General features: G+C 40.5%; 2 protein-coding genes across 3 annotated transcripts; one reads left to right on the top strand and one right to left on the bottom strand.

Annotated features, from left to right (window-relative positions):
- Positions 1 to 13,540: 13,540 nt before the first annotated feature.
- Positions 13,541 to 69,860, bottom strand: LOC143024803 (uncharacterized). Of its 2 annotated transcripts, XM_076184022.1 has the most exons (5): positions 68,952 to 69,860; positions 59,767 to 59,890; positions 19,207 to 19,348; positions 16,479 to 16,550; positions 13,541 to 13,891 (listed from the first exon to the last, which is right to left on the bottom strand). In XM_076184022.1, exons 1-5 carry the CDS (start codon positions 69,699 to 69,701, stop codon positions 13,840 to 13,842), a joined length of 1,140 nt encoding a protein of 379 aa, XP_076040137.1. In that variant the 5' UTR covers positions 69,702 to 69,860; the 3' UTR covers positions 13,541 to 13,839. The 2 variants fall into 2 exon arrangements, with proteins under 2 accessions (XP_076040137.1, XP_076040138.1); XM_076184023.1 differs by lacking the exon at positions 16,479 to 16,550 and having other exon boundaries at positions 68,952 to 69,857.
- Positions 69,861 to 70,589: 729 nt separating this feature from the next.
- On the top strand, positions 70,590 to 89,372 carry Rpt1 (26S proteasome regulatory subunit Rpt1). The gene is made up of 9 exons (XM_076184026.1): positions 70,590 to 70,794; positions 76,745 to 76,782; positions 77,007 to 77,180; positions 78,169 to 78,308; positions 81,156 to 81,324; positions 82,067 to 82,231; positions 84,702 to 84,893; positions 85,199 to 85,394; positions 88,949 to 89,372. The coding sequence occupies exons 1-9, from the start codon at positions 70,722 to 70,724 to the stop codon at positions 89,104 to 89,106; spliced, it is 1,305 nt and encodes a 434-aa protein (XP_076040141.1). The 5' UTR covers positions 70,590 to 70,721; the 3' UTR covers positions 89,107 to 89,372.
- Positions 89,373 to 110,000: the final 20,628 nt, after the last annotated feature.

Raw genomic sequence — 110,000 nt, 5'->3', positions numbered from 1 at the left:
TGTACATTGTATCTGCAAGGCTGGAGACCAATTTGGTCACTGCTTTTATATTCTCTCAGTCCTTCAATTGTGCTGACAATACTTCTGCACATTCTAATCCAGAGGGGATAGGCTATCTTTTTTTTTCATATTTTCCATGTAGTGAAGCAGCACTTCTACGTTAGTCAAGTCTGTATGTTTCACCCATGATTCTGCTGACATATTTGTCAAGTGAGAAAATATTTGTGATCAACACTCCAAGAACTTTCTCTTCTCTTGTAACTGGTTTACTTCCCAGTGAATAAGCCAGATTTTTTTTTTTTTTTCTTTTTTTACCTATGTCCAATACTAGGCATTTTTTGGCATTAATTTTCCATAAGTGGCTCCATACATAGTCTTGTAAAAATTTGCAGGCTTCTTCAATTTTCATGAGCTTTGCATCTTTTGCACACATGTTTGTGGAACTTATTATTATACCATCCACCATGTTATCTACATATTTGAAGAAAATTAAAGACACCAGAATCATTGCTTGTGGGGCTTTACTAGCCACTGCCATTCATTCTGACACCACCAAAGTCAATAGCAAGGTAGCTTATCAAATATTTTCTCTAGATCTAAGTAAACAAAGTTCACCCAACCTTCTCTCATCTGCAGCATATCAACTGCTCTCAAGTAAAAGCTTAACATGTTTGGTGCACGTGACCTTCCAATTCTAAAACTGAATTGGTTATCTATCTAAATGTTTTTAACAAATTTTTCACACAGTTTAGGTGTCCTGTTGGTCACTGATAACTTGTCTGTATTTCAATTATTCCTCTTTACTTCTTTATAAACTTATTCTATATCAGCTCATTTCTTGCCTTGTTGTACTATCCTCTCCTCCAATAACAATAATAATAATGGTAATAAAAATAATGATAATAAAAATAATAATAGTAATAATAATAATAGTAACATTAAAAATTAATAATAATAATAATAATACATACATACATCAAGAGCTTTTTCCCTCTTACAAGGGAGTTAGCCAAAGTCAAGGCATAAATCCACTCCCACTCATTTCATCCTCACATACTCCACTCCCATTCATCACCCCCCTCTTTTCTCGTCTCTTCCTTATTAATTACTACTACTACTACTATTACTATTATTGATGGTAATAATAATAATAATAATAATAATAATAATAATAATAATAAAATAATAATAATAATAATAATAATAATAATAATAATAATAATAATAATAATAATAATAATAATAATAATAATAATAATAATAATAATAATAATAATAATAATAATAATAATAATAATAATAATAATAATTAATAATAATAATAATTAATAATAATAATAATAATAATAATAATAATAATAATAATAATAATAATAATAATAATAATAATAATAATAATAATAATAATAATAATAATAATAATAATAATAATAATAATAATAATAATAACAACAACAACAACAACAAAAAATACATACATACATATACCAAGGGCTTTTTCACCATTACCAGGGAGGTAGCCAAAATTGAAAGATATAATTCTATTCCCACCTATTTCATCCCCACCCACTTCACTCCCATTCACCACCACTCCCTTTCATTATGGCTCCTCTTGGATGATGGGTCATCTATGCATCTCACCCATTGCCCTGGGTTAGAAGCAATGCAGCAAGACACAGCACATCCATAGCAAAGCCACTTTATTTATTCAATAACCCCCCCTCTCAATCCCTTCATGCAGAAACATTGAAGACGGGAGAAATCCCTTTGGGTTACATCAAAATATCTTTCACACATAACCACTCCTTAGCCTACTCCCCCCATCCCCAACACACTCCCTTCCATCCTATGATAACAATAATACATATACCAAGGGTTTTTTCCCCTTACAAGGGAGGTAGCCAAAGTCAAAGACATAAATCCACTCCCATCCATTTCATCCCCACACACTTCCACTTCATGATAATAATAATTATAATGACTGATGCATAGAGTTCCACTAAGTCAAAAACCCACAGCACCTAGCTGGCAATGGTCCTTAGGCCCTCACAGATTTCTCTGGGAAAAATCTTTAGACTGTTGTCTTTGTTGTACTGATGTAGGACTGTCTATATTACAGAAGACACCATGTGAGGATGGAACCTTTATTAAAGGTACATTTGCTTGTTGAAGCTTTTTTTAAATACAGAGATGTAGAATACATCCTCTAAGCATTTATACATCTTGGAATGGATGAGAAAGAGGACACCAGGACAGGGCAACCCACAGGGTGTCATTTAAAGTCTTTCCAACTCCAAAAACTGAATGAATTAAAGGAGGTGCAATATTAAACATGCCTCTATTTTGCTGCTTCTAGACATATTCTTTTTATCTTGTCAATTTCACATAAAATCAAGTTAGCATGGTCCCCGTCCATTAGGTAGTTGGTATTGTCTCAATGTATGACACAGACATTAGTGGTCTTGTTTTGCACATCACTGTGCATACATGAACATCACAATAATGCATGAAACAAGAAGACCACTAACGTCTGTGTCACACTGAGACAACACCAACCACCTAATGGACTAGGACCATGCTGAATTGATTTTACATGAAACTGATAAGGCAAGGGGAAAATATCTAGAAGAAGCAATTATTTAGAGTTCAAACACTAAAGAACAAAAGAGAGGCATGTTTAATACTGCATCCCCTTTAATTAATTTAATTTCTGCAGTTAGAAAAATTTCAAATGGCACCCCATAGGATGCCATGTCCTAGTGTTCCTTCCTCATCCATTCCACGATATATAAATGCTTAGAGGTTGTATTCTGCAAACTAGAAAAAGTTTCAACAAGCACTGCACATTTATTAAAGGTTTTATCCTCACATGGTGTCTAACCATTCTGTCAGCAATTGCTATTTTAATCATCCTGTTTCTATTATTACTGACTGAAAGTGGTAAGAGGGGAGTTGGTGCTTGTTGTCAGCTTTACAAATGTAGAAAGGTCTAAGAAATACAGCTGAAGCTGATGGAGAGATTTTGGGCCCAGTCTGGAGACCAAATGTCAGCCCCTCAGGTCTGCACCTCCTGATAGAAGAGAGGAGATTGAAGAGTATCTGTGAGCAACACTACCCGACCTTTCTCTACTGCGAACTAGAAAAAGTTTCAACAACCATTGCACATTTAATAAAGTTTCCATCCTCACATGGTGTCAAACCATTCCGTCAGACCCCCAGACCTTTTTCTTCTGCTTTTGTACCCAATTCATTTTCCATTAAGTACAGTCATCCCTCGTTATTCGCGGGTTTTTTATCTGCAGTTTTGACTATTCATGGATTTCAATTAAAAAAAAAAAAAAAATGAAAGAAAATAATAAATTTTGACCCATTGGAAAGCCACTAATGCATCCCGTGGCCCATGATGCACGCATGGGCCGCGGGCAGCATGACCCGCCACTCAGTTCACATGTGTTCTTCAAGGTAAATAATTATAAGGTGAATAATCACAGAATAATTATTTTTTCTATAGCTATTCATTCATCAGTTTCCTGTTGATCAGTACCAAATTTTCCCCAATATCAGCAATAGCTTGTCCGAAAATAGCAAAAAACTATACCTATGTTCAATTGTATCACTCAGAGCACTAGTGCGTCGACGCAGTGGGCGTGGCATATCAACCAATTGTTGGCCGTGGTTGTATTATTCTTAGTTTATTAAGTGTTATTAAATTATACTTGTTAACCGCTGATATATGAGAAGTAAATTTATTATAAGCGGAAGACATTTAAAGCATGTTTCAACTGTTAGTAGAGAAGTGAGGCTAGAGTGAAGCACAAGAGTGCGAGTTTTGGCGGTGATATTGCGTATAGATTTTAAATTATTTTCTCAAAAAGAGTATTTGCAGTTTTGGTCATTCACGGGGGTTTTGAGAATGTATCCCCTGCGAGTAACGAGGGATGACTGTAATTAATTTTTTGTGCTTTTAGGTGTTAACACTCTTTTTCCAGGAGTGGTTCCATGCATATATATTTAGATCTTGTTGTAACAATTTGCAGGCTTCTTCATCTTTTATTGTTCATATGATCTTTTGACAGCCCAAAGGGATTTCTCCCCCACCCTTTTTTTGAGAGAGAGAGAGGAGGGATTGTCAATTAAATGAAGCGGCCTTGCTGTGGATGAGCCAAGAAAAGAGGGAGGGAGGGGTACTGAATGGAAGGGGTGGTGAATGGAAGTGGAATGTGTGGAGATGAAATGGGTGGGAGTGGATTTATGCCTTTGACTTTGGCTACCTCCCTTGGTATATGTATGTTTAATCTTTGATACCTTCTATCATTTCATTTATGTATATCAGGAACATTACAGGTGCCAGGACCTACCCTTCTGAGACTCCACTAGTCACCATTGTCCATCTTGAAATTTCCCACACTACTGTTCTCATGTACCAGTCTTTCAGAAATTTCTTTATCCTTTCAAGGAGCTCACATCTAAGTCCTCCAATCTGTTCAAATTCTCAAAAGTCTATTATGACCTACATTGTCAAATACTTTCTCTAGATCCTAGTATTGTATACACAGTCCACCCAACCCTCTCATGCAGCACATCAACTATTCTTTAGTAAAAGCTTAGCAGATTTGTGTATTTACCTTGTATTTACCTACTTGTATGTCTGTGTTAACCTAGTTGTATTTACATAGTTATGATATACAAGATATTTATGGGGTTCAGTCTCTTCATCTCCAGTCATCATACCTTAATTTAAATTCACATATTGTTCCAGCCTGCTTTATATCTTTCCCTAAGCTATTCCAGGATTTTACACATCTGTATGGAAAACTACTTTTTCACATCTTTATGACAAGTTATCTTTTCAAGTTTGTGACCATGACTTCTTAATGCCCTTCTATCTCATATCAAGAGATATTTTCTGTCACCTCTGTCCATCCCCTTCTATGCTCTGAACACTGCAACAAGGTCCTTTCTTCTCTTTGATTATCTAATGTTGGCAGGTCTAGTTCTTCCAGTCTCTCCTTGTACAGTTTACCTTCAAGGGTGGGAACCATTTTGGTTGCTGCTTTTTGTATTATCTCAAATTTGCTTATATCTATCACTTTGAATAGGGACCACACCACTACTGCTTACTCCAACCTTGGGCAGATTAGGGTCTCCTATTTTCTTCATCACCTTTTCATCCATGTACTGAAAGGACCTTTAGGTTTCTCAGCAAACTGTATGTCTCCCCGACAATCTTACTGATATGTTTACTAGGTAACAGATTATACTGTGTCCACACTTCCAGATCTTCCTCTGGATTCACCTTTGTAATTTCCTCACTTCCCTACTAATTAATTTAATGATGGTCTTTATGAGTTAGTACCCATTTCCAATATTTTACACCTCTGACACTGAAATTAATTTTTCACTCATATGTATTTACCTAGTTGTATTTACCTAGTTGTATTTTACGGGAAGGGGACCTATGCTCATGGTGTCCCGTCTTCATATCTCATTTTACCTAAACTGTTTTTAAATTCATGTGTTGTTTTTGCACACACCACTTTCTCATCTAACTTGTTCCAAATGTCTATTACTCTGTGGGGAAAGCTGTTCTTTTTCAGATCTCTTCTATAACTGTCTTTCTTGATTTTCTTTCCATGTCTTCTTGTATTTCTATCATCCCATTTTATTAGATCCTCTCTATCAATAGTTTCTATGCCTTTCACGATTCTATAAATAATTATCAAATCTCCTCTCTCTCTTTGCTCTAATGTCTGTAGCTCAAGTAAGTGTGTGTGTGTGTGTGTGTGAGATTTACCATGGTCTTGGATCACATGTTGGACTTGTGATTGACAGCTATTTCCCTCCTGGATGAGAGCTCAGAGTTCATATATGACCAATCTATGGGTAATGCTGTGACCTTACATGCACACACACCCCAACTCCCCGCCCACAAGAGTTGGCGTACCAACACACAGCGAAGTGATACTGAAATTATTTCAGCCCTGGGCGGTATTCAAACCCGGACTGCCATAGTGGCAGCCGAGAACTCTAACCACTGCGCCACAAGGTGTGTGTGCATATCTACCTCGTTGTATCTTACGGGAAGGGGAGCTATGCTTATGGTGTCCTGTCTTTGTATCTTGGTGTCTAGTTTGCTCTTAAATTCATGTATAGTTTTTGCACACACTATTGTTTCATCCAGTTTGTTCCCGACATCCACCACTCTGTGTGGAAACCTGTTTTTTCTTTTCTTTTTTTTTTAGTGTGTGTGTGATTTACCACTACGGTCTTGGACCATGTGTTGGACTCATGATCAACAGCTATTTCCCTTCCGGAAGGGAGCTCAGAGCTCATATATGACCAATCTATGGGTAATGCTGTGACCTTACATGTACACACACCTATTCCCTGCTCACGAGAGTTGGAGTAACGACTTGCAGTACAGCAATACTGAAATTATTTCAGCCCTGGGTGGGATTCGAACCCAGACCACCATAGTGTGTATTTACCTAGTTGTATCATATGGGAAGGGGAGCTATGCTCGTAGTGCCCCATCTGTATCTCTCAGCATCTAGTTTGTTCTTAAATTTTTGTATGGTTTTTGCACACACTATTGTTTTGTCCAATTTGTTCCAGACATCCACCACTCTGTGTGGAAAACTTTTTTTCAGATCTCTACTATAACTATCCTTTTTGAGTTTCTTTTCATGTCCTTTTGTTTTTCTTTTATCCCACTTGAATAAGTCTTCTCTGTAAAGGACTTCCATGCCTTTCAAGATCCTGTAAATGGCCAGTAGATCTCCTCTTTCTCTTCTTTGCTCCAGGGTTGGTAGTTCCAGTTTAGACAATCTTTGTTCATATGTCAATTTTGAAAGTTTTGGTGCCATCTTTGTCATTGCTCTTTGGATTCCTTCTAATTTCTTTATATTCTTTTTTGTGTTCAGTTTCCGTAGTGTTGCAGCATACTCCAATCTTGCTCTAACCAGTGTGACTAATATATTTTTTACCATTACTTCATCCAAGTAATTAAAAGCCACCTTTATTGATCTTAGTAAATTATAGGTTTCTCAGACTATTTTGTTTATATGCTTGTCAGGTGACATCTGTTAATAATTACTCCTAGGTCCTTTTTGGAGCTAACTTTTTTACTTCCTTTGTACCAATTTTATATTGTCCTGATATTTTTTTTACTTTTTCAAAACTCCATTATACTACATTTCTTGATGTTGAAGTTCACTTCCCACTTTTGGCTCCATTCCCAGACTTTGTCCAGATCTCTCTGCAGTGATTCAGTCTTTTTCTGTACTTACTTTTAGTAGTTTTGCGTCATCTGCAAAGAAGTTCATATAACATTCCACACCTTCATCCATGTCATTTACATTTTGAGGAAACATTATTGGAGTTAATACAGAACCTTGTGGGACTCCACTTTTCATTTCTTCCCAGGTCAAGTTTTTATCTCTAAGTACCACCCTCATTTTTCTCCTGTGCAAGAAATCTTCCATTCATTTCAATAATATCCTTGTATGCCTCCTGCTATTTTGAGTTTTCTTAATAGCTTTTTGTGTGGTACATTATCAAATACCTTTTGTAAATCCAGGAAAGCACAAGCTGCCCATCTGACCCTTTCTTGCATTATATCTATTAATCTTGAATGAAAACAAATCAAGTTTGTGGCACATGATCTTCCTTGTCTAAAGCCAAATTGTTTTGGATTCAGTATTTTTTCTACCATATGTTTAGTCCATCTACTTTTGAAAACTTTTTCACATATTTTGGCTATTGTGCTTGTAAGGGAGACTGGTTAGTTTGTTGGGTCTTCTATATCTCCCCCGTTATATATTGGTACAATATTTGCATTTTTCCAATCTTATGGTACCTTTCCTTCTTTGAGTGAGCAATCTATTATCTTATATATTTTGTCTGTTAGTTCATCATTACATTCTTTTAGTATCTAATTTGCAATTCCATCAGGGCCGTGTGATTTCCTGACATCAAGGTTTGTTAGATGATCTATTATTTCTTTTTATGTTATTGTTATTTCCCTCATGGAGGGTGATTGTACTTCAATTCCTTCTTCTCAATGCTGTACTTTTTCTCTAGTAAAAACCGACAAAGTGGTTGTTCATCACTTCAGCTATTTCTAAATCTTCTGTATATTCTATATTTCCATGGTGTAGTTTCACCATTTCCTGTTAATTTTTAAGTTTACCAATCACATATCTATAGAATAGTTTGGGTTGCTCTTTACATTTCTCTATGATGTCTTTTTTATAGTTTATTTTTTCCTGTCTGTGCACTTTTACATATTCATTTCTATGGTTGTATATTTGTCACTTTCCAGGTTTTTTTTTTCCTATCTTTTCCAAGCTTTATTTCTTCTATCTTTCACCTCACTGCATCTTCTGTTGGACCAGCACTTAATACACACTTTTTCCTATTTCTGTCTCGGTACATATTTATTCACTCCATTATAAATTAACATCAAAATCACCTATTTCTCTTCCACTTGTGTCTCTTCTTTGATTTTTTTTTTCCAATTTGCATTTTGGAAGAATTTCTTAAGTTTCCCAGTCCATTTTGTTGTATATCAGTCTTCCTTTTCTGTATTTCTCATCTCTATATTTCCTCCTTTAGTTCAACCTCTATTAGTATGTGGTCACTCTTTCCAAATGGTATCTTGTATTCAATTTTATCCACAATTTCAGGTTCTGTTGTAAATATCAAATCTAGTCTCAATGGTTCTTCATTACTTCTATATCTGGTATTTTCTTTTACCCATTGTGTCATTGTATGTTCTATAGTCATGTCAAGTAATACATTTCCCCAAAGATCCTTTACACCTTTCACTGTCATCTCTTCCCAACAGATTTCCTTGCAGTTAAAATCTCCCATAAGTAACAGGTTACCTTCATCCTTCAGCATCTCATTTAATGTACCTTGTATTTTCTTATATTTTTCAATGCTCGCCCTCTTTCCAAGAGCCCGTTTTTGGGGTCACATAAATCACCACAAACCTTCTACTTTTCATATCAGTCTTCAACTTTTATCGTGATCATTTCCACATTGTTTTTACCCTCTGTAGCCTTTGTCACATTTAAGTTTTTCTTGGTTAAAAACATGATTCCTCCACCCTGTTTCTCATTTCTGCTCTTAATCCAATAATTATCTAACCCATATCCAACACTATTTGGTGGTAGTGGACCCCTTAATTTCATCTCCACAATTCCCATTATGTCTGGTTTTTCTTCTGACAGGTAATTATTTAGTTCACCCAATCCTGAGATTAATCCATCTATATAAGTATAGGCCCGTTTTATTTATTTTTTTCTTCTCCATCCCATTTTATTCCTTTTGTTTCGCTTACCTAATGTACCATTTTCTCAGATTCATGTCTTAGACTCTCGCAATTAGAACTCCTTGCTTTTGGTCTTTGTTCTTTTTGCATTTTTTTCTTCTTTTGCTTCATCTCTTTCCTCAACATTCATTTCTCTTTTTATCAATATATTGTTGCAATGTTCAATCCTTGCTAACTTACCTGATTTTGTCAGTATGTCTTCTGCTACCATTTGTGACCTTACTTTTATCTTTAGGGGTTGATTTCTTTCTTTAGAATATTGTCCCATTCTATATACTTCCTTTATTTCTTTTTCTACTTCTTGGTCATTGTCTTATACTTTTAAAATTATTCATAATGACTCCCAGGTCCTTCTCATTTTCTACTTTTTTAATTTCCTCTCCCAATTCATATGATCCCACTATTCTTTTTTTGCTTCTCCCAAATTCCATTATACTACACTTCTTAATATTGAATTTCATCTCCCACTTCCTACTCCATTCCCATACTTTATTGAGATCACTCTGCACCCATCTATATTTGTGTAAGACACTTAATTTTCTGCTACCTCCATCCTGTTTTCTGTTTCCCTTCCGTTTTTCTCTCCTATGAACCATTTCCTCACTTTCATATCCACTTTTCTCCAATAGAATTTCTCTTTGACTCTGTTCTGTTTTCATTTTTCCCCTTAGCTTCTATTCTTTTCACTTTCTCTTCATCTCTTTACTCTGAATTCATCTTTTTATCCATACCTGTTTATATAGATCATTTTTTTGCTAGTTTCCCTGTTTTTGATAAGATATTCTCTGCTGTCGCTTGTGACCTGAATTTAACCTTAATTGGTCTGGTCTTATCTATATTGTATTTCCCAAGTCTATATATTTCTCCAATTTCTTTCCCTGTTTCTTGTTCATCTTCTTGAACTACTTTTAATATCTTGTTTACTTTTTCCTTCTCCTTTTCTCTTGTAGTTCTATTTGGATTATGCTTCTCTTCCATCTCTAATGTAATTATACATTTCTTTTTATCCACTAAGTCTCTTACTATATTCTCCTTCTCTCTCATCACTTTAATAACTGTCCTTAGTTTGTTCTTTCATCTGTTGTGTCACTATATCTCTAAATTCAATTTTGTTGTTCTCTTGGACTTTTCTCCAACCCTGTACCTCTTTTGCTATGGACTCTTTATTCTCTTTATCATTCTTCTTCAATTCCTCATTTTCATCCTTTACTTCTTTTAACTGTCTTTTTAATTCTTCTATTTCTTTATTTAGGTTTTGGTTCTCCTCCTTTAGTTCTTCCAATTTATCAACTCTTTGTGTAATCCATGTAAGTTGACTGAACCTAACCTCCCACTGTTCATTCATTTTTTCTAGTTTTTCCTTTAGACTTGCTAACCGGTGGAGGTTGTCATCTCCTCCCTCATTAAATCCATGGAAATAATTATCTTCCCCTTCCATTGTGCTGCTCTTATCTATATTTCTAATTTTTACTTATCTCTTCGACTTCACCTCTGTCGTCTGCACATCTCTTGTTGACATTCCTTCTGACTTCCGGGGCCCATTCGTCCCCTTCCTCATTTCCTTCCATTTTCCACTGTAATCCCTCCCCTTCTCCTTTTTCTTCACCTTCCCACTACACCATGAGCTTTCCCCTTCCCTACTAATACAACACAGGTACTTCCTCATCGTTGAGATCCACGAAAATTGTAGTTTTTTTCTGGACTCCAATCTTCGCTGTCACTTCGACTGTCATGTGTGTGTGTGCGTGTTCATGAGTAATAAGAGAACACAGAGGCACAGGCACTGGTGAACATAAATATATCTAAATGTATAATATAATGATATTCCTTGTGCAAAGGGATCTGGTCACTGTAGAAGGCATTAGTAAATACTACATGAATCATATGGGACTGCCTTCTATTTCAAAAACACTTACAAGACAATACTGATCATTCATAATTTTCTGCTCTTCAGTTTGGTATAATATTCCACACTGAACATTTCTAATTTATGAATGTACTGCTCATAGCTGCATCAGGTTAGACAAACTGTTTACCACTATTCATAAAACACTGCCATGCTTTAAGTCAGCCATTTAATGCAAGTGAAACCAAGAGCACTGAGTTACAGTGCTACTGCTTAACCAAAAAAATGCCACAGAAGGAAATCAAAAGTACCAAGAACAGTAATACCCAACAATGATGAAAGTTTTTAACGGCTTTTTCATTTACCTTAATCACTCCATCAAACCATACACAAACTTCAATTTATTAGATTCTTTAGGTCAGCTTAGGATCAATATGAAGTGGTTCCCTTTCAATCTGGGCAAGAAGCAAGCACCTCAGTAAATTCATTTCAGGGGTGGGGGTTGGAGTTGGGGGTAAGGTGTAAGGGGTGTCAGGTATGGGGTGGGGGTGGGGGTATATAGCACATGATGAAAGTCTAAAACAGCAGACTTGAAGTTAATCTAGACCCATTAGGAGAGCAGAACAGGAAACTTGTAGTTGTATATCTTTTGTTTAGAGTTATTTATGGTGTGTTTACATGATGGAAGGTCAAAAGGAGTATAGATCAACTGCGGTGACAAACCAAACTGAGACTGATTAAGCCAAAATTGGAAGAAGTCTGGTCAAACTGCATTGTATTGACTCAAACTGGTCCAAGCTAGATTTGACTAAAATGGACTGAATTTGAATTACATCAAACAGCAACTTATGAGTAGATTAAACCCAGCCACATCACACAAAAATTGGTTCTCGTGGATGATGTTGGACTGGGTCAGTCAGGCAGCATTTGGTTACAGGTTGCAAGGCTACACTGGGTCACATTATACCTCATCAGGATACATTAGAATGTCTTACTAAACTGGGTCATGTCTGACTGATCTTTGAATTTAAGTGAGTTATATTGAATGGATTTGTTTAATATTCAACAAATCCAACAATGGGTTGATGAAAGATAACATTGAATCTCACAATCTTCCTGTTAAAGATGTTAAAAAGTGAGCAGCTAGAGGAAACTACAACCACTTGGGATAGGTACTTCTTGCTCAAGTCAGACTATTCAGTTGTTCATACAAGAAAAGAAAGACAGAAAGAAAGAAGAAAAAATTCCCCATTGCAGACAAGGCTAGTATCAGTATTACAAAATATAATGACATATTGTATGATTACTTTCTTATGTATCAATCTGCCAGTCTTACTATAGATGCCCAAAATACATTGAATATCCAATTATGTGATTATGACAGAGAAGCAAAGTCAAACTCATTCAAGTAATAAATAAATCATAAAAAATCAACAAGTTAATCATTAACTAATTTCTATGCAAAATAATGTATTGAACACATCCAATTTTCTGTAAATAGGGTTACACCCTAGACATCTCATTTGCAATGGGGATCTGTATAAGAATGAGACCTGAGTTATACTCATGATCTTCATCATATGGAGTTTCATAGTTCACAGGGCCTCCAAGGTGATTCGGCTTCCAGCCATTTAGTTCCATATGTGATATGGTATTGTGACACCAAAAAATGGGATGAGGTCTTGTATGTGATATGGTTTATGGTCTACAATGTGATGAGATTTCAAATGAGATAGTTTCAAAAGTGATTCAACCTTAATGAAATGGTCACAGATGTGGGATGAGGCTTCAAATGGGGTGATGGCTCCATGACAAGATTCCATAGGTGAAGTGGTCTCAAAATAGTGTGCAGGCTCCAGCTTCAAGAGGGATATAACCTCCACTACAATGAAGCCTTTACTTCAGCAGAGCCTTTAAGTGAGATGAAACAGCCACCACAACAAGGCTATAGCCTTAAGTGGGATGGGAGCCTCTACAGTGATAAACCTTCAAAAATCATGTCCTTAAAGACATTGAGGCCTTAACTCTGACATTCCATATATGTACCGGGGGCTCATATGTAACAAACTTTTAAATACAATGAGCTCAGAATATGCTGGTACCTGAACAAAGGGGAAGGGTCTGGTTCATACTGAGGAAGGCAAAGGTCCTGAAACATTAACACAGTATATAAGCTTAACTTATTGAGGGTGAAGAGTGATTCTTTCAAAATGTTAAAAAAACTGTATCCATGTATTCAAGCAAAAGTACATGTATTAGTATATACACATACTTAAGCATATAGGGCTATTTGTAATATATACAAACAGAATATTTCCCTAACCTCTGACTTGGTTTGACAATGAATAACAAATGCATATGGGTTATACTCATGGTAGAAGGCAGAAAGATACTTATATACAAATATAATCTCTTGTTTCCTTATGCAATCAGTCTACAATTTCTTTTATTTCAGGTTTCACTATAAAAAACTTTACAAACAATACTATGATATAACAGGTTCAATTTCATCAACACAATGTCATTTCTCTTATGTATATGTCTATCACTTTCCATTGTGAGTGGTCTCGAAAAATGTAATCACCCAGATGAGTTCTACACGCATTAGCAGTTTCATTTGGCCATGACTTTGCAAAATTAATTGTATTTACATTACTTATCTCAGCCACAGCTTTAATCGAAGGGCATCAACACCATTCAAGTAATATCTGTAAGGAAAAAGGCAAATATTCATTAGTTCAAATAAAGGAACACCATATGAAACAAATTAAATAATTAACCCACAGATCGCATAAAGCAAAAATACACACTAAAAGTCTTTTTCCCTTGGTGGGATGACTCAATCAAATTATCTACCCATCCAAAACCCATCTGCTGCTCCTCCCATCTTAGTACCTTGTTGATCAAGGGTCATCCCTGTCTCCTACTACACTCCTTGGATGGTAATGAAACACAGCACTTCCATAGCAAGGCCTGACAGGCACAGCTTGTTTATCACCAATTTCATTTTATGGTTAACCTCCACCCAAATTAACTTGCAAAAGATAAATACAAAACCAACCACAACATCCCTTTAAGCTATGTCATTTCATCACCTCTTTACAATTACTCTTCACTTGAATCTTTTGCACTTTCTTCCTTGCTGCAACCAATGGCCCCTTTACATCATCCATCCACCTCATTCTTGGTCTTCCTCTCAAGTTCACCCTAATATGAAATTACGAAATAATGAAAGAATAAAAAGAAAAAAAAAAAAAAAAGAATCAGGATGAACATTGAAGTAATGCTAAATGTGAATAAAGACACGAAAGTTGAAATGTCAGTGCTTGGGAGAAGTGAAGTGAAAGCAAGATAGTTGATAGGGCACAAATACGTAAATAGGAACTAATATGATTTTAGAGAAATGTATACTACATGCCTTATTAGATTTGTTACAGTAAACCTATCTACCTATATACCGATCTGCATATAAGACACCCCAATAGGTTTCCATAAAAAATATGGGTTTGTAGGTGTATTCTTTAAACAAGATGACCCCAAAAAACAAATGTTACCACATACTCAATGTTACCAACATCCATACCTGTAATGTACATACCTACAAACATACACACATACAAGAATTTAAGAACAAACTTGATCTTGCGAGATACAAAAACGGGTCACCATAAGCACAGGTCCCCTTCCCATATAATACAACTAGGTAAATATATACTGTAGAATGTAAAGGGATGTCATGAATGACATCACCTAGGACTCGTAAACAAAATTTCCTATTTGCCAGATTGACTTGCTTACCAACTGCACATGAGGGAGGTCAGGCAGCCAAAAATCATTAACAAAGCCATATAAATAAGTGTATCCATGTTGCAAAGCCTGACACATAGTAGGAATTTCTCCCCAAATATTTTTCCAATTAATTTCTAGAGGATCCCATTATCTCTTTGTCAGGCGAATGATCAAATATGGTAACTATCATGATTTCGTTATGGCTAATGCAAGTTTTTATTCTGTTTAGAGTTAAAACCTACCTCAATTATACTGTTGACATATATACAGTACGTCATTATCATGGACAGGGTTTAGTACCAAAGATCCATATTGATACCCGATGCTGTCAATACAGATTTTCAACTAATCAAGTATACATCTGGCTGTACTATGGTCATTCACCATCACAAATAAATGAATAAATCAATTAATGAAATATAAAGTAATTAAACTTATATATAAGGGTAGGGTTGCCAACTCTGTTAAGCTACAATAAAGGACATAAAAACTTTATTGATATTGATTTAAGTGGCTATAGATCATAATAGATGCCAATATTAAATGCAGCTCAAAATTACATTTCTCTTACCTAAATGAAAATACAAAAACAAGAATGAGAAGCCATTTATTATCAAAGGATTCTAATCTTTAAAACTATATTTGCCCTGGCTTTTTGCTGCCTTCAGAAAACTTGTATCATCTTTGCTGTTTTTAGCAAATTCCAAACAACTATATTTTATGTTAAAATGTATGAGAGGTTCATTCTTAATTGATTCAACAGAGCATCAGTTCCTTTCATTTCACCATTTAGATGACATTAAACTAAAAACTCTCTCACAATAAGATGATGTTCCAGGAATTGATGGTACAAAAGAAACTGTTTTGAAAACATTGATACATTTAAAGTCCATAGAAATAAAATACCACTTTCTGGTTGTTGTTTTTGAGCTTATGATGAGTCCAGAGCTTTTGCTAGTGTCGAAGTTTCTTTGAATTAATACTACTTCATCAAAAAGTTCATCCATCTTTAATTTAAACTTTCCTTCTAGCTTCAAATGTTTTACTACTTCTACAAATTTCTGAAACTTTGGGAAATGAATGGCCTACGAAGCTTAGGTTTGATAATTTGCTGAATGTTGAATTTCTTTGAAATTTATTCTGTTTTTCCAAATATATGTTTATAACATGAAATATTGGCACTACAAATTTTCTCACACAGATTTCAGTTCTTCTGATATTTATAACAAATTATGACTCGATTTTGTGAAGGGTCTCATCATTACATTGTTGTATAATAGGCCATATTTGTTTTGGTTCTTCGTGAGTTCAGTTAATAGGCAGAAGTATTGCCTTTCCAAAACGTCCAACGGCACCTCCTTTCTTTCTCTATTGTTTTTCTTTTCTTTTTTCTTGGTAGTGGCTCTCATATTTAATAACATAGTTTATGATTTTCTGGTTTTCCCAAAATGAGTGCCTTTTTTTTAATGGAAAATTGAGTTAAAAATAAAATGAGGCTAATTTTACACCCTGGTCTGTGGTCTGCCGTTCTGTGCATCTGGTATTGTGCAGAATGGTGAGTTGACAGAGTGTGCAGTCCTACAAGAAGTAAACACTTTTGCAATCATCACATCTTGAGAGCAGGAAATTGAACTCAGTCAAAACGATTTCAAAATAAAGGACAAATAGTGTCATTTCAAATCTCAATAAAGGACAAGGACAAATAGAGCTGAATAAAGGACTGTCCTTTGAAATAAAGGACGGTTGGCAACCCTAAGGGGGTGTCAAGTCAAAGCATCACACCCATTTCATACACAAATAAAACCCATTTTCCTATCTCAGTGCCTGATGGAGATGAAGAATCATCCCCATCCCTGCCACACTGCCACTTTAGATAAATCCTTTTGTATGGGTGTTGTAACCTTGGGTTGCCAAGATGAGACTGATATAACTTAGGACCTTACTGTAGGTGAAAAATACGACTGGCAAATTTCTAAAACATAACCCAATTTTTTATCACGTTGCCAACATATGTAGTTATATAAAATACCTCATTAGATTTGTTACAGTAAAACTATCTACCTATATACTAAGGGCTTTTTTCCCCTAACCAGGGAGATAGCCAAAATTAAAAGGCATATATCCACTCCCACCCATTTCATTCCCATCCACCACCCTTTCCTCCCTCTCTTTAGCTCCTCATAGATGATGGGTCATCCCTGTATCTCACCCACTGCCCTGAATTAGAAGCAACAGTGCAAGACACAGCATATCCACAGCAAGGCTAGTTCACTTAATCAGTGACCCCCACCTCTCCAACCCCTCATGCAGAGAAATAGAACAAGGAGAGAAATCCCTTTGGGCTGTGTTGAAATATCATTCACACATAACCACTCCCCAACCCCCTCACCCATCCCCCACCCCCCTCCCTTCCTTGTATCACAGTATTATCTGTACATAGCCATTCTCCACTCACATCTGCCTCTTGCCTTCTCCTTTCCTTGCTCAACAGACATCCCCTTCTTGCTCAACGTCCTTTTCACCCCATCCATCCATTTCATCCTCAGTTGTCCCCTCATGTTCATTCCCACTACCTCTGACTTCCACATCTTTTACTAATCTTTCTTCTCCTATTCTTTCCATGTGTCCAAACCATGCCAGTACTCTTTCATCAGCCCTATCTACCATCTCTCCTTCTATCACTGCTCTCCTCTCCTCCTTTGTCACTCTTTCCAACCTTGTAACCCCTATCATACTCCTCAGACATTTCATTTCAAACACATTTAAACTTTTCCTCTCTGCCTCTTTTAAATTCCATGTCTCTGCCCCATAGAGTGTTGTCAGCACAATCACCCCCTCATATAATCTCTTTGCATCCATTCTCAAAGGCCTATTTCCCATTACATTTTTTTAATCCCCTAAGGTATTTACTTGCTTCTCTCAATCTACAATTTACCTCCACTTCCATTTTTCCTTTTCCTGTCACATGTGACCCCAAGAACCTTAAGCTATCCACTTCCTCCAACCTCTCTCCTTTAAGACTTACTTCCAAATTGCTGCCATCCTCTCCCCTTATACATCTCATTACCTTACTCTTATCCACATTTACATTCAACTTTCTCCTATTGCATACTTTCCCAAACTCCATCACTAACTTCCTTAATCCCTCCTCTGACCCTGCCACAAACCATCTCCAGTTCTCTGCCCATTACCCTTGCATTTACCTCTCACACCACTCATTGCATGTACATACTGAACAGCCATGGTGGCATAACACATCCCTGGTGAAGTCCCACTTTTACCACAAACAACTTGCTCTCTCCATTTCTAATTCTAATACAGGCTCTACTACTCTCATAAAAACTCTTGACTGTCCTTAACAGCTTTCCCCTGATCATATATATCTGTAAAACCTCCCACAGTGCCTTCCTGTCTACCCTGTCATAAGCCTTTTCCAAATCCATAAAGCCCCAAAAAACATCTTTACCTTTTCCAAAACTATCTCACATATCTGTCTTATCACAAAAATCTGATCCATGCAGCCCCTACCTTTCATAAATACACTATGTTCCTCACCAATTACTCCCTCTGTACCCCTCCTAATCCTCTTAATTAAAACCCTCCCATAAGCCTCCCTAACTACACTCAACAAACTGATCCCTCAGAAACTACTACACTCACATTTGTCCCTTCTTCCCTTGTAAAGTGGAACTATACAGGCACTCCTCCAGTCCTCTGGAACTCTTCCCTCCCTTAGACACACATTAAACAACCTCATTTGCCAATCCACTATTACTGTACCTTCCTTCTTCAGATGCACTGCATGACAACCATCTCACCCAGGAGCCTTACCTGATCTCATCATTTTAGCAAGTACTTGCATCTCATCTTTTCTTATTTCTCCTCCATTTTCAGCTTCTCTTTGTATTCCTGCTCCTTTTCCTTCTCATTTAGATAGTTTACTCTAAGCACTTCATTACCTTCTGTCCTTTTCCTCTTTCTCTATCTATCCTCCACTTTCAACTTACCTTCCACCAATGATCTGATATTCCCCCACTCTTTTCCCTAAGAACATAGACATCCACAACTCTTCCTACTTTTCTCCTGGATATCACTACATAGTCCATTAAAGCCTTATCCACCACCCTCTCCCATGTCTACTTATGCTTATTTTTCCCTTAACATTGTGTCAGCTATCATCAACTTTCTAAACAGCTCGAATGAAACACAATTGAAAAAAGTCTGAAATTCTTACCTAAAAAGTCTCTTGTCCCTAACAAAGCCAAGGTTTTCATACAGGCGAAGAGCTGATTTGTTGGTAATCTCAGTTTCTAAAACAACTTCATCTGCATCATCAAGAGCCATTGCTCGAATAGCCCTTTGCACCAAATTAGAACCTGAAAAAATAAATCCACAATTATTAACACTAAGAATTTTTTTTTTAATTAAACAAAAAATTATCTACATTTTGCATCAGTTAACCCCATCATACAAAAATATGTTTAAGTCAACATTTGTTAATTCAGACGTACTTGGTAATTCCAAGTAATGTCAATCTACTAACAGATTATATGCTGATGAAGGAATAAAGAAAAGGCATGACTGACAAGAACTGGTAGAAAAATAAAGTTCTCCCAGACTTTTTTTTTTTTTTCTCTAAGTCTGTCATTTATACATGCTGGAAATATCAGTCAAAACAAGTGCACAAAAGAGGGTAAACTGAATATAGAATGAACAGGTTTTCGAAATATGAAGAGACTAAATCAAATCTCAATCAGACACAGAAACATGTATGCTCAGCCTGATGAATACTCATTATAGATTTTGTTCTGGCTAATATCAGGCTTGTGACAAAATTAGATCTTGATTGACAGAGACCCAAATACAGGGTATTTGGGATAAATCTGAGACTTTTTTAGAAAGGAAAGAAAGTCATATCTTGGCCAAAAATTGATGTATTCTCAAAATTCAAAGTGCATATCTTTGAGGATCTTTTACCAAATACAGCTCCCTCAAAGAAGCTACCCTGAGCCTCCACCATGGCCTCCAGGCAGGACCTGAACCTGCAGCACACAGCCTTCACAGTGTCCTTCGAGAGACACCTGAACACCAGTTTGATCGTGGCACTCAGCTCATCCTTGGTGTTGCAGGTGGTATGATTGGTGTCTTTTTCAACTGCACCCAACACATAAGTCCATGGGGTTGCAATTAGGTGAGTTGGAGGGCCAGATGTTAGGACTGGTGAAGTCACAGAAGTTCTCAGACAGCTACTTCTGGGTTTTCCTGGAGGTGTGACACGGAGCTGAGTCCTGCTGCCACATGTATGGTCTTCCCACAGCCACCCTCTCCTCCCAGTGCTTGACAACAATGGACAGCAACTCAATATAGCCATCTGAAGAGAGTCTGAGTCCTTCTTCAAAGATGTGGGGTGGCATGACATGGCCTTTGCTGGAAACACACTCAAAGACCATCACGAAAAAGAAAAAAAAAAAAACAGACAGAAAAAGATGAGAAAGGAAAAAATTAAAATTAGCCTATACCAACATAGATGGAATGATCTCAGGACTGAATGAACCACATGATTACCTGGCATCAGAAAAGCCAGACATAATGGGAATAGTAGGAACTAAACTTAAAGGGAATCTACCACCTAACACTGTGGGACAAGGTCTATACAACTGCTGGATGAATAGAAAGGAAAAACAAGGAGGGGGACTACTATTTCTGACCAAGAAAGACTTAAATGTGATATAGTTAACAGAAGGAAAAAACAATGTAGAGTCAATAATGATAAAAATAGAAAACAACCACATGAAAAGTAGAAAATTTGTAGTAGTGTATGTGCCCCCTAAAACACAGGCCTGGAAAGAACACAATCATTCCAAATTTCTAGAAGATATTAAACATGAACTGATACACTGAAAGAGGAAATACAGTAATTATGGGTGATTTTAACTCAAAAGAAATATGTTGGGAAGAAATGACAGTTAAGGGTGGAGAGGACACATGGGGCAGCATGCTACTCGAAATGACTATTGAATACACAATGACTCAATGGATAAAGGAAAATACGCCGAGAACAAAAGAGAAATTATGAAAAGGAAATAATAGAAAAATGCAAGAAACAACAGAAACTATTTTATAGATGTGTGAACAGTAAACTAAAAAAAAAAAAAAAGAAATATAAAAGTTGCGCCAAGGAAGTCATGAATACACAAAAGAACAAGAAATGGCAGAAGTTATGAGCAACCACTTCAAATCGGTTTTCACAACTGAGAACACACCTAACTGTGAGGGAATAGACAGAAACCCATCCCAATGAAGGAAATAACTGTAACAAAGAAGGAAATCAATGCCCAAATAAAAAAAACCTTGATGTCACAAAATCACATGGTCCACATGAAATTACAAATTGGATATTGAAGGAATGCATAGAGGAATTAACAGATAAAATACACACTATAATCAAATGCTCGCTCAAAGAAGGAAAAGTACCACAAGACTGGAAAAATGCAAACATTGTACCAATATATAAAGGAGGAAAAAAGGAAAATCCAACTAACTACAGACCAGTCTCCCTAATAAGCACAGAAGCTAAAATATGTGAAAAAGTGATCAAAAGTAGATGGGTTAACACCTGGAAGAAAAATCTATACTAAACCCAAGCCAATTTGGATTTTGACAAGGAAGATCATGTACAACAAACCTAATCTGCTTCTACTCGAGACTAATAGATATAATAGATGAGAGAGTTGGATGGGCAGACTGTGCCTATCTAGATCTACAAAAGGCATTTGACAAAGTACCACACAAGATATTAATAAGAAAATTAGAATCAATAGGTGGCATTGCAGGTAAATTATTAGAATGGATGGAAGACTTCCTGACTGGGAGAAAATGAGAGTAGTAATTAGAGACAAATACTCGAAATGGGAAGAAATGATAAGTGGTGTTCCACAAGGGTCAGTGCTGGCTCCAATCATGTTTGCCATAAAAAAAAAAACATGGATGAAGGAGTCGAATGTTATATGAATTTCTTCACAGATGACGCAAAAATATTAAAGAAAGTATCAACAGAACAGGACTGTGATCCATTACAATCAGACCTTGACAAAATCTGAAAATGGACTCAAAAGTGGTAAGTAAACTTCAATATCAAGAAGCGTAGCATAATGGAGTTTGGAAAAAGCAAAAACAGAATTTCAAAAAATTACAAAATTGGCGTAGAAGAAATAAAAAAAAAGTGCACTAGGAAAGGGACCTTGGAGAATTAATCAGCAAAGACATGACACCGGATAAACATATAAACAAAATAGTCGGTGAAACCTACAACCTATTAAGGTCAATGAAAGTGACATTTGACTACTTGGATGAAGAAATTATTAAAAAAAATATTAGTTACATTGATTAGACCAAAGCTGGAATATGCAGTGACACTATGGACACCCAGTACTAAAAAGAATATAAGGAAACTAGAAAGAATACAGAGAGCAACAACAAAGTTGGCACCAGCTCTTTCCGATTTAACATCCGAACAACGATTATCAAAATAGGGACTACCAACACTAGAGCAAAGAAGAGAAATAGGAGATCTACTGACTATATTTAGAATTACGAAAGGAATGGAAATCCTTGACAGGAATGATTTACTAAAAAATGACAATGGAAAAACAAGAGGTCATGAAAAGAAACTCAAAAAGGATTATAGAAGAGATCGGAAAAAGAATAGCTTCCCACACAGAGTGTTGGATACATGGAATAACTTTGATAAAGAAACAGTGTGTGCAAATACTATTAAAGATTTTAAGAAAAAACTTGATGCTGAAAGATACAAAGATGGGTCACTACGAGCATAGCTCCCTTCCCGTGTAATACAACTAGGTAAATACAGTTTCAGGGAACTTGGTCTTTCTGAAGCGCAAGACTTTGTGCAGACTGTAGGCTAGCCACCTGTTGTTCTGCACATTGTGCAACTGGTCCTGGCAGAAGATATTTTCATCTGAGAAGAACCAGAGTATCCCCAGATCGACTGGGTGTTTGACCTTGTTCAGGCATTTCTTGGCTTTCATAAGGCGGTTCTCTTTGGCCTTGACGGTGAGGAGTTGTCCCTTCCGCCTATTGTATGAGGAGTACCGAAGATCCTCGTTCATCGCTTTCTTCATTGTTGCAACTCCGATGCCCATCTCTCTTGCCAAGGTCCACAATGCCTTGCCTGAATCTTGCCACACTTTTTTTGCAGCTTCTTGACAAATTTCGTTGTGCAGAGTCAGAATGCTTACTATAATTCTTCCTGCTAGCCACTGCTTCCACATCTCTGTCACAATTCTCCAGCTCACATCTCACGGCCTTCACAGTATTAAGGAACACTGAGCTGCAGCTAATATTTCTATATTTTTTAATTCAGCGTGAATCATCATGATGCAGGTCACTCTCTTCCATTATTCCGGTGCTTTCCAGTTGTCCATGCTCTCTAACTATCACACCCACCAATAGTACATAGAATCAGCTATTCATTACACTTTACCACTATTCAATCCTGTAACCATAATCTCACAGATTACAACACAATGGAAAACTACACAGCAACACACATACAAACATACATACACACACACCACCAACCTCTTCCTTCACGTGACCAAACCATGAAGTACCCCTGATTCCTAAGCACACCTTTTACCCATACACAATATACTATGTAACCTAGATTAATAACCATAATATATAAATGAGCAGAAATAACTAAACATTCTAACCATTGTAAAATAAAATAGTATCCAAAACTTGTATCACTGTAATAAATGTAGTAATATTAGAAACTGTACACCATTCATTATTGCTGATGCAGAACTTTGCAGATGTACCCCACAGACAGAGAGAAGATCTGCCAGTCTTGAGGTGGAAAGCAGACAAGGAAGGTCTGCCCGTGTAATCATTTTGTACGTATTAGACACCAGGAAAGGCTAGAACATTACACTGGTGGCAGCGCCACCCACCCCCCCAAAATACGTGACACTTATAACCAAAGTGCCAACGAATGTGACCATGTATACCTACATTACTCATCGAGTAATTTGAATGTTCCAGGAACAAGTGACCTTGTGTAATTTTCGAAACACTAAAATTAAGTTGTAGTTCACTAGAAACGGGTGGCCATAACCCAAGTGCACCAGTTGCCACTACCCAACGACTCAGCACAATTGTGAACTGTCACAATCAACCCCGCTACAACGAACAAAATTATTTCCCCGTGGGGCAACATTCACGTGTGAGCCATCATCGCCACCACTCATCCCAGTAAAGAAACTCACCACGGTGCCAAATCAACAGAACAGGAAGTCAGGGTCTCCCATCTAACTGACAGATCACCCTGCTACCATCCCCTTTGGCACCCCCACCCCCCCTACAGGTTCAACTACACACCCGGCTCTCTACATCATCCCAAGACCACCTAGCAAATTCAGTGGTCTGCAGCGTTGAACTTCATCAACAGCACAAACCAACAATCTACCCCTTGATCTATAGAACCACCTTCGGAACCATGAACAAGTAATATACCTTTTTTTTTTCCTTGTGCATATATATTTGTATATTGTCTTTCTTTCATGATTGATTACATGTACAAGAATAGTAACGATGTCACAAAATACCTGATCACGTTCTGCGGCTAGGAACCTAGTCGAATCAGTAGATCATAGCTTTATGAACATCGATAACACAAATGGAGCACAGGAAGATGTAACCCAAACCCCCCCCCGACTCCCCCCAAACTAACAATACCGCCCCACCGGCAAATCAAAGCCATATGAACCCAACTACATCCCAGACCAATAATCAACCCAGTACCCCACAGACGCCCACCCATCCTCCTAGACCAAACACCCTCCCTCCAAACCCCCCTACCCAAATCCATAACCACTATACCCTCTCAACCACAAATCCTGATATCCCCACTTTTTCGAAAACAAGTGGCATCACCATCACTGACTACATCGCAGCATGCTAAGTCCACTTTGCTAATAATAATATAACCCAAGACAAACACAAAATAACTATCATCAATAACCACATTCATCCAAGGGATGACTACAAAGATCTCTCCCGTCTCCTAGAATCTAAACTAGAATCTAACATCACATACACACAATATTGCTCAGAACTTCAGACACTTTTCAGCGACAGACCTCAAAATAATTTTCATTTTCTATTCAAATTCCTGGAGTTCATGCACAACCCCCCACCCTCCTCCTCCTTCCACTCTATCGTGGCACAGGTAGCCAAAGTCTCAAAGACAATCAGAGCTTCACTCAATAACCCCTCCCCATGGGTATCACAGAATAACCAAGGTGTGAACTATGTCAAAGGAGAAGATGTAGTTAATCTCTTTGAACTTGCCATGTTTTTCTTTGCCCTCCCCATCAAGTGTGAAAGAGAGGCCCAACGAGTTGACATTGACATAAATGACACCTCTCCGTCCAAATACATCCTTGACATTACAGACAAATGTGGAATTGATAGATTCAGCAATGCTCAACCAGCCAGAATAAACACAATATCCTCCATAAACAACACTCCAAACCCCCCTTACCCCCACAACCCAAGAGTACCTATAAATAACCTCAGCCCCATTTGGTGCGATATCCACAAATCAAATTCCCACAACACCTGGGATTGCAGACAACGCCCTAGACAAAGTACAATGTGTTCTCTTCATAACACAACATCCCATTCAGACACAGAATGCAAAGACCAAAGACCCTACACCCAGTCAGCTAGCATGGGAAATAATCAGGCAAGACCCCAAAGATCACCTAGCAACCAAAGTCAGACTTACTGTACTTTTCATAACTCTTATAGCCATTCAGATAGAGATTGCCACCAACAAAACCGCCAATCTATCCCTAAACCTACCCATCACAACCAGAGCAAACCATGCTCAGTTCATAACACATACTCCCACTCCGACGAGTGCCGAACCCAAAACCATGTTCACGACAGGAACACCCCACAACCTTCAACAAGAATCAAAACAGGCAGTTGGGGGAATCCATACAAGCCTTAAAAAAAAGAAAAAAAAAAAAAAAAAAAAAAAAAAAAAAAAAAAACATAACATCAACCATAGATAAACCAGAAGCCCTATGTTTCACGGGCACAATAGGGAATATCCATTGTACATTCCTAATAGATACAGGCATGAAGATAAACATACTTTCACAATCTATATGTACACAATTAGGTGATTCCTACCCTACCAACAAACCACACCTCATGGGAACCATGATAAGTGGCACACACCTAAACTTCACCTCAACCATAACCACCCCTATAACCATTGATAATAACCCATTCCCACCTACTACCTTCTATGTAGTCAAAAACTGGACCCTTGAATGTGATGGCATTTTAGGATTGGAATTCTTAGCCAACCACAAAATCTCTATACATACAAACCCCGCTATGCTCAAGTTAGGTGACATAGAAATCCCCCCCTCACCTATCCCGACGCTTCTAGGCGCTCAGGTGAACACCCTCAGTATCCACCACTACCCCCCACATCACCCTACCGGAGTGTCACAACATCCTGCCTGCAACCAAGCTTGCCCAACTCGGCTTTTGCTGACCTCAACAGAACGCAGAATGCCTCCGCGAATCCCTGACTCAACATCAGGCAATACCACCAACATTACGACACCTTTCCCCAACCACACCTACATGCCAAGTCAGACAACACCACACCACCTACTCCCCCCCTTTCTCAACACACAAATTCTCAACAAAGGCAAACTTACAATCCCCCCAGGGGAAAGTATGATTATCTCAGCAATCATACCTGGTGCACTTCCAGGCCAAGATATAATTGTGTCTCCCAATACCTGTAAGAAAAAAAATCTCCATATGCCTGCTGTTTGGGATACAGTTAGAGAGAACAAAGAAGCAATAATCTTAATAGAGAACATCTCACATACCCCAGTTAAGCTAAACAAGCACACACAATTAGGAACAGCCAAATTATACATAGACCCCATTCAAGAAACACACACCACTCCAATCAACACCATCATCACCAAACCAAACCCCACTCCAATCCCCCCAGAAGATATCCCAATCATAGATTTCCAACAAGCCAGAACCAATCTTAGGAACATCCTTCAATCCCATCGTGAGGCAATCGCCTTAAACGATGAACCATTAGGAAAGACTTCTTTGGTTAAACACCATATACACATACCCCCCCACCCCCATTTTCATACCAGCTTACAGAATTCCTCAAAGCAAAAAGGAATTGGTATCAAAACATAGACGACATGCTGGAACATGGTGTCATCAGACATTCTCAATCTCCTTGAAACTCCCCACTTTTTCTAGTACCTAAAAAGGATGGATCCTTTAGACCGGTCATAGATTTCCATAAAGTAAACATCAACACCACCCCAGACCGTATGCCTATGCCTGTCATGGCAGATGTCCTCCAATCTCTAGGACAAGGAAACATGGTTTTCTCAACTTTAGACCTCAAATCCGCCTTCTGGCAGATTGAACTAGAAGAAGAGTCAAAAGAAGTCACAGCCTTCAGTACTGACAAAGGTCATTTCGAATTTAATCGAATGCCCTTCAGACTAAAAAATGTCCCTAGTACATTACAAAGACTTATGAATAGCCTTTTCAAAGACAAACTAGGCAAATCCCTTTTCGTCTATCTAGACGACCTAATAATTTTTTCCCATACTGTAGAAGACCACCTTGACACCCTTGGGTACGTCTTACGAACCATCAAAGAAGCTGGACTCAAAATCCAACTTAACAAGTGCTCATTCCTAAAAAAGGAAATCACCTTTCTTGGCCATACAGTAAACAAAGATGGAATCCACACAAACCCAAACAAAATCAGAGCCATTGCTGAATTCCCCACCCCGAAGAACGAGAATCAACTCCATTCTTTCGTTGGCATGGCCGCCTATTATAGACATTTTATCAGAAATTTTGCTGACCTAGCTACTCCACTTACCAAATTTACACGTAAGAACATACCTTTCAAATGGGACTCTGAGGAACAAGAATGCTTTGAAAAAATAAAGACAGCATTGCAAAAGGCCCCCATACTTGCCTTCCCGAACTTTATGCAGGAATTCTTTCTGTATACGGATGCATCCACCCTAGGGATAGGTGCAGTCCTACAACAAATAGACTCAAATGGGAAACATAGAGCGATAGCATATGCAAGCCGCATACTGAACCCTGCAGAGCGTAACTACTCCACCACCCACTTGGAAGCTCTAGCAGTAGTCTGGGCTCTAAAACATTTCCGAGAACTCATTCTGGGTCACAAAATCACAGTCTTGACAGACCACCAACCTTTAACAGAATTTTTCAAAGGAAAGACCTTACAAGGTAAGATAGCAAGATGGCATATAACCATATTGGAATACACCCCTAAAATAATCTACATTAAAGGAAAAGCTAACGTCGTAGCAGACGCACTTAGCCGAAACCCCCTAATTGCAACAGTCCCTACCACCAATTGTATTTCCCCCCAGGAACTCCGAGAAGAACAGAGAAAAGACCCAACTTGGTCACAGGTAATCCGCCACCTAGAAATGGGAACCACCTTACAAACCCACCCCCCTGTACCCGTCCGAGAATTACACCTAAAGGATGGAATTCTTAAAAGAGGCACCACTATCCCAACCCAAACAATAATCCCAAACTCATTAATTCCAAGAATCCTCCTAATGGTACACAATAGCCCCATTGCAGGCCACCCAGGCAAAGAAAAATGTCTTGCAAACACCAAACGGGCGTACTACTGGCCCAAGATGGCCACCGACATCAACCATCACATCGAAGACTGCATCACATGTAACCAACTTTGCAGACCAGACCCGAAACCACTCCAAATTGGAGAAGTACCCATTCCTTCAGAACCATGGGATACTATGGGCATTGATCTTTTAAAACTACCCCCAAGCCACCAAGGTTCCCAATACATCCTTACCGCAGTAGATTACTTCTCAAAGTATACGATACTAGTCCCCCTACCAGACAAATCAGCGGAAACAGTAGCCCAAGCCTTAGTCGACCATGTGTTCTGTAAGTATAACATTCCTCGTCAAATCCTTTCGGATAACGGATCCGAATTCAAGAACGAAGTCCTCCAAAACATAGCCAAATTATACCACATCAACAGATTATACGCCACAGCGTATCACCCACAAGGAAACGGACTAGTAGAGAGAACAAACAGAAAAATCCTCGAAGTCCTCCGCCCCCTGCAAGAATGCCTTTGCGACACATGGGAAGACTGGCTCCCACAAGTACAAGCCAGCATAAATGGCTCTATAAACTCAGCAACGAAGAACTCCCCTCACTTCGTACTCTTTGGCCAACCCCTCCGTATGCCTTATGACATACTTGAAAAAAACCCTCCCCCCCCTCTACACCATAGAAGATTACACAAAACGCGTAGAACTTGCGATGCACTTGATCCACAAAGAAGTCAAAAATAACCTAGAACAAGAAAAACAGAAGACAAAAACCAAACAACATAAATACTCTCGATTCTTGTCTCTCACCCCAGGTGATGTTGTCATGCTTAAACAACACAACAGATCTAACAAACTTAAACCAAAGTTCTTCGGCCCCCTGGTAGTAGCGGAAACGCTAAGTAACAACAACTACCACCTTATTGATCCATCAGATGACACCCTCATCACAGCACACGGAGAAAAACTAAAACAAATAAAATCAAAACTCGACGTAAACTCCATCCTAGACAGGCATAGATTCCTACCAAACCAATCTCCACCCATAACCACGAATCCTCAAACCCCCCGCCTTTCACATGACACTACGCTCCAAGCGCTAACTCACTACTCCAGCCCAGATTCCATCCCCCCTTAGAGAGCAGGACGTCATGCTCATCTGAGTGGGAAGTGATCACGATCCCTATCCATCAAACCTTTCCCCAACTATATAATCTCTCTTCACTTCCTTCAGGATCGTGCTCACCTGGCAGAATCATACCCAAATCATACCCATAATGAGAAATATCATAAACAAAACAAAACAAAAAGCATTTGAAGATAAGATACCTAACCCCACTCCCCAACTTCCAGGACAATCCTACCTCTCATCCTCGTAGTAAGCCTCATCGCAGCCCTTTCCGGCACTAAACAACCGAGGATGATTCCAGGAGCGATAGTCGCCCCTGCAGGTCAGGTAATGGTAATCAGACACAATAACAGTTAAAATGGAATTTAACATCGCGAGAATACATTCAGATCTAGAGTCAATACGTAAACTAACCAATACCATATCAGACCACTTCCATACTTCAAACACCCCAATCCCATGGCTAACTCCTCAAAATCAAGAGACATGTTCGACTTAATCTCCACCAAGCTAAACACATTACTCCTCCAACTCTCCACAATTGAACAGAGTGACATGATATCAATTCATAACTCAGAACTCCACCATGCCTCCTTCAGACATAAAAGAGGACTCATGAACTTCATGGGCTCCCTTTCTAAATCCCTATTTGGCACTGCAACTGAAGAGGATATAACCAATGTTCACCTCACAATAGACAAAATGGCCTCCAAACTAAAGATGATGGGAAAACTTGTTCTACTAAACTCCCAAAATTCACAATACTTAGCAGGATCCGTAAACTTACTACTTGACCGTTTCTCCAGACTCCACAAATATTCCCTTAATCAATCCAACCACCTCCACAAACTAGAAATGTTCATATACTACATTGAACAAATAAAAACCATAAGTGACCACATAGATATAGTCAGACACTACTACCATATACTTACACTCGACATCGTCGACGCAGCCGCCAACAAGGCCACCTCAAACCTCCTCCCCAAAGGCAAACTAAAAGCTGCACTCTCCGTTGCCTTAAGAAACCTCCACCTAAAAAGCATCTTCCCCTCCGAACAACTAGACCTATACTACCCTCTCATTGAAACAACACTAGGCACAAATGCAATCTACGCACACATCCCCCTCGACCCACAAAAAAGATTCACAGGTTGGAATATAATCCCATTCCCATACACCTACAATAACTCAACTATCACTCTTGATGTGGAACCCACAACAGTTATCAAATCTGAAGATGGCCAATGGTATTCATATACCTCCTCTTCCGACCTTGCCATTTGCAAATCAACTGTCTCTAAATTCCACATTTGCCCTGCATACCTTTTCAGTTTCTACCGTACCACAGAATTAACCTGTATGAATCAAATTGTAACATTGAACTCCAGCACCCTAGACAGTTGCACATACAAAGAAATCAACCCCAACAAACCCCTTCATGTACACATTAATACAAAATACTTCCTATTCTTTCCATGAACCACACTCGTTTCAGTAATTTGTAAAGAAAACCCCTCATCTTGGCAAAAACAAATCTGTGGATCTGTCTCAATTCCCGACTCATGCGAAATCTTCTTTGAAAACACAAGATTTCACCCCAACCACCACCACAACATCCTTCGATATAACCTCACCTCTGTCCTCGACCCCATTGAACCCCTTCCAATACCCCTAACCCCCCCTAATCTCTTTCCATTTCCTTAAACCCACAGGACTATGTAGCCCTACTAAACACCACCCAATCAAATATAATGGACATGCTGCAATTCACCACCCCCACACTCCCATCAATCACTATATCCCTCAGTTCCTTCGCCCTCCTAGTCCTGCTCCTACTCATTTGTAGATTGGTATATATTTGTGCATTAAAACGCACCGGCTAGAAGATCTGAACCCCATATACTGTAATATATCTTAACCATAGAATTATAATACATATGTAACCTTACAACAATAACCCATCAAAGGATGTTAGAACCTTTCATATATTTGACCTTATTACCACTCACTCCAATTATCCGACTCCCAGAAACGAGTCATAACCCAGAAAACTACTTCTAAATATCTTAACTAAAGGGAAGAACCCCTTTACACCTTGATGACCCCGAAGTGTAACTCACAGAAATGACCCCCTTTATTCACCAGTGACAATAGACAAAATCCAGTCACAGAACTGACATAAAGATCTCCCAGAAAAGAGAGAAGTGAAAAGAGGTGAAGCCGAGTGTACAAACAAAACAAAAAAAAAGAAGAGAAAAAACGGAGGGGTTAACCCAGTCTATTAACTAACACCCTTTGATGAACAATGAGTATGCCATGATACCTATTAAACCACACCCAACAAACAATGACAATTTAACCCCCTCAACACCTATTAAGGTTCAAAACAGGTATCATGTCATACTCGCCATATATATATATATGTGTGTATATATATCTATGCAGAATGTCTGAAAAAGGGAGGTTCAGTGATGGTGGACTGGTTGGTGAGGTTATTTAATGTTTGCTGGAGAGAGGGTAGAGTACCGGAGGACTGGAGAAGTGCCTGTATAGTTCCTCTTTACAAGGGAAAAGGGGACAAGTGTGAATGTAGTAGTTTCAGAGGGATTAGCCTGTTAAGTGTAGTAGGGAAGGCTTATGGGAGGATCTTAATTGAGAGGATTAGGAGAGGAACAGAAGGAGTAATTGGTGAGGAACAGTGTGGATTTAGGACAGGTAGAGGTTGTGTAGATCAGATCTTTGTGGTAAGACAGATATGTGAGAAAGCTATAGGAAAGGGGAAGGATGTTTTTTGGGCTTTTATGGATCTGGAAAAGGCTTATGATAGGGTAGACAGAAAGGCACTGTGGGAGGTTATGCAGATTTATGGGATAGGAGGAAAGCTTTTGGGAGCTGTCAAGAGTTTTTATGAGAGTAGTAGAGCATGTGTCAGGATTAGAAATGGAGAGAGTGAGTGGTTTGAAGTAAAGGTGGGACTTCGTCAAGGATGCGTTATGTCACCCTGGCTGTTCAACTTATACATGGATGGGGTGGTGCGAGAGGTGAATGCTAGGGTAGTGGGTCAGGGATTGGAGATGGTTAAAGAAAATGGAGAAAAGTGGGAGGTGAGCCAGCTGTTGTTTGCGGACGACACTGCGCTTGTGGCAGGGTCAGAGGAGGGATTGAGGAAGCTGGTGGCAGAGTTTGGGAGAGTATGTGATAGAAGAAAGCTAAAGATAAATGTGGATAAAAGTAAGGTGATGAGATGTACAAGGGGTGAAAGTGGCAGTAGACTGGAAGTGAACATTAAGGGAGAGCGACTGGAGGAAGTGGATAGTTTTAGATACTTGGGTGCAAGTGTAGCAGGAAAAGGTGGAGTGAAGGTGGAGGTAGAATGTAGATTGAGAGAAGCGAGTAAATGCCTTGGTGGTTTAAAGAGTGTAATGAGGAATAGACATTTGGGAATGGATGCGAAGAGGAGACTGTATGAAGGAGTGATTGTGCCAACAGCACTGTATGGGGCAGAAACGTGGAATATAAGAGAAGAAGAGAGAAGGAGTTTGAATGTGTTTGAGATGAGGTGTCTGAGAAGTATGGTGGGGGTTACTAGGCTGGATAGAGTGAGAAATGAGGAGGTGAGGAGGAGAACATGGGTGAAAAAGGAGCTGGGAGATAGGGTTGATGAAAGAATATTAGGATGGTTTGGACACATGGAAAGAATGAGTGAAGAAAGACTAGTAAAAGAGGTATGGAAGGCAGATGTGGAGGGAGTGAACATGAGGGGACGTCCTAGGATGAGGTGGATGGATGGGGTGAAGGGGGCTTTGGGGAAGAGGGGAATGTCTGTTGAGGAAGGAAGGGAGAGGACGGAAGACAGAGGTGAGTGGAGAATGGTTGTATATGGATGATGTTGTGACTGCATGAGGAGGAATAGGCGGGGGGGTGGGGGCCGGGGTAGTATGTGTGAGTAAATTTTGACGCAGCCCGAAGGGATTTCTCCCCGTCCTCGCCTTATATGCAGAGGGGGACGGTGAGGGGGGGTCGCCGATTAAATGAAGCGGCCTTGCTGTGGATGTACTGTGTCTTGCGACGCTGCTTCTGACCCAGGGCGGTGGGCAGGGTGCAGGGATGATCCGTCATCCAGGAGGTGCTCAGATGAGAGGGAGGGTGGGAGGGGTGTGGAGTGTATTTAGGGATGAAATGGGTGGGAGTATTTTTATGCCTTTCCCTTTTTGGCTACCTCCCTTGAAAGGGGGAAAAAGCCTTGGTATATGTATGTATGTATGTATGTATGAAAATTTAACAAACCCCCTCGCCGCTCCTTATTCCAGGTGACAGGAGTCACCTCTCGCCGGGAGGGAGGTATTATGTAACCATAATCTCACAGATTACAACACAATGGAAAACTACACAGCAACACACATACGAACATACATACACACACACCACCAACCTCTTCCTTCACGTGACCAAACCGTGAAGTACCCGATTCCTAAGAACACCTTTTACCCATACACAATATACTATGTAACCTAGATTAATAACCATAATATATAAATGAGCAGAAATAACTAAACATTCTAACCATTGTAAAATAAAATAGTATCCAAAACTTGTATCACTATAATAAATGTAGTAATATTAGAAACTGTACACCATTCATTATTGCTGATGCAGAACTTTGCAGATGTACCCCACCGACAGAGAGAAGATCTGCCAGTCTTGAGGTGGAAAGCAGACATGGAAGGTCTGCCCGTGTAATCATTTTGTACATATTAGACTTTTTAGAAAGGTCTAGTGATTTTGATTAACACACCAGGAAAGGCTAGAACATTACAATCCTTCAAATGGTTCTGAAATGACAAATAAAAAAATTATCAAATTTATCCCGAACACCCCGTATGTCCAAGGACTGCACCTCCAATACAACAGTGTATGTACAGAAAATGTGAAAAATTACAGAACAGTGAATCTCTATTTTGGTGTAAGTCTCTTCTTCAAATGAATACAACCACAAGGTAAATACATGTTGTTGAACAGAACTTGTCAAAGTCACCATTAATCTGAAGGGGTTACATGGGCTACAGCACAGTGCTAGCTTGTTGCAACCTACAACCTTATATATCCAAGCACTCTGCCTTAAACAAAAGGAATGGTTTTAGACTATGACATGACCACAAGGAAACTGATTCCTGTATAATTTTGTTTAAAAGTAGACTGCAGAGAAAAATAGCTACACAAATTTAATTACTTTATCATGTTTTACACCACCATATAATCTAAATTTGATAACTTATATCTATTCCTATAAAAGAGAGAAAAAGAAATAAATGTATGTACAGCTGTAAGGATTTTTCCTTGTTAATACCTACCCAATTTTGATATCTGCTTAACCAAAATCTATTGCAACTAATTGTGCATGTGTATGTGAAGGTTACAGGAAAAATAAGTGTTATTTTCAAAAGAAATACAATATTGCATAAGCCTAAGGCAATATTACAAGACAAACCTGAGAATTAAGGGTGAATAAGCCATACATGTGAGATTTAAAAGGTGACTTGATATGATATGGTGAGCTACAGCAGGGCATGAAGACAAGGAATTAGTAGAGAAAAGCTAAAAGGAAGTTGAGAATGAGAAACTTTTAAGTGAAAACCAAAAGGCCTACAAGCAATAAAAGAGGCTCAATAAAAAAAAAATATATATATATGATGGTTGAAAGAAACAGGCATGATAATGTCTTTCATAATAAAAATGATGCCTCAATTTCCAAAGACTAGAAACTCGCAGCCCCAGAGAAGCCAGCAAATCTTTGAGCCCTCCCATATCTCTGAGAAGAAATGTTAGACTGTTGTTTATGTTGTAGCAGAATGGGTCAGCTTCTATGTCACTCTATGCACCAACTGCCAGGAGAAAGAAAAGAGCAGCAGTCACCACATGTCAGCTCTCCTTATATGAATAAAAATGAAGTAAAGATGGTCAAAGTGCACAGATCTTGGACCCAGTCCAGACCAAGACAACCTGCATCTCCAAACGGAGGCAAGGATGTTGATGAGATCTGAAGATGAGAAGCAAGGAGGTGATTCTCCCTGACATCATCTTGCAGGACCACCACGAGTAATCTGTTGCCAGTCCCTCACAGTAATTTTTTTTTTTTTTTTTTTTTTAAGTAAAGACACTAGAGAAAAGGGAGGAGCAAACTCACATCAAACAAAAGAATGTGGTTGAGTGAGTGAGTGCATATTCACCTAATTGTATCTAATGATTCAAGTTTATTACAAAAGAATCAAACTTTGCATCCTGTCTTCACAAATCATTGGTAAAATACATACCCAATGGTGTGATTTAATGAGATGGGCAAGTAGGGGTGAAGGGCTCTAGCATAAAACTGTATCTATCATTTTCCTATGATATCCTACAGTGAAGACTGGTTCCTAAGTGAAAGTAATCTATTGGGGTGGTTTTGGTGCATCCTATTATCATTTTCAATTTTACTATTTTATACAATTTTTGTATACACCACATACACCACATTCCCATACACCATGCAGGCAATGTCACAATCACCCAGACATGGTGGCGCCACACATCCGGTCCGAGCCCCAGAGCGGCGCCAGCCGAATCAGCAATTTAGCTCAGCGCACGGAAGCAGACTGACACACAGACACACAAATGCACGCCATAGATGCAGTCAATCGCCAACCCGGATTAACACACGGGAACACAATACCGTTCAACCCTTTCCCCCTGGATATATTATGTATGTAGTATATTATGTTTGTAGTAATTATGAACCAAGAACAAACTTGTAAAGGAAAAATAATGGAAACTAACATCAGAGATGCTATCGAACATCATTTAGAAAGTAACCGTTTGATAAATGATAGCCAGCATGGTTTCAGACGGAAACGTTCTTGCGTGACTAACTTACTAGAATTCTACAACACAGTTATCTCGAATTATGACAAAAGAAACGAAACAATATAGATTTAATATATCTAGACTTTGCAAAAGCTTTTGATACCGTCCCACACGAAAGACTACTTACTAAATTAGCTTTGCATGGAATAAGTGGTAGCCTATTAGGTTGGACTAGTAATTGGTTGAATAGTCGAAAACAGAGAGTTGTTTTAAATGGAAATACTTCTGGATGGAAAAGTGTTGCAAGTGGAGTTCCTCAGGGTTCCGTTCTTGGGCCACTTCTATTCATAGTATATATAAATGATATAGACCATGGACTAAAATCTACTGTTTCCAAATTTGCTGATGATACAAAACTGTGTTGGAGTGGCAAATGATCACTCAAACCAATTAGATATTCAACAAGATTTAGATCAATTACAGCAATGGTCTGAAAAGTGGCTAATGAAATTTAACACAAGTAAATGCAAGGTAATGCACATAGGTAAAAATAACAGTAAGTACGATTACAAGTTATTTGGAAATTCGTTAACAAAAGTGGATAGTGAAAAAGATCTCGGCGTAATTATCAGTAACGACCTCAAATCATCCAAGCAGTGTATTTCAGCCTCTGAGAAAGCAAATAAGATTCTGGGACTGATTGCGCGATCTTTTGATTTCAAAAGTCCATCACTCATTAACAAGCTATATAAATCGTTAGTTCGTCCACATTTGGAATATGCTGTTTCTGTATGGTCACCGAATCTCATTAAAGACATTGACAGACTGGAAAAAGTACAACGGCGAGCCACAAAACTGATTCCAAATATCAAAAATAAATCATACGAAAATCGACTAAAACACATGAATCTGCTTTCCCTAAAAAAGCGTAGACTCAGAGGTGACTTGATACAGGTCTTTAAGATTTTAAAGGGAATTGACAACATCAAAAGTGACCAAATTTTCACAGTTGAATGAGAATCAGACAAGAAACAATGGTCTCAAACTATCCGGAAATAGATTCAATTTGGAAGTAGGTAGAAACAACTTTGCCAACCGTGTAGTAAATGAATGGAATAAACTTCCTGCACAGGTAGTGCAATGTAGTTCAGTTCGAAGCTTTAAGAATCAGTTAGATAAATACCTAAGTAAGATGCTGTAATGATTATAATTTATCTTATATTATTTGCTTTTGTTTTGTCATCATTTGTCTGTCTGATTTTCATTTATTATTAGTTATATGTCAATTTATTATTATTTACTATTTACCTGTTTATTATTTAACTATACCTATGCATTTATTTGTTATTTACATTATTATAGTTTTTATTTATTGTTTTATTATTAATATGATTTTTTTTTCGCATCCGACCTAGATATGGATCAAAAGGTCTCCTGTCGGCATGCTCCGCCTTTGTAATCCTTTGTAACAGCCTTACTAAAAATCTTGACAAGGTGACTGCGAGCACCTCAAAATTCAGCAGATTCAGCATTTCCGGAAACAAAACCGGACTGCACGACTCAAGGAGCAGTCGGTGTGTGTCGTGCCCTAGATCAATTGTGTACAGTGCCTAACGTGCCCTAGTGACTAAATGTGTACAGTATTTAACCAGATTGCCTCAATTTTTAATAAAGAAGAAAACTCCCGTTTTGGAGTTTATCTCGCCCGCATTAAGTCCTCCCTATGTAACCCCCAACCCAAGAAGGTTACATTTTTAAGATGTCTGTTTGTTTTCTTAATTGTTGGGAACTATGCTGTGGAAGCATAGTTGAATGGTTCTTAACCTCTTCAACACAAGTCAAATTCTCGCATGCAGCATCAGATGATGCATCACACTACTCGCATTATAAGATATGAAGTCACTTCTGTATTACTCGTTCTCTTTCACTATGAGTAATAATAAACATGGGAAACGTGATCACACCAGTTCACAGAATTCGGGGGTCACTCAGCTATGACTACAAAATAAATATAATCAAGATGCTGATACTGGCATCCTCATATACCCACTCGCGCCTCATGATGACTACGTAGGTGTCATCGTATCAAGGAGGTTAAGAAATATAGTGTAAACTGTGATTAGTTTCTGTTTTCCAAAGTCTGTGCTTGCAATTGATTTTAATAGTTTATTTTCTTGTTCATTTTCCAAGTAAGATCTTTGATGTGCTAGCTAAAGGTCACGTATCAAAAGTGAGGCCTACAATTCTTGGGTTCTTTCCCAATGGAAGGATTTGATAATCTAATTTTCATGGCAACAATTATCATTACAAACCTTGAACACAACACCAAGGCTTTCACATATGCTCACCATTCAAAATAGTCAAACTTACCTGAGAAAATTGGAATTATGACAGACACAAATCAGAATGTCTGAATCCCTTCAAAGTCTTCAGTAATAAGGGTAAACCCCGACTTACGCTCCTGTGTTTATGGATAAGATATTTTTCATGTTTGAAGTTCTTTGTCCATTTCTTCTGTAAACAGTCCAATTGCCTTTGTTGTTTATGTATAATATATTGTAATGGTCTAATTTGGTCAATTTAGTTTCATGGTGATTTTTTGTGGGATGTGATCTGAGAGATGTTCAAGTACAGCAACTGATATGATCTCTGATAGTGATGGTCTGGGATATGGCTTGTTGGGCATTTTCTACAGTATACTCAGAACGTAGAGTTGGTCCTTGGTTTGCTATGTATTTACCACAATACAGCTATTATGATATGGCTGAGACTACAGCAAACAGTAAGAGACATACAGCAGCAGAACCAATATAATGTATAGATATCAAAACACTAGCCACCTAAGACTAAGATTAAAATAGACAAACACATCCATTCATGTCTGCCAAATAGCACATGGGAATGTTAGGGAAACTAGCCACAGTACATGTTACCTTAAATTTAGCTCCTTACTATTGACAATTAATAAGATTTTTCATGTGTGTAATTGGTCTAAGACTGTTACTGTTGTCTGCTGTGTTCACCACAACACAGCTATTACAATATGGGTGGGAATACAGTAACATGACAGTAACTGAGGTACAGATGGGAATACATTAACAGGACAGTAATTGAGGTTTGCCAGCAGAACCATGGTCAATAACTAACAAAACGTTACCCATCTAATAGTGACAATTAAACTAAATGAGTGCTTACACTCATGTCTTCTAAATGGCACAGTGAAATGTTGCAAATATAGTGCATGCTGATCAAGTTTCCTGCTTACTTCAAACCACTAAGATGATACTTTGTTACAAAAATGTAATGTAAACTGACAACTTACAGTATCAAAATATAAAAATGGGATGTAATGAGTACATCTCTTTTCTGTAAAATTCACTGAGAAAAATCTGGATAATGAGAACACCTTTTTGCTACAAAAGTAATCTAGAAAAATCTTGATAAATGCAACACTGAAAATAGTCCAATCATTCTTTCTAAATAAATCTATGGGAGGGCCCAAGGGCTATTGCTGGTTGTTATGAGACCATATATTTCTGTTCAGAGAAACTTGAAGTAACAATTAACCAACTACCTATTGGATGATGTCTTTGTCTATATACTTATTTTTCTTTATGTATATATACAAGAGACATGGCATTTAAAAAGGGCAATGAGGAAAAGTCTGAATTTGTTTGAAATTAACTGTTTAGAAAGTATGGTAGGGGTTACTTGGTTTGATAGAGTTAGAAATAAGGAGGCAAGGAGGAGAGCCAAAGTGGAAAAGGAGATGACAGATAGGGCTAATGAAACAGTATTGGGATGGTTTGGACACATGGAAAGAATGAGTCATGAAAGATCAGTAGAAGAGGTGTGAAAGGCAGAGGTGGAGGGAGTGAACTTGAGGTGGACGACTGAGGAGGAGATGGATGGATGGGGTGAAGGGGGCATCAAGAATTAGGGTGATGACTGTTGAGCAAGGAGGGGAAAATGCAGGAGAGAGGGGTGAGTGGAGAGTGGCTGTGTATGCATGATACTGTTATGCAAGAAAGGGAGGGGCGGAGGATGGGGGTAGGGGGTGCTTATGTGTGAATGATATTTTGATGCAGCCTGCATGAGGGGATGGAGAGGGTAGGGTTGCCAATTAATTGAAGTGGCCTTACTGTAGATGTACTGTGTCTTGGTACAATGCTTCTGACTCAGGGCAGTGGGAGGGATACAGGAATGGCCCATCATCCATGAGGAACTAAGATGAGAGGAAGGAAAATATGGTGGAGGGGAGTGGAATGGGTGGGAGTAAGTACGGGCTTTTGACTTAGCTACCTCCCTTTTAAGGGGTAAAAAGCTCTTGGTATATTAATAGAATATATATACAATGCAATTGCATTACCCTTCACCCTTCTTTCCTCCAATAATCACAATCCAAAGTACTGAAACTTTTAGGAAAAGGTCAACCTTGCAGATCCAGTACCCATCTCATTATGGCTTTCCTTTTTATGAGGGTTCCAAAGTGTTGCAACATACACTTAACTGGTCACATTTGATCTTTTCTAATTTATGGCCCATTTCTTACACCAAGAAAAATCCCAGTCTCACTACACATGTTATTTCACATGTACACTGATTTTATGCAGTACAAACATACATATACCAAAGGCTTTTTTTCCATTACATAGGGGGTAGCCAAAAAGAAAAAGGCATTGAAACCACTCCCACCAATTCCTTTTCCTATATATTCCACTCCCCTCCATCCTCCTCCCTCCCTCTTATTTTGGCACTTTCTGGATGACAGGTCATCCCTGCATCCTGTCCACTGCCCTGGGTCAGAAGCAGTGTCACAAGACACAGCACATCCACAGCGAGGCTGCTTCATAAATTCAGCGACCCCCGCTCTCCGTCTCCTCATGCAGAAAAGAAGACGAGGAGAAATCCCTTCGGGCTGCATCAAAAAACAGTAGAATAAAATAAACATGTATTTCAACCTGATGATTTATGAAAAGTGTTATAAGGATTAAGTATTTAGGGATGTGAAGAGGTTACATGAAGGAATGATCATATTAATGTCACTGGGTTGGATGGATGTCATGTGTAGTGTCTGAAGAAGGGAGGTACAGTAATGGTGAACTGGCTGGTGAGGTTCTTTAATGTTTGTCTCAAGAGGACAGAGTGCCAGAGGACTGGAGGAGTGCATGTATAGTTCCACTTTACAAGGAAAAGGGGACAAGTGTAAGTGTAGTAATTTCAGAGGGATCAGTTTATTGAGTGCAGTTGGGAAGGCTTATGGGAGATTTTGATTGAGAGGATTAGGAGAGGAACAGGGAGTACTTGGTGAGGAACAGTGTGGGTTTAGGACAGGTAGGGGTTGCATGGATAAATTTTTTGTGGTAAGGCAGATATGTGAGAAAGCTATAGGAAAAGGTAAGGTTGTTTTTTGGGTCTTTAAGTATTTGGAAAAGGCTTATGACAGGGTAAACAGGAAGGCACTATGGGAGGTATTACAGATAAATGGGATAGAAGGAAAGCTGTTAAGAGCACTCAAAGAGTTTTTACAAGCATAGAGCCTGTGTTAGAATTAGAAATGGTGAGAGTGAGTGGTTTGAGATAAGGGTGGGACTTCACTAGGGATGTGTTATTTTGCCTTGGCTGTTAAATTTATACATAGATGGGGTGGTGTGAGAGGTAAATGCAAGGGTAATGGGCCAGGGATTGGAGATGGTTAAAGAAAATGTGGAAAAATGAGAGATAAGCCTGTTTTTTACTGATGACAATGTGCTTATAGCATGATTGAGGGATTAAGGAAGTTGGTGACAGTTTTGGAAGGTGTGCAAAAGAAGGAAGTTGAAGATAAAAAAAAAAAAAATGTGGGTAAAAGTGAGGTGCTGAGATGTACAAGGGGAGAATTTGGCAGCAAATTGGAAGTGAGTATCAATGGAGACTGGAGGAAATGGATAGTTTTAGATATTTGGGTGCGAATGTGGCAGGAAAGGGAGTGGAGGTATAATGTAGACTGAGAAAAGCAAGTATATTCCTTGGGGAATTAAAAAGTGTAATGAGAAATAGACAGTTGGGAATGGATGTTAACCACTTCAGTACAAGTCAAAGTCTCACGCACAGCATTGGCTGTCATATGTGATTCATCACACTACTTGCATTATAAAATATAAAGTCACTGCTGTATTACTCATTCTCTTTTACTATGAGTAATAATAAATACAGAAAATGTTATCAAACCATTTCACAGATTCCAGGGTTAACTCATGTACAACTACAAAATATATATATAATCAAGATGCCAACAGCAGCACCCTCATGTACTCACCCAAGTGCACTTTTTTAATTTCTTTTTCACCAATTTTGTAATTTTTTGGAGATTTTGTTTTTGCTTTTTCCAAACTCCATTATGCTACATTTCTTGATATTAAAGATCACTTCCCACTTTTGAGTCCATTTCCAGATTTTGTCCATGACTCAGTGGTGCGATTGGTAGAGTCCTTGACTGTCACAATGGTGGTCTGAGTTTGAATCATGCCCAGGGCTGAAATAATTTCAGTATCACTGCGTTTCGAGTCATTACTCCAACTCACACGGGGGTGTGTGTGCGTGTAAGGTCACAGCATTACCCATAGATCGGTCATACGAACCCTGAGCTCTCTTCCGGGAGGGAAAAAGCTGTCGATCATGAGTCCAACACGTGATCCAAAGACCAAGGTGAATACTTGCGGCTCATGATGCCTGCATAGGCATCATAGTACCGAAGTGATTAAGGGGATATTTACCTAGTTATATTATACGGGAAGGGACCTATGCTCATGGTGACAGATCTTTGTATCTTTCAGCATCAAGTTTTTTCTTAAAATCTTGAATAGTATTTGCACACACTGATTCTTTATCAAAGTTATTCCATATATCCAGCACTCTGTGTGGGAAGCTATTCTTTTCCTGATCTCTTCTGTAGTTGTCCTTTTTGAGTTTCTTTTCATGACCTCTTGTTTTTCCATTGTCATTTTTTAGTAAATCTTATGTCAAGGATTTCCATTCCTTTCATGATTCTAAATATAGTCAGCAGATCACCTCTTTCTCTTCTTTGCTCTAGTGTTGGTAGTTCTAATTTCGATAATCTTTGTATGTTAAATTGGAAAGAGCTGGTGCCAACATTGTTATTGTTCTCTGTATTCTTTCTAGTTTCCTTATATTCATTTTAATACTGGGTGTCCATAGTGTTGCTGCATATTCCAGCTTTGGTCTAATCAATGTGACTAATATTTCTTTCATCATTTCTTCATCCAAGTATTCAAATGCCACTTTCATTGACCTTAGTAGGTTGTAGGTTTTACTGACTATTTTGTTTATATGTCTATCCGGTGTCATGTCTTTGCTGATTATCACTCCAAGGTCCCTTTCCGAGTGCCCTTTTTTTATTTCTTTTTCACCAATTTTGCAATTTTTTGAAATTCTGTTTTTGCTTTTTCCAAACTCCATTATGCTACACTTCTTGACATTGAAGTTCACTTCCCACTTTTGAGTCCATTTCCAGATTTTGTCAAGGTCTGATTGTAATGAGTCCAAGTCCTCTTCTGTTGATACTTTCTTTAATATTTTTGCGTCATCTGCGAAGAAATTCACATAATATTCAACTCCTTCGTCCATGTTGTTTATGTATATGGCAAACATGATTGGAGCCAGCACTGACCCTTGTGGAACACTAATCATTTCTTCCCATTTTGAGTATTTGTCACTACTTGCTACCCTCATTTTTCTCCCAGTCAGGAAATCTTTCATCCATCCTAATAAATTACCTGCAATGCCACCTATTGATTCTAATTTTCCTATTAATTTCTTGTGTGGTACTTTGTCAAATGCCTTTTGTAGATCTAGATAGGCACAGTCTGCCCACCCATCTCTTTCATCTATTATATCTTAGTCTTGAATAGAAGCAGATTAGGTTTGTTGTACATGATCTTCCCTGTCTAAATCCAAATTGGCTCGGGTTTATTATAGATTTTTCTTCCAGGTGTTTAACCCATCTACTTTTGATCACTTTTTCACATATTTTAGCTACTGTGCCTGTTAGGGAGACCGGTCTGTAGTTAGTTGGATTTTCCTTTTTTCCTCCTATATATATTGGTACAATGTTTGCATTTTTCCAGTCTTGTGGTACTTTTCCTTCTTTGAGTGAGCATTTGATTATAGTGTGTATTTTATGTTAATTTCTCTACACATTCCTTCAGTATCCAATTTGCAATGGACCATGCAATTTTCTAATGTCAAGGTTTTCTATTTGGTCACTGATTTCCTTTTTTGTTACAGTTATTTCCTTCATTTGGGGGATTTCTGTCTCTCTATTCCCTCACAGTTAGGTGTGTTCTCAATTGTGAATACCAATTTGAAGTGGTTACTCATAACTTCTGCCATTTCTTGTTCTTCTGTGTATTCATGACTTCCTTGGTGCAGTTTTTCTATTTCTTGTTTGTTTTTTAGTTTACCATTCACATATCTATAAAATAGTTTCTGTTGTTTCTTGCAATTTTCTATTATTTCCTTTTCATAATTTCTTTATTCTTCTCTGCGTATATTTACATAATCGTTTCTTAGTTTGATGTATGTTTGCCATTTTGCTCTTTTTTTTTTCTTTTTTCCATTTTTTCCAGGCTTTGTCTCTTTTATCCTTGGCTTCACTACAATTTTTGTTGTACCAGTTCTTCATGTATATTCTTTCATGCTTTTGTTGTGGAACATATTTGACCACACCCTCATTATAAATTTCTTTTAGTATATTCCATTTCTCTTCCATCCTTGTTTCTTCATTTAGGAATTTTTCCCAGTTTGCAATGCGAAAGAATTTTTTAAGTTTCTCAAAATTCATTTTATTATACATTGGTCTTCCTATTCTAAGTTTCTCATTTCTTCTTAGGTCTATTTGCTCTTTTAGTTCGAATTCTATTAGTACATGGTTGCTCTTTACTAATGGTGTTTTGTAATCTATTCTGTCTACAATTTCAGGTTCCAATGTAAGTACTAAATCCAGTGAGTGATTGTGCCAACAGCACTGTATAGGGCAGAAACATAGACCATAAGAGAGGAAGAGCTTAAATGTGTTTGAGATGAAATACCTGAGAAGTATGGAAGGGGTTACTAGGATGGATAGAGTGAGAAACAAGGAGGTGAGGAGGAGAATTGGGGTAGGGAGTTGGGAGATAGGGTTGATGAAAGAGTATTGGGATGGTTTGGACACATGGAAAGAATGAGTGAAGAAAGAGTAGTAAAAGAGGTGTGGATGGCAGAGGTGAAGGAAATGAACATGAGGGGCCGACCAAGGATGTGATGAATGGATTGGGTAAAAGGGGCATTGGGAAAGAGGGGGATGTCTGTTGAGGAAGGGAGAAGGTAGAAGATAGGGGTGAGTGGAGAATGTTTGTGTATGGATAATGCTGTGGTGCATGGATGGGTGTGGGTGGGGGATGGGGGGTGAGTATGTGTGAATGATATTTTGACACAGTCCGAAAAGATTTCTTCCCATCTCTTTTTCTGGATGAGGGGATGGAGGGGGGGGGGGTCACCAATTAAATGAAGTGGCCTTGCTGTGGATGTATGTATCTTGCTACATTGCTTTTGACCCAGGATAGTGGACGAGACGCAGGGATGACCCATCATCCAGGAGGAGCCATGAAAAGAAGGAGGAAGGGGTGGTGAATGGGAGTAGAGTGGGCAGGGATTTATGCCTTTGACTTTGGCTACCTCCCTTGTAAGGGGGGAAAGCCATTGGTGTATGTATATAGATGAAATCTGGAATATAAGGAAGGCAGAAAGGAAGAGTCTGAATGAAGTGTTTGAGAAATATGATACAAGTTACAAGAATGGATGGGGTGAGAAATGCTGAAGTGAGGCAGAGAACAGGGGTAGAGGTAGAGTTGAAATAAAAGGGTATACCAAAGAGTGCTAAGGTGGACATATAGAAAGAATAAGTGTGGAAAGACTAGGAAAGAGAGTATAGTAAGCAGAAGTAGATGGAATGAACTTGAGAGGACCAAGAATGAAATAGATGGATACGATGAAGGGGTCCTCAAATCCACAAGAAATGTTCATCAAGTAAGGAAGAGTATCAAAAGATAGAAATGAGTAGAGGGAGATTGCAGTTACTATACTGGATTAATATTGTTATGTCATATGCAAAGGTGAAGGTGAATAATTTAGTGTTATGTTCTGGATCCGGTGTTAGATCACTTGTGAGGAGACTGAATTCCATAGCTTCTTGGAGAATTCCACTGTAGTATTTTGGTTCTGGATTTTTTTTTTTTTTTTTTTTTTTGTTACACTGCACTGTCTACATGCCAAGAAGTTTGCTACCTATTTCTTGTCATTGTTGTAGATACAATGTCACATTATATCTATAACAATGAGAAGAAATGGTTAACAAAATTCTTAGCATGTAGACAGTACAGGGTAACTCAAAACAACAAAATTTCAAAGACCAAAAGACTACAGTGGTTTCTCCAAGAGGCAATACTCTCAACTATGCAATTTGACTTTGGCTACCTCCCTTGTATGGAGGGAAAAACCCTTGATATATGTATGTTATAAATACATCTCTATGATCTTTTATGATAGTGTTTAGGAAATTCAAATGCCTTGTTTGCTACCATAACCATACTTTCTTGTGAAATCCCTTCAACACTTGCTCGATTATGTTTATTATAAGTGTACTGGTGAAATGGCCCTCTTTAAATCAATGTTGGTCTGGGGAAGTGTGTGAATTAGTCATTTCTTTCTGCTTCTAGTCTTTCCATCAGCTTGGATATGGTGGATGATAGTGAGATTCACCTGAGGGATGTTGGATATCTATGTGGTTTGTTTGGTTTCAAGATGATTATTACATAACTCTTTTCCAGAATGTTTGAATTGTATTGTACACTCAGAAGTCAAAAAATACCAATCATGGCCTTTATTACAATTGGGATGAGGCATTTTTAATGATGAAAGTTAAATATCTTATTTGGGTCTTCAGTGTGGGATTTTTTTCCCCTTTCCATATTTTTGTTGGAGAAGGGGAGAGAATTGCATCTATTTTGTCATCTGTGGGTTTGAAACTTGTTTTGGAGAAAGTCTTTGTTAATGATACTACACTGCTGTTTGAAAGATGGTATTTTTCCTTGGGTAGGGCATAGGTTCAATTTAGAGTTTTTGATGGTTTTCACTGTTCTCCACATTTGTTTGGTGTTTTCCCATCTCTTATACAGTGTGTCCCAAAAATTGTACTCATTCTATGAAATGCTTTGTTATATTGTTGAATCCACTGGTACACATGTGTTTGTATCTGGAAAATGGTAGTCATCAATTTGAATATTTGCAGACACAAGGGAACTAGACTACACTAGGAGGAAAACACTAAACTTTTCTTTAATTTCAAACTGATGACAGCCATTTTCCAGACATAGCAGATAATCCATACCAAAGGATTCAACAATATCACAAAATATTTCAAAGAATGACTTTTTTTGGGACACATTTTCCCCCCCTAAATTCAAATACATACCATAATTATCTAGATATATTTGGAAACAAAATAAATAATGCAACCAAAGATGTTAATAATATTTTCAAGGTGATAATACCTTAGCAGACAAAACAATACAAACTTCTACATTGAAATTTAAGGTCTACAGGAAGTACAATGGTTCATCACAAAACCTATAAAGGTTGACCAAAGTCTCATGGGATTCCTGTAAGAATCATTCAAAAGGATCTTAATCAGTAGCTTTACAAAGATACTAATGCTGGGTCACATCAACACTTTAAAAGGATAATTGGGAAAAACAACTTTTATATAAAAACTTCGATGAAAACTGAAAATTACATACATACATACATATACCAAGGCTTTTTCCCCCTTCCAAGGGAGGTAGCCAAAAAGGGAAAGGCATAAAAACACTCCACACCCCTCCCACCCTCCCTCTCATCTGAGCACCTCCTGGATGACGGGTCATCCCTGCACCTTGCCCACCGCCCTGGGTCAGAAGCAGTGTCGCAAGACACAGCACATCCACAGCAAGGCCACTTCATTTAATCGGCGACCCCCCCCTCTCCGTCCCCCCTTGCATATAAGGAGAGGACGGGGAGAAATCCCTTCGGGCTGCGTCAAAATTTACTCACACATACTACCCCACCCCCCCGCCCATTCCTCCTCATGCAATCACACATCATCCATATACAACCATTCTCCACTCACCTCTGTCTTCCGTCCTCTCCCTTCCTTCCTCAACAGACATTCCCCTCTTCCCCAAAGCCCCCTTCACCCCATCCATCCACCTCATCCTAGGACGTCCCCTCATGTTCACTCCCTCCACATCTGCCTTCCATACCTCTTTTACTAGTCTTTCTTCACTCATTCTTTCCATGTGTCCAAACCATCCTAATATTCTTTCATCAACCCTATCTCCCAGCTCCTTTTTCACCCCTGTTCTCCTCCTCACCTCCTCATTTCTGACTCTATCCAGCCTAGTAACCCCCACTGAAAACTGAAAATTAATCCAACTTAAAAAATCTTGGCAAGATGGTCAGTTCCTGAAGCACAGCTTGGATTCTAGTAAATCTTTCCAGACTTAGGTTGAGTTCATATATTTTGATGTTGATCTAGAACATGCCTTATAACCCTAAATTCCAATATAACAATTTCTAATGTTCTATTTGTCAGGGTTGTATAGCCTAGAAAATATCTTAATGTTCTCTTTTTGCCTGTCCAAATGACAATGGCTCCAAGTGTGGCATAATCTCTGTGTCCTGTGATACCTATTACCCTATATACATCATTATGGTCTGGGGTTAAACTTGAGCAATTACTCCTGAACCTGAGAATGAAAGCTATTCTTTTTTTATAATTCATGAGTGGTAGTCACTCAAAACAGGATACTTTTCTAGTTTTATTGCCAATTTTGTATTTTCACAAAAGAAGGAAAGTTTAGGTGAATTTCAAATACAGTAAGATTAATATAAGTCTCACAAGGTGATAATAAATTTCCACAAACAAATTTTCAAATCTCTACAAAGGCCTGAATCCCCTTACAAGGATGGTGGGATGGGTGAGACTAAATCAAAACAAACCTTTTTGCCTTGAGTTTCCATGGAAGAACATTTGAAAGATGAGGTCCCTAGTCCCCTTGCTCTCCATAATTTAGTTATTTTTTATGACATGCAAGGGAACACAGTGGTGGTATTATTGTACCTTGCCACTGAGTCAATATATACTTGTTTCCCTTAGAGTTACAATCAAATAGTATGGACGACCTATGAACAAAAGCTGCATCATTACAACTTTTATCAAATGAAAGCTTTGATTTCAAAGAATTCATCATCATCATCTAGTCAATTTAACTTGGTCACATTTCACTGTTCTCTATTGTTACCTTCAGGAAGCAATAAAGAATTTAAGCATTACAGCACCTCTGTGTGTTAGTGAGGTAAAGAAAAGTTGCAAAGTGATAATATTAGCAGAAAAAATGGATTCTTTATGGGCTATAATCTACATCCAGTGTTTAGGAATATGTCACAAACAAGTCTACCATATGAAAAGTACATAGTGAAATTAAAAACCATGCATGTGTTCATTAAGGCTTGTGTCCTCTATGACTTCTCAAGTACCTTTAGAGTAACTGTTCATGGAAAAGTGAGGAAACATGTAGATTAGTTGACATGTGAATGAAACAACTGTTGCTGATAGCACAGGTACATAAAAGAAAGCACACAGAGTTTGGGTGAACACATAGCCTTCAACAAAGGTGGAGTGCTGGGGTTGCCAGTGCCAAGGAATCAAAATTGGCTTGCCAAATTTAAGCAAAATCTCAACCTCTAGAATATGAACCTGCAAGGTGAAGCTGGGTCACCTCATAGCAATGTATATGCATAGTTCAAGCTGTGGTTCTTTAAATTCATTACAATATTATGCCCATAAGAAGTTTTATAAAGATAAAATCTGGCTCTGATAATAGGTTCTGGGCAATAAGGGTTTGTACAGCTATAGAGTGTAACATCCAGGATTAAGGTATCTTTTTTTTTTTAGGGGGGGGGGCATATTTTAACACAAATTAAACCATGTTGATGTAAGACTCTTAAGACCCAAGCACAGTAAAGGCACAAATAAGCACCATTTGCCTTTTACATCTGAACAAGTGAGCTTAGGTAACAAGGATGTTCCTCCACAACAACTTGCAGTCATTTTGTGCATGAGCTTAAAGAATACCTGAAGAAGAACCATAATTTCAAGGTTCTTTTAGTTTAGGATAATGCTCCTGGCCCTTACCAAGAAACACTGCAATTCAGCCATCCTAATGTGTAGATGTTACTTTTACCTTCCATTACCACATCCTGCAATTAATGGACCATGGAATAATAACAATATTCCTCTGACTTTTCTATTAGACTTGTAAGAAAAAAGCTTCAACCACAGAGTTGTTTCTCTCACTAGTATGGTTGAAAAAAAATTTAAGAGAGGATAATCTGAGGAAGATGTATAAATAAATAAATAAAAATAAACAGACAGACAAACTCTCCAGTTTTCAACCTCTGAGATCATGCATATTAAATCCACTGAGTGTCTATGACATTCACAGACATTCAAGAGAAAAGGAATTTGATGTACTGTGTCTATCTAAGAAAAAGAGATAAGGTGCCACACAGAATGTTGGTATGAAAAATGTAAGAACTGGGGGAAAGTAAAGATGCTGGACTAGATGAAGGATTTCCTTGTTGGAAGAATGATGATAATTATATAAAGAGGGTAGTACTCTCACTGAAAATAGGGAATACATGGAGTACCACAAGGATATGTACTAGCACCTGTTACATTCATCATGTACATAAATTATGTACTACCATATGGGATACATACATATATATATATATATATATATATATATATATATATATATATATATATATATATATATATATATATATATATATCTTTAACATATAAGAATATGATGTTTCACAATGATTTATGTACAGTCTTCCAACAAGATCACGACATGTTTTCTGACTGGAATAGAAAAAATGAAAGACAGAACTTCTTTCATGCAGTGTGATATAAAAGGGGCAAATATAAAAGAAAGCAAGAACAGTCTACACTTTAAGAAAAGAATGACCCAATTTTTAGGGTTCTTGCTGGAGTTCTCCTCCCCAGATCCACTTAAGCCTTGACTTCTTGTAGGACGAACATAGAGCAGGATCCCTTGTATAGATGGGGTGAAGGGGATGGCCCTTCATCAACAAGGAGCCAAGGTAAAAGGAAAACAAATGGGTGATTGATAGGAAAGAGATGGCCATAGGTGGGTGCCTTGGCTGATTACCTCCTTTATAAGGAGGAAGATTCCTATTGATATACAGATATATAGAAAAAGATAACCTGCAAAAGTTACATAGGAAAAAGGACCTAGGGATTACAATAAATAACACTGGTCAACACAGAAATTGTCCCAAGGAAAACAATATCTGTATTCTATATGTTTTTACATGCAGAATCCAAAAATAATGTTCAATTTTTTCCATCACCCACAGTTTTTGTGTTCCATGGTATGTTACTTTACATGTGTTATGTGGGATAAATTTCAATCAAGTGGTTGGCAACACTGTGTGAGATTGTTATGCATTTTCAGCCAATCTGTTCTTGAAATGAACCACATCTATTGAGTCAGGGAAATCTGAATGGTCTTGTGCAAGATTTAAACTTGTCAAAAAAGCAATCTGGACTTCTAGCTTCCAGGTTAAAGGGCTGGAATCTTCTCCAGAAAGAATCTATAGTTTTTATTGTAAGTAACATTGTCATTTTGAACAGTTTTTCTCACTTGAGGATGGTGTGGTATTTTGCAATGATGTATATTATGTTATAGAGGAACTTAACCATAAATATGACAGGAATGAGAGGCACTTGTTTATTGACTGTGAAAGTGAGCCTGAAAGCTGTTTTGCTCCACAATGGAAATAAATTTCCTTCTGTTCCTCTGGACCATGCAGCTAACATGAAGGAAACATGTGAAAGTATGAAGCTTCTATTGCAAAAAATTTACCAGGAAGAACATAAATGGAATATCTGTGGTGACCTAAAGGTTGTGGCACTTTTACTTTGAATGCAGCTGGGTTACACAAAGTTTTGTTCTTTCTCTATGAGTGGGACAGTTGGGATAAGGAAAATCATTATGAAAAGAACGTGTTGCCGAAACTATCTCTAACCACAGTAGAGAAGAATGTTGTTAATCTTCCTCTTATTGATTCAGAGAAAATCTATCTGCCTCCTTTGCATATTAAGCTAGGGTTGATGAAAAATTTTGTTAAAGGTATGGATTGAACTGGCAAGGGATTCACATATTTGAAAAATAAGTTTCCTAAAGTAAGTGATGCAAAATTCAAAGAAGGTATTTTTGTTAGACCACAGATTAGGAAGCTGATGTGAGACCAGAATTTTGATGAAGAGCTAAATGATTTTGCAAAAGCTGCATGGCTATCATTAAAGAGAGTTTGTGCAGAGTTTTGGGATATCACAGAGCAAATAACCACTCTGAAATTGCAAAAGAGCTACTGACATCCTAAGAGGCCTTGGAATGCATTGAACCTAAAAATCCACTTCCTAGACTATCACTTGGACTTTTTCCCTGCAAACATTGGCACCATCAGTTACAAGCATGATGAGAAATTTCACCAGGGCATTCTGAGTATGGAAACCTAGTATCAATAGAAGTGGAGCTCTTCAATGTTGGCTAATTACTGTTGGACACTAAAAAGGGATCTCCCAGAAGCAAAATACACTTGAAAATCATACATCTCTATATTCTAAAGTTAAGTTTCATTGAAATATCAGACTCATATATTAGTTATAATTGTTTAAAATTTAATATGTTACCACAGAAAAAACTATGCCCGATAGAAAAATTCTGAAAACATATTTAAAATCAGCAGAAAAAAATCTATCAATTCCACCTCCTTTTGGTTGTGGGACAGATATTTTAATAAATTTTTAATCAATTTTGTTGACCAGTGACTCGTCTAATGACCACACAAATATCTTAGTCAAAAGAAGCAGATGCATTGTGGACAAATGGAAAACATCTACAAACCCCAATGGGAATATGTTAAATTACTCATATCACAAAATCTTACACTAAGCCTTGATTACATGATAGCTTTGAGACCATATAAAAAAAAAATAATATCATGAAATCTTGCGATGATCCAAAGGATCATTACTCACTGGTTCCTGAAGTGCATGGTTTATCTTTTCAAATTAAAGCTGGAAACTTAGATTAAGATCCTTGCAAGAACAAGGAGAAAAAGGAGATGTGACTGCCTTGTACAAACTTAGGATACAAGTCTCCAAGACAAAGACAACAAGAGGCCATGAAACTAAACTTAGGAAAATAACTGAAAAAAATAATGTAAAAAGGGTCATTTACCCAAACAAAGCAAGTGATTGGTAAGATGCACTACCAGCAGAGGTGGCTTTTGTTCAGAGCATTAGATGACTCGAAACAAATTATAATTAAGAAGGCACTCTATATGTAAGAGGAAAATGAATATAGGGGACAAGACTTTTTGTACTATTCAAGTATAGTTGTTTCAAATGGGAAGCACCAACGCTTTTTTAACTTAAAAATCCATCCATATCAGGAGGGACTTCACATACAACACCTCGCTTTTCCAACCTCAAGTAATTATACCAAATATATTCAAGGTCATGGGGGAAATTAATTTCAACCTTACATGCCAAAATCTTGCTTTCTTTAACATAGCTTCAGTTACTTACAACAACTAAAACCACACTAGCATGCTTGTGTTCAGGATACCATCCAGCTCTAAGTCTGGCCACAGAATCAAACTACCCTAGATGCAACCACCAACAGAAGACACTAAGCATATTATCCTACACTGCCCGACATTAACAACCCTTAGACAATAACACAATATTTCTTCTCTAAGATATCTATGGGCCTGCCCAGTAGCAGTTCTCAGTTACCTGAGTGCCATAGATGTCCTGCAAGAGAGACCTGGGGCAATGGATCAATTGATTGACTAGACTCTAAATTCTATCTCCATGTCTATCCCTCATCTAATGGTAGTAGATTTCTCTTCTCTTGCAAACATATGTAGCCTCTGCTCAAAACACTGCTTACAACTGCTTTCAATAACAGCTCTTTGCCTACTATCATTCCTTTCAATTCTATATACTTTCCACAAATGTTTTTTTTTTTTTCTATTCTATGGCCTCACCGTTCAGATGGTTCTTCTAGATCTACCTCTTCTTCACTGACAGATTTAGTCAGTTCATCTCTATCTTGATAAATTAAAAAATCCAGTGGCTGTTGTTGAATGTATCTGAGAAACAGCATTTGAGAAATATGGTTGGTATTACCAGAATGGATAATGAGAAATGTGGAGGTGTTGATGAGAATAGGGACAGAAAGAGAGCAAGCAGGCAGAATAGATAAAAAGTACTAAGGTGATTTGGCCACATGGAAAGAATGAATGGCAAAACACTAGCAAATGGAGTATGGAAAGCAGAAGATTGAGGGACCTTAAGAGGAACAACAAGGGGGAGGTGGATAGATGGGGTAAAGGGGACCTTGGATCCACAAGGAACATCTATGGAGCAATGGAGAGACAGGATTCAATGAAGGAAGAATGTGAATGGAAGAAATAATAATGTAGTCTGAAACAGTATTCTCTCTCTCTCTCTTTCTGTCTGTCTCTCTCCTTAATGGATAAATGATAATACAACATTGTCAACATTTCTCCAAAACAAGCTTCAAATTCATGACACCTGAATAGCGGAAAATAACAAAGATACATAAATAAAAAATAAGACCCAAAAGCTGCAGAAAATGACATCATACATTACCATATACGTTCATGTATAAGCCAACTTCATGTATAGTGAAACCCCTGATTTTTTTTTTAAAAAAGCTGATTTTTTCATATACTGTACCTTGTGTATAATGCAACTTCAGATTTTGAACATAACTAGTAGGTCTACCAGTCAAATATTGCTATGCTGAGCATCATTCTAGACATATTTTAGAGCAAATAAATATTCTCCTTTCTATTTTGTACAAAGACACCCCAAAATGACTATAAATTTGCTTGCATCTTTGCTTACAAGTATTTCCATTGCCTTTCCAATGACAACCCTTCTGTCAGGATTAGCAGTACTATGCCTTATCTATAATTCTTTACCAATATTCTATTTTACTGTTTTCCAAATATTATCTACAATAACATATCTGTATCTTTCACTGCCTGTATGTCCTACACAGAAATGCAGTATAAAAACAAAGTACCATATTTGACAGTTTACAAGACAATTTTTTTCTCTAAGAAAAAATGTCTCAGAAAATCAGCCTGCATCTTTTAAGGCCGAAGTTCAACTTTGGGGTGGTGGCTATTAGTGTGTGGCAGCAGTGGCCCTTTAATCAAATCACAAGCATTTTCGCACATGTAAACAAAGCGGTGATCTCTTTTACATCACAAAAACAATTTTTTTCCTACCCCACCCAAGTAATAATGTAAAACAAGTTGTACTTACCAGTATTCCATATAAAACAACACCAGTCAAGAAGAAATTAAGTGACAATGATTAACCATGCATGTACCAAAACAATGCCTGCCCAAATTGAAGTGCATTTCATAAGCCTTCAAACACAGTATAAAAATGTGAGAACAAAATTGCATGCAGGTTGGAGAAAAAATAAAAAAAAACATTGTTGTCTTTATTTATATTAGGTTTTTATAGATTATAAGTTGTATACATGGTAGTGAATGAAATCCCGATATTCATGTGGCAACAGAAAAGAAGTATGAGTATGTATGCTATGGAAGGTAAGTTAAAGGAGCTTAATGATACTGTTAAGATTAGCCAGAGATACCTTGAGGCTGTAGGCCTACCAGATAATTCATGGTCACCAAAAATGCACGAATTCTAACAAGTTAAAAAATATTACATGTGTATTGTGCAACCCCCTATTTTTGAGTGACAAATTAATAATAAAAAACTCGTACTATACAAATTATATATGGTACATATTTACCAAAAGCCCCCCTCTCCTTAGAGGAGGGATGTGGCTAAATCAAAGTACACATCCACTGTGTACATATTAAAAATCCCTACTATCTCAGCACCTCATGCAGGGTCATCCTTATTTCCCATTGTACTGCTTGGATCCAGAGAAACACAACATTTCTACAACAGGTCCCAACAGGTGGAGCTGGCTTATCCCCACTATTTCATTGTAGGGCAACCCCCACCCACCCACCCACCCACACACACTCCTCCTCCACAAAATAAAAATAAATAAATAAATAAATAGATAAAAAATAAATAAAAAATAATAACAATAAAAAAGTAAAAACAAAAAAATTATAATAATAATGTAATGAACCAATAGTTGTATTTACCTAGTTGTATTTTACAGGACTGGAGTTATGCTCGTGTTGACCTGTTTTTGTATCTCTCTACATCTAGTTTGCTTTTGAATTTGTGTATATTTCTGGCATTAACTGTTTCACTGTTCAATTTGTTCCAGACATCAATCACCCTGTGTGGGAAACTGTTCTTTTTCAGGTCTCTTCTGTAACTGTCTTTCTTTAGTACCAACTGTTGTGTGATAATGAGGCCTGAGTGAAGTATGTAAGAGAAAAACATCACAAGGAGATCATGAAAATGATGTGATCTATGCCCAATTACAAAATATGACAAAAGAAAAGATCAGATTCATGAATAGACTGAGGCACAGATCAGATTGAAAGCAAACATGGAGCAAGTCAACATGAGGTGATTTGGTTGTTATGAGAATAGATGAGAGTTGCTATCCCTAAAGCATGTAAGAAAAGGTGGCATCAGATATGAGAATAAGGGTAAGACCAAGAAAAAGGTGGGTGGATGAGGTAATGATGCCACAAGAACACAAAGTCAGCATGTCTAACAAACAAAAATGTGCATGGATGTTAGAGTTAGAGAAGAATATATATTCACAGGCAACATATTCCAAAGATGAATTGGCAATATTTCTTGTCTAAATAAAAAGGAGTGAAAGGGATGAATGATGGGAGTGAAAGGGGTAAGGAGGATTTACTTCTCCCATGCCTAGTCACCTTACTTTATGGGCAATGGTGTACCAGTTGAAAGAAAAGTGGCCTGGTTAACTCATGCCTCCTCTATTTATGGTGAAAAATAAAATAATAAATAAATAGAAATAAAATATGCATGTATAAATAAATCAATTAATATATAAATGAATAAATAAACCCATAAATAAATACCAAAACTCAGTATCCTGAACTCTGTCCAGAAATTCCTTACCTTTTCTGAGACGATGAACTTACAAAGTTATCTTGTACACCCTACCAAGAACATGCATCTCAAATGTGGTGTGCTTTAATTACAAAAGACTGACATCTAATGCTGATAACCCTATCAACATCCTCTCCTCAAACTGAGTCTTCATCCTCCAAATCCAGTACAACAATTCAACCTTTTTATTTTTCCACTTTCACCATTACAATATGTGCTCAGGACAAAGGGTGAATAGCTGCTCATGGTGGTCCTGCAAGAGCACTGGAGCAGAACACTGAGAGATTCCAATGCTCAGTTCCAAGGCTAACCTACTCCTCACCTCTACCCTGAGGTGTGGCTCCAAGGAACTAACACTTATCCTCTGGATCAAGTAACAGAACTCCCCCACCCCCATCTATCTACACAACATATACTGTTTTACCACCACTTTTTTCACAGAAGTGCTGACACCTGTTTTATTCCTCCTCCTCCTCACTGGTAACAAAGGAACATCCCCAAGTTCATTCACATAACCTAAACAAATCAATGACACATATGCACAACATAATAAAGTCTCAATTCAGCATACTCTTGATGAAACAGAAAGCATTTTTCTTGTTATTTTTTACTTGGAAGAGTCTAAACATTTTGAAAAGAAGTGTTTCAGAGGTATGGTGGGGGTTACAAGGATGGATAGGGTGAGAAATGAGACAAGGCAGGGAACAGGAGTGGAAAGAGAGCTAGTAGAGAGGGTCAATCAAAGAATACAAGGATGGTCTGGGTATTTTAATAAAACAAATGAAGACAGCCTAGCAAAAAGAGTGTGGACAGTTGTGGTAGATGGAATAAATTTAAGGGAGGGAAAGATTGAGAATGAGATGAATGGATGGGGTAAAAGGTACACTGGGTGCAAGAGGAATGTGTCAAGCAGAGAAGTGAAGACAAGAGATTGGTGTGAGTGGAGAGTGGTTGTGAATGGATGTTAAGTCAATACAACTCAAAGGGATTTTTTTTTCTTGTCTTCTATGTAAATTCTCATGTATATGAGGGGAGAGGGTAGTCACATAATGAAGCCATGGTAGTAAACCAGCTTCAACTGTCAGGCCCTACTGTGAGGGTGCTGTGTCTTGCTGCATTGCCTTTGACATGAGCAGTAGGTAGGGTAAAGGAAAGATCCTTTATTCATAGAGTTAAGATACAAGGAACAACTGATGGGTTTTGAATAGGTGTGGGATGGATGAAGGGTGGGTGTATGCCTTGACTAGGTCACTTGAACACTAGTTTTATATGAGCCTTTTGGTAATGTATAAAGTTTAGAAGGACCAATGATGAGTACCTACTGGAAGTGGTCCTGTAAGATGGACATCAGAGGGTCACCTTCCTGTCACCCATCCTCACCCACACCTCCATCTGGAGATGCAACCCTAAGGGACAGATATTTAGTTTCTAGACCGGACCCAAGACTTCTATATGTATTTCTTCCAACTTTTCCCATGAGGAGAGCTGACAACACAGTGAATGCCCCCCCCTCCTCCTACTACTATAAGCTGGTGACAGAAATTGTCCCACAATAATACAACACACACAACAGTCCACAATTTCTTCCCTGACAGATCTATAGGAGGGCTCAAGGACCAGTGCCAGCCATTGTTGGGCCATAGGCTTCCACTCAGTGAAACTCATGGCAATAATTAGTATTGACGAGTTAAACACCAATTAGTATCATGAAGTTACCAAAATATGAAAACACTACTGCTGTCAATAATTTTTTGCAAAAACTAAAATTATCATCCTTACCAATCTTTCTCTTCCTATAGCGCTGATCAACTGCTAACATTGCAATGTATCCTCTGACTGTTACTTTTTTGTGCACATCCAGCTTGCACACAATAGCTCCAACTACCTCTTCTCCACACATTGCCTGAAACACAAACAGGAATGAAACCAATAGCGATATTTATATATCTATATATTGTATACCAAGGGCTTCTTCCCCCCTTATAAGGGTGGTAGCCAATAAAATAACCAAACATAGGATATCAATAATGCTGAATACAAGTAATACCTGCCCTACTGAACAAGTGTACAAATATGCAGCAACAAATAAATTTCTAAAATCCCTTAAAAGTAATAATACACCATGGCAGGGGACCCCCAAAGACAGAATGCCCCATTCCCAATCACTCCCATAAGGATCCAGCCACTAGCCCATTGCCCAAAATAACTCACCTATCCCCAGCTCCACCCAGAGAAGCAACCCCAAGAGACTAGTATCTGGTCTCTGGAACAGACTAAATATTCATTTGCTCTTTCAAAACAATCCAACTTCCTTCTCACTTACAAAGGATTACAAAGGCGGAGCATGCCGACAGGAGACCTTTTGGTCCATATCTAGGTCGGATGCGAAAAAAAATCATAATAATAATAAAATAATAAATAAAAACTATAATAATGTAAATAACAAATAAAATACATAAATAAATGCATAGGTATAGTTAGATAATAAACAAACAGGTAAATAGTAAATAATAATAAATTGACATATAACTAATAATAAATGAAAATCACAGACAAATGATAACAAAACAAAAACAAATAATATAAAATCAATTATAATCATTACAGCATCTTGCTTATACCCTTTTAAACTTTTATTCTGATAAAGAAAGTGGCTCCCTCTTTTTCTCCTGTGAACCAGCAACATCAAAACAAACCCAGGTAGTAACTTATGTCCTAAATGAACACACTTTCTACTGTAACAACTTCCACTTGAGTCTAAATGGAATGCAACCCACTTAAAAATACAACAAACTGCATCTGCCTACACACCTAAACTCTCAGCTAAAACCACCCCAACACAAGACAAACACAATCTAAACCTGATACAAATGAATATTGATGAAATCACAAACAAGCATGCAAAACTGTATATAGCTACTGGTATGCCTATAAAACACTCCAGACACACAGCACTAATACAAGAAACCAAATCCTCACTACAGACCACAATAGTCTTCCCAGAGTACACAACATTTGCAAGACAAAACTTAACACGAAGGTGGATTTATGATGCTTATACTAGTACATAAATACATACCATTCCCCAACATAACAAAAAAACTAACCAATCACTCACAGAAATAACAGTAAAAATAATCATCAAACAAAAATACAGACATACATATGCCAAGGGCTTTTTCTCCCTTACAAAGGAGGCAGCCAATGTCAAAGGCATAATTCCACTCCCACCCATTCCACTCAGTTTCACAACCCCTCCCTTTTACCTTGGCTCCTCCTGGATGACAGGTCATCCCTGCCTCTTACCCATCGCCCTGGGTCAGAAGAAATGCAGCAAGACATGGCATGGCACATCCACAGCAAGGCCAGTTCACTTAATCAGTGACCCCCTCTCTGTCCCCTCATGCAGAAACATTGAAGATTTTAAGAAATCCCTTTGGGCTGCATCAAAATATTATTCACACATAACCACTCCCCAACACCCCCTATCCCCCACCCACTCTCTTCCTGGCATCACAGTATTATCTATACACAGCCATTCTCCACTCACCCCTACCTCTGCTTACTCCCTTCCTTCCTCAACAGAATGGTAGAGGTTACAAGGCTGGATACAGTGAGAAACAAGGAGGTGAGGAGGAGGGAGGAGGTGGAAAAAGAGATGGGAGAAAGGGTTGTTGAAAGATTATTGGGATGATTTGGACATGGAAAAAATGAGTGAAGAAAGATTAATAAAAGAAGTGTGGATGGCAGAGGTGGATGGAGCGAACATGAGTGGGTGACCGAGGATGAGATGGATGGACAGGGGTGAAAGGGGTGCTGAGCAAGAGGGGGATGTCTGTCACACAAAAATAAATAAGAATAGATAAATACATAAGCAAATAAATCCAACATTAAAAACATCTACATACCACCAACCACATCATCATCCCAAGGATACACACCCCAATTCCAACCGCCCAATGACTCTATAAACCACATGCCAAGCAGATACATGAATGTGTACCATTCCTTAAGGTTATACATACACCCAATCAGATAACTAAAGAGGCAACAAGGACCAACTCTTCAACCTGAATATGATAAACTCCAGTGAGCTCCCCACAAGGCAACATCTCAAACCCAAGCCCCATGTGGGGTAATGACTACCTAAGTTTTATGCAGTGAATATTCTAATGATTTTAGTGACATCCATGCAGACCAGTCATGGAGCACTCTTTCATGATGGAAGATTAATCCACACTCAAAGAAGAATGTTGATCACATATAAAATCTACAATCCCTCCCTTCTACTATCCTCCTAAAATTTATTCTAACATCTACAATTCAACCTCATCAGCTCAATATTGCCTCCGAGGATAGAAACCTTGGACATCTAGGGAACGACAACAACAACAACAACAACCTTGGACATCAGTGATGAAATACAAATATACATCCAATAAGCAGCTTCCTTAGGTATTTCAATGTGCTCATCTATACTCTATCTATAGGCAACATGGGAAATCATTCACAGTCTCACCTCTGACCACCTCCTAATAAAGAATACTATAAACTTACACAATACAAAAGCAAACTAACTATAAAAATAAACATGTACTACAACAAAGTAAAATGCCCAAAGTATACAGAAGAAATAGAGAGGGATTTCAAAAACACAACTCAGTCCTCATCCATAGATCATCAATTAATCAATCCTTTGCCCTATTGTAGTCTTTTAGTTCTAGAAATCTGGTTGTTTTGAGTTACTCTCCATTGCCTGCAAGTAAGAAGTTTGTCAGTCACTTCTAGTTGTTGTTGTGATTTTTTTTTCAATAGTATCTTGGAACTTTATCAAATGCTTTGTTCATGTCATTGTTGTCATGATCTTTCCAGTGGTACTTTCTTGTTAAAACTTTCCATCACTTGTTGTATGATGTTTGTACGAAATAGGCTGGTGAGTGGCACTCCTTGAATCCACATTGGTTTTGGGGAGGTGGGTAGACTTGTTAAGTTTCTTGCTGCTAATAGTCTTTCCATCAGTTTGGATATGAAGGTCAGTATGAAGATTGGTCTGTAAGATGCTGGGTTTTCTGGTGGTTTCTTTGGTTTTAATAGAAGTTTTATATTAGCTCTTTTCCAGATTGTTGGAATTTTGCTGTACAGTCGAGTGGTTAAAAGTATCTGTCAAAGTCTTTATTACATTTGGGCCAAGGTGTTTTAAGTGGATATTCAGGAACATATATAGGTCTTCTGTGCCAGTTGTTGTTGTTCCCTAGACTGTCTGTCCAAGCAGTCCCGTCTCCCCAAGGAATGCCACAGCCGAAACTGGGTTTTCCCACAAATCCTTTATAGAGTGTATGTTGTGTTGTTTGCGTGCATGATTGTGTATAATGCAGTCTTCCATTATGTGTTGTATGGTATGGGGTGAGGTGTTACATCTTGGGCAGCTGTTCACAATGCGGTCATCCAGCCTCTTCTGGTAGCTTAGAAGTGCTGGGTGGTGGCCGCACCGCAGTCTGGCCAGGTGGACTCTGTCCTTTCGTGGGAGAGAGGATTCAGAAGGGTGGATATTTTCCTCTGCTGACAGCGAGGAAAACAGCATGGATGGAGGACCATCAGCTTTCAACAAGACTCTGCTGATACTGCCACAAAGTGACACACTACCCCCACCTCCACAAGGAGGTGCACCCCCAAGCAACTGGTACTTGGTCTCTGGATCAAGCCCAAATCTCCAATCCACAGAAAAAAAACACTTACAACCTCACAAACCCCAAATTAAAAGCAAATAAAAAACATATCTTCAGAGGCCAAAGAAAGAAATACAATTAAAATTTCACACCTGAGATTATCCCCCAAATAAGTAAGTAAAACAAAACAAAAAAAAGGAAAGAAGAACCTATTTGAAGAAGATAAGAAAAAACAAATAAACATCACAAATCAAGCAGTTATTGCCTCAATTTTGATGAATGGAAGCCTGCAGTCCCATAGCAGCACACAATGATAGGCCTTCACATTAATCTCTCTGGGAAGGAATTTTACTGATTTCTATATTATATTAATGTGAGATTGTTTTTATGTCACTGGCTGAAAGTAGTTGAAGTGAGGAACTGTTCTCAGTTGTCAGTTCTCTTTGTTATTTAAAGGTGGAGGAAATACTGAGGAAGCAGACATAAAGAAGTCTTGGGCCTTGTCTGCACCTCCAAATGGAAGTAAGGAAGTTGATAGGATTTGAAGATGGAGAACATCCTTTTCAAACAGGTATCAGTCACTAATTCCAGGGATCATATAAAGTGGGAGTAATATACAGGATCTTTAGAAGAAAAAAGGATGAAAAAAGGGGGGAGGTACAATAAAAGACAGAAAAAATGTATCTCCACCTATTAATGAAGTAATTAGAGCAACATAAGTAAATATCTAGGCAAAATAAAAAGTATTATGAGAAGTAGGTAATTGGGGATGAATGCAAAGATAAGGCTATATGAATGAGTGATTATATCCATGGTGTTGTATGCAGTAGACTTGTAATTTATAAGAGACACAGAGGAAGTCTCCATGTTTTTGAGATGAAGTGTCTGAGAAATATGATAGGTATTACAATGATAGATAAGAGTGAAAATGGTGGAGGTGAGACAGACAATAAGGGTGGGGAGGGAGTTATCCGATAGGGTCATTTCGTGTTGAGTTGATTTGAGCAAATGAAGACAATGAATGAGAAGTGACTAACAAATAGTGTTGAAAGCCAGTGGATGAAATAAGTGTGAGAGGAAGACCATGAATAATGTGGATGGACAGGTGAATAGGGCTTTAGATACTTGATAGACACCTGTCAAAAAGGGAAAAGAAATTGCAAATGACACAAGTAATTGGAGGAAGACTGAATGGATAAAGGGGTTCTTCTCATCTGGTTCATAAATTATTTTGAGCAGATGAGGATGGGGGTCAACATGTGATAAAGCAATGGAGGTAAACCAGGTCCAGCTGTTAGACTCTCCTGTACACAGTTGTGCCTTCCTGCATTACCTCTGACCCAAAAAGCAGTCAGTGAGAAGAGAAATAGGGACAACCTTTCTTCCCAGAGGTGACGAGATGGGAGGGGTGGTTAAATGTATAGTAAATATGTATAGGGACCAACCAGAAGTAACTGCAGGTAGTGTTCCTGTGAGACAAACATCAGAGAGAATTGTCTCCCTTTTGCTTGTCTTCAAAACTCATCAACATCCATGATGAGGCAGCCTGGAGAGGCTGACACCCAGTCTCCAGACTGGGCCCAGGGTTTCTCTCTCCAACTTTGACAATATTTCCTCCAATTTTTCATACAAGGAAAACTGACAAATGATGACTACTATACAGGAGTGACACATAGCAGCAGTTCCAAGTTGCAGGTTTCCAGTCACTTATGAGCCACTATGTACATATATGTGTGTGTGTGTGTGTATATATATATATATATATACATACATACATATACCAAGGCTTTTTCCCCCTTCCAAGGGAGGTAGCCACAAAGGGAAAGGCATAAAAACACTCCCACCCATTTCATCCCTAAATACACTCCACACCCCTCCCACCCTTCCTCTCATCTGAGCACCTCCTGGATGACGGGTCATCCCTGCACCCTGCCCACCGCCCTGGGTCAGAAGCAGTGTCGCAAGACACAGTACATCCACAGCAAGGCCGCTTCATTTAATCGGCGACCCCCCCTCTCCGTCCCCCTTTGCATATAAGGAGAGGACGGGGAGAAATCCCTTCGGGCTGCGTCAAAATTTACTCACACATACTACAACACCCCCCACCCCCCGCCCATTCCTCCTCATGCAGTCACAACATCATCCATATACAACCATTCTCCACTCACCTCTGTCTTCCGTCCTCTCCCTTCCTTCCTCAACAGACATTCCCCTCTTCCCCAAAGCCACCTTCACCCCATCCATCCACCTCATCCTAGGACGTCCCCTCATGTTCACTCCCTCCACATCTGCCTTCCATACCTCTTTTACTAGTCTTTCTTCACTCATTCTTTCCATGTGTCCAAACCATCCTAATATTCTTTCATCAACCCTCTCTCCCAGCTCCTTTTTCACCCCTGTTCTCCTCCTCACCTCCTCATTTCTCACTCTATCTAGCCTAGTAACCCCCACCATACTTCTCAGACACCTCATCTCAAACACATTCAAACTCCTTCTCTCTTCTTCTCTTATGTTCCACGTTTCTGCCCCATACAGTGCTGTTGGCACAATCACTCCTTCATACAGTCTCCTCTTCGCATCCATTCCCAAATGTCTATTTCTCATTACACTCTTTAAACCACCAAGGCATTTACTCGCTTCTCTCAATCTACATTCTACCTCCACCTTCACTCCACCTTTTCCTGCTACACTTGCACCCAAGTATCTAAAACTATCCACTTCCTCCAGTCGCTCTCCCTTAATGTTCACTTCCAGTCTACTGCCACTTTCACCCCTTGTACATCTCATCACCTTACTTTTACCCACATTTATCTTTAGCTTTCTTCTATCACATACTCTCCCAAACTCTGCCACCAGCTTCCTCAATCCCTCCTCTGACCCTGCCACAAGCGCAGTGTCGTCCGCAAACAACAGCTGGCTCACCTCCCACTTTTCTCCATTTTCTTTAACCATATCCAATCCCTGACTCACTACCCTAGCATTCACCTCTCGCACCACCCCATCCATGTATAAGTTGAACAGCCAGGGCGACATAACGCATCCTTGACGAAGTCCCACCTTTACTTCAAACCACTCACTCTCTCCATTTCCAATCCTAACACATGCTCTACTACTCACATAAAAACTCTTGACAGCTCCCAAAAGCTTTCCTCCTATCCCTATGATATATATATATATATATATATATATATATATATATATATATATATATATATGTGTGTGTGTGTGTAGACTGATAGGTGGGTAAGTATTTACATATATATATCAACTTCCTTATATATTTGACAGACAGTTGTACTGTAAAAGGATCTGTTGACTACCTATCAGGATTACACCTCCAATACTAACAAGGCGTGTCCACACAACCTAAATCATAAGCAAATTCAAACTTGGTATTATGGTTGGAGAAAGAGACAACACCCCATGTGTAGTTATTTACCTTTATATTACAAATTAGATGAATACAACCCATCCCCTTTTAAATGGTGAATCATTCCACAATGAATTTTAAGTCTTAAAAAACTCAAACAGAATCCCTTTCTAAAATTAGACCTAGTGACAACATCAGATATAAGTGTACTGACACTATACAGGAAACTGAAATTTTCCTTATCTCTCCTTATCATATGCTGTTATTACAGCAAATGATGCAACCTTAAAGAAAGGTGGTGCTGGTAAGATTACATGCCAGGAGGCATATGGTTGCACATAAAGCTGTAACCTTTGCCCTAAGCATCTGGGCTGTTGGAGCAGTCACTGCTGGGAATCAGAGAAAGGTTGGGGAACTCAAACCCATAACTACAAAGATGACAGACCTCCATGGTTACACCAGTGCATTATATATATATATAAAAAATAAATAAATAAATAAAAAAAACATCAACAGGTGTGGTCCTCTGAGACCTTACACACTCATATATCAGCATTTCATGGAACAAGGTTTTAATACACAAATTGTTAAAATGGATTTCCCACAGATCAGTAATCTATTCTTGTTGAAGTACAGATTAAAGTATCTATACATATACTGTCAAAGAGGCATTTTTCAAGTAATGAGCCTTTTTTATAAATTGTAAGGACCTATGGTTCAACAAGTCAGACAGCAGAGTTGCCCATTTTCAAAACCTGTCAACATCCTCACCTCCATAAGGAGAAGCAGCCCTTAGGAGCTGGTACTCACACCTCCAGATTTGGCCCAGTATCTCTATCTGTCAACTTACTATATTTCTTATATCTTGCATATAAGAGGTGACAATCAACAACTGCTCCCCTCCTCCTACTATTTTGCACAAGTGATATAGATAGAAAGAGTCTCACAATAATAGAGGATTGACAAGAATCCAATTTTTTTTCCCATTGATCTATGGGAGGGTCGAAGGACTGTTGCCTGCTGCTACGAGGATATGGGTATTCCACTTAGTGAAACATGAGCCAACAACTACTATTATCATCATTATTATGCATTATATTTCAATTACCTTTGGAGAGTGAGGATGTTCTCAATGCTCACAATGTAAGGCTTGAAAAGTGGGCGGAGCTAAACAGAAAGCAAAAATTATATAAGTAAAAAAAAATTTGCGTATAAGCATTTGATTACCATAGATTACTACAAAGTGCAGTAAATTACTAAAACTATTTACAGATGCTACATTTTTTTATAACCACTATATTCTTGGAAAATTCTTTCTGATGTTCTAGCAAGTACAACCTTCTTGCCCCTTACTCTAGTAATCCTCAGTCACCCCCTCTTTCTTCTTCATATCAAATACTTCATATTCTTGCATTAACAGATACTATATACATGTAGTGATTTCCTACGAGAAATAATTTCATTGGCAAAAATAAACCTCTAAATAAAACAGAAAGAAAATCATGCAGGAAATGCAAATAATGAAAACAAATTATGGTATTTGTTCAGATGGATACAGAAATCCAGGTGGTACAATTTCCTCCCCCACCCACCTGGTGGTAAACATAGCAAAACAATTTCATTTGCAACAAAAAGAGAACCCCCTCCTTATTTTACCAAGACAAACTTTGGAAAAACACTTTTCACATGAAAAATAAGTATCTATTGTCCTAAACACTTACCAACACATATGCTTTGTAATTCATGTAAGCCTATATTATATATCTACCTATATATATTACATTACATATTTCACATCCATTTATGGGACAGCTTTAATGTTACACTTCCTTTTGGTAATTATATACCATGCCTGTCTGACAGTTACATTCAGACGACCAACTGTATAACATTCCAAGAATTTTATTAATTTATTGGAGCAAACTTACCAGAAAACAAAGCTTGGGCCAATTGTGAATGAAATATCTGTAGGTATATATGGAATACGGCTCTGACAAATCCTTCTGAATAAGTCGCATTATGGCACCCATTTGCAATTCATTTTCATAGTTGACATATTCCACCTTAAAGTCCTCATCTTCACTAGGACTTAATGGTGGCGGCACAGGAGGGCACTCTGGTTCTTCCAATTCTTTACTAACAACAAGAGACTTTGCACTATCACTTTTAGACTGATGCGAGCCTTGTGAACTATTTCTTGTCCTTGGCCTTGCCCCCAAGGCTGAAAATGATTGAGAGGAATCTGAAGACTTGTCAGAACTAAGAGACAACGTGTCTGGAATACTATTAGAGCTAATAGTACTGATATCCGAGTGTCCATTGCAAAAACTGCCATTAACAGATGAATCGTGACTAGATTCGGAACACGGATTATCTGGTGGTTGTCCTTTACTAGGTGTATGTTTGGGTGCGGATACATGTATTTCCGCGTCCGTGGTGCCTATCTTCATACCGTTCACAATTCCATTTTTCAACGAAAGCTTATCTTTTAACTCAGACGAAAGGGTTCCTGAAGGGCCTGGGGCCACCTCAGTGTGGACACCTCTCTCCATACCCTGCCGTAGAGACCCTAGTCTGGCACTATGCACTGGGGCCAGATCAGCTGACTGTGTTCTGGGTTGGCACTGGAACTTTTCAGAGTCCTCAACCACGTATTTTCTCGACAAAGTCTCACTCATGGTACACGGAGATGTGGTAATGCATCACGTAATGCATAAGGTTTTGTACGTAACTAGAACCCCATGATATGGGAAGGAAATCATGTTCAAGATCAAGGTACTCCCCTCTGTTTAGATCGCAGACGAAACTGTGAACGGAACTGTACATGCATATATTTTTGTTCCAACAATAAAGCTGATAGATGCAGCTAACATATCAACAAATATATCTAAAATATTTTTATGTCAGTTCGAAATGATGTAGACAAATATCGATATTCCATAGAGCTATATGCTATAGTTTAATCATTCGAGGAAATCTAAAGACTTAATTTTTTGGGGGAAAATTTTAGTCCTGAGACCAATTCAGCAAGTGACATCATTTAGCTCTTGTTAAAAATCATTTCAGTATATATACTACGAAAAAGAACCCTTATAATATTTCGCATTTATAATGCATATTTTCATTATGCATATGTTGGTTAGAAGAAATGTCTTAAATGTTGCAAACATAACCAATATTAAAAACGGGTATGCACCTTTGGATATATGTAATTGTTTTTTTAAATTAATATCGTAATGTTATGGCCATTTAATGAAGATATTCTAAAAGAAGACACCATAAATACAAAAATTTAATGAAAATAGTGAAATAGGGTTAGCTACATGCTAGAGAATTTCGAACGTTTTTGTGATAAATCACATTATAGAGCTTGTTTTTATCGTCCCAGATTTATAATAAATTATCATAAGAATAAGTCAAAATATAAAAAATAAATTTTGTTAAATTATTTATAACAATATAAAGTAAATGTATGCTCGTTAATATCTTAAATCATATGAATTTTATGCTTAATGTTACTTTAGTATTCGATTACGAAAATTTCTTGTCAGAATTCCTATATCTAAAAATGCATCACCTAAGTCATCAAAACTTTAGACTCATTCGAGTCATTGCGTACACAATTATTTACAAAACAGAACATAGTGAGACAAAAGTAGTTAATATTTTTAAGTGAAAGCAAGTATAGAGTTTCAGACATGCCGGATCACTTAGGAAATGATATGAGGAAGGTGAATAAGGAAGAAACAGGAGATGAAGAACCTATTAAAGGTAAATGTAGTTTCCTATAGTACTTGTGACATTTTCTACATCATTTCAGGAGCCATAAAAGATAGATAGTTCATTAACCCTTATACTAGGGGGATTGTCAGTTTGTTAGCTTATGAACAACAATTATTCTCCATGGGTGAAAAAGTCGCCAGGCGACCCCGTGAAAAAGACAGCTGATCTCGTCCTTCGAGTTGACCCATTCTTTGATGAAGGGACCTTAGACTAGTAGATTACCCAGGTGGACACCAGAATGCAAGTATGTGTACCTTCTCCAGGTTCAGAAAATGTTAACCAAATTTGATTTACGTTTCTACCTAATGAATAGGTACCATAAGGTTTAATAAAGTAATCTAGTAGCAGCTGAAGCAAGGATAGCCCCAGGCTCTCCAACAAACACAAACACAAACATACTCGCCGTTTTTAGAAATAGCGACAGGGCTACAAACCACTATGCGCACTCTGACCAAAGCTGAAGAGTCCCAGGGCATGATACTGTCCACCCTAATGCAAGAAAAACACAGGAACTGGCCACCACTTTAGGTCCAGCCGGTGTTCCCTTGGGCATCTATTGTCCAAACCAATTAGAGTCCATCCTAATGGGGAACATACAGGGCCTCTATCTTAAAAGCAATAGAAGTAAAGTTTCCTTTCTGTGGGAACTAACAGTAGAAGAGGACCCCATGTTCATTGCCCTAACGGAGACTCACCTGGCAAATGACGTGAAAGGCTGATATAGAAATAACAGTATTTTTTTTGGTTTTGACCATGAGTGCAATATAGCAATAGAAAATTAATTATTAATTTTTTAAATTAAAATGTATCAACATAATATGCGATTTTGTGGGCTGAAATGAAAATAGAAAATACCTTGCTACAAGCAAATATGCTAATGAATGAAGTTGGTAGCATAGGATCAGGACGCCATCTTGTCTGTTAATTGACGGCTTCAGTACTTCCGACAGTACCTCGCCAGGTGCATTTTCTTGAAGGAATGTTATGGAGCAGAGATACATGCATTCCTTCAAGCTGCAAGAACTTTGTATACCCCACAAGCTGAGAGAGTGGTTGAAAAGCCCACCAATGTCTCTCACGAAGACGATAACGAGGATGAGCCGGATGACATTTAATTTGCAGGCAATGATTTATTAAATACAGGTTATGTTAATTTAGTTTAGGTTAGAAGAATTTATCATCCTCTCATTTCTTCAACGTCGGTATCTATCATAACAAACATGGTGTACCATTCGTCCGACACGACTTTGTTACTTACGAAATCTGTTTTAGCACCTTTTTTGTTTTTTATTTCTGCTCACAAAATTGCATATTACGTTGATACATTATAATTTACAAAATTAATAATTAATTTTCTATTGCTATATTGCGCCCATGGTCGAAACTAAAAATTTACCAAAATAACCAACTATACCCCATTTAGAGCTGATAGAGAAAAGAGAAGCCATGGTGGTGCAATGATCTATATCAGAAATGATCTAGCTGCACATTCCAAGACTGTTATCCCACTCACACAGGATAATAGAACTCATCATCCTACATATAACAAAAACAAACCTAATCATAGTGAATTGTTACCACCCACCCCAGTGTAGCCTAGAAAGCTTCACAAATGCTATGAACAGATTGAATGAAGTACTGGAGTCAACCTCACTTGCCATGACAGATATTATAATATATGGTGACTTCAACTTCCCTTTTATATACTGGCCTGATGGCAGATCCTGTGGGGGCACTGTAGAAGTCCAAGCCCAAGCCAAACTCCTTCTAGAAACTGCTGACAAACTGTTCCTAAACCAACATAATGGAGGAGACTAGACAGAGTAACATTCTCGACCTCTTCTTCACCAATAGTAATAATTCGGTCAGCAACTACAAGATTGAGAAAACAATCTTCTCTGACCATAACATAAATCTTGTTAATACAACTTATAGGAAAAGTAGGACACTGCAGGAACGCCCGACTCCACCAGATATGACCTCCTTTGCCAGCTTCAACTTTTCCAGTGAAAAGGTAGACTGGGAACAGATACAACGGGATCTTGGGAAGATAGACTGGAATCTGGTACTACAGGTACCTGATCTCGATACCAAACTAATCACACTATTGAGGACATTGCTGGAGATATGCACTGCCCATGTCCCACGGAAAAATAAGAGAAAGGATCACAGGTACACCATCCCACATGATAGAAAAAGCCTCATGAGAAAACATGCCAACCTCAATGATAAACTCAGTAAAAGTAGCAATGAGGCCCAAAAGCTCTCAATCATCTAAGAAATAGAGGACATCAAACAAAAAAACAAGCACTCACATGAGGAACAGAGGTGAGTTGAGGAAAACCATGCCATAGAAAATATAAAGCACAACCCGAAATTCTTCTGCAGCTGCTGCAAAAAATTCTTGAAAACCAAGTCACAGATTGGACCCCTTGTAACTGACCAAGGAACCATAACAGACGACCCACAAGAAACCTGCCAGATGCTGGCACACCAGTACAACAGTGTGTTTAGTATACCAAAGAAGCAGGCAGAAATCCTCGACCCCACAACATTTTTCAATCAAAAGACAATAAATCAAAACCAACTTACCAACTTTCATGTGACAGTAGAGGACATCATAAAGGCGATAAAGGAGCTAAGGATTAACTCACCCGCTGGACCAGGCAGCATTCCAGCGATCTTACTCCTAAAATGTAGCGAGGTCTTGGCATTCCCAATCCATATGTTGTGGCTATCCTCCCTAGACAAAGGTAAGATCCCAGCATTACTGAAACAAGCCATAATAAGCCAATATATAAAGGAGGAGACCGGACCTTGCCAAAGAACTATCAACCTGTTGCCCTCACGTCCCACATCGTCAAAGTGATCAAGAAATGCATAAGGGACAAACTGTTTACATACCTCAAAGAGAATAACCTTATAAAAAAGAACCAGCATGGTCTCAGAAAAGGTCGGTCCTGCCTCTCAAACCTACTGACACACTACGACTGACTGCTACAGAACCTGTCAGAAGGGAAGAATGTAGATGTAGTATTTCTAGACTTTGCAAAAGCCTTCGACAAGGTAGACCACAGAGTCCTCCTCCACAAGTCAAGGGACCTAAGAAGCTCAGGGAAGCTAGGAGTATGGCTTCACAACTTCCTGACAGACCGTACCCAAACAGTTGCAGTTGACGGCGTGAAGTCCAGCAAAACCAAGGTAGTAAGCAGAGTACCACAAGGCTCTGTCCTCGGCCCCCTCCTATTCCTAATTCATATGAACGACATTAATAAAGTGGACTCAACCCTCCTGTCTTGCCGATGATACCCACATCAGTTGAGCAGTGCTGGAAAGTGAAGATGTACACCATCTACAAAACGACCTCGACACAATTTATGCTTGGACTAATGATTGCAATATGCAGTTCAATGAAGAGAAGTTCGAGGCCTTGAGATACGGCACCAACCAAGACATTAAAGACAACACCGAACTGCACACAGAAAGGGGAATGAAAATCACACCCAAAGCTCACGTAAAATGTCTAGGCATTCATCTAGGTGATGACACCACTTTCCATCACCACATCATGTAGACCGTGAAAAGAGCATGGGGTATGGCCAGCTGGGTACTAAGGACTTTCTCCTCAAGAGAGGTACAAGTAATGCTTACTCTTTGGAAGGCACTTATTCAACCAATTCTGGACTACTGTAGCCAACTCTGGTCACCACATAAACAAGGAGACATCCAGAAGCTTGAGGCTGTCCAAAGGAGTTACACCAGGCACATCAGAGGATTGAAGGATCTCAACTATTGGGATCGCTTTGAAGCACTGGGTCTCTACTCCCTACAAAGGAGGAGAGAAAGGTACAGGGCCATCTATACATGGAAAATCCTAGAGGGCCTTGTTCCCGACCCCACGCCCTTAACAATCAAGCCATATCACAGCATAAGGCACGGACGCAAGTGTGAGAGACAAACTCTCCCACCAAGAGCCCCAGAGAGGCTTAAGACCTTACTGGCATCCAGCCTAGGTCATGAGGGTCCAAAGATATTCAACACCCTCCCAAAAGAAGTGAGAGAGAGAGAACCAAATGCTTGGTGGACAGCTTCAAGCATTTACTGGACAGGTTTCTATGGAAGGTGCCAGATGAGCCCTTAGTGCCAGACTACACCCGCCATCAGTAGGTTGTCATCAAACACAATAACAGACCAACTGGCCCTTGTGAGGAGGGACAGCAAGACTGGCAGCAGCAGTAGATCACTACAGCTGTGAGGACTGACCTTGGAACTTCTCCAAGTAAACCAAGTAAGTAATGGTCCATGAATCCCATCCATTCCACTTAGACCATGGAGATGTAGAAAAACAAAAGCTACCTAGTGTGGAAAGGGTTGCCTAAGAAAGGTTGAATCCTTTCCTAACTGAAGGCCAAAGGGACACCATACTGATTATCAACTAAACAGTTTGGCATTAGCAAGAATAAAATGGTGGGTAACAGGTCAAGTTGCCCTGTTGCCAATTTGTCCCACTCATGGTACCAGCGCGTCCCGGCAAAACATGTATTAACAATAGTATCTAAATATAATTGTTTGCTATTATTTTGTAGAGATCTAGACCTATACCACTGCAAACAATTAAATTCACAGGAGTTAAAGGCCCTGGGTTATTGGTGTTTTTCCTGTCATTCTTTTGGCACCAACTCTTTCCAAAATGACATATGAACAAAGACTGTCCAAATTAGAATTACCAACTCTGGAACAAAGAAGAGAAAGAGGAGACCTACTAACTATCTAAAGAATTATGTAGGGAATGGAAATCTTAGATAAGAATGATTTATTGAAATGGGACAATGGAAAAACAAGAGGACACAAAAAGAAACTAAAAAAAGATAATTACAGAAGAGATCTGAAAAAAAAAATAGCTTCCCACACAGAGTGATAGATACTTGGAACAAATTAAAGAAAGAAACAATGTGTGCAAACACTATTCAAGATTTTAAGAAAAAACTTGACTGGTCACCACGAGCATAGCTCCCTTCCCGTATAATGCAACTAGGTAAATACAATTTTTATCAAGACACCACTAAAGAGACTGCAGCATGCCTCTGAAGAGTCTCTGGAAGCACTGAAAGTGCCTGCCAACCAAAAAGCCATTTTTCTGCACAGTCAAACTTGGATCTCACTAATTACTGACCAAAATCGACCAAATCCAACCTAGGACAGTTTTTCCTCAAATGCATAATTTTATATAAAAGATTAGCATATGGTTGCATTGTTTGACCTATTTTCTGTAAAATGTGTGATTTTCATGTAATTTGCTCAAAGATAAGTTATGTTTTTATCCTCTGCAAAATTACTGACCATAGCTATAAATACCATCCGTCTCACTAATTACAGACCAAACCCAACCAAAGACGGTTTTGCTCAAATGTACAATTTTATATAAAAAATTAGCATATGGTTGCATTATTTGACCTATTTTCTTAATGTGTGATTTTCATGTAAAAGTGGTGTTAAGGAAGAGGGGAATGTCTGTTGAGTAAGGAAGGGAGAAGGTAAGAGATAGGGATGAGTGGAGAATGGGTGTACATAGATGATACTGTGATGCAAGGAAGGGAGGTTAGGAAGTGGTTATATATGAATGATATTTTGACACAGTCTGAAGGGATTTCTTCCAGTCTTCTCTTTTTCTGTATGATGGGAGATCACCTTATTAAGTGAAGTGGCCTTGATGTGGATGTGCTGTATCTTGCTGCATTGCTTCTGACCCTGGGCAGGGTACAGGGGTGACCTATCATCCATGAGGAGCTAAGATGACAGGGAGGAAAGGGTGGTGGATGGGAGTGGGTACCTGCTTTTTGACTTTGCTACCTCCATTTTAAGGGGGAACCCTTGATATATAGATAGTTTCCATAAAAAGATTTGTAAACACACTAAACCCCTCATTCTTTCTTTTCAGCACTAGATGAAGCTGATATATCATTGCTGAAAGCTTATGTAAGTAAATATTTGTTTGAAAGAAATAGCAAGTACAATGAAAGCATATTGAATGATAGATATAACATCCTTGTTACAAGTAGCTGCTTATTTTCTTATTTTGTTTAATTATTTATTTACTTTTTCAACTTGGCACTGTAATGGGAGATAGTAGTTTTATTTATTTATTTATTTATTTATTTTTATTTTTATTTTTTCTCTAATTGTTCTTCCTTTCTTTTCAGGGCCAAGGTCCATACAACAAGCCTATCAAGCAAGTGGAAGATGACATCCAGGCTACAGTGAAGCGTGTCAATGATCTCACTGGCATTAAAGAGTCAGACACTGGCTTGGCACCTCCAGCATTATGGGATTTGGCTGCAGATAAACAAACACTTCAAAATGAGCAACCACTACAGGTTTGTTTAGTGGCCATACTTTTGATTAGCTACATTTTGTTGTCATACTTCTAAGGAATGTGTCAATACTCCTGAAAAAAAAATATTTTCTATTATTTATTTTATTTATTTTCTTAACAGAAACACTGACTTTGAAATGAAATTTTAGTGTGCATTGAAATTTACCATGTAAAGACGAACACTCAGTGACATTAAAGTTCCTTCTTGTTGAATAGAATTGTCAGGCATTGAAATTAAACAGGACCAATGACCATTGCTGCCAGAGATAATCATCTTACCACCCATCTTAAAAATTTGTGAATATCCTCACTTCCATCTGGAAATGCAGCCCCAAGGGCCCAACATTTGATCTTTGGACCAGATCCAAGATTTCTATCAATCTCAACTGCATTTGCATATCACACAAGAAGAATTAATAGCCAGCAACTGCTTTCCTCATACTACTACTACTAAAAGCCAGTGGTTGATGACCATTAGAGAGATGATTCTCTCATAAATTATATTGCAGGACAACTATTGGCATGTACTCATCATTGGCTCATCACATTGGAAAGCATCTGGCAAACAAAATCCATAACACCTGTCACATAACATGGGATCACCCAGTAACACAGACATACAGATTCTGGGACACTACTAAAATGTGATGCATATCCCATTCCATCACTTCTGCCCAACCACACCAATATAAACAATTATGTGTACAGTACTCAGATATATCTGAGTTAATCTGGACCATAAAAGTATCCTTGGCCACTCAATAACATATATATGTGAATGAGAAGGCAGACTTTACTGTCACCATCACACAATATTCAGGACATGTTAAGCAACATAATAGATGACACATACATTGGTAGCATATATAAACATATTTGTGGTGGAAGGTAATTGGTTTCCTCCATTGATGCAGTGTCTTATTGACATCACATGCAACCCCTACTGCTACTAATATCATGATTGGTACTAATGTGTCATTCATTTCCAGGTTGCCAGATGCACAAAAATCATTAATGCTGATTCAGATAATCCCAAGTATATAATCAATGTAAAGCAGTTTGCCAAGTTTGTTGTAGACTTGGCAGATTCAGTTGCTCCTACTGACATTGAAGAAGGAATGCGTGTAGGGTAAGCTTTGTTTATGTTTCCTGTCTGGTAGTGTTGCTGTTTCAATTAATTATAAGCAAGGGTTTGAGAACTTTTTTCAAGTTTTGAAGTATAAGGTACTTTATAGAATACCAGATTCAGATAATTGCTAACAATTTTGGATTTTTGTGATGTATAAAGTTTGTTATGAACTGTGATGTACATTGTAGGTGCAAACTGTCATACCACTGTGGACCCCACACACTACCACCACCATCCTCCAACCTTTGAGAAAACCTTAGAGCCCTGGGTGCATTCTCTTTTGCCACAGAGTTCTTTGACATTACCTCTGTCTATAAGCTTCAGCTATTATTGTCCACTTTATTATTTGCATGAGAGGTACTGACAATCTGCACTTGTTACATCCTCTCACTCATCCTTCTTCCTTCTTCCTCCTCCTCTTAGCCAGTAACAGAAACCGATACTCTCTATAAAACAATGGGGTTATTATTATTGTTTTAATATTTTATTTATGACATTTACCTATTATATGGTATTTACCTATTATTTATGGTATTTACCTATATAAAATTTTGAAAGTAATAAAAAGATGTTTTGGAAAGAAATTAAAAGAGGAAGAGGAGGCGAATCAAGTAGAGAAGAAAAGGTAAAATGTGTAGATGGAGAGATGATAATGGAAGAAAAGGCAGTAAGGGGAAGATGGGCAGAGTATTTTAGGGAGTTGCTAAATGTGAAAGAGGATAGGGAGGGAAAGATAGTTGCAGTGGGAAGTGCTAAGAAAATGACCGTGATGAGTGAGGAAAATGGAGGAGAAATAAGGAAGGATGAGGTGAAGGCAGTTATTAAGATGATGAGTGCAGGTAAGGCACCTGGTTTGGATAGATGCCATGCAGAATGTCTAAAAAAAGTAGGTACAGTGATGGTGGACTGGCTGGTGAGGTTATTTAATGTTTGCTGGAGAGAGGGTAGAGTGCCAGAGGACTGGAGGAGTGCCTGTATAGTTCTGCTTTACAAGGGAAAAGGGGACAAGTGTGAATGTAGTAGTTTTAGAGAGATTAGCTTGTTAAGTGTAGTTAGGAAGGTTTACGAGAGGATCTTGATTGAGAGGATTAGGAGAGGAACAAAGGGAGTAATTGGCAAGGACTGGAGGAGTGCCTGTATAGTTCCACTTTACAAGGGAAAAGGGGACAAGTGTGAATGTAGTAGTTTCAGAGGGATTAGCTTGTTAAGTGTAGTTGGGAAGGCTTATGGGAGGATCTTGATCAAGAGGATTAGAAGAGGAACAGAGGGAGTAATTGGCGAGGAACAGTGTGGATTTAGGACAGGTAGAGGTTGCTTAGATCAGATTTTTGTGGTAAGACATGATAGAAAGCTATAGGAAGAGATTTTTGGGGGCTTTTATGGATCTGGAAAAGGCTTATGACAGGATAGACAGGAAGGCACAGAAGGAGGTTTTGCAGATATACGGGATAGGAGGAAAGTTTTTAGGAGCTGTCAAGAGTTTTTATGAGAGTAGTAGAGCATGTGTCAGGATTAGAAATGGAGAGAGTGAGTGGTTCGAGGTAAAGGTGGGACTTCTTCAGTGATGTGTTATGTCACCCTGGCTGTTCAACTTATACATGGATGGGGTGGTGCGAGAGGTAAATGCAAGGGTGGTCAGGGATTGGAGATGTTTAAAGAAAATGGAGAAAAGTGGGAGGTGAACCAGCTATTGTTTGCAGATGACACTGCTTGTAGCAGGATCAGAGGAGGGATTGAGGAAGTTGGTGACAGAGTTTGGGAGAGTGTGTGAAAGAAAAAAGTTGAAGATAAATGTGGGTAAAAGGTGATGAGATGTACAAGGGGTGAAAGTGGCAGCAGACTGGAAGTGAGCATTAAGGGAGAGCGACTGGAGGAAGTGGATAGTTTTAGATACTTGGGTGTGAATGTGGCAGGAAAGGGTGGAGTGGAGGTGGAGGTAGAATGTAGATTGAGAGAAGCGAGTAAATGCCTTGGTGGATTAAAAAGTGTAATGAGGAATAGACATTTGGGAATGGATGCTAAGAGGAGACTGTATGAAGGAGTGATTGTGCCAACAGCACTGTATGGGGCAGAAACATGGAACATAAGAGAGGAAGAGAGAAGGAGTTTGAATGTGTTTGAGATGAGGTGTCTGAAAAATATGGTGGGGGTTACTAGGCTAGATAGAGTGAGAAATGAGGAGGAGAACAGGGGTGGTAAGGGAGTTGGGAGTTAGGGTGGATGAAAGAGTATTAGGATGGTTTGGACACATGGAAAGAATGAGTGAAGACTAGTAAAAGAGGTATGGAAGGCAGATGTGGAGGGAGTGAACATGAGGGGCGACCTAGGATGAGATGGATGGATGGGGTGGAGGGGGCTTTGGGGAAGAGAGAAATGTCTGTTGAGGAAGGACAGGAGAGGACAGAAGACAGGGGTGAATGGAGAATGGTTGTATATGGATGATGTTTTGATGCATGAAGTGGAATGAGTGGGGGGATGAGGGGTGAGGTAGTATGTGTGAGAAAAAATTGACTCGGTCCAAAGGGATTTCTCCCCGTCTTCTCCTTTTCTGCATGAGGGGACAGAGAGAGGGGGTCACCGATTTAATGAAGCAGACTTGCTGTGGATGTGCTGTGTCTTGCAACGCTGCCTCTGACCCAGGGCAGTGGACAGGATGCAGGGATGACCCGTCATCCAGGAGGTGCCAAGATATGAGGGAAGGTAGAGGGTAGAGTGGAGTGGAGAGTATTAGGGATGGAATGGGTGGGAATGGTTTTTATGCCTTTTTCTTTTAGGCTACCTCCCTTGTAAGGGGGGAAAAGCCTTGGTATATGTATGTATTTACCTATTCTGTTATTTGCTTTTCAGAGTTGATCGTAATAAGTACCAGATTCACATTCCACTGCCACCCAAGATTGACCCCTCTGTTACTATGATGCAAGTGGAGGAGAAGCCTGATGTGACTTACTCAGATGTTGGAGGCTGTAAAGAACAAATAGACAAATTGCGGGAAGTAGTGGAAACTCCACTGTTACACGTGAGTCATAAGTCACTCCGGATACATTCATAAAGATGCATGTCTTTCATATCTATGAATTATTTAATTCTTTCATCATCTTTCCCCTTTAAGATTGGGCAAACTATATACACATCTGATGATTGTGACCCTCCACCCCCTACCCCCGACATTTGTTGGAGTTAGGGGACACAATAATTTCCCCCAGACCCATGTCATATACTAAGAAGTAACCACTTCCAAATAGACAAAGTGATTAAATGCAAACCCTATTCAAAACCAAATAACCTGCAGAAAAAAAAAATGAAATGCAGATATAAAACCTGTGAATGTTGGGGTTCAGGTATACAATGGATCTTCTCATGTGCTTCATAAATTGTATTATTATTGAGGAGTTACCATATGAAGAAGTAATGAGGGGTAAACTAACTCCAGCTTTCAGTCTCTTTGAAGGAGTTGTGCCTCACTGCATTGCTGTTGATCTATGTAATGTAGTGGGGAACATGATGACCCTTCATTTCCAAGATGCTTAGATGGGAGGAGTGATTCAATATGATTTGGGTATATGGCTTGAGACTGCTGTCCACTTTGTAATGGGAACTGTATTTCTTGTACCTCATGTGGAAAGGTAATAGTCAGCAACTGACACACACACTCACTCCCCTCATACTACTTTCAGCCATCACTCCCCATACAAAGGGTAAAAGGCCACTTGGTATGTAGGTAGAAAATGGATAATTTAATCGAGGTTTTCTTTTTCTAGCCTGAACGGTTCATTAACCTTGGAATTGAACCTCCCAAAGGAGTACTGCTCTTTGGACCTCCTGGCACTGGGAAGACCCTCTGTGCTCGTGCCGTAGCCAACCGCACGGATGCTTGCTTCATTCGTGTCATTGGATCAGAGCTTGTACAGAAGTATGTGGGTGAGGTGAGTTTGGACTTGGAGAATGTATTGAAAGGATTTAAAATCCTATTGTCAGATTTTCTCTCTTTCTCTCTTCACTCTTTCTCTCTTCCCTCTCTTCTTTGTCTATCTCTCTCTATCACTATCTCTTTCTATAGGGCAGTAGTATTTTTTCAGTATTTGTAGTTCTAATGAAAATCAGTGCAATGAATCAACACTCTCAAGGTGACAGTAAACCTTTTGACCAACTTATGGTTGGTGATGTATAATTTCACTCAACTGAGAGGGAAGACCTCAACCAGATGATGAACTTTGTTGCAACCCATGTTGAATTAGGTATCCATCAATCAATCTGTGGCCCCTGGTCTTTAATGAATAAAATCACAAGTGCCACATGGTGCCTTGTTCAACAAAGTTTGTAGAATGTGCCTCACTTCCTCCAGTCTCTCCCTTAATACCCCATTCCAGTTTGCTGCCATCCTCTCCCATGTACATCTCATCACCTTACTTTTACTTACATACCTATACCAATGGTTTCATCCCCCTTACAGGGGAAGTAGCCAAAGTCAAAGACATAAATCCACTCCCACCCATTTCATCCCCACCCACTCCACTCCCATTCACCACCCCTCACTCCCCCTTTTCTTGGCTCCTGGGTGACAGATCATCCCTGCATCTTGCCCACTGCCCTGGGTCAGAAGCAATGTAGCAAGACACAAAACATCCATAGCAAGGCTGCTTCATTTAATCAGCAACCCCCCCCTCTCTGTCCCCTCTTGCAGAAAAAGAGAAGACGGGGAGAAATCCCTTCGGGCTGCATCAAAATATCATTCACACATACTCCCTCACCACCACCACCCCATCCCCACCCACTCCCATGTATCACAGCATCATCCATACACAACCATTCAGCATTCACTCCTACTTTCTGTCTTTTCCTTTCCTTCCTCAACAAACATTCCCCTCTTTCCTAGTGCCCCCATTTACCCCATCCATCCATCTCTTTCTTGGTCACCCACCCCCTCATGTTTACTCCATCCACCTCTAATTTCCACATCTCTTTTACTAATCTTTCTTTACTCATCTTTCCATGTGTCTAAACCATCCCAATACTCTTTCATCAACCTTATCTCCCAACTCCCTTTTCACCCCGGCTCTTCTCACCTCGTTTCTCACTCTATCCAGCCTAGTAACCCCCATCATACTTCTCAGGCATTTAATTTCAAACACATTTAAACTTCCTCACTTATGTTCCATGTTTCTCCCCCATGCAGTGCTATCTGCACAATCACTCCATACAATCTCCTTTCAGCTTCTATTCCCAAATGTCTATTTCTCATAACACTTTTTAATCCCCCAAGGCATTTATTTGCTTTTCTCAATCCACATTCCACCTCCACTCTTCCCCCTCCCACCACATTCACACCCAAACATCCAAAGCTATCTACCTCCTCCAGTCTCTTTCCCCCAACACCACCTCCAACCTGCCACCATACTTTCCCTCTGCATACCCCACCACCTCACTTTCACCCACATTTATCTTCAACTTCCTTCTTTCACATACCTTCCCAAATTCTGTCATTAACTTCCTTAATCCCTCCTCTCAAACTGCTACAACCACAGTGTTGTCAGCAAACAACAACTAGCTCTCCCATTTTTTCCTATTTTCTCAAACCATCTCCAATCCCCACCCCATTACCCTTGCATTTACCTCTCACATCGCCCCATCTATGTATAAATTGAACATATCCTTGGTAAAGTCCAATCTTTACCTCAAACCACTCACTCTATCCATTTCTAATTCTTAAACAGGCTCTACTACTCTCATGAAAACTCTTGACTGCTCTTAACAGCTTTCCTTTTATTCCATATATCTGCAATACCTTAAACAGTGCCTTCCGGTCTACTCTGTCATAAATCTTTTCCTAATCCATAAAGACCCAAAAATCATCCTTACCTTTTCCTAAAGATTTTTCACATGTCTGCCTTATCACAAAAATCTGATCCATGCAACCCCTGCCTGTCCTTAACCCACACTGTTTCTCACCAATTACTCCCTCTGTTTCTCTTCTAATTGTATCAATCAAAGCCCTCCCATTAGCCTTCTCAACTATACTCAACAAACCAATTCCCCTGAAACTACTACACTCACACTTGTTCCCTTTTCCCTTGTAAAGCAGAACTATACAGGCACTCCTCCAGACCTCCTGCATTCTACCCTCTTTTAGACAAACATTAAACAACCTCACCAGCCAGTCCACCATCACTGTACCTCCCTTTTTTAGACACTCCACATGACACCCATCTAACCCAGGTGCCTTACCTGTTCTCATAATTTTGATAACTGCTCTCACTAAATCTTTTCTAAATAATAATGAATAAATACATATGTATGTATTTATTTTATTATTATTATTATTATCATATATATATGTATTCTTTTCTTTTGTTTATTTTTTATTTATTTATTTTTTTTTTCTTTCTTTTCCCCTAGGGAGCACGAATGGTACGTGAACTGTTTGAGATGGCCAGAACAAAGAAGGCTTGTTTGATATTCTTTGATGAAATTGATGCTATTGGCGGAGCACGATTTGATGACGGTGCTGGTGGGGACAATGAAGTACAGAGAACTATGTTAGAACTAATTAACCAGCTGGATGGCTTTGACCCAAGAGGAAATATCAAGGTGAGTTTTTCCCATTTTTCTCATACCTTTGAAAGAATACTGTTTAGATTGATCAAATGTAAACAGAGTATGGTTCAAGTTAAAAGCTCTTCAACTCCTTCACTCTGACAATTTATTCTTCAGAATATATTCATAAGCAGAAAAAAGTCCATGGTGGCAGTGGGGAGGATAAGAATGACACCAACATGTTCTGTGGGTATGAAAAAAGGTGGTTAAATGGGACAGAACAAAGGCAACAGGCAATAACTTTTTTCTGTGTTTATCCCCCATGAAGATAGTCTTCTAAAAATATTTAATTGTAACAGGTTCTTATGGCAACGAACCGTCCTGATACCCTAGATCCAGCTTTGATGAGGCCTGGAAGATTAGACAGAAAAGTGGAATTCGGACTTCCAGATCTGGAGGGCCGAAGCCACATTTTTAAGATCCATGCAAAATCTATGTCTGTTGAACGTGATATTCGATTTGACCTTCTTGCTAGGTTGTGCCCCAATAGCACAGGTAAGTGGAGTAGAAAGTTTATGTTGATACAAAAAAAATAGGATATTTGCTGTGTAGTGGAATTTGGTTTATAGGAATTACAGTATACATTGCTTGATGGTTAAAGAACATTGAGAAAAATGGGAGATAAGCCAGTTGTTGTTTGCTGATGACAGTGTGCTTGTAGCAGGATCAGAGGAGAGATTAAGGTAGTGATGGGGTATGGGAAGGTGTGCGAAAAGAGGAAGTTGAAGGTAAATGTAGGTAAAAGGTGATGAGATGTACAAGGGGAAAGGATGGCAGAAAATTGAGAATGTTAACCACTTCAGTACAAGTCAAATTCACATGTGCAGCATTGGCTGCCAGATGTATGATGTATCACATAACTCGCATTATAAAATATAAAGATACTGCTGTATTACTCCTCTTTTACTCTTGAGTAATAATAAACAGCCCCATCTGGGGTATTGGCTGTGTGTTATTGTGGTGTTAAAAGATGCTAAGTAGAATGCAGCTGCTCTAGGGTCTATATGGGGTGCCCCTATGGACCAGAGTCATGCATCATTTTGTCTGTGGTAAAGGAAATCTCTATTCACAGAGAAATGATGATACTTTATTATACTGCAACTGTCCCTCTGTTATGGTGTCCCCCCATTCTCGTTACTGTCCTGTACCATTACTCTAAATATTCATTTTCTCGTTTCACCTAACCCTGTGGTCGGGTATAAGAATACTGCCACCAAGTCTTTCCAATTGAGTCATATTAGGCGACAAAAATCAAATGGGGATAGGACTAGGCATCCTTCTCCCTGTAGCCCAAAAGGGGACATTCCTTAAATATAATATATATATATATATATATATATATATATATATATATAATAGTAATAATAACAATAACAAAAGCTTAACCCCTTCCATACAGTGCCGCACACGTAGGCGTCATGAGGAGCAAGTGGATTCGCGACGCTGCCATATCGGCGTCTTGATTATATTTATTGTAGTCGCCCCTGTGTTTTTACATTCTTCCAAATGTGCCCTGAATCCCATTCTCTGTGGTTTTCAAAATTCGCGGGTGAAAGAGAGAACGATCGATATAAGCAGTGACTATATTTTATGATGCGAGTATTATTACGACACGTCGTACGGCTGGCATTGGCTGCTGCCCGCGAGATTTAAGTCCGGAGTGAAGTGGTTAAGAGGGTCTGAGAGGAGTTTCCCAACCAGTACCTTAATGTTTGAGTCTTTTAATGTATGTGGATGTGGTACAGATGAGAATAAAAGGGAAGAGATGGCAGTATGTTTGTGAGAAGAAAGATAAATGTGTTGGCTTTGAGTGTAACTAAGCTGAAAGAGAGGGCAAGTGTGAGTTTGGGAGTGTAGTTGGAAGAACATAAGGAGTGAAGAGAAGACAAGGGAGAGAAGGGGTGGCTATACCAGTAAGGGAAGAGATAGGTAAATGTGTAGTGGAGTGGGAGTTTCTTCAAGGTTACTGTGGATGAAGGTGAAACTGGGAAGGGAGATGTGGGTTTTTGTAAGTGCATATGGGCCTGGTAGTGAGAAGAGTGTAGAAGAAAGGACGGCTTTTTGAATAGATTTAAACGAGTGCATAGAGGGTTTAGGGAGAAATGTCAATGTAGTGGTATTGGGAGACCTTAATACTAGGGTAGGAAACGAACCTATAGACGGAGTGGTTGGTAAGTGTGGAGTTCCAGGAAAAAATTGTAGTGGAGAGTTGATGGTGTTGTGTCTAGAGAGTTGATGATAGCAAATACAATATTTAAGAAGAAAGTCAAGCATAAGTACACATGGGAGAGGGTGGTGGATGGAAGGGTCGTAGATATAGCATTAATGGACTATATAGTGGTAACCAGGAGTATAGTAGGAAGAGTTAAGGATGTACATGTTCTAAGGGGAGAGAGTGGGGGAATATCAGATCATTTTTTGGTGGAAGGTAAATTGAGAGTGGAGGATAGATGGAGAAAGAGGAAAAGGACAGAAGGTAGGGAGGTGGTTAAAGTAAACTGCTTAAATGAAGAGGAGAAGGAGTACAAGAAGAAGCTGAGAGAGGAGTGGGGAGTGAAGGATAGAGTAGAACTAGGAGTGGAGGTGGAATGGGGATGGTTCAAGGAGGGAGTCACAAGGTGTGCAAAAATGGTGTGTGGAACAAGGAGGATGGAAGGAAATAGAAGGAAGGGTAGTGAGTGGTGGGATGATGAAGCAAAATGAAGCAAAGAAGTTTGTAGAGAAGAAGCAAGCTTTCACAGATTGGTTACAAAATAGGACAAGAGGTACAAAGAAAAGTGAAGAGAAGTAAAGCATAAGATAAAGGAGGCAAAGAGGAGAGCAGATGTGAAATGGGGTAAGAGTATAACAGAAAATTTTGCAAGTAATAAAAAAATTGGGTCACATGAATTGTCACCCCAGTATGCCAAATATCAACAGTGGAATAAAGATCATGCTAGGTTAAGTTAGGTTTGGTTAGGTTAGGTTGAATGAGTGTTATGCTTATTGTTGTCACCTTGTACAACCAAAGAATCGTAAACACAGGATGGCCCACATGAAGAATTGTCACCCTGTTGAAGACTGGGGTGACAATTCTTCATGTGACCCAAAAAAAAAATTGGAAATAAATTATGAGAGGAAGAGGAGGCAAATCAAGTAGAGAAAAAAAGGTAAAAGGTGCAGATGGAGAGTTGATAATGGAAGAAAAGGTAGTGAGAGGAAGATGGTCAGAGTATTTTAGGGAGTTGCTAAATGTGAAGGAGGATAGGGAGGGAAAGGTAGTTGCAGTGGGAAGTGCTAAGAAAATGACAGTGATGAGTGAGGAAAATGGAGAAGTAAGGAAAGATAAGGTGAAGTTGGTTGTTAAGATGATGAGAGCAGGTAAGGCACCTGGGTTGGATGGGTGTCATGCAAAATGTCTATAAAAAGGAGGTACAGTGATGGTGGACTAGCTGGTGAGGTTCTTTAATGTTTGTCTAAAGAGGATAGAGTGCCAGAGGATTGGAGGAGTGCTGTTTTCCAGTACATTGGTCCTGACTCAGGTCAGTGGGCAGGATACAGGGATGACCCATCATCCATGAGGAGCTGAGATGAGAGGGGGAAAGGGTGATGGGTAGGAGTGGGTATATGCCTTTTGACTTACCTACCTCCCATGTAAGGGGGAAAAAGCCTTTGGTTTATAGATAGATAGCTCAAAGATATGTACCATTCATCTGCGTCAGAAATTATTTTGAGGGGATGAGGAAAGGAAGTTTGCCATGTGATGAAACATTGAAAGTAAACCAGCTGCAGCTGTCATGTTGTACTATGGAAGCACTTTGTCCCATTATTGTGCTCAACCCTAACAGTGTGGCAGGGAACAGGGATGACCTTTCATCCAGTAAGGACTGAGACAAGAGGGATGTTAAATGGGTTTTCATGTGCATGAAGTAGGTGTGTGCTTTTGATTCAGGTGCTTCCACCACCCTGTAAGGGGAAAAGGGCCTTCAGTATGTATGTATGTATGTTAATGTATTATAGTAATATTTGAGAAATCTGTTAATCAATGATCATATTTCATTTGCCAACAGGTGCAGAAATTCGTTCAGTATGTACAGAAGCAGGAATGTATGCAATTCGTGCACGAAGAAAGGTGGCCACTGAGAAAGATTTCTTAGATGCTGTTAATAAGGTCATCAAGTCATATGCCAAGTTCTCAGCAACTCCACGATATATGACATATAATTAAAATATTCTCAGAAACCTCCATTATTTCAAAGTTGGTGGATAGCCCCATGACCTGGTATATGGTGAAAACATGTTGATATTTTTTATTTGTGTACCAGTATATTATTGGACTTAAAAAAGATTTTGCAATATGCTTGACTGAGAAATAGAAGGCTACACACAGTATGCTAATAACTTTTGTATTTATAACTGGAGAAACATAACTTGATAAATTATGAGCAGGAGGTTCTTGTAAAATTTTGGTTTTTAATAAAGCAAATACTGGATGTTTCATTATTTCTTACCCATACACTCATTACTTATAGTGAGGGACCAGTGACTGGTAATAATAGTCACTGTAGGATGGATAAAAGGTAATTGTTTCCCAAACACCCGTCTTCAGGTCCTGTCACCCACTTTACTACACCTGGAGCTGCAGTCCTCAGAAGTTACCACATGGTCTCCAGGCTAGCCTGAAGATCTCTACCAATGTTCAGTCTTCTCACACCATTATTTCTTGTATGGAGAAATGACTGCCTCTCCTCCCCCTTTTTCTTATTACTACCACTACTATTGGATAGTCTGTTTCTTCCCTGTAATATCTGTGAAAGACCTGAAGATCACTAACTACTGAGAGGCTGAAAATAAATTTCTTCTTAGTGAAATTGTTTACTGTTATTACCTGATAAAGATGGTCACAACAAAGACTTTGACAGACACCAGGGGAAGGGCTGAAGCCCCCCCCTCCCCCAAAGTTTTCTTTCATTAACTCTTTGCAGAGGTTGAGAAACCTGCCTTGAGAACAGCATTTAATAAAACACTTCAGTGAGAATAATTGGAAGGATGTACAACACATGATTAAGGGTAAATCTTTAAAAATGTAAGATTAAGTATTACTTTTCCCAATAAGTAATAATCTTACATTTTTAAAGATTTACCCTCAATAATGTAAGATTATTACTTTTGTAGCAAAAATAATAATCTTACATTTTTTAAAGATTTAACTTCAATGTGTTGAATATCTTTCCAATTATTCTTACTGAAGTGTTTCATTAAATGCTGGAAAAAAAAAAATTCTGCCACTGTACTGCTTTCTGAAAAGTACCTGTTTACACGAGGCAGGTTATTCAACCTCTGCAATGAGGTAATGACAAAACAAATTTGGGGGAGGGCTTCTATCCTCATAGCCCCCCTTCCCCCCAGATCAACTACTGAGTTAAATTGATACTATGTTAACTTTGTTATACATAATTTGTTTTCACTTTGTTCTGAGAGGATTTTTAATTTTTAATGCAAAAACTTGTTAAGTTCAATCAAATTCATTATATTTGAAATATAAGTTTGAGTGCATTTAATGTATACACATATACCAACAGCTTTTTCACCCTTACAAGGGAAGTGGCTAAAGTCAAAGGCATAAATCCACTCCCACCCATTTCATCCCCACCCACTTCCATTCATCACTCCTCCCTCCCTCTTTTCTTGGCTCCTCCTGGATGACAGGTCATCCCTGCATCTTGCCCACTCCCCTGGGACAGAAGCAACATAGCAAGACAGCACATCCACAGCAAAGCCGCTTCATTTAGTTGGAGACCCCTCTCTTTGTCCCCTCATGTCCCCTCACCACTCAATCCCCCACCCCCTCCTTTCCATGTATCACAGCATCATCCATACACAACCATTCTCCACTCACCTCTACTGTCTTCTCCTTTCCTCAACTGACATTCCCCTCTTTCCCAATGCCCCTTTCACCCCATCCATCCATCTCATCCTTCGTCGCCCCCTCATGTTCACTCCCCACACCTTTGCCTTCCACATCTCTTGTACTAATTTTCTTCATTTGTTCTTTCCGTGTGTCCAAACCATTCCAATACTCTTTCATCAGCTCTATCTACCAACTCCTTTTCCATCCCTGCTCTCCTCCTCACCTCATTTCTCACTCTATCCAGCCTAGTAACCCCTACCATACTTCTCAAACATTTCATCTCAAACACATTTTAACTCTTCCTCTTTTATGCTCCATGTTTCTGCCTCATACAGTTCTGTCAGCACCATTACTCCTTCATATAATCTCCTCTTAGCATCCATTCCCAAATGTCAATTTCTCATTACACTTTTTAATCTCCCAAGGCATTTACTTGCTTCTCTCAATCTACATTCTACCTCCACTCATCCCTGTCTCTCCACATTTGCTATCCTCTCTCCTTGTACATCTCATCACATTACTTTTACCTACATTTATCTTCAGTTTCCTTTCACACACCTTCCCAAACTCTGTCACTAACTTCCTTAACCCCTCCTCTGATCCTGCTACAAGTGCAGTGTCATCAGCAAACAACAATTGGCTTATCTCCCATTTTTCTCCATTTTCTTTAACTGTCTCCAATCCCTGACCCATTATCCTTGCACCACCCCATCCATGTATAAATTAAACAGCCAAGGTGACATAACACATCACTGGTGAAGTCCCACTTTTACCTCAAATAATTCACTTTCCATTTGTAATTCTAACAGGCTCTACTACTATCATGAAATCTATTGACTGCTCTTAACAGCTTTCCTCCAATCCCATATATCTGCAATACCTCCCACAATGCCTTCCTGTCTAATCTATTATAAACCTTTTCCAAATCCAGAAAGGACCAAAAAACATCTTTACCTTTTCCTAAAGCTTGCTCACATATCTGCCTTACCACAAAAATATGATCCATGCAACCCCTACCTGTCCTTACCCCACACTCTCTCGCCAATTACTCCCTCTGTTCATTTCCTAATCTTCTCAATCAAAACCATCCCATAAGCCTTCCCAACTACACTCGACAAACAACACCTCACAAACATAAAAAACAAATGCACACCTAGACTTAACGCACTTAAGTCAATCACAGGAACAACATTTGGACAAAACAAAGAAACTAATATAACAATATACAAACAATGCATACGCTCAGTGATGAATTATGCGAGTCCTGCATGGGCTCCTAATCTCAGTGAGACACACCACAACACCCTTCAAATCATACAAAACAAAGCCCTAAAAACAATTACAGGCTGCACAAATACATCACCTACAGACCATTTACACCATGAAACAAAAGTCCTCAAAGTCAAGGACCACCTCGACATGAGAGGCACACAAACACTTGCTGCAGCCACCACAAACACATCACACCCGCTACAGTACATAGCAGAACACCCACACACACCAAGAAACATTAAAACTACACCCAAAGACCTTTATTACGCACAGATACTCTCTTCTCTTCCTCCACAACCACCAAATACCAGCCTCCAGAAACATATTCATAATCATATCACTCACTGCTCCATTAACACACTGAAAGACAACACACTGCTGCATGCCAGACCCCCTGATATCCACCCTTCTGAATCCTCTCTCCCACGAAAGGACAGAGTCCACTTGGCCAGACTGCGATGTGGTCACCACCCAGCACTTCTAAGCTACCAGAAGAGGCTGGACGACCGTGTTGTGAACAGCTGCCCAGGATGTAACACTTCACCCCATACCATACAACACATAATGGAAGACTGCATTATACACAATCATGCACGCAAACAACACAACATACACTCTATAAAGGATTTGTGGGAAAACCCAGTTTCGGCTGTGGCCTTCCTTGGGGAGACGGGACTGCTCGGACAGACAGTCTAGGGAACGACAACAACAACAACAACACTCGACAAATTCCCTCTAAAACTATTACATACATTTGTGGAAGCTCGCTGGCTGAGTGGGTTAGGGTATCTTTATTTGCGGTGAGGGCGGTTCGAATCCTGCCACCGGCGAAGTTGAACCAAGGGCATGGTTCATTAAATTCCACGCTACAAAAGCCCTCTGTGAGGGGCACCGTCCTAGCCTCCTGATAGGGGGGAGTGTGTGACATTAAACCATATCATTATATAATGTCCTTTGTAAAGTGGAACTATATAGACACTCCTCCAGTCCTGCACTCTACCCTCTTTTATACATGCATTAAACAACCTCACCAGGCAGTCTACCATCACTGTACCTCCCTTATAGACATGCTGCATAGCACCCATCTAACTCAGGTGCCTTACTGCCTCTTAACATTTAATAGCTGCTTTCACCTCATCTTTATTTCTCCTCCATTTTACTCTTTCGTCACGTTATTTTCTTAGCACTTCCCAATGCAACTATCCCTATCCTCCTTCACATTTAGGAGTTTAAACACCAAGAATCCGTTGAAGTTTTATTTCTGACGTTTCGTCCAGGAGGAAATTAATTACTTTTTTTTTTTTTTTTTTTTTTTTTTTTTTTTTCCTAGTAGGTTTTCTATGTGGAAACGAGGAAAAGGCATTAGAAATAAGAAATAGGGGTGGCAAAAGTAAAGAGGCTAGTGATGAGAGCCGTGGGTATCTATCCGTACCCAACTCCAAGTGCTCAAATGTCATAGAACAGGCCTGAAACTGTCATATAGCACAGGAATAAAAATAGGCGACATTGTGAGAAATAAAGTTAGAAACAAAGTCCATGATGAAAATAACTGTTTAGTTTACAGAATTCCATGTAAAAGCTGCCCCACTATTTACTATGGCGAAACTAGCAGAGGAATTCACAAGCGGACGATGGAACATAAAAATGACGTCAAAGCCCACCGGACCTTCAACTCATTAGTGGTACATATCGACAACTTTGGCCACCTGCTGGATTGGGAAAAAACAGAGGTGCTCCATAATGGACTTGATAAAAAGGAAAGAAGGACAATTGAGGCAGCGTACATTACTTCACTCCCATGTAGCAATCATCGGGACGGTTTTGTCAAGTTGACGAGGGTAGCAAGCAGCATAATTCTCCACGAGGCCAGACAAAAGCGAGATGACAACAACATTGACCGGGGAGGAACGGGGTGAGTTGTGCAAATATATAAGTTGTCATTGTCTTATTTGTGTAAAGAACCCCGGCTCCTAAAGACCCCGGGCTTCTAAGAAATCCCGGCTCCTAAGAAACCTCGGCTCCTAAGAAACCCAGGTTTCTAAGGAACCCCAGCTACTAAGGAACCCCGACTCATAAGAAATCCCGGTTCCTAAGGAACCCCGTCTCCTAAGGAACACTGGCTCCTAAGGTACCCCGTCTCCCAAGGAACCCCGGCTCCTAAGAAACCCCGGCTCCCAAGAAACACCGGCTCCTAAGAAACCCCAGCTCCTAAAGAACACCGGCTCCTAAGGAACTCAGGCTTCTAAGGAAGCCCTGCTCCTAAGAAACCCCGGCTCCTAAGAAACCCCAGTTCCTAAGAAACCACGGCTCCAAAGGAACCCCGGCACCTAAGAAACCCCGGCTATTAAAAAAAAAGGCTCCTTAGGAACCCTGGCACCTAAAAAATGGCACTTAAAAAATACCGGCTCCTAAGGAACCCAGACTTCTAAATAATAACGGCTCTTCAGGAACCCCGGTTCCTAAGAAACACCGGCTCCTAAGGAACCATGGCCCCAAAGAAACCCCGGCTCATAAGTAACACAGGGTCCTAAGGAACCCCAACTCATAAGAAACCCCGGCTCATAAGAAACCCCGCCTCCTAAGGACCCCATCTGCTAAGGAATCCTGGCTCCTAAACAGCCCAACCTCCTTAGGAACCTCGGCTCCTACTAAGGAACTCCGGATCCTAAATAACTCCGGCTTTTATGAAACCCCAACTCCTAACGAACTCTGGCTCCTAAGAAACCACGGTTTCTAATTAACCCCGGCTCCTAAGGAACCCAATCCCTTAAGGAACCTCAGCTCCTAAGAAACCCCGGCTTCTAAGGAACTCCGGCTCCTAAGGAACCCCAGCTTTAATAGAACCCATTGTTCTTAGGAATCCCGGCTCCTAAGGAACACCGTCTTCTAAGGAACCTCGGCTCATAAGGAACTCCGGCTCCTAAGGCACGCCGGCTCCTAAGGAACCCCTGCTATAAAGAAACCCCGGCTCTTAACAAATCCCGGCTCCTAAGAAACCCCGGTTCCCAAGGAACCCCGGCTCCTAAGAAACCCCGGTTCCCAAGGAACCCCGGCTCCTAAGAAACCCCGTCTCCTCAGGAACACTGGCTCCTAAGGTACCCCATCTCCCAAGGAACCCCGTTTCCTTAGAAACCCCGGCTCCAAAGGAACCCTGGCTCCTAAGAAACCCCGCCTATTAAAAAAAAGAAAAAAAAACACTCCAAAGGAACCACGGCTCCTCAGGAACCCCGGCTCCTACGGAATCCTGGCTCCTAAGGAACCCCGGCTCCTAAAAAAAAACCTAGCTCCTAAGGAACCCAGACTCCTAGATAACACCGGTTCTTCAGGAACCACGGCTCCAAAGAAACCCGGCTCCTAAGGAATCACGGCTCCTAAGGAACCCCGACTCATAAGAATGCCGAGTTACTAAGGAACCCCGGCTCCTAAGGAACACCGGGTCCTAAGTAACTCTGGCTCCAAAGGAACCCCAACTAATAAGAACCCCCGGCTCGTAAGAAACCCCGGTTCCTAAGCAACCCCGTCTCCTAAGGTACCCCGGATACTAAAAATCCCCGGCTATTAAGGTACCCCGGCTCCTAAGAACCGCCGCCTCCTAAGAAACCCCATCTAAGGAACCCCAGCTCCTAAACAACCCAACCTCATTGGGAAACTCGGCTTCTAAGAAACCTTAGCTCCTAAGGAACCGCGGCTTCTAAGAAACCCCGGTTCCTAAGGAACCCCAGCTCTTAAGAAAACCCGACTCCTAAGGAACCCCGACTCCTAAGGAACCACGGCTTCTCAAAAACCACAGCTAAGGAAACCCGGCTCCTAAGAAACCCCAGCTCCTAAGGAACTCAGGCTACTAAGGAACCCCGACTCCTGAGAAATCCCGACTCCTAAGGAACATTGGCTCCTAAGGTACCCCGTCTCCAAAGGAGCCCCGGCTCCTAAGAAACCCCGGCTCCTAAAGAATACCGGCTCCTAAGAAACCCAATCTCCTTAGGAACCTCGGCTCCTAAGAAACCCCGGCTTCTAAGTTACCCTGCTCTTAAGGAACCCCAGCTCCTAAGGAACTCGGCTCCTAAAATCCTCGACTCTTAAGGAACCCTGGCTCCTAAGAAACCCCGGATACTAAAGAACACCGGCTACTAAAAAACCCGGGCTTCTTGAAAACCACGGCTCATAAGGAACTTAGGGTACAAAGGAACATCGGTCCCTAAGAAACCCCGGCTCCTAAGGAACCCCGTCTCCTAAGGAACACTGGCTACTAAGGTACCCCGTCTCTTAAGGAACCCTGGCTCCTAAGAAACCCCGGATCCTAAAGAACACCGGCTACTAAAAAAAACCCGACTCCAAAGATACCCTGGTTCCTAAAGAAACCCGGCTCCTAAGCAATTCAGTCTCCTAAGAAACCCAGGCTCCTAAGGAACCCAAGCTCATAAGAAACTCCGGCACCAAAGGAACCCCGGGTCCTAAGAAACCCAGGGTATACAAAAAAAAAAAAAAAAAAGGCTCCTAAGGAAGCCCGGCTCCTAAGGAATCCCGGCTCCAAAGGAACCCCGGCCACTAAGGAACCCCGGATCCTAAGAAACCCCAACTCCTAAGGAACCCCGACTCCTAACGAATTCTGGCTCTTAAGAAACCATGGGTTCTAATGAACCCCGGCTCCTAAGAAACCCAAGTTCCTCAGAAATCCCGGCTCCTAAGGAATCCCATTCCCTAAGGAACCTCAGCTCCTAAGAAACCTTGGGTCCTAAGAAATCCCGGCTTCTAAGGAACTCCGGCTCCTAAAAAAAACCCGGGTCCTAAGGAACCCCAGCTTTAATGGAACCCGTGCTTCTAAGGAACCCCGGCTCTCAAGAAATCCCGGGTCCTAAGGAACATTGTCTCCTAAGGAACCTCGGCTCAAAAGGAACTCCGGCTCCTAGGGAACCTCGACTCCTAAAGCACGCGGACTCCTAAGGAACACCTGCTTTTAAGAAACTCCGGCTCCTAACAAATCCCGTCTCCAAGGAAACCCCGGCTCCTAAGAAACCCCGGCTCCTAATGAATCCCGGTTCCAAAGGAACCCCAGTTCCTAAAAAGCCCCGGCTTCTAAGAAACCCCATCTCCTAAGAAAACCCGGCTCGTGAGAACCCTGGCTCCTAAGAAACCCCGGCTCCAAAGGAACCCCGGATCCTAAGGAACCACGACTTCTTGAAAACCAAGGCTCATAAGGAACCCCGGATCCTAAGAAACCACGGCTCCTAAGGAACTCAGGCTCCTAGGAAACCCCGGCTCCTAAGAAATCCCGTCTCCTAAGGGATACTGGCTCCTAAGGTACCCCATCTCCCAAGGAACCCCGGTTCCTAAGAAACCCCGGGTCCTAAAGAGCACCGGCTCCTAAGAAACCCCGACTCCTTAGAAACCCCGGCTCCTAAGGAACCCAGCTCCAAAGGAACCACGGCTCCAAAGGAACCCTGACTCCTAAGAAACCCCGCCTATTAAAAAAAAAAAAAAAACGGCTCCTAAGGAACCCCGGCTCTTCAGGAACCTCGGCTCCTAAGGAATCCTGGCTCCTAAGGAACCCCGGCTCCTAAGGAACCCCGGCTCCTAAGGAACCCCCTGCTCCTAAGGAACCCTGGCTCCTAAAAAAAAACTAGCTCTTAAGGAAAACCGTCTCCTAAGGAACCCAGACTCCTAAATAACACCGGCTCTTCATGAACCCCGGTTACTAAAAATCCCCGGCTCCTAAGGAACCACGGCTCATAAGAAAGCCGAGTTACTAAGGAACCCCGGCTCCTAAGGAACACCGGGTCCTAAGTAACCCTGGCTCCAAAGAAACTCCAATTAATAAGAACCCCCGGCTCGTAAGAAACTCCGGCATTTAAGGAACCTTAGCTCCTAAAGAACCCCGGCTTCTAAGAAACCCCGGTTCCTAAGGAACCCCAGCTCCTAAGGAACTTCGGCTCCTAAGACACCTCGGCTCCTAAAGAACCCCGACTCCTAGGGAACCACGGCTTCTTGAAAACCACGGCTCCTAATGAACCCCGAATCCTAAGAAACCCCGGCTACTAAGGAACTCAGGGTACAAAGGAACCGCGGCTCCTAAGGTAATCAGGCTACTAAGAAACCCCGACTCCTGAGAAATCCCGACTCATGAGGAACCCCATTTCCTAAGGAACACTGGCTCCTAAGGCACCCCGTCTCCCAAGGAACCCTGGCTCCTAAGAAACCCTGGCTCCCACCGACTCCTAATAAACCCCGACCCCTAAGAAACCCGGCTCCTAAGGTACCCCGACTCCTAAAGAACTCAGGCTCCTAAGAAATCTCGGCTCCTAAGAAACCCCGGGTACTGAGAAACCCGGGCTCCTAAGGAACCCCAGCTCCTAAAAACCCCGGTTCCTAAGAGACCCCGGCTATTAAAAAAAACCGGCTTCTAAGGAACCACGGCTCCTCAGGAACCCCGGCTCCTACGGAATCCTGGCTCCTAAGGAACCCCGGCTCCTAAAAAAAAACCTAGCTCCTAAGGAACCCAGACTCCTAGATAACACCGGTTCTTCAGGAACCCCGGTTCCTAAGAATCCCCGGCTCCTAAGGAACCACGGCTCCAAAGAAACCCCGGCTACTAAGGAACCCGACTCCTAATGAACTCCGGCGTATAAGAAACCCTAGTTCCTAAGGAATCCAGGCTCTTAAGGAAACCTGGCTCTTTAGGAACACCGGGTCCTAAGAAGCCCCGGCATTTAAGGAACCCCGGCTCCTAAGCAACCCCAGCTCTTAAGGAGCCCCGGATACTAAGAATCCCCGGCTACTAAGGAACCCCGGCTCCTATGGAACCTCGACTTCTAAGAAACCCCGTCTCCTAAGGAACCACATATACTAAAGAACCCCGGCTCCTAAAAACCCAACCTCCTAAGGAACCTCGGCTCCTAAGAAACCTTAGCTCCTAAGAAACCCCGGCTTCTAAGTCACCCAACTCTTAAGGAACCCCGGCTCCTAAGGAACCCTGACTCCTTAGAAGCCTCGGCTCCTAAAGAACCCCGACTCCTAGGGAACCATGGCTTCTTGAAAACCACGGCTCCTAATGAACCCCGAATCCTAAGAAACCCCGGGTACTAAGGAACTCAGGGTACAAAGGAACCGCGGCTCCTAAGAAATCCCGGCTCCTAAGGAACCCCGTCTCCTAAGGAACACTGGCTTCTAAGGTACCGCGTCTCCCAATGAACCCTGGCTCCTAAGAAACTCCGGATCCTAAAGAACATCGGCTACTAAAAAAACCCGACTCCTAAGATACCCTGGTTCCTGAGGAAACCCGGCTCCTAAGGAATTCAGTCTCCTAAGGAACGCCTGCACCTAAGAAACCCAGGCTCCTAAGGAACCCAAGCTCCTAAGAAACTCCGGCATCAAAGGAACCCCGGCTCCTGAGAAACCTAGGCTATTAAAAAAAAAAAAAAACAACCGGCTCCAAAGGAACCCCGGCTCATAAGGAGTCCCGGCTCCAAAGGAACCCCGGCTACTAAGGAACCCCGGCTCTTAAGAAACCCCAACTCCTAAGGAACCCCATCTCGTAAGGAACACTGGCTCCTAAGGTACCCCGTCACCCAAGGATCCCCGGCTCTTAAGTGGTAACTCTGTTGCTACCAACACTTACAGTTCCCTTCTCTCCTTAATTACTGGATTTAACTGTTCCTTCTGTGATATAATTCTTCTTCATTCACTTTCTACTTTCTTCACTTTCTTTTTATCATCTTATAATTGTAAGTTACTCATCTGTAGGCCCCATGCCTCTTTCGTCCTACTTAGTCAAGTATCTGTATGGGTTGAATTAAACATAATTTTCTTCTTCCTTTCTTCCGAATAATATTACACTTCTACAACTTATTTGTAGTAATTACAGCAGAGGGATCCAACCTGGGATCCTTTTACACCCACCAAGCCAAGTCTGCTTCGACGTCACTAGTTAATCCATCCAATAACTTTGAACGTTACAAGTAAGTGCCACCCTTTAAGGGCGTGAATTTATCTCCGTGTACCAATAATTTTTCTCCTCCTCCACCCTTTTCTCCAATCAGAAAAGCTGTTATACAGTGTCAAGCAATACTGCTTAAGCAAGCAATCTTGTAACAAAGCGAAGTGGCTCAGCGTTAACAATTCGTAACATCAGAACATCAGTACCTCTATCGATACCCTAGCTTGTTTTTACAAACATTGGACGGTGAGCGAGAATATGCAACTCTGCAACTCCTTAGTGGTCATTGTTTTCAAAACATCTAAGTCGTAAAATTAATTTCTCTCCACCTACCCCTCTATCTACCTACTTGTCTACCTCAATCTACCAGCCTCTTACAGGTTTAAAACTGTACTAGTTATAACATTAACTACAGATCCTGTATCAATAAATGTTTGAATAGGTTTATTGACCACTCTACCAACAATGAGAGGTCCTACAGAAGTTCTTCCAAATATAATTGTCAGTTTATGACTACCTTTGATATTGGAGATTTCTTTCACCCTTCTATCAATCTTATCCCTAACACAATACTGTCTAGGTTTATATCTATGGGGAGTTCTGTAGTATTGGTTTATTCTGTGTCTAGTGGTTTTCTTCTTGTTTCGGGGTGCATACAAAAAAATCAACATTCATGTGTTTTATGTCCTATCTTTTGATGATACATACAGAAAGAAAGGTTTCCACAACTAAATTCATTGTGACCCTCATATTTGCAATTTCTACAAATAGTTTCAAAATAACAGCCTTGTGCTCTATGCCACCAAGCATCACAATTGTAACATAAAATTCTAGTATCCTTTGATGGGCTTCTGTCTCTATGTCCAAATTCTCTTTTCTTATACTCACTTCTAGAGTTCCTAGTTTCTTTCTGTTGTCCCACTGTCATCACATATGGATTTATGATTCTGGTCTCACTGTACCCTTGAAGAAGATAATCTACCTCCCCTAAATTCATAGTTGACTTGAGATCTTTATACAGCTTTTCTGCCGTTAAGTCATCAGAATTGTTTTGTTAACAAGCCTAATGTGATTAATTTTATCACCTGAGAAACTTTCATTTTGTCACTAGATCTTTCTATCCAATCTGAATCTTTCAAGATAGAATTCATGTCTTTTGACCATCTATCTAATCTTGCTAAGTATTCTGTGTCTGATTCACTTGTTCTAACTTCTTTGATCATTCTAACCAAAGACCTGATAGGATCCTGATCACACTTTGACATAAGATATTTAATGAAGAGTTTTTATACTTCCCAAATTTGTTGATATCTTCCATGTGCTGGAAATTTATGATAAACCTAGTTCTATCTTTCTCAGGACCTACATTCTCTTTTATATGTTCTATTTTCTTTATTTCATCTGTTATATTTTTGCTTACAATTAAGGTATCTATCATTTTAAGAAACTTATTAGCTCCTAAAGTGTTTTCATCGCCTATAAATTCAGGAATGTTTATACTTGAGGTATAAACCTCATGCCTAAGAACAGTGTTATTAGTGTCATTCATACCTTCAGTAAGTTGATTTGACTTGACTGCCTCCACGTAGTCTTCCTTACGTACGTCAACCTCGTCGTTCGTCAACCTCGTCGTTCCTTGTCAGACTTTGTTCACTGCTGCTTTGCAGTGACTCATTCCCTGCTTTGTAGATGATCGCCTTGAAAATCGCCTTGAAGATCGCCTTGAAATTCGCCTTGAAGATCACCTCGTTCCACTCGTAGTATAAAGACTCCTCGTCTTTCTTCCTTGAAATTGACATACGCTTGGTTGTAGTTGTACATTGCATGGTTGTGGTTGCGTGCTCTGTTTTTAAAGTCAATTAGTATATTCGTTCATTTTTACCTCAGTCTTGCCTAATCACTTCGGAAGAGGTTCGTCCCTTGCGCCACCACTGTTAGCTTTGTTGCTACCAATACTTTCAGTTCCCTTTTTTCCTTAATTACTGGATTTAACTCTGTTAACTGTTCCTTCTGTGATATAATATTTCATCATTCACTTTCTTCATTTTCTTTTTATCATCTTATATTTGTAAGTCACTCATCTGTATGCCCCATGCCTCTTTCGTCCTACTTAGTCAAGTATCTGTATGGGTTGAATTAAACATAATTTTCTTCTTCCTTTCTTCCGAATAATATTACACTTCTACAACTTATTTGTAGTAATTACAGCAGAGGGATCCAACCTGGGATCCTTTTACACCCACCAAGCCAAGTCTGCTTCGACGTCACTAGTTAATCCATCCAATAACTTTGAACGTTACAAGTGCCACCCTTTAAGGGCGTGAATTTATCTCCGTGTACCAATAATTTTTCTCCTCCTCCACCCTTTTCTCCAATCAGAAAGGCTGTTATACAGTGTCAAGCAATACTGTTTACGCAAGCAATCTTGTTATGAAGCGAAGTGGCTTAGCGTTAACAATTCGCAACATCAGTACCTCTATCGATACCCTAGCTTGTTTACAAACATTGGACGATGAGCGAGAATATGCAACTCTGCAACTCCTTAGCAACCATTGTTTTCAAAACATCTAAGTCGTAAAATGAATTTCTCTCCACCTACCCCTCTATCTACCTACTTGTCTACCTCAATCTACCAGCCTCTTACGATAAGAAACCCCGGCTTCTAAGAAACCCAATCTCCTTAGGAACCTTCGCTCCTAAGAAACCCCGCCTTCTAAGTTACCCTGCTCTTAAGAAACCCCAGCTCCTAAGGAACCTCGGCTCCTAAAAAAACCCGGCTCCTAAGGAACACCAGCTTCAAAGGAAGCACCGGCTTCTTGAAAACCACGGCTCCAAAGAAACACCGGCTCCTAAGGAACACCGGCTCCTAAGGAACTCAGGATACAAAGGAACCTCGGCTCCTGAGAAACCTCGGCTCCTAAGGAACCCCGTCTCCTGAGGAACTCTGACTACTAAGGTACCCCGTCTCTTAAGGAACCTTGCCTCCTAAGAATCCCCGGATCCTAAAGAACACCGGCTACTAAAAACCCCGACTCCTGAAAAACCTGGTTCCTAAGGAAACCCGGCTCCTAAGGAATTCAGTCTCCTAGGGAACCCCTGCTCCTAAGGAACCCCGGCTCCTAAGGAACCCAAGCTCATAAGAAACTCCGGCTCCAAAGGAACACCGACTCCTAAGAAACCCAGGATATTGAAAAAAAAAAAACCCGGCTCCAAAGGAACCCCGGCTAGTAAGGAACCCCGGCTCCTAAGGAATCCCGACTCCTAAGGATCCCCGGATCGTAAGGAACCCCGGCTCCTTAAAAAAAAATAGCTTCTAAGGGACACTGGCTATTAAGGAACCGAGACTCCAAACGAACCCCGGCTCTTCAGGAACCCCGGCTCCTAAGGAACAACGGCTCCTTAGGAACCACAGCTCCAAGGAAACCCCGGCTCTTAAGGACCCCCGGCTCCTAAGGAACCCCGACTCATAAGAAAAACCGGCTCCTAAGGAACCCCGGCTCCTAAGGAACAATGGGTCCTAAGTAACCCCGGCTCCTAAGGAAGCCCAACTCATAAGAAACCCCGGCATTTAAGAAACCTCGGTTCCTAAGCAACCCCGGCTCCAAAGAAACCCCGGATACCAAGAGACCCCGGCGACTAAGGTACCAGGGCTCCTAAGGAACCACGTCTCCTAAGAAACCCCGCCTCCTAAGGAACCCCATTTGCTAAGGAACCCCGGCTCCTAAACAACCCAACCTCCCTAGGAACTTCGGCTCCTAAGAAACCTTAGCTTCTAAGAAACCCCGGCTTCTAAGTAACCCCGGCTCCTAAGGAACCCCAGCTACTAAGGAACCCCGGCTCCTAAGAAACCCAGGCCCCTAAGAAACCCCGGCCCCTAAGGAACCCCATGTCCTAAGTAACCCCGGCTACAAAGAAACCCCAACTCCTAAGGAACCCCGGCTCCTAACGAACTCTGGCTCCTAAGAAACCATGGGTTCTAATGAACCCCAGCTCCTAAGAAACCCAGGTTCCTCAGAAATCCCGGCTCCTAAGAAACCCTGTCTCCAAAGGAACCATGTCCCCTAAGAAATCTCAGCTCCTAAGAAACTATGAGTCCTAAGAAACCGCGGTTCCTAAAGAACTCCAGTTCCTAAAAACCCCGCCACTTAAGGAATCCCGGCTCCTAAGAAACCCCGCCATCGATGGAACCCAGGCTCCTAAGAAACCCCGGCTCCTAAGAAATCCCGGTTCCTAAGGACCCCGGCTCCGAAGGAACCACGGCTCCTAAGGTACTCAGGCTCCTAGGAAACCCCGGCTCCAAAAAAAAAAAAAAAAAAAAAAAAAAAAAAACCTCCTAAGAAACCCCGAATCATAAGGAACCCCAGCACCTATAGAACCCCGGCTCCTAATCAAACCCGGCTCCTAAGGAACCCTGGCACCTGAAACACTTCGGCTCCTAAAAAACCCTAGCTCCAAGGAAACCCCTGCTCCTAAGAATCCCGACTTCTAATGAACCCCGGTTCCAAAGGAACCCCAGCTCCTGAGGAACCCAGATACTAGGGAACTCGGCTCGAAGGAAACCCAGGCACCTAAGAGACCACGACTTTTAAGGAACCCAGCCTCCTAAGAAACCCCAGCTCCTAAGGGATCCCACCTCCTGAGGAGCCTCGGCTCCTAAGAAACCCCGGCCCCTATGGAACCCCGGCTCCTAAGGAACCCCGGCACTAAGGAGCCCCGGCTCCTAAGAAACTTCGGTTCCTATGAAACCCCGAAACCTAAAGAACCCCGGCTCCTAAGAAACCCCGGTTCCTAAGGAACACCCGCTTCTGACGAACTCCGGCTCCTAAGGAACCCCATCTTATAAGGAAACCCGGCTCCAAAGGAACTTCGGCTCCTAAGGAAACCCGGCTCCCAAGGAAGCTGGTCTGCTAGGGAACCCTATCTCCAAAGAAACCCCAGCTCCTAAGAAACCCCGGCTTTTAAGGTCCCGGGCTTCTAAGGAACTCCGGCTCCTAAGGAACCCCGACTCCTAAAAAACCCTAGCTCCTAAGGAACCCCACCTCCTGAGGAACCTCGGCACCTAAGGAACCCAGTATCCTATGGAACCCCGGATCTTAAAGAAATTCGGCTCCTAAGAAACCCTGGATCCTATGGAACCCCGGTTTTTTAGGAACTCCGGCTCCAAAAGAAACCCGGCTCCTAAGGAACCCCGGCTCCTAAGGAAACCCGGCTCCTAACGAATTCCGGCTCCTAAGGAACCCCGGTTCCTAAGGAAACCCGGCTCCTAAGGAACCCCGGCTCCTAAGGAAACCCGGCTTCTAAGGAATCCCGTCTCCTATGGAACCCCATCTCCTAAGAAACCCTATCTCCTAAGAAACCCCCGCTTTTAAGGACCCCGGGCTCCTAAGGAACCCCGGCTCATAGGGAACCCCAGTTCGTAGGAAACCCCGAATCCTAAAGAACCCCGAATCCTAAAGAACCCCGACTCCTAATAAACTTCGGCTACTAAAAAACCCATGCTACTAAGAAACCCCGGTTCCCATAGAACCCCAGCACCTACGAAACCCCGGCTCCTAAGGAATCCTGGCTCCTAAAAACCACTAGCTCTTAAGAACCCCGGTTCCTAAGAAACCCAAGCTCCAAAGGAACCTCGGCTTCAAAAAAATCCTTGCCTCTTAAGAAACCCGGCTCCTAAGTAATTCCGGCTCCAAAGAAACCCCTTCTCCTAAAAAACCCTGCTCCTAAGAAACCCCGGCACCTAAAGAACCCCGACTCATAAGGAACCCCGGCTGCTAAGAAACCCCGGCTCCTAAGGAACCCAGGCTCCTACGAAACCCCGGCACCTAAGGAGCCCCGGCTCCTTGGAAAACCCTGCTACTAAGGAACTCCGGCTCATAAGGAACCCCGGCTGCTAAGGAATGTATGTTTTTAAGAAACCCCATCTCCTAAGAAACCCCGTCTTCTAAGAAACCCCAGCTCCTAGGGAACCCCGACTCTAAAAGAACCCCGACTCTAAAGGAACCCCGGCTCTTATGGAACCCCGGCTCCTATGGAACCCCGGCTCCTATGAAGCCCCGGCTCCTATGGAACCCCGGCTCCTATGGAACCCCGGCTCCTAATGAACCCCGTCTCCAAAAGGAACCTGGCTCCTAAGGAACCCCAGCTCCTATGGAACCCCGGCCCCTAAGAACCCCTGGCTCGTATGGAACCCCGACTCCTAAGAACCCCGGCTCCTAAGGAATCCCCGGCTCCTAAAGAATCCCAGCTCCTAAGAAATCCTGGATCCTAAGGAACCTCACCTCCTAAGGAAACTCGGCTCCTATGGAACCCCATCTCTTCAGAAACCCCGGCTCCTAATGAACACCGGCTCCTAAGGAAATTCGGATCCTGTGGAACCCCGGCTCCTAAGGACCCCGAAGCCTAAGGAACCCCGGTTCCTTAGAAATCTTGGCTCTTATGGAATCTCCGCTCCTAAGAAACCCCGGCTCCTAAGAAACCCCGGCTTCTAAGGAATCTCGGCTACTAAGGAACCACAGCTCCTAAGAAATCCCAGCTCCTAAGGAACCCCTACTTCTATAAAACCCCGGCTCCTAATAAGCCCCGCCTCTTAAAGTATCCTGTCTTCAAAAGAACACCGGCTCCTAGGATACTCCGGCTCCTAAGGAACCCCGGTTCCCAAGTAACACCGGCTCCTAAGAAACCCGGACTCCTAAGAAACCCCGGCTCCTAAGGAATCCCCGGCTTCTAAAGAACCCCGGCTCCTATGAAATCCTAGACTCTAAGGAACCCCGGCTCCTAAGAAACTCCGGCTCCTAAGGACTCTGGCTCTAAAGAATCAGCAGCTCCTAAGGAACCCCGTCTATTAAGTAATACAGGCTCCTAATGAACACCGGCTCCTGAGGGACACCGGCTCCTAAGGAACCCCGGATCCTATGGAACCCCGGCTCCTAAGAACCCCAGCGCCTAAGGAATACCAGCTCCATAGAGACCCCGGCTCCTATGGAACCCCGACTCCTAAGGAACCCCGGGCTCCTACAAAATTCTGTCTCCTAAGAAACCCCGGCTCCTGAGGAACTCCGGCTCCTTGGGAATCCTGGCTCCTAAGAAACCACGGCTAATGACAAACCCCGGCTCCTAAAAAAAAACAAGTCTCCTGAGGAACCCCGGCTTCTAAGGAATCCTGCCTCCTAAGAAACCCCGACTCCTAAGGAACCCCGGTCCCTAAATTAATACGGCTCCTAAGGTACCCCGGCTCTTAAGAAACCCCGACTCCTATAGAACACAGACTATTCAGAAATGACGGCTCATAAGGAACTCAGGCTCCTAAGAAACCCTAGTTCTTAACAAAACCCAGCTTTTAAGGAAGGCTGGCTCCTAAAGAACCCCGGTTCTTAACGAACTCCAACTCCTAACGAACCCCGGCTTCTAAGGAACCCCGGCTCCTAAGAAACTCAGACTATTAAGAACCCCGGCTCAGAAGGAACCCCGGCTCAGAAGGAACTCCGGCTCCTAAGGATCCTCGGCTTCTAAAGACCTTCGGTTCCTAAGGAACCCAGGCTCCTAAGAAATCCCGTCTCCTGAGGAACCCCGGCTACAACGGAACCTCGGCTCCTGAGGAACTTCGACTCCTAAGGAACCTCAGCTCCTAAGGAACTTCTGCTACTACCGAACCCCGGCTCCTAAGGAACCCCGGCTCCTGAGGGACCTCGGCTCCTAAGAAATCCCGGCTCCTATGGAACCCCGTCTCCTAAGGAACCTCGGCTCATAAAGAACCCTGGTGCATAAGAAACCCCTGCTAGTAAAAAACTCTGGCGCCTAAGGAACCTCGTCTCCTAAGAAACCCCGGCTCCTAAGAAACCCCGGCTTCTAAGGAATCCCGGCTCCTACGGAACTCCGGTTCCGAAGGAACCCCGGCTCCTAAGCAACTCCGGTTCCTAAGGAACCCCTGATCCTAATGAACCCCGGCTTCTAAAAAGCATCGGCTTCGAAGGAACCTCGACTCCTATGGAGCCCCGGCTAATAATAAACCCCGGCTCCTAAGAAACTCCGGCTCCTAAGGAACCCCGGCTCCTAAGGAACCCCGGCTCCTAAGGAACCCCGGCTCCTAAGGAACCCCGGCTCCTAAGGAACCCCGGTTTCTAGTGGATCCCGGCTCCTAAGAAACCCTGGCTCCTAAGGAACCCCGGCTCCTAAGGAACCCTGGCTCCATAGAAACCCCCGCTCCTAAAGAATCCCGGCTCCTAAGGAATCCCGGTTCTAATGAAACCCTGGCTCCTAAGAATCCCCGGCTCCTAAGGATCCCCGGCTCCTAAGGAACTCCGGCTCCTAAGGAACCCCTGCTCCTAAGGAACCCCGGCTACTATGAAACCCCGGAACCTAAGGAACCTCGGCTCCTAAGGAACTCTGGCCCCTAAAATTCCCTGGATCCTAAGAAACGCCAGCTCCTAAGGAACCCCGGCTCCTAAGAAGCCTTGGCTCTTAAGAAACCCCGGCTCCTAAGAAACTCCGATTCCTAAGGAACCCCGGCTTTTATGGAACCCCGGCTCCTAAGAAACAGCGGCTTCTAAGGAACCTCGGTTCCTAAGAAACTTCGGCTCCTAAGAAACCCCGTCTCCTAAATAACTCCGGCTGTTAAGGAACTCCAGGATCTAAGAAACCCCGGCTCCTAAGGAACCCTTACTACTAAAAAACCCCAGTTCCTAAGAAACCTGGACTCCTAAGGAACCCCGGCTCCTAAGAAACCACGGCTCCTAAGAAACCCCGGCTACTAAAGAACACCGGATTCTAAGGAACCTCGGATCCTAAGGAACTCGAGCTCCTAAGAAACTTCGGCTTCTAAGGAGCCCCGGCTACAAGGGAACCCCTGCTCCTACGGAACCCCGGCTCCTAAGGAACCCCAGTTCCTTCGGATCCCCGTCTCCTATGAAACCCCCGGCTCGTAATGAACCTGGGTTCCTAAGGAAACCCAGCTCCTAAGTAACCAAGGCTCCTAAGGAACCCACGCACCTAAGGAACTCCGGTTCCTAAGGAACCCCGGCTCCTAAGAAACTCCGGCTCCTATAGAACCTCCCGGCTCCTAAGGAACCCCAGCTCCTAAGAAACCTCAGCTCCTAAGGAACCACGACTCCTAAGAAATCCCGGCTTCTAAGGAACCTCGGCTCCTAAGAAACCCCGTCTCCTAAGAAACCCTTTCTCCTAAGGAACCCCGGCTCCTAAGAATCCACGGCTTTTAAGGAACCCCGTCTAGTAAGAAACACAAACTTCTAAGGAACCCATGCTTATAAGGAAACCCAGCTCCTGATAAACCCTGGCTCCTAAGGAACTCCGGCTCCTAAGGAACCCCGGCTCCTAAGAAACACCGGCTGCTAAGGAACTACGTCTCCTAAGGATCCCCGGCTCCTAGGAAACCTCGCCTCATAAGGAACCCCGAATCCTAAGGAACCCCGGCTCCTAAGAAACACCGGCTCCTAAGGAACCCCGGCTCCTAAGGAACCCCGGCTCCTAGGAAACCTCGGCTCATAAGGAACACCGAATCCTAAGGAACCCCGGCTCCTAAGAAACACCGTCTTCTAAGAAATTCCAGCTCCTAAGGAACCCTGGATCCCAAGGAACCCCGGCTTGTAAGGATCCCCGGATGCTAAGGAACCCCGGCTTCTAAGGAACCCCATCTTTTAAGCAACCCCGTCTCCTAAATAACCCCCGCTCCTAAGGAGCCCCGGCTCCTATGGAACCCCGGCTCCTAAAGAACCCCGGCTCCTAAGGAGCCTCGGGTCTTAAGGAATCCTGGCTCCTAAGGAACCCCGGCTCCTAAGGAACACCGGCTCCTAAGAAACCCTGCCTCCAAAGGAACGCCGGCTCCTAAGGAACCCGGGCTCCTAAGAAACCCCGGCTCGTGAGGAACTCCGTCTCTTAAGGAACCCCGGCTCCTAAGAAACCTCGGCTCCTAAGAAACCCCGGCTCGTAAGGAACTCCGTTTCTTAAGGAACCCCAGCTCTTAAAAAACATCGGCTCATAAGGAACCTCGAATCCT

The sequence above is a fragment of the Oratosquilla oratoria genome, chromosome 4 (assembly GCF_046742065.1).
Source record: "Oratosquilla oratoria isolate Oo_2021 chromosome 4, ASM4674206v1, whole genome shotgun sequence".
Lineage (NCBI taxonomy): Eukaryota > Metazoa > Arthropoda > Malacostraca > Stomatopoda > Squillidae > Oratosquilla > Oratosquilla oratoria.
This window is presented reverse-complemented; position numbering and strand designations above follow the sequence as displayed.

Bases quoted from the DNA above. Each gene is read 5' to 3' on its own strand.
- LOC143024803 (XM_076184022.1), bottom strand. From the start codon at position 69,701: ATGAGTGAGACTTTGTCGAGAAAATACGTGGTTGAGGACTCTGAAAAG. The intron at 59,891-68,951 runs GTAAGTTTGCTC...TTTGTGTTTCAG, and splicing joins GGCCCAAGCTTTGTTTTCTG to GCAATGTGTGGAGAAGAGGT. The intron at 19,349-59,766 runs GTAAGGATGATA...TTATTTTTTCAG, and splicing joins CTATAGGAAGAGAAAGATTG to GTTCTAATTTGGTGCAAAGG.
- Rpt1 (XM_076184026.1), top strand. From the start codon at position 70,722: ATGCCGGATCACTTAGGAAATGATATGAGGAAGGTGAATAAGGAAGAA. The intron at 76,783-77,006 runs GTAAGTAAATAT...CTTTCTTTTCAG, and splicing joins TATCATTGCTGAAAGCTTAT to GGCCAAGGTCCATACAACAA. The intron at 78,309-81,155 runs GTAAGCTTTGTT...TTTGCTTTTCAG, and splicing joins GAAGAAGGAATGCGTGTAGG to AGTTGATCGTAATAAGTACC.